The 128,575-nt window shown below is 43.2% G+C and overlaps 1 protein-coding gene across 2 annotated transcripts; it reads right to left on the reverse strand.

The window, feature by feature from the left end:
• Positions 1–11,883: 11,883 nt before the first annotated feature.
• CUEDC1 (CUE domain containing 1) lies at positions 11,884–115,748 on the reverse strand. Of its 2 annotated transcripts, XM_034420728.3 has the most exons (12): positions 115,417–115,748; positions 50,484–50,637; positions 42,920–43,556; positions 34,188–34,315; positions 33,237–33,363; positions 32,901–33,084; positions 29,704–29,787; positions 21,567–21,656; positions 18,566–18,659; positions 17,087–17,145; positions 15,208–15,273; positions 11,884–13,124 (listed from the first exon to the last, which is right to left on the reverse strand). In XM_034420728.3, exons 3-11 carry the CDS (start codon positions 43,208–43,210, stop codon positions 15,209–15,211), a joined length of 1,122 nt encoding a protein of 373 aa, XP_034276619.2. In that variant the 5' UTR covers positions 43,211–43,556; positions 50,484–50,637; positions 115,417–115,748; the 3' UTR covers positions 11,884–13,124; position 15,208. The 2 variants fall into 2 exon arrangements, with proteins under 2 accessions (XP_034276619.2, XP_034276620.1); XM_034420729.3 differs by lacking the exon at positions 29,704–29,787 and having other exon boundaries at positions 12,339–13,124; positions 115,417–115,741.
• Positions 115,749–128,575: the final 12,827 nt, after the last annotated feature.

A 128,575-nucleotide genomic window follows, 5' to 3' on the forward strand; every position in this document is an offset into this window, starting at 1 on the left:
ATGGTATTTAACCATGAAAAATTACAATTGAATATTACTGAATTGCTTCCACTGAGCGATTGAGCTACTTCAAGTCCCCCAAGACTGGAAAATATTGTATTAACTTTCCCAGATGTTTTTATCCCAGTTGTTCATACAAAAAGATCACTAAGGGACAATGTTGTGTTTTTTTTCCCCTCCAATTCCACCAGCTTTTTTTCCTCATGTGTTTATTGCTTTTCAATCATCATCCTGAATGAAAAGATTATGGGGTCATGAATGCTGTAGATAATGAGATTCTAGAACAGGGGTGTCAAACTCGCGGTGTCACGTGATGTCTCAGGACTTTCTCCCCCTTCGCTAAAATGGGCTGGGGCGGGGCTAGCAGGTGATGCATCTGGCCCGCGGGCCGCAAGTTTGACACCCCTGCTCTAGAAAGAGTGCAGAGAAGAGCAACGAAGATGATTAGGGGACTGGAGGCTAAAATGTATGAAGAACGGTTGCAGGAATTGGGAATGTCTAATTTGATGAAAAGAAGGACTAGGGGAGACATGATAGCAGTATTCCAATATCTCAGGGGCTGCCACAAAGAAGAGGGAGTCAAGCTATTCTCCAAAGCACCTGAGGGCAGGACAAGAAGCAATATGTGGAAACCAATCAAGGAGAGAAGCAACCTAGAACTAAGGAGAAATTTCCTGATAGATAGAACAATTAATCAGTGGAACAACTTGCCTCCAGAAGTTGTGAATGCTCCAACACTCAAAGCTTTTAAGAAGATGTTGGATAACCATTTGTCTGAAATGATATAGGGTTTCCTGCCTAAGTGGGGTTGGACTAGAAGACCTCCAAGGTCCCTTCCAACTCTGTTATTCTAAGTGGTTCTAAACGCTTTGAAACATTTCTTCCTAGACTTCTCCCCACCTGGGCTAAGTTGCCTTTTTGAAACAAGCAAGTTCTACCTCCTGTCGATTCATATCTAGTCTCTCTTCCATTCCTTCCTCAGCTTTTACACAATCTCTCACAGGGACTTTACCACGGGACAGGATGAGGGCACAGGGTGCCAGCCAGCTAATCCCGAGCGTTGATTATAGGTTAGCCTTGGCATGTTGTTGGGTTTTTTTGGTCCTTCTCAAATATGCCACCAGATGGCAGCTGGCATAACGTATCTTCCTACAGTCTTTGTCTCTTCCCCGCCCAAGTCAGCATCTCCGTTAACAGGCAGCACCAAGGTTACTACAACAAACATTTGCCGTCTTTCACAAGGGACTTTTGGAAGAGTCCTTTTGGAGTTAGTGTTTCCTGTGGTTCAGATGACTCTAAAGCAGGGATGGACAATAGCATGTCCTGCATGTTTAATTTTCCATTTCACAAGCCTACAAATATTTCCTATCAGAATAACAGGGACTGTGGAGGTGTTTAACCCCCTGTTTGAGCAGGACACCCTACACTAGTGGTGAAATGTAAAATTTGTTACTACCGGTTCTGTGGGCGTGGCTTGGTGGGGGGGTAATGTGACGGTGGGCGTGGCCAACTTTTTTTTTTTTTTTTTTTTACTCTTAAAAGCATTTTTTCGGCTGAAGAGGTTGTAGAAAAAATGCTTTTAAAAGGCTCTGACGATCCCAGCTGAGCCGCGCGATCATCAGAGGCTTTTAAAAGCATTTTTTCAGCGGAAGAAAAAATGTTTTTAAAAGTAAAAAAAAAAAGCCTCTGATGATCGTGCGGCTCAACTGAGCATGGGGGGGGGCAGGGATTTTTGCTACCGGTTCTCCGAACCACCCGCCACCATCGCTACCAGATCGGGCAATCCGGTCCGAACTGGGAGCATTTCACCCCTGCCTTACACTAATCCAAACAAATGACTGTGATGGAGTACCCGCAACTTCTGAAGGCAAATCGTTCCACTGATTAATTTAATTTCTCCTTAGTTCTAAGTTGCTTCTCTTCTTGATTGGGTTCCACCCATTGCTTCTTGTCCTGCCCTCAGGTGCTTTGGAGAATAGCTTGACTCCCTCTTCTTTGTGGCAGCCCCTGAGATATTGGAAGACTGCTATCATGTCTCCCCTAATCCTTCTTTTCATTAAACTAGACATACCCAGTTCCTGCAACCGTTCTTCATATATTTTAGCTCCCAGTCCCCTAATCATCTTAGTTGCTCTTCTCTACACTCTTTCTAGAGTCTCAACATCTGTGATCCACTATCCACTTTATGGAAGCTGCTGGGGGAACCAAAACCAGCAGACACACTTTTGACTGGACCTCTCTCATGGGAATGGTGCGACATCTGATCTGAATTTGCTTCCCACTCCTTTCTGAGGCAAATACAAAATGCTTGCTTTAAAAAGAAACCGCATGCTTTGGGCTCTGGCTGATTGTAGGAGGATCCATTTTAGGTAGAACATTTTCTGGGCGCTTTCCAGAGAAGTATGTGTAGGTGTGTGTTTTTGAGTTTTTGTAGTTTTCTTGGCAAGATTTTCAGAGGTAGCTTGCTTTTGCCTTCTTTCTGGGGCCAAGAAAGTGAGACTGGCCCAACGTTTTTGTGACTAAGGAGGGGGCAGGCAGGACTAGAACTCCCAGTTTCCCAATTTCTAGCCTGGTGCCTTGAAACCACTACACCAAACTGTTCTCCATCCAGATAGTAGGCCAAATTAAAATAAGTGAGGCAGTGGTGAAATTCAATTTTTTTACTACCGGTTCTGTGGGCGTGGCTGGGTGGGCATGGTGTGGTGTGGCTTGGTGGGTGTGGCAGGGGAAGGATACTGCAAAATCTCCATTCCCACCCCACTTCAGGGGAAGGATACTGCAAAATCCCCATTCCCTCCTCACTCCTGGGGGAAAGATACTGCAAAATCCCCATTCCCACCCCACTCTGGGGCCAGCCAGAGGTGGTATTTACTGGGTTCTCCGAACTACTCAAAATGTCCACTACCGATTCTCCAGAACCTGCTGAATTCCACCCCTGAAGTAAGGTCCTTCTCTGTGGTCACACCTATTCTGTGATCTTCACCTTCTTTGCCTTCAGGAGAAACCTTAAACCCCCATTCAGTTCATTAGTTTTCCATTTTAAAGGACATGTAGGAAGTTAGCACCCACCCCTTTCCTAGAAGAATGAAATATTTTAGGAAATATTAAAAAAGGCAAAATATTATATTTCCCTGGTTGAGAAATGGAGAAACATGTTTTAAAGACAAAGCAGCTCCCACCTTCCTGCCCCCCCACCCTTTGTCAATGGACCATCATCTGCAACACAATAGGACCCATCTAGCAACAGAAACTCACCACATGGCACCTGGGAAGATTACATCAGCCAGCAAGGCCAGCTAAGGCCCCCACCCCCTGGGAGTCTGACAACCAATCAGGATACTCTTTTGGGGCCCCAGGAAGTTCAAAGCCAGAGAGGGCATAAAACCCAGAGACTTGCTGTATCTCGCCCCTTTTTCTGTTCAGGAACTCAAACCATGTGATCCTGTCCACCATTAAACCATCTTTCCAAGCAGTCTCCATGTTTCCAGTGTCTTTTTCCCCACTTGGAGCTGAACCCAGAAAGATATTTCTTCTAACAGACACTTTATCTTCTAATCAGGTTTTAGATGGGTTTATTTGTGAGGTGTTGCTGGTTTTTATTGTTTTAAATTGATGGTTACAGTGATTGGTGTTGTATGCTACTGCCACAGATTTGGTAATAAATATGGACAGTTCTTGCTTAACGACTACTTGTTTAGCAATCAAACTTGTGGCAGCCCTAAATGAGTAGTACTTACAACTGTCTTTGGAGTCCCAGCTGTTGCAGCATCCCCGCAGACACATGATCATGATCCAGAAACTCAGTGCCTGGCTCACACTTACAATGTGACAGCACACCATGGCATGTGTTCTCCATTTTCAATCTTTTTTCAGCTTCCGACAAGTAGACTCAATGGGGAAGCCTGCAGGAAATTGTGAATGGCAGCCACATGATGTTCTCGTTTAATGAAGTTGTGGGATTCCCTTAACAACCACAACTAAACATCCAGAAGTACCATTACTAAGCACATGACATTGTTCTTTATGACCACATCACTTAGCAACAATAATTCTGGTCTCAAATTGCCGTTGTTACCCAAGGATTATCTGTAAACATAGGCCCAACAGAACCCAACTGGTTTAGTGAAAGTTGTGAGGCCCCATTAAATATAAAGTTCCTTTAGAACAGGGGTGTTCAACCTTGACAACTTTAAGACTGACGGACTTCAACTCCCAGAATTCCCCATTCAGCTGGAGAATTCTGGGAGCTGAACTCCACAGATCGTAAAATTGCCGAGGTTGGACATCCCCGCTTTAAAATAATTATACTTAAAATAAACACCAAAAGCAGCATACAGGCTGAAGGGAAGATGGAAAGCAGCATATTTATCAAACTCATAATTTCTTTATGAAGCTAAATAGTTGTGTTTTTGAATTTTCCAAAAATCCTTCATCAGTAAGATAGGACTAAGAGGGAATCTATGTAATTATAATTCCTAGGCCAAAATGTGTCTTGTTTGATTTTGGTATAATTTGTTATACAAACCCAGCCAAACCTGATTTATTAAAAGAAAATAGCATTTAAGCAAACCATAGACTGCATGATATGTGAATCAGGTCATTTTGTGAAGAGTCAATGCATTAATAGAAAGTAGGTTAAATTAAATATATCACAGAAGATAATGAGGTCTGCCGTATTTTAGAGCAGCCTTCCCCACACTGGGGCTGCCAAAAAATATGAGGGTCTATAACCTTCATAATTCCCATTAGGCACTTCCACTAGTTGGAATGTTGGGAATTGTAGTGACTGAACAGAATACCAGAGTTGGAAGGGACCTTGGAGGTCAACTAGCCCAACCCCCTGCTCAAGCAGGAGACTCTATACCATTTCAGACAAATGGCTGCCCAGTCTCTTCTTGAAAACCTCCAATGTTGGAGCACCCACAACTTTTAGAGGCAAGTCATTCCAGTGATTGTTTTAATTGTCAGAAAATTTCTCCTTCGTTCTAGGTTGCTTCTCTCCTTGATTAGTTTCCATCCATTGCTTCTTGTCTTGCCTTCTGGTGCTTTTGGAGCAGCCCCTCAAATATTGGAACACTGTCTCAAAGGTGCTTTTTTCAAGAGGCAACTGGACTTTCTGGGTTTTCTTTGGAGACTGGTTTTTCTTCTTCAGAGCTAAAGAAGCTTCTCGGATGAGAAGCAAAATGTCTTCAAAGAAAAACCAGGAAATCCAGTTGCCTCTTGAAAAAGCAACTTTGGGACAACCATGACCTGGATGACTGAGAATCTTCATAGACATATTGGAAGATTGCTTTCATGTCGCCCCTAGTCCTTCTTTTCACTATACTAGACATACTCAATTCCTGCAACCGTTCTTCGTATGTTTTAGCCTCCGGTCCCCTAATCATCTTTGTTGCCCTTCTCTGCACTCTTTCTAGAGCAACCAATCATGATACTCTTTCGAGGCCCCAGGAAGTTCAAAGCCAGAGAGAGTATAAAACCCGAAGACTCGCTGTTTCTCGTCCCTTTTTCTGTTCAGGAACTCAAACCATGTGATCCTGTCCACCATTAAACCATCTTTCCAAGCAGTCTCCATGTTTCCAGTGTCTTTTTCCCCACTTGGAGCTGAACCCAGAAGGATACAATATTCCTACAATATGTTTTAGCCTTCAGTCCCCTAATCCTCTTTGTTGCTCTTCTCTGCACTCTTTCTAGAGTCTCAACATGTTTTTTTTACATCGTGGCGACCAAAACAGAATGGCAATATTCCAAGTGTGGCCTTACCAAGGCCTTATAAAGTGGTATTAACACTTCACATGATCTTGATTCTGTCCCTCTGTTTATGCAGCCCAGAACTGTGTTGGCTTTTGATCAATAAGCTTTATTGGCATTCAATTCACTGCCAGGCGGCCCACAAACGACAGCAGAGCCTCGCAAAGCGGAAAGTTTTAAGAGAGTACAACATGAGTTTATTATACGAATTAATATTAAACATCTTTTAAGAAAAAAGTATGTATGGCAATAAATTTCTAAAAGACCAACATTCACAAATATCACAAACGTCTCTCGTGTGTTTTATTCCTCCCCACCCTTTGGTTGTCTCTCTTTTTCTTTTTTCTGAAGAGAGAAACCAATACAAACATTACTGTCATGGATTGTACATTGTTTGATAGAAGGCAGGGAGGGAACCCTAACCTTTTGGGAGCTGGTCTTGTAGCCCTGAAAACACAGTTATGGAGTGGGGGGCGGAGAGAGAATATGAGAAACTGAACAAAAAGCATATACTCTACCATCCTAACAAAATTATTCCATGGATATCATTAACGGGAATTGCCAAAGGCTCGGAGCCAAACTGTTCTTTTTCAAAACTGAACAAGAATTCCTGGCAGGAAGCTTTCTGAGAATCTACACACAGTCAATAATCCTTCCCCCCCCCCCTTTTTTTTTTTTTACAAAAGGTGTCCAAACTTTGCTTTTACGCAACGCGACAGCAGTACAAGCAGTTTTGGTAAAGCTTAAAAGAGCATCCCATCTTGCTAATGCGGGGAAGGCTGGCATAGCAAAATATATATATCTATATATCTATATGGGTTAATTTTGGGGAAACTGGAGCGAGAAATGGCGGCTGCCTTCCGTTCTGGAATTTCTGTGAAATGCTTGCACAACAGAATCTAAATCTGGCCATTTGGTTCTTCCCAAGCATCCAGAGAAAAGCCCCAGGGTCGCAATAAAAGCGGAAAATTACCCGGTATTTTCAGTTAAGGAACAGCGGAGAGAGGTGGTGTGAGAACACAAGAGCTTTCAAGTTTTATGGATGCTTTTCTTTCCAGTTCTGGCCAAACAGCTAGCTTGCTCTGAGGGCAAAGACTAAGTATCCTAACCTAGGAACCTGGATTGGTATGATATTAATAATCAACTGCCTGCCCAGGTAGGGTGCTCAGTTGCCTTCCCTGTTGACAATTTATTTTGCAAACAAGGTTGTTTTCTCCAACCATCATAATAGCCTGGAAGCTAAAATGGAACCCCAGAGCAAAAAAAAATATCCCTTTTTCCCAAGATGCACTGATGTTTTTCAATAATAATAATAATTTTTTAAAATCCTGACTTGGAAAGCAGAAAAAGAATCATTCAGGATTTCCCAGCACCAGCCTGGCTTAAGCCTCAGAGAACTCTCCAGATCTTTTAGAGCAACATAGATATATATAGGCTTGGCCTGATTTTTATAAGCCTCTTAAGGGGGGGCGGAAATCCCAATAATATGCCAAACAGAGAACTGTACGCATTGTCCGATTCTCTTCCAAACTGTGAGGCGAGGATTGGCTTCCAATTAAACCTTGTCGTGTACAGACAGCAAAGCTAAATCTTCCATCTATAAAACTCCAGTGAAGCTTACAGTACAGAAAGCCAACCTAACAGACCAAGAAATTTGCCAGCTGATTTCCTTACATCCCGTTCTCCCCGAGTAAAAAAAATAATCACAAAAAGCTTGAGTAAAATTTTACAACGTTTCGCATCTCTTACTGGGCATTTTGGTGTAGCCAAGTGCATTAGCAACGGAGAGGGCTATGCAGGTAACTCTTAACATGCTCAGGAGCCCTCTGCCACAGGTCCAGCTATAGCAGAGGCCGCAACTATACACGAACCGATATTTTTAAAATGCCAGGGGACCTGGGCAGAGAAGTCCTGAAACGTACAGGTAGTCCTTGGCTTACAACCATTTGTTTAGCAACTGTTCAAAGTTACGACGGCAGTAAAAAAAGTTGACTTACAATTAGTCCTCACACTTATGACTACACATGATCAAAATTCAGACGCTTGGCAGGGTGGCATGTATTCATGATAGCTGCAGCATCCTGGGGTCATGTGATCACCTTTTGCGAACTTCCCAGCTGGTTTCCGAAAAGCAAAGCCGACAGAGGAAGCCAGATTCGCTTAACAACTACAATGATTTGCTTAGCAACCGTGGCAAAAGAGGTTGTCAAATCAGGCGCAACTCACTTAACAATCAACTTGCTTAGCAACGGAATTTCTGGTCCCAGTTGTGGTCGTAAATCAAGGACTACCTGAATCTGCATTTGCACGCAATTTTTTCCTTTTATAACAACAGGATTCTCCTTGTTGCTGGATTTTACTTCAAGAGCAGATATGCCCCAAATGACTGAACATATACAGCATATATAATCCTTTCGCTCCTACTCAAAACTCTGCATTAGACACATGATCAAAACAGACTAACATCTGGAAACAGGCAGCTTTGCTACCATCGCCTGTCATCGCAAGGGATGGAAACAGCAAAGCAGCTTTCAAATCCCCCCCCAAGTATTACCAATTTTGTCCTAAAATTGGTATTCTCCTAAATTTTCCCCATGTTTCACCCAGCAGATGCTTGACTGATTTTGACCCAGTAGCTTGCATGAATCCAATTACTCTCTGTCATTCTTTATGGTTTATTCAGTTTATTCAATACAGCAAGGCTAGGCAAGCTAAAGGTTAGCAACTGAAAGGTGCTTTTTCAAGAGGCAACTGGACTTTCTGGTTTTTCTTTGAAGACGTTTCGCTTCTCCTCCAAGAAGCTCCTTCAGCTCTTCAGAAGCTTTTTGGAATGAAGAAGCTTCTTGGAGGAGAAGTGAAACGTCTTCAAAGAAAATCCCCGCGCGGGGGATTATGGGAGCGATGGGGCGCTCCCATGTGACACCTCTCCTACGCGAGCTGCATTGGCTCCCGGTGGTCTTCCGGGTGCGCTTCAAGGTGTTGGTGACCACCTTTAAAGCGCTCCATGGCTTAGGGCCTAGGTACTTACGGGACCGCCTTCTGCCACCGTTAGCCTCCCACCGGCCAGTACGCTCCCACAGAGAGGGACTCCTCAGGGTGCCGTCGGCCAGACAATATCGGCCGGCGACCCCCAGGGGAGGGCCTTCTCTGTGGCAGCAGCGGTCCTTTGGAACGACCTGCCCCCGGAGATACGTAGGATCCCAGATCTCCGTGCTTTTCGCCGTGCCCTTAAAACTTTTTTATTTCATCAAGCTGGGCTGGCTTGACCCCCCCCCCCTTAGATATTTTTAATTGCTAAATTGGTTTTAGTTGAGATATTTTAAATTTTATTGGGCCAATACTAGTTTAATTCTTTTAAAATTTTAAATTTTGTATGCGCTGTTTTTATCTTTGGCTGTGTACCGCCCTGAGTCCAGCAGGAGAAGGGCGGTATAAAAATCTAATAAAATAAATAAATAAATAAAAACCAGAAAGTCCAGTTGCCTCTTGAAAAAAAAAAAAAGCACTTTTGGGACAACCATGACCTGGATGACTTGAGAAGCTCCATAAGACTAAAGATGAGCGTAATATTTCTGAACCTCATCAATCTTTAAGATATGTGGACTTCAACTCCCAGAATTCCCCAGCCAGCTATGCTATGCTGGCTGAGGAATTCTGGGAGTTGAAGTCCACATACCAAGTTGCTGAGTTTGAGAGATACTGACTTAGCATAAATGCATGAGCCCAGAAATTAATGGCTATTTTCAAGGCTTCCAATACAGGTCCTACCATTAGTATTAACTCCACCCTTCAGCTGCGATCAATTAAGCTGCTGCCTACATTTAACAGGCCAATGTGCTTCCTTGTGCTTTTATCTACGTAGTTATAAAAAAAGTCGAGAGAGAAATTGTCACTTTAAAAAAAAGGTATTCCCTTATTTCAAAAACATAGGTGGGCACCTAGTTGCCAGTCTCAATTATGGTTGTTAAACAAGGACTAGTGTAGTCCGTCCTTCTCCAATAAAGCTTAACCCCAAGTTTCTAAACCATCTCAGCAAGGGCAGGACAAAACCAGAGGTGTATTCAGCCGGTTCGCACAGGTTCGCGCAAACCATTGGCAGAAATTTGGCCAAGGTCACCGAACCGGTAGCGATGGCCGGCTGGCCACACCCCTGAACCGGTCCCCTGGTCGCCGCTCACTCTCCTCGCCCATGTTCATCGCCACCATGTTATTTGTGCACGCGCATCCCATTTGCAAGTCCAATGGGATGCGCATGCGCGAAGAACATGGCGGCGACGGCAGCAGCTTTTTCCGCGACCTCTGGTACTTTTCAGCAGCCTGTGGCCAGTCACCACAGCTGCAAAGTGGCTCTCAAAGAGGCAGCGGCTGGCAGGCTTCTTTGCCAGCCTCTTTCCAGCAGCGGTGGTTGGCCGGGGGCCGCCGAAAACTCCGGTCAGCTTGCCTTCCAGATTCTGGACCAGCCACCATGGAAGGTAAGCAGCCCAAACAAAGAGGCGGTAGTGGGGGAGGAAGCGGGGCTAGGGCCGGAGCCACTAAAGGAGGGGAAACAGGGGCGAAGGGAGGGCGGGAGCAGATAGGTGGAAATTCCAAAAATTTTCCTACCTTTTCCTGTGGGCGTGGCTGGGGGGGAGTCATGTGACTGAGTAGGTGTGGGCATGAGTGATGTAAAGTTGGCCACGCCCAGACAATCACATGTCCTCCCACCTAGCCACGCCCACTGAAACGGTAACGAAAATTTTTGAAACCCACCACTGGACAAGACTGAGGGCATATGTCATGAGAACTATAAGAGAGACTGAATTCACAGAAATGGGAAAAAGACAATATATAGAATATAAGTTTTCACACCATCCTTATTTTTCAAACTGGTTCTCTTTTCCAGCAATGCAAGGAATACAAAGTTCTCAGAGAGGTTGTACGGAATCAAATTACGGGAGAGAATCCAAGTTGGGCTGAGAGACACCAGGAACAATGACAGCAGAAATGTCCCAGGAGGTCAAAAAAGTCAATATGGCATTCACCAACATAAGATCAGAATCCAACTTCTTTTACATGTAAAGAAGTTGGAGCTTGTCAGCACCCAGAGGCATTTTGTAAATGAAAAATGCTAAACATAAATGGTTAACCTTCCAAATGTACTAGAATTTTCTTATGAAAATTGAAATCAAGAGATTTAATAAGAGAAGGATATGCTTCCCAATGGTTTTCCTCTATACAATTAACAGAAAGATTTAAAGTGGATAAACGATTTTACGGTTTTGAACAAAGCAAGACTGAATTTGAATTAGAATTATATACCAGCGACGAATATGTTATTGCCAAAATTATAAACTTTTGCTGAAATATGAGAATAACTGAAAGAATGTATAGATAAATTAGGCTAGGAAATTGATTATAATGTACAAATGGGCCAATAGGAAAACATGTAGTTGAAAGGATTCAAATGTTACGTTATGCTCTCTAATCTTAAAGAGAATTTTAATGCAATGATGTATCACCGGTATTTGTCACCAGAGAAACTGTCTAGAACAGTGATGGCTAACCTTTTTGCCGTCGACTGCCAAAAGCAGGAGCAAGTGGGGGGGGGTGTCGCACACGTGTGTGTCCACACCCATAATTCAATGCCCCCACCCGTGTCCCCCCCCCCACTTTTGGCACGTGATGGCAAAAGGATTACCAGTGAGTCTGGTAGGCCCATTTTTTGCCCTCCCCAGGCTCCAGGGCTTTCTTGGAGCCTGGTGAGGACGAAAACGGTCTCCGCCCCCCCCGGAAGTCCTCCAAAGGCCAGAAACGGCCCATTTCCCGACTTCTGGTGGGCCCAGAAGGCCCGAAAATCAGCTGGAGCTGAGCTAGGGCGATGCTCACGTGCCCGCAGATATGGCTCCATGTGCCACCTGTGGCACGCATGCCATAGGTGCGCCATCACGGGTCTAGAATGTATAAAAGGTACTTTGAATCTTTACTGGAAACGTGAACGGCATGAAGGGACTTTTTATCATGTTTGATGGACCTGTAAAAAAAGCCAAAACATACTGGATACAAATATATGCATTAATTCAGAAGATCTTGAAGTATAGCTGAACCCAGATGATTTTCTTTTGGGCTAATGGACAAACAACTAGAAAAAAAAAGTCCCAGAACTTTCGTTTTATTTATGACAACTGTAGCAAGATTATTCTATGCAGAAAACTGGAAAGGCTCAGCACTATGGTACCTACAACAGAGGAACGATTGGTGAAGATGATAGAACTTGCGGAGATGGTTAAATTAACCTCTTTGATTAGAGAAAAACCAATATCGACATTTATGATCAACTGGAAAACCTTATCGACTTTTTTGCATAAAACAGGAAAAAAATGCACTTATGATTTGTGGTAATGATGATTAGGAGGGGGAAATGAATAATAAAAAGTGAGAGGTTTTTTTTTAAAATCATGGAGTAATTTTATATTACTGTATTTTATATATACTGTATTTATATTTGCTGCAAAGGAATACAAAGAAATCAACTCTTTCTTTCTTTCCTTCCTTCCTTCCTTCCTTCCTTCCTTCCTTCCTTCCTTCCTTCCTTCCTCTCTCTCTCTCTCTTTCTTTCTTTCTCTTCTGCTCTTTATTAGTTTGTGTTGGATTGACTATGTTTTGTTCAAACTTGATTAAAGAAAATATTTTGAAAAAGTTTGAATTTTTAACTCGTTTGAAGGTGCTGTCTTGACTTTTTTGACCCCTGAAAAAGGAGAAATATCTATCATGAACGGCTTCTGATTGTGGAAGGGATCTGCAGGAACACTTTTTCGTGGAGGGGGGGGAAATTATATTATTCTGATTATCACACTCAAATAGCATGATTCAGGTTTCTTTTCTATTAGCAGCAATCATTATATAATTATAGTAAAAATCATCATCCACAATACAGCAAAATCTGGAGGGCCATCCTCTACCCGGATGTAAAGGACACAAGTATCCGTTCGTTCAAAAGTCAAGGTTCAAAGGTGTTTTAGCCAGAAACCACTTTGGAACAATGGTATGGCTTTCCTTTCATACATCTGAACCACATTTGATGACAGATTATCAGCTTCAAAGATTGGCGTATAAAAGATTAGGTCAGTTGTCAGTTTTCTCTCTCCCCCCTTTTTTGGTGGTTGGGGGAGCTGGATTCCTCAGAGTTGAAAAAAGATGGAAGAGTAAGACCCAAATTCTTAGTCACAGGATAAAAAAATCAAAACGTGCCTTCATGTTCCCGAACGGTTGAACTTGGAGAAGCCTCGGATCGTTCCAGATTAGAGTCACCAGCATAAAAACTATCTTCCCTTTTAATCATCATGGTTTCTCGTCTTATTTGGCTTCCCCCCTCCCTCCCACTGCCAATTCTGGATCTAGAAAAGAAAAAGAGAGAAATATGGGAATATTAATAAAAGCTTGAATGCTTATAATACAGGTAGTTCTCAACTTACGATGACAATTGAGCCCAGAATTTCAGTTGCTAAGCGAGACAGTTGTTAAGTGAGTTCCCCCCCCACATTTTACGACCATTTTTGCCACAACTGTTAAGTGAATCACTTGCAGTTGTTAAGCTAGAAACATGGTTGTTAAGTGAATCTGGCTTCTCCATTGACTTGGCTTGTCAGAAGATGGCAAAAGGAAATCACATGATCCCCAGACACTGTAACCGTCGTAAATATGAGTCAGTTGCCAAGCTTCTGAATTCTGATCTCATGACTGCAGGGATGCTGCAACGATTGCAATTGTGAAAAACAGACATAGGTCACTTTTTTTAGTAGCTTCAAACAGTCACTAAACGAACTGTTGTAAGTTGAGGACTACCAGAATTTAGAGAAGGGTATCCTTAACTCTGTGCAAAGAAGAACTGGAGGAAGATAAAATCTCCTTCGAGTATCTCCAAGCTGCTTTCTTGGTAACAATACAACACGGTTTGAAACTGGTTCTTATTTAGCTGCTTTTTTAAAAAGTCCATTCTTGGATTTCCTCATGTTCTCCTATTCAAGGATTATCTAGTTAAAGGTAAAGGTAAAGGTTCCCCTCGCACATATGTGCTAGTCGTTCCTGACTCTAGGAGGCAGTGTTCATCTCCGTTTCAAAGCCGAAGAGCCAGCGCTGTCTGAAGGCATCTCTGTGGTCATGTGGCCGGCATGACTCAACGCCAAAGGCGCACGGAACGCTGTTACCTTCCCACCAAAGGTGATCCCTATTTTTCTACTTTGCATTTTTTACATGCTTTCGAACTGCTAGGTTGGCAGAAGCTGGGACACGTAATGGGAGCTCACCCCGTTACGCGACACTAAGGATTCAAACCGCTGAACTGCCACCTTTCGATCGACAAGCTCAGCGTCTTAGCCACTGAGCCACCGCGTCCCTCTATTAGCCAGTTACACCTCTGCATATCTTTTGAAGATCAGTCCAGACCAGGGAGTTGCTATCACCTAGTAGTTGGAACTTAGAGGTTCCACTTCCTCTTGTTGTTATCATCACTGCTTTTTGATCTTGCCTCTTCCAACATGGGCATAACTACATTTTAAAAAAGCAGCACAATTCCACATATCTTCACACCGAGCAGCATCAACATGGACTGGATCTAGACAGGTAGTGTAAGACCAGAAAATCTAGAGGCCAATTAATCAGAATAGAGCAGGAAGGGATCTTCTATCCAACCGCCTGCTCAAGCAGGAGACCCTACTACACCATTTCAGAGAAGTGACTGTTCAGTCTCTTCTTAAAAACTTTCAGTAATGGAGCACCCACAACTTCTGGTGGCAAGCTGTTCCACTGGTTAATTGTCCTCACTGTTAGGAGGTTTCTCCTTAATTCCAGGTTGCTTCTCTCTTTGATTAGTTTCCATCCATTGTTTCTTGTCTTGCCTTCTGGTGCTTTGGCAATTAAGTTGTGGCAGCCCTTCAAACACTGGGAAACTGTTATCATGTCCCCCCAGTCCTTCTTTTCTCTAGACTAGCCAAACCCAAATCCTGCAATCCGTTCTTCATACGTTTTAGTCTCCAGGCCTTTAATTATCTTAGTTGCTCTTGTTTGCACTTTTTCCAAAGTCTCAACATCTTTTTTGTAATATGGTGACCGAAACTGTATGTAGTATTCCAGGTGTAGCCTTACTAAAGATTTATAAAGCAGTACTAATACGTCATGTGATTTTGATTCTAGCCTCTGTTTATTCAACCAAGGATTGTATAAATATAAATTCAGGTAAAAGCTTGCTTAAGAATGTCGTTTTTTAAAGTCTTCTCCATTCCCACTAACTAGCTAGCAACCCCACCTATTTCTATTCATTATAGCTGTCCTGTTTTAATTTTAAATTAAAAGAATATATTATTAACGATAAGGACATTTTTGAATGCTGTTTGGTCTTTGTAAACAGCAATAACCTTGAATATTTCTGTTCAGAGTACCTAGCAAATGAATTGATGATTGTTGGAACAAAAATCAGCATACCTTATTGTACTTCTTTTGATGGTTCTTCTGCTGCAGGTAATTTTCTTCTTATTTGGCAGTCCTCATCTGAAACACCAAGATATAGGAGATGGATGAAGCCGGCAGATCTGCAATGGCCCAACTTTGCAACTAGACTAGAGTTGGTTTCAATTCAAAGCAGTGGTGAAATCCATTTTTTTTTACTACCGGTTCTGTGGGTGTGGCTTGGTGGGCGTGGTGTGGCTTGGTGGGTGTGGCAAGGGAAGAATACTGCAAAATCTCTATTCCCACCCCATTCCAGGGGAAGGATACTGCAAAATCTCCATTCCAACCCCACTCTGGGGTCAGCCAGAGATGGTATTGGCCGGTTCTCTGAACTACTCAAAATTTCCGCTACCAGTTCTACAGAACCTGTAAGAACCTGCTGGATTTCACCCCTGATTCAAAGGCAGGAAAAGGCAGCGTCGGAGAGAGGCTGTCCTTGTGGCCAACTATAAAGATGATTGAAGAGCTGTGGTGGTGGTGCAGTGGCTAGAATGCAATATTGCAGGCGTGCACTGCCCACAGTTAGGAGTTTAATCCTGAGAGACTCAAGGTTGATTCTTTCCGAGATTGGTAAACTAAGGATCCAGATTGTTGGGGGAGCGGGGGGGGGGATAATATGCTGACTCTGCAAACAGCTTAGAGTGCTGTAAAGCACTGTGTAGCAATAGATAAGTAAGTGCTACCGTATTGCTATTTCTAGCAATCTCTTATCCACCCCAGACTCCACATCAAGGATTCTCACCCTCCTCCAATAAAATTATTAGCTCCCAACACCAATGCCCTTGATTACAGCTGGCAGCCTTACATCACCCTAGATGTAGGGTTTTTAGTTTTTTAGCTTTTTAGCTTTTTAGCTTTTAATCTGTCAATGGGTTTTAATTCGAATTGTTTTAAATTTGGGCCAAAGTTATGTAATTCTTTTAATAATTTTAAATTTTGTATTGGTATGTGTTTTAGTTCTGGCTGTTCACCGCCCTGAGTCCATTAGGAGAAGGGCGGTATACAAATTGAATAAAATAAATAAATAAATAAATGTCCCCAAAGGTGCTTTTTTTCAAGAGGCAACTGGACTTTCTGGTTTTTCTTTGAAGACATTTTGCCTCTCATCCAAGAAGCTTCTTCAGTTCTGACTGGATGGTGGGGAATGGAAGGATTCCAGTCAGAGCTGAAGAAGATTCTTGGATGAGAAATGGAACAATCTGGAAAAAAAAAACCCCAGAAAGTCCAGTTGCCTCTTTAAAAAAGCACCTTTGCGACAACCATAACCTATTGGATGACTGAGAATCCCCATAGACAATCACCCTAGTTGTCTCCCTTTCTACAATACAGGTAGTCCTCGACTTACAACCATTTGTTTAGTGACCGTTCGAAGTTACAACAGCACTGAATAAAGTGACTTATGACTATTTTTCACACTTAAAAGACTGTTGCAGCATCCAAATGGTCCCTTGATCAAAATTCAGGCATTTAGCAACTGGCTCATATTTATGACGGTCACAGTGTCCCGGGGTTATGTGATCACCTGTTGTGACTTTCTGACAAGCAAAGTCAATGGGGAAGCCAGATTCACTTAACAACCGTGTTACTAATTTAACAACTGGAGTGATTCACTTAACAAATGTTGCAAGAAAAGCCATAAAATGAGGCTAAACTCACTTAACAAATCCTTCACTTAGCAACATAAATTCTGGGCTCAATTGTGGTTGTAAATTGAAGTCTACCTTACATACACATTCCTCCTGGAGCAGGAATTTATATTTTGTAGGCCCACAGCAAAATGAATGGTATAATTTCAGGGTCCCAAAACTCAAGGTGCATTTAAGGAGCTGGGCCAATTGACGTCCCTAATTCTTACCACATGAATGTCCTTCAACGTCATCAAGAAGGTTTGCTGTTGAGGCTGCAGTCCCCATCCTGGATTGGCGTTAAGGAGAACATAATCCAAACCACACATCGAATGGAAATCTTAAAAATCCCAACCAATGAGAGCAACGCTGCTTAAAAACAGTCCTAGTTTGGAAGAAGATCATCTGAACCTGTCTGAGGTTTGAGACTGGCCTCCACACCACTTCCTGGAGGTCCACACTCAAAAGTGAGTGTCAGGCCTGGAAGCCATCTTTTGCATTGGATCTGCAGGCCTGCCACATTTACTGCTGTGGGAAACTGGGAGGGGAGACTGTATGGAGCAAGGGTGATATGTAGTCATAATAACATTCCTTTCTCAGAGAGTCAAGGACATCTTGCCCTGCACCTGGAGGGGTGCGGCTGGGAGGCATCTCCAGTTTGGGACGGTGCATTGATTGGACCATGTGATGGGCATGTGGATGCAGGGGAAGGGGCTTGGACTTTCCTTTGGGTGGGGAAAACCTGGAAGCTTTCAGATTCGGGTTTTCCCAGATGTGCCAATATGATATCTCTAACAAAATGGAACTTTGAGGAACTTCAAGCCTCGGAGTCTTCTTTCGTTGGGAGGGTGTTACTTGGAACGCTGACATTGGGTGATAAGATAACAAGATAAGATGATCTTTATTGTCATGCACAACAATGCTCATTAAAATGAAATTTCCATATCCGGCTCTTGAAAGAAGGAATGCCCACCCCTCTGAACCATGTCACCATCCCAACAAGAACAATAATAATATAATAACAGCAGCAACCCTCAAAATACCAAGTTATACAAAAAATGACACTAAAAACCTATATTAATCACAGTCCATTTTGAATACACAGCGGGGGGAAAAAAGAGTCTTGAGAGTTAACAAGGTTGATGCTATATGGCAGGGATCTCCAACCTTGGCAACTTTACGACTTGTGGACTTCAACTCCCAGAATTCCTCAGCCAGCGCACGCGTTGGCTGAGGAATTCTGGGAGTTGAAGTCCACAAGTCGTAAAGTTGCCAAGGTTGGAGACTCCTGCTATATGGAACAAAGCTAATATGGTTGTTCTGCTTCTGTGGTTACTATTTTTAATTCCTGGTCCCATTTGGAGCAGGAGGTGAGCCAAGAAAATCAACCAAACTGCTGAATGCCCCCAGAACACAACAGGTAGCCAGCTGATGGGGAAAGGCCAAGAATCTTGCATTCAAATTCCTGTTCATCATTTGTGGACTTTGTTTCCCAGAATTCTCAGCAATGGCCAGGAGGACAAGGGAAAACATGAGGAAATCCACGCTAGAATAAACCTCTCTTTACACTTGAATTAAAGTCTCTTTACACGCCACCAAGGCCTGGAGTGATGTTCTCATTCATGAAGAAAGAACAGCAGGGAGGAGCCTCAAGATCACCAGGTTGGGAGACCAACAGGAGATCACTTCATACAACCAGGAAAGGATACACTTGGTGCTTCAAAAGCTGTTTTCTTTTTGACTTCCTCATTTTGGTCTTTTCTGAGAAAGCTCTGGCAAGTTCAAACAACTTCTTGCGTGTAGCTAAAAAGAAAAACAGTGTTTAGCGGGAGGAAAAAAAGCAGTTATCTCCAAGCATTCTTATACTCAGGTATGGGCTTCATAGTGCCAGAGCCTGGTGGTGCAGCAGACTAAAGCATGATACAGTCTTCCAATATCTCAGGGGTTGCCACAAAGAAGAGGGAGCCAAGCTATTCTCCAAAGCACCTGAAGGCAGGACAAGAAGCAATGGGTGGAAACTGATCAAGGAGAGAAGCAACTTAGAACTAAGCAGAAATTTCCTGACAGAACAATTAACCAGTGGAACATCTTGCCTCCAGAAGTTGTGAATGCTCCAACAATGGAAGTTTTTAAGAAGATGTTGGATAACCATTTGTCTGAAGTGGTGTAGAGTTTCCTGCCTAAGCAGGGGGTTGGACTAGAAGACCTCCAAGGTCCCTTCCAATTCTGTTATTCTATATTCTATAAAAATTATAGTTCCTTCAAGATCCCGAAGTTTACAGCTGTAGTACATTTAGTCTTAACTGAAGAAAAAATAGAGGGAGTCTCTGAAAAAGGCAGAGGCCACCCTACCCATAGGACCAGATTAAATGACAACATGGCGTCCTCTTTTCCTAAAGGACAAGGGACTGGCAGTTAATTCTTACTCCAGAATTTACTTGGGAAAAGTCTGATGCAGCTACATCCACCTGTGTGTCAAAATCAGGGAGGCAGCAGATGTAAGGCAAACCTTGCCCCTTTTGAATGAGTGTGTGACATTCCATCCATCATCTTCCCAATTTTGACACTTGTGCACAAAAACCTACCCACGGATGCCCTGAACTGATGATAACAAGGTATTTGGGGAATGCACAGAAGATTGTTGTATCTTCTAATGTCTTATTGCTGCTCCCTGCTTTGGCGCAACTGATCCCTGAGACTAGTTGCAAATGATTGAAAGAGGTTTAGAAACTCTCCCATTCCTGGTCCAAAATCCTCCCCACATCATAGTCTCTTGGGCTGAGAGAAACAGCCAGCCCAAAGCCCACCCTCCGTACTGAGAGCTTTCACTGTGTGGGGTAGGAGCAGGAGAGAAATTAAAGTTTTCCTTTTCTCCAAATCCTACACCTTCACTACCATGCTACCCTGTCTGTTGGGACTTAATTTCTTTGGAATTCCAGCTGGTTTGATGCCATGTTGGGGGTTGCAAGAAAGCTGGCATCCAATCCTATAGAGAGGGGTCTCCAAACTTGGCAACTTTAAGATTTGTGGACTTCAACTCCCAGAATTCCCAAGCCAGCATGTCTATGGGCATCTTGTCTACTATGACTTAGAATAGAATAACAGAGTTCGAAGGGACCTTGGAGGTCTTCTAGTCCAACCCCCTGCTCAGGCAGGATACCCTACACCACAGGGGTGGGTTCTACTTACCTTTACTACCAGTTCACAACGGGATCGCACCCTCGCGCTTGCAGCCAATGACGACATCTGGGGTGGTGGGCGGGGCTTCCCGCCAGTTTTACTACCGGTTCTTGTGAACCGGTCCAAACCAGGGGCAACTCACCACTGCTACACCACTTCAGACAAATGTTTATCCAATCTCTTTTGAAAAACTTCCAGTGTTGGAGCATTCACAACTTCTGGAGGCAAGTTGTTTCACTGATTAATTGTTCTAACTGTCAGGAAATTTCTCCTTAGTTCTAAGTTGCTTCTCTCCTTGATTAGTTTCCATCCATTGCTTCCTCTCCTACCCTCAGGTGCTTTGAAGAATAGCTTGATTCCGTCTTCTTTGTGGCAGCCCCAAGACATTGGAAGATTGCTATAAGGTCACCTCTAGTCCTTCTTTTCTTTTCTTTTCTTTTAAATTTTATGAGTTAAAAAGTACAAACAAACATAAATACGATGATACAACATACAAAACAAACGAACATCAATCAAGTCTTACGACTTGCTCTTAAAGTTGTCACATCGATAGACTATTTTTCCCATATTTATCTATAATCTATATATTTACATATTTACATTACATATTAAGGAGTGTAACAATTTAAGGATGGAACATATATTAATGCTTCACTAGTCCTTCTTTTCATTAAACTAGACATATCCAGTTCCTGCAACCGTTCTTCATATATTTTAGCCTCCAGTCCCCAATGTCAGCATTTCAAACTGCATTTACTGTAGTGCTGACATAAGAAGGAGAAGCGAAGGCGTCTGGAAAGGGACGTTTGACTTTTCACCTACTTATTTTCCCTGGAGATAATATCCCCTAGGAGACGGGATGGGAGGGGGCAAATTCCTTTGAGCTAGAGTAGATTAGGGGTAGAATGACTTGGAAGATGGCCAATGAGTGCAGGGGAGTGGGGAATGGAAAGGGAGGGTTTGGGGGCTGGAAGTCAGTGTTGGCTTCGATGGAGTCGGGTCCAGAATGTCATGCTTAATAAATAGGAGTTTTTCTTCAAAGACTTTGTTTGAAATGCAATTTATTTGAGACGACCTCGAAACTTGACACTCTCATTATCTTCGTTGCTCTTCTCTGCACTCTTTCTAGAGTCTCAACATCTTTTTTACATCGTGGCAACCAAAATTGGATGCCGTATTCCAAGTGGGGCCTTTATGCAGATTCTCAATCATCCAGGTCATGGCTGTCCCAGAGATGCTCTTTCAAAAGGCAACTGGACTTCCTTCGTTTTTTATCCTTGAAAACATTTTGCTTCTCATCCAAGAAAGATGAGAACTGAAAAAACGTCTTGAATGAGAAACGAAACGTTTTCAAGGGACAAAAAACAAACAAACAAACAAGGAAGTCCAGTTGCCTTTTTTAAAAGCACCTTTGGGACACAGACCTTAAGATTGCCAAGTTTGGAGTCCCCTGCTTATAGAGAGACAATGGCAGGAAATATGCATCACGGTGTTGGCTTCTGCCCAGCAACGTGCCATAATATAACTCACATTTTCCCATGTGTTTTAACTTGTCCCTGAATAAGGCATCGTCGGAGATAGCCCCGCTGGGCACACCGGTTAAGGAGCGAGTGACCTCATCTGCAAGGCAAGACAAAGCATATTTAGGATCAATAGGAAGCAGCCGAAGCCAAGAGAAAGATTTTGAGCACTCTTTCTATCCCACTGGACAACTTGGATTTCATCCTTCCCAACCCTTGGCTATTCTGGCTAGGAACCAAGAAGGCACGATTGCCTTCCAGATTCCTAGCCTTCTATGAACACTGTTATAAAACAGTGTCTCTAAACTTCAGCAACTTTAAGATGTGTGAAGTTCAACTCCCAGAATTCCCCAGGAAAGCCTGCTATTTGCATATTTATGGTTCAGATGAATTTATTTGTTTATTTATGTAATTTAATGAATTTTGAAGCAGTTCCTGGAAAAAAAGGACATTTTTACTCTTTGACCTCTTCTATTTCAATTTCTGCCATGCGATTAATAAACAAAATGAGCTTTCATATTTTTATTTCTCTTTGTTCAACAGAGAACTATTACCTAAGCAAACAACTTCCTGAGGTCCCAGTGCAAAGGCTAAACTGCAGATGGGGCAGTTCCATTAAGGCCGTTAATTTATTGCCTGCATCCTCATCTTGTTACCTTTACCTTCTGTTGGGTGCAAAAGAAATAAAATTGTTCTTTCAGAAAGCCTCAGACTTGAACTTCCTTGAAATGTGCCACGAGGAATAAAAATTTTTCAGAAACTCGTAATCAGTCGGAATAACTGAATGTGAAAATTAAAAAATACTGATAACCCTTCCCAGATGGCATTAAGGTACTTCAGCAGCTTAGAGAGATATTCAACCCTGTAAAAGATATTCCTTGAGGGGACCCTTCAATATTTTATCAGGTTTTGAAATTTTTATAACACTCAAAAATTATTTTCTGTCTGGTGGGAGCTAAAATGTCTTACCTATTTAAGCTCCTGTTGAAAGAAGAGGATTGGGAGGAGGGGGGTTCCTTACATATTATTATTATTATTACACTTACAGGTAGCCCTTTACTTACAACAGTTGATTTAGTGACTGTTCAGTGTTATGACGACACTGGAAAATGTAACTTACGACCAGGGATGGGCTGCTGGGGGTTCGCAGGGTTTGGGAGAACCTCTAGCTAAAATTCTGTGCAGTTTGGAGAACCCCCAAATCCCACTCGTGGCCGGCCCTACGTACCCTGCCCCACCACTCCCAGGAATCCCCATGCGGCCCGTTTTGGATGCAGGTAAGTGCATGCGTGGAGGCTCAGGGAGGGCAAAAAATGGGCCTACTGGAAGTTCAGGAAGGCCGGAAACGTTTCCGGCCTCTAGAGAGCCTCCGGAGCCTGGGGAGGTCGTTTTCACCCCTCCGGAGGCTTGAGGAAAGCCTTCGAAGCCCAGGGAGGGCAAAAATGCCCCTCTCCCATGGTGCAGGAGGCCGACTATGCCATGCCCACTATGGCCACACCCACCCAGCAACCGGGCAGAGAACCCCTTGCTAAAATTTTTGAAGCCCACCCTTGCTTATGATTGTTTTTCACACGTATGACTATTTCAGCATCTTCATGGTCACATGATCAGAATTCAGACCCTTGGCAACTGACTCATATTTATGACGGTTGCAGTGTCCCAGAGTCACATTATCACCTTTTGTGACTTTCTGACAAGCAACATTAATGGGGAAACCAGATTCACTTAACCAGGTTACTAACTTAACAAGTGGGTTACTAACCTTTCAGCAATGATTAACTTAACAATTTTTTTTTAAATTTATTTTTATAAGCTGCCCTTCTCCGGAGACTCAGGGCGGCTTACAATGCGTTAAGCAATAGCCTTCATTCTTTTGTATATTTTATACAAAGTCAGCTTATTGCCCCCACAAACCGGGTCCTCATTTTACCCACCTTAGAAAGGATGGAAGGCTGAGTCGACCTTGAGCCTGGTGAGAATTGAACTCGCAGTAATTGCAGGCAGCTGGATGTTAAATGCTGCCTTAGTAGGAGGCATTACCCATTCAAAATTACCACCGCACTAAAAAAAGTGATTTATGAACATTTTTCACACTTACAACCTTTTCAGCATCCCCAGATGCATGCCAGCTGGTTCATACTTACTGTGTTGCTGTGTCTCAAGATCGTGCAATCACCTTTTTGCGACCTTTTGACAAGCACAATCAATGGGGAAGCCAGATTCACTTAACAACCTCGTTACTAACTTATCAACCGCAGTGATTCACTTAACAACTATGGCAAGAAAGGTTGTAAAATAGAGCAAAACTCCCTTAACAAATGTCTCACTAAACAACATAAATTTTGGGCTCAATTGTGGTCGTAAGTGTGAAAAAATGTCATAAGTCACTTCTCCCAGTGCCACTGTAACTTCAAACAGTCACTAAGCGAACTGTTGTAAGTCGAGGACTATCTGAAGTCGCAGCATCCCAAGTCAGGCAAACTCAATGGGGAAAGCCAGATTTGCTTAAAGACCGCATATGACCGCATTAAGAACTGCAGTGATTCACTTAGCAACTGTGACAAAAAAGGTTGAAAATTGGGCACAGCTCACTTAACAACCACTTGTTTGGCAACAGAAAATCGGATTGTGACAACACTTCTTGTGAGAGGAAGTGACAACCAGACTGCCAAAACAGAAGTAGATGAAATCCAGAAAGAAATGTATTAAGATGATTTCGTTTCCACTTGATTAAAGCACTGGAATGGAACAGCGTAAGCCTATTCTGTGGGAGAGCCTTATGATTTACAATACCTTGCAAAATTCCAAATATGATTTTAATTTAGTGGATATTTGAGTATGTTAGTAATCCCTTCTAACATAGCAATATTTTCCTTTTATCTGTACATGGCAATTGCTTTTGGTTAGGTAATTTCCTGATATTTCATTCTTGACATTTGAAATCAAAACCAATACGATGTAAAAACGTATTACGGTTTCAGATGATGGTCTTATGAAATATTTTCCATTTGGGGGAGGTAAAAAATCAAATATATTTTGAAGGGCTCCTTGAAAAAACAATCTTTGCTGAAAGAAAGGGTTTTTTTTATGAAGCAGATGGAAAAGGAAATGACAGGGTATTTTTGTATTAACAGGGACTTGGTTAAATCGTTGCCTTGATACAAGAACAACCAAAGCATTTATCTTGTGATCAACTTCTTGATCACACTTCTTATGAGATGAAGTGACAACTGGCTATAGATAATTTTTTAGTGATAAATGTTAAGGGATAGCAATAGCACTAGCACTAGCACTTATATACCGCTTTATAGTGCTTTTACAGCCCTCTCTAAGTGGTTTACAGAGTCAGCCGATGGCCCCCAACAATCTGGGTCCTCATTTTATCCACCTCAGAAGGATGAGTCAACCTTGAGCCAGTGAGATTTGAACTGTTGAACTGCAACTGAAGTACCTGCAGTACTGCACTCTAATCACTGCACCACATCGGCTCATTAACCTTAATGCAGGTCATTCATTACTAGTCAACACAAATATTTGTTCCCTACAAAGTAGGATTTTTTTAAATAAACGTTCTCTTCCAAAACAGAATTTTTAGTGTGTTGCACCATGATATTGGGGGAAAAAAAGAGAGAAATTTAGTACAAAATTGTCACGACATCGTCATGTGACGTATCGCGACTTTTTCCTCCTTCACTAAACCGGGCATGGGCGTGGCCAGCACATGACACATCTGGCCCGCGGGCCACGAGTTTGACACCCCTGGTATAGATCGTCCTCAAATAGCTGGCTGGGGTATTCTGGGAGTTGAAGGAACAACTTGCCTTCAGAAGTTGTGGGAGCTTCATCACTGGAGGCTTTCAAGGGGAGATTGGACTGTCATTTGTCAGGGATGGTGTAGAGTCTCCTGCTTGGGTGGGGGGTTGGACTAGATGACCTACAAGGTCCCTTCCAACTCTGTTAACCTATGTTAAGTCTACCCATCTTAAAGTCCCCAAGGTTGAAAAACTCCAGTCTGGAATAAGAAACTTCAGAATTCAATTCCTTTTGGGCTCAATTTTTCAAGTAATTATTGGCCTCACTGAAATTCTGGCAATTGTTGCAATCTTAAGGTTTCAATGGAAACCATTGAGTGATAAATATAATTTTGATGAATTACTCATGAGAAATTTGTATTGCAGGACAAAAGAGTTTTTTGGTTTACAGTAAACTTGGGCCTCTCAAAATATTTTTGAGGATCAACTGAATTTTGAGAAAGGCGGCTTTTAAAAACCAAGTTTTATTTATTTTACAGAATTTGTTGGCAGTTACTCCCATTCTGATTCAGCACTGGAAGGAAAAAATCTATATCTGATTTACAGCAATGATAAGTATATTTGCCAGTATTTGAACTTGTTTATTTACATCTAGCTATATTGTAACAAGAAAATTATACTCTCCGTGAAATTTCTGAACCCCTTGTTCATTCATTGAATTTTACTTTTTATCCATCTTTGCCTATTATATTCCTTGCCTATGTTATTTTCTTTAATGTTCAGAAAATATACCTCCAAATAAACTTGTGGTTTTTGTTTCCAGGCAAGGAAGGAGATTTTTGTACAATATCAATGAAAAGAGCCTTGGTGGCACAGTGGACTAAGTGCTGTTAAAGTAGTACTTAGCTGCCAGCTGCCTGCAATTACTGCAAATTCAAATCTCACCAGGCTCAAGGTTGACTCAGCCTTCCATCCTTTCGAGGTAGGTAAAATAAGGACCCGGATTGTGGGGGCAATAAGATGACTTTGTATAAAAAAGAACACCACTTGGGGGGGGGGGCGCAAAGCCCTACTAAGCAGGTATATACAAAAGTATGAAGGCTATTGCTTAATGCATTGTAAGCCGCCTTGAGTCTCTGGAAAAGGGCGGCATATAAATCGAACTAATAAATAAATAAATAAATTGGAGTTGTTCTGTTTAGTGTTTTTCATCCTTGGCAACTTTAAGACTCATGAACTTCAACTCCCACAATTCTGGATGGATAATTCTAGATGGGGGATTCTGGGAGTTGAAGTTCCCCCATTTTAAAGCTGTTAACTTGGAAAGTTGTTCTAACTTGTTTCAAGTTAGAACAACTTTCAGGCCTTTTTTTATCCTCCTTATGTTGCTTCTTCTTCTTTTTTTTTGTTATGATCATAATTCAAAATAATTAATTCTGAGATTAGATTACCTGCATGCAAGTGTTCTTCAGTTTATTAGTTGAATAGAATTTTGAAAGTTTGATTTTAATCTATATACTGTACAATTGATTTGAGTGACTTCCAGAAAAGACCACCATTAAAAGGGCCAAGCCAGACTTAATGCTGGAACCATTTTTAGATATAACGTGACTTCTGTGAAATGCAAATGTACCCTTTTGGGTTTTCCAGCAGTGGAAAAGAATAGTTCAAACATCTGCCAGCAGCTTTATAAAGCCTTAGTAAGGCCACACCTGGAATACTGCATCCAATTTTGGTCACCACATTACAAAAAAAATGTTGAAAAAGTGCAAAGAAGAGGAACTAAAATGATTAAAAGCCTGGAGACTAAAATATATGAAGAACAGTTGCAGGATTTGGGTGTGAAGTTTCCGAAAGATGCCCTAATTAATTCATGAGCCAGAGCCGAACTTCAAAAGAAATACAGTCATTTATTAGGAGCACCATTTCGGCAATACTTGGATGCAGTTAGAACTAATCCCACGTAGATTTACGTTCCCCTATGACCCTGTCTCTCCCCTCCTCTCTGGCCATGTCATAAATCACATTCTCCAATTAACCACTTCGGCTGGCTGTGAAATCCAACACCCTTCTTCTGATTGCGGTCAGGAAGAATGTATGGAATGCACTTCAGTTAGGGAAATCAATCAGCTCTATCAGTTCTCCCTCCTTCCTGCTCATGGCAACTTGAAAGCTTTGCAAGTTGACAGTTAGTCTTTCTAGGCTCTAGAGAAAAGAAGGACTAGTGGGGACATGATAGCAGTCTTCCAGTATTTGAAAGACTGCCACAAAGAAGAGGGGGTCAATTTATTTTTCAAAGCACCTGAGGGAAGGACAAGAACAATGGATGGAAACTAATCAAGGAGAGAAGCAACCTGGAATTGAGGAGAAACTTCCTAACAGTGAGAACAATTAACCAATTGAACAGCTTGCCTCCAGAAGTTGTAGGTGCTTCATCACTGGAAGTTTTTAAGAAGAGACTGGACAGTCACTTGTCTAAAATGGTGTAGTAGGGTCTCCTGCTTGAGCAGGGGTTTGGATAGACGACCTCCAAGATCCCTTCTAGCTCTATTCTGACTGATCATTCCTAGGGGACAATATCAAAATCTGCAAGATGGCAGACTGTTGCAATTGAAGTCCCGCCCATGGCCTGATGTCATAGGGACAGTCCAACCAACCAACATCCTGCAAAGCAATTTAGTACAGGGGTGTCAAACTCACGTTGTCATGGCAGCGTCACATGATGTATTGTGACTTTTTTTCCCCCTTCGCTAAACTGGGCGTGGCCAGCACATGACGCATCCGGCCCGCGGGCCTCGAGTTTGACAGCCCTGATTTAGTAGAATAAAAAGGTAAAGGTAAAGATTCCCCTCGCACATATGTACTAGTCGTTCCCAACTCTAGGGGGCGGTGCTTATCTCCGTTTCAAAGGCAAAGAGCCAGCGCTGTCCAAAGACACCTCCGTGGTCATGTGGCCGCCATGACTAAACGCCAAAGGCGCACGGAATGCTGTTCCCTTCCCACCAAAGGTGGTCCCTATTTTTCTACTTGCCTTTTTTTCGTGCTTTCAAACTGCTAGGTTGGCAGAAGCTGGGACAAGTCACGGGAGCTCACCCCGTTCCGCGACGCTAGGGATTCGAACCGCCGAACTGCCGACCTTTCAATCAACAAGCTCAGCATCTTAGCCACTGAGCCACCACGTCCCTATAAAAAAAAATCCCTAAAACTCCACAGACTTCTGAGGATCTGGTGGCAGGACAAAGTGCCAGACACAGAAGTCCTCTCCAGAGCAGGCCTGCCATCAGTTCACACCCTGCTGATGTGCTGGGAAGGCCATGTTGCAAGGATGCCAAGCCACCGCATCCCTAAATAACTCCTCTATGGTGAACTGTCTCAAGGAAAGCGATCGCACGGGGGACAAAGGAAGCGATACAAAGACACATTGAAAGCCTCATTCAAGTTCCTGGATATCGACACCACCTCCTGGGAAACCCTGGCACAAGATCGATCGACATGGCGCACGTTGATCCACCAAGGCTGCCAGGCATTTGAAGAGAGAAGAACAACCACAGCACAAGAGAAGCGAGCACTCCGCAAAGCCAGAGCTGCAAATGCTGCAACAATGGTGCCCACACGTCTGCCCGACATGTGGCAGAAAATTTTGTGCCCGAATAGCCCTTACCAGCCACCTGCGGACACACCGTGGAGAAGCTCACAACCCGTTAGATGTCAAGGTCCTCTTCGAACATGATGGACTAACATCAGCCACAAAACTAATAGTACCCTTGGCAACAGAGATGCATACAGCCTAATATGCTGGTGTGGTCAGCCAGCAGCCTGCGGAGCTAGCAACAGAGTCAGACAGTGAGGAGGCTGGGGAGGACCATGGGTCAGTCCTGGAGTCTGGGGAAGGCCCGGATGAGGGCTCTGCATCGGAGGCAGAGATGAGGCCAGGGCCATCTGGGAGTGATGTGCGGACTCCGGAGCCTCCAGAGGCGGACAGCAGAGAGGCAGAGGAACAGGAGGAGCCTGTTCCTAGTGCATGCATGCTTAGAGCTGCCGGAAAGCAAGAGCAGCTGAAGCAAAAAGGACAACTCAGAAGTAAGGCCAGAAGATGATTGGCCACTCCCATAAAGCTTAAAAGAGCAGCAACGAGCCATTGGGTTCTTTGTAGAAAAGCAACGTTGATTCCAGTGCTTCTTGTCAGCGTCTCTTGAACCTTGTGGGGTTTTTGCCACAAAGTTTGCCAAGGACATCAAAGGTCAGCGATAAGGCTATAGGACTGGTTGTGAAGAATTTGTTTTGGACTAAGCTGAGAATGAATTAATTCTCAGCTGTTTTAATAAAATAAGTTTGTTCAGCAGTGAATTGTGTTTGGTAATCACTACGTGGGCCTCGGTCACAACACAAGCTTACCTGATAATATTGAGGACAAAGCGGGATCTGAACTGAGGGCAGCACTGTTCATTCTGGATTTCTTTGATTCATACTTTAACCGATCTAGAGGACAGCACAGAAAAACAAACGTTTGAAAGGAAATTGCCAAGTTAACTTTCCAGATAAAGGACACTGTGCAGTTGACAGTAAAGCAATGTGATCAAGAATTCAACTGTTCTTAGAAAAAGTAAAACACAACTGTTGTGACTCCGACCCCCGAGCCCGTCTTATCGGAGGGAGAAGGCTCCGAAAGTGAAGGAGAGGAGTTGGCCAGGTCTCCCTCTCCAGGACCCTTCTCTCTGGCAATGCCTCAGGTGTCTTCCGAAGGAGAAGAGATTGGCCAGCAGCCAGGTATCTCCGAACAGTCGCAGTCGGACAGTGACGGAGATAAGTCTTGGCCGGATCCAGGCCAGCGTCGGAGAGACAAGCGCACACAACAGAAAAGGAGGCGTGCCAGAGATTAAGCTGAGTCACTGGACCACACCCCACAGGGGATAAAAGGGGGTGTGGTGGCCATTCAGGCTCTGTGATGGACAAAACTAAACAACTAGCGAGTCGCATTGTATCTCTGAAACTACGTTATCTGCCTGCCTTGGATTTAATACGGACTGGACTTGACAATTCTTTGACTTTGTGTATTTGTTTTGGTTTATCTGACGGAGGAGGAACACCTCCCTCTGTGAGTAAAGTTCTTGGCAAGCAGCTACTGGGTTGCTGCCAATCCTGTTATCGAAGGAATTTATTGTCTGCAAGTTTTATTTAACCCCTGGCTGACTGTTTGTGTGCGTGTGTGAGACGGGGACAGAACAACAACAGCCTATGAATCCCTCAGAAGTCAAATCAACCACACAGCCAACCAGCGACGGCATCGACCTGCAACCAACCCACGCAACCCCACTCAACCAGTACTTCACCTACCAGTGACCTTCACCTGACATGACCTCCCCATCACGACCCATTGTAAGATGTTCATCTGACACACTCACATCTGACCCATCACAAGACCCATCACAAAGCCCTCACTTGACACACCCACACCTGACCCATCACAAGACCCTCAGTTGACACACCCACACCTCAGTGGTGAAATGTAAAATTTGTTACTACCGGTTCTGTGGGGGTGGCTTGGTGGGGGGGGTGTAATGTGATTGGGTAGGCGTGGCCAACTTTTTTTTTCTTTTAAAAGCATTTTTTCTACAACCTCTTTGGCCGAAGAGGTTATTAAAAAAATGCTTTTAAAAGGCTCTGAGGATCCCAGCTGAGTTGCCTGATCATCAGAAGCTTTTTTTTCTTTTAAAAGCATTTTTTTTACAACCTCTTCAGCTGAAGAGTTTGCAGAAAAAAATGCTTTTAAAAGCCTCTGACGATCAGGCATCTCAGCTGGGATCGTCAGAGGCTTTTAAAAGCATTTTTTCTACAACCTCTTTGGCCGAAGAGCAGAGGTGGGTTACAGCAGGTTTTGACTAGTTCTGGAGAACCGGTAGCAAAAATTTTGAGTAGTTCGGAGAACTGGTAGTAAAAAGTCTGACTGGCCCCACCCCCATCTATTCTCTTGCCTCCCAAGTAACCTTCCCCTGGAGTGGGGAGGGAATGGAGATTTTACAGAATCCTTCCCCTGGAGTGGGGTGGGAATGGAGATTTTACATTATCTTTCCCCTGCCACGCCCACCAAGCCATGCCACACCCACCAAGCCACGCCCACAGAACCAGTAGTATAAAAATTTGAAACCCACCACTGCCAAAGAGGTTGTAGAAAAAATGCTTTTAAAAGTAAAAAAAAACGCCTCTAATGATCGCGCTGCTCAGTTGGGCATGGAGGGAGGGGGGCAGGGATTTTTGCTACCGGTTTTCTGAACCACCCGCCACCATCGCTACTGGATCGGGCAATCCGGTCCGAACCGGGAGCATTTCACCCCGCCACACCTGACCCATCACAAGACCCTCAGTTGACACACCCACAACTGACACACCCATCACAAGATCTACTGACCACACAAAGCCTTTATAAGCAGAAGAATGCAGACATCCCCTAAACCCATGATGGCAAACCTATGGCACGGGTGCCACAGGTGGCATGCGGAGCCATATTGGTGGGCACGTAAGTGTTGCCCTAGCACAGCTCCAGCACGCATGCGTGCACCGGCCAACTGATTTTCAGGCCTTCCGGTCCCACCGGAAGTCGGGAAACTGGCTGTTTCTGGCCTCCAGAATGCCTCCAGGGGGATGGGGAAGGCTGTTTTTGCCCTCCCCAGGTTCCTAGAAAGCCTCTGGAGCCTGGGGAGGGGGAAAAACGGGCCTACCGGGCCTACCGGGCCATCGCGTGCCAAAAGCAGGAAGAAGTGGGGGGGGTCACGTGCACATGCGCGGGAGGGCGGGGCGCATTGAATTATGGATGTGGGCACACACACCCATGATCCCCCACATTCTTCCCGCTTTTGGCACGCGACGGCGAAAAGGTTAGCCATCACTGCCCTAAACTCTTCTGAAGATGCTATGGTACTTAGCCTGGTAATGAAATGTTTTGGAAACCAATCCACAAGCTCGGAGGATGAACCTCCACCCTTCACAGTAGAAAAACCCTAGAACTACAATATCCATAAAACACAGTTACTTCTTGACTTATCACTTATCACTTACTGATCATTCAAAGGGACCCACCTGAGGGCTTCTTATGACCCAGATCTGAAGTTCCAATGGTCAGCTCTCTCCTCACAATTGTGTGACTGCGCTTTGGGGGCTCAGTAACCAGGCCACATATACAACTCTTTGCAGCATCCCATGTTCATGTGACACCATTTTATGACGGTTTTGTTGAAAAGTTACTTTTCGGATTTGGCAAAATGGCAAACCATTGGTTCCCTTAACAACTGCAGCGCTTACTTAATGCCTACCACAAAAATAGTTTCTAAAATCGGTTGTGTGACACTTTCCAACCCACACAGCTTATGACCATAAAGGCAGACTGAGCAGGTTCCATTACGGTTGTAACTCAAGGACTGCCTATCTGTACATAAAACTCAGTGGGGGGAAAACAATATCTTTGGGAATCTGCCAGCCTGTCAACATGCCCTGACATCTTTGTCAGGGTCACATTGGCAAAATCAAGACTGTCACATGCTGGTTGGAGAGGAAAGGGTAATTATTTTTAATACGTTGATTCCTGAAAAACCTTTTACCTCTTTCAAGGGCCAGGAGGAAATCTCTGTTTCTCTGAAGCTCCTTCATAAATTCTTCATTCTGGAGGAACAGGGCAATCCGTTCGTCTTCCAAATACTGCTTCCATTTCTTTTCCTGATCCAATGAGCCCTGAGCCCCCTGGTTCCCAGGACTCTGTGTGCTTTGATGACAGTTTTGGGTGCTCTAGAAAGAGATTGTGTGTAAAAAAAAAAAGAAAGAAAAGGATCACACCTGCTGCAGAACTGTAGCAGACTACAATTGGATATTACAGTCCAATGTATTACCCACCGGCAATATGTTACCCACTCTAAATACAGAAATTTTCTACTTCCCACCTGCACCATATCCATTTGCTGTGGTAAGATGCGGAGAAAGTCATCCGGAAGATTCCCTAATAATGGTGGGTTCCAGTCCCTGTATCGTCTTTGTGCTTGTGAACTGCTGGAATTTTGGATATCAGTTCTGCTTGGGGGAGAAAAAAGCAAATTACAATAATATAATTCCACTTCCCTTGGCAACTTCCAGTTGTGTAGACTTCAATTCCCAAAATTCTCATGAGAAGAGAAGAGAAGAGAAGAGAGGAGAGGAGAGGAGAGGGGAGGGGAGGGGAGGGGAGGGGAGGGGAGAGGGGAGGGAAGGGGAGGGGAGGGGAGAGGAGGAGAAGGGAAGGGAAGGGAAGGGAAGGGAAGGGAAGGGAAGGGAAGGGAAGGGAAGAGAAGAGAAGAGAAGAGAAGAGAAGAGAAGAGAAGAGAAGAGAAGAGAAGAGAAGAGAAGAGAAGAGAAGAGAAGAGAAGAGAAGAGAAGAGAAGAGAAGAGAAGAGACTTTGGAGGTCTTCCAGTCCGGCCCTCTGCTCAAGCAGGAGCACCTCTACTATTTCAGATAAGTGGCTGTCTAGTCTCTTCTTAAAAACCTCCAGTGATGGAGCACCCACAATTTCTGAAAGCAAGCTATGTTGGCTATGGAATTCTGGGATCTGAAGTCCACCCACATCTGCAAATTCCAACTGTATTAAAAACTGAGACAGAGAATTTCTGGTCTCCCAGATGGAACTGAACTACGATGCCCAGCTTTCCTCTGCTTCGTCCATGCTGGCTGAAGCTGTTGTTCATCAACATCTGGAGAACCACACATTCCTGATTCAAGCAGTTGTGGATATCTCCCTCACTAAAGTCCTATCCACAGAGGCTGGGAAAACATCTGCTGGCAATGTTTTTACCACCGGATTTCTTATCTTGAGGTTGCTGGACCACCAGCTCTGTGAAGCTGGACCTTAATGTCTACATACCTTGGTGGTGGTACTGGAGGAGTCTCCATGTACTTTCGGTCATATATATGCATATCGTAGGAAGGAGGAGAATACACTGGAGGAGGCTCCTCATCTGAACTGTCTGGTTCCAAAGTCCGTTCCAGAATCTAAACCAAATAAGAAAAAAGGTACATATTTATTAGAGGGGTACCCAACCCCGGGTCCCTGGACCGGCACTGTGGCCACGGCATGCCAGAAACTGAGCCACAGAAATTAAGCAAAGGGAAACATGGTACCTGTACCTGCAACTGATTGGGATGTCCACTGGCGACAATTAGCATAGAGGAGCCTGGATAGCTCAACAGATAGAAGCACTGTAATTTAACACCAGCTGTCTGCAATTAAAGTAAGATCGAATCTCGCCAGGCTCAAGGTTGACTCAGCCTTCCATCCTTTCTAAGGTAGGTAAAATGAGGACCCAATTGTGGGGGCAATAAGCTGACTTTGTATAAATATACAAAAGTATGAAGGCTATTGCTTAACGCACTGTAAGCCACCCTGAGTCTCTGGAGAAGGGTGGCATATAAATTAAATTAAAAAAAAAAAAGAGGGAGAAGTATATGGCAAGACATAGAGTTAGAGCAGTGATTCTCAACCATGGCAACTTGAAGAGCAAGGCTGGCTGCAGAATTCTGGGTATTAAAGTTCACATATCTTCATGTTGCCAAGATTGAGAAACACTAAATTAGAGGAGGATGGGGGTTGGAAAAAGGAACTACAGCTGGTCCTCAATTTATGACCACAATTGAGCCCCAAATTTATGTTATTAAGTGAGACAGTTGTTAAATGAGTTTTATCTCATCTTACATCCTTTCTTGCAACAGTTGTTAAGTGAATCACTGCAGCTCTTAAGTTAGTATCACGGTTGTTAAGTGCATCTGTCTTCCCAATTGACTTGGCTTGTCAGAAGGTCACAAAAGATGACACGTGACCCCAGGACACTTCAACCGTCATAAATATGAATCAATTGCCAAGCACCTGAATTTTTACCATGTGACTATGGGATGTTGCAATGGTCGTAAGTGTGAAAAACAGTCACGAGTCCCTTTTTTCAGTGCGGTTGTAACTTCAAACGGTCACTAAAGAAATAGCTGTAAATCGAGGACTTCCTGTATCAGTTCAGAGAAAGATTAAGAAATTCCAGTGAGACTGGGATTTTGGAAAACAGAAACTGGAGTTATAAACTCTCAAATTATGCCCTTGTAATCCATAATTCCATGACAGAATGCTGGTCTTCCTTCTAACTAACGCTAGCAAGCCTGTGCGAGGTTTTAATTGTCTGGGGATTTAAAATGGGTTTGTTTTAGCACTGTTTTATTGTTATGCTGTTTTTATTCTGTGAACTGCCCCGAGTCCTACGGGAGAAGGGCGACACATATAAGTTTGATAAAATAAATAAATAAATAAATAAATAAATAAATAAATAAATAAATAAATAAATAAATAAATAAATAAATAAATAAAACAGTGTGTAGGTTGTGACTTATGGAATGCTGGGGCCACCTTCCAAAACAAGCTAGCAAATTAAATTAAATTTGATACGATTTCATTGACATTTCAATGCAATGTATACTAATCCCTCAGCAGTAGGGCGGTATATAAATTTAATTTTATATTTAAATAATTAAATTTAATTTAATATTATATATATAAGGTCTTAGCAGATACACCAAGTTGACTCAATTTATTATTTGTGTATGAAATCTTAATCTGTTCACCGCCCTGAGTCCTTCGGGAGAAGGGCGGTATAGAAATTCAATAAATAAATAAATAAATAAAATAATTATAAATAAATAAATAAATAAATATTTTTCGTCGGATCATTCTTCAGGCAGACATGAAACAATTGTTCTCCTTCTGTCCAGGGGTGGGCTGCTGGGGGTTCGCAAGGGTTTGGGAGAACCTCTAGCTAGGATTCTGTGCAGTTGGGAGAACCCCCAAATCCCATTCCTGGCTGGCCCTGCCCCGCCTGCCCCACCCCTTCCAGGAGTCTCCACGCAGCCCGTTTTGGATGCAGGTAAGTGCAGGATGCACGTGGAGGCTTGAGGAAGGTGAAAAACGGGCCTACCAGAAGTTTGGGAAGAGCCTCCGGTGCCTGGGGAGGCTGTTTTCGCCCTTCCGGAGGCTTGAAAAAAGCCTCCAGAGCCTGGGGAGGGCAAAAATGACACCACACCCAGCCATGGTGGAGGAGGCTGACTAGGCCGCGCCCACCATGGCCACACCCATCCAGCAACCAGGCAGAGAACTCCTTGCTAAAATTTTTGAAGCCCACGCCTGCTTCTATCCCATTTTAAAAACCCAACAATTTGTTCACTTTTCCTGCAAAGAATCTCTTCTACAAAGGAACTTAATTCTTGCAACGCAAAACCTAAACAGATTACAGTAACACTAAAGCGAAGACAACCTGTATCCCGGTCTGACAGATATTCAAATCTCCTTCCTATGCCTGCTTTTACAGCACTGAAAATGCCAACATTACGAAACCCCAAACGCTCGACAAGGAAAGCCCTGTTCACCTCGAGGGTCACAACACACACAGGCCTGAGAAATTTAGGCAAAGGGCCAACATTTTGTCCTTAAGCTACCCTGCTAGCTCCCAATCACACCCTCCTCCCCACACACACACACCCCACAGCCAGGAGCTATTAGGGAATGCTGGGACCCAGCCTGGGTTTTGGCAGGCAGGACATCTGCTATCAACTTGCTGGGAGATTTTCACACCCGTAAATAGTTGACAGTGTGCTCCACAACCCCAAATCTGCTTGCAGCTGTCTCTTTTCCCAAGTATTGGGCACAGTCTGCTTTAGTCAGAGCTGTTTTCTTACTAGGGCAGTGTTTTCTCAGCCTTGGCAACTTTAAGATGTGTGGACTACAACTCCCAGATGGCTGGGGGATTCTGGGAGTTGTAGTCCACACATCTTAAAGTTGCCAAGGCTGAGAAATATTGCATTGGAGAAGCTAATAGCTGATTGCACTTCCACACAGCCAACATTCGATCTACACAAACCTTCCCAAGCTATCTGTAACCTCTCCCTCTTTCCATTCTCATCCTAATCTCCTTTCCTTCAGATGGCTAATGGGGGAATGCTGTAGGACCGTGATGGCGAACCTATGGCACCAGGGGTGGGTTCCACTTACCTTTACTACCGGTTTGCAACGGGAACGCGCGCGCAGAAGCTTCTGCGCACACGCAGATCGTCCATGATGACGTCCGGGTGAGTGGGTGGAGCCTCCCGCCGCCATTACTACCGGTTCACAAGAACCGGACTGAACCGGGAGCAACCCACCACTATATGGCATGTGTGCCAAAGGTGACACGCAGCGCCCTCTCTCATGGCACGTGGGCCATTGCCCAAGTTCAGCTCTGCTGTGCATGTGGATGCCTCCGGGCGGCCAGCTGCTCTTCAGGTCTCTGCCGCGCGTGCATGCGGGGGGGTGCATGTGGGGGCCGCACATGCATGCAGGGGGCATGCGGAGGGGGCTTGTGCACATGCGCAGGGGGCATGCATGTGCAGGGGGCGTGTGCGCATGTGCAGGGGTGGGGTGCATGCAGGGGGCCGCACACATACGCGGGGGAGCAGGTGCATGCATGGGGGGCAGGGCACAGGAGCAGGGCCACATGCGCATTGCATTGGGGGGTTTGGGCATACACATTCACACGCGCATTCACACACGCGCTTTGGGCACTCAGTCCGGAGAAGGTTAGCCATCACTGCTGTAGGAGAATGTACGGATAACCTTGGGGGACAATCAGAAAAGAGAAGGAGGAGCCCTCGGTTGCTTAACGGTCCGAGAAAGAAACTTAGTAGGACCTTCCTTAATTGATCAGACCAATAAAACCAGCAGCGGGAAGTTATTATCATCAGACTTTCATGATTCTGTTCATGTATTCTTGCAATAAAGTAGATTTCGCTCATCTGGTTGTGTCTTATGTCTGGTTGTCCAGGAGCATTGAGCAATGCAAAAGTCAGTAATTAGTGATCAGAATGGAGCATGGCGGCTCATGTGGTTAAGACATGGGGCTGATGATTGGGTATGTCTAGTTTAATGAAAAGAAAGATCAGGGGAGACATGATAGTAGTCTTCCGATATCTCAGGGGCTGCCACAAAGAAAAGGGAGTCAAGCTATTCTCCAAAGCACCTGAGGGCAGGACAAGAAGCAACGGGTGGAAACTAATCAAGGAGAGAAGCAACTTAGAACTAAGGAGAAATTTCCTGACAGTTAGAACAATTAATCAGTGGAACAACTTGCCTCCAGAAGTAGTGAATGCTCCAACACTGGAAGTTTTTAAGAAGATGTTGGCTAACCATTTGTCTGAAGTGGTGTAGGGTTTCCTGCCTAAGGAAAGGACTAGAAGACCTTCAAGGGCCCTTCAAATTCTGTTCCGTTCCGTTCCATTCCATTCCAATTCTATTCCATATTTTCTATTCTGTTCTGTTCTGTTCTGTTCTGTTCTGTTCTGTTCTGTTCTGTTCTATTCCTATCCTATCCTATCCTATCCTATCCTATCCCATTCTCAGCAGGTTTGCATTTGAGACCTGGTTGCTGCCGCAGGATGGGGTGAGCTCCCGTCACACACTCCAGCTCCTGCCGAACCAACAGTTCGAAAGTGGGTGACCGCGAGTAGATAGATGGGTACCACTTTGGTGAGCAACTTAACAAGCACACAAAAGGAGCCCCACCTGAATGTCCCCTGGGCATCCATGATGTCACTTTTCAATCCTTTCAACCTGGAAGCACTTCGGTGCTCCTGACACGAACCTAGTAGAACTATAGTAGTGATCAGAACGTCTCACGTCATCGTTTCCAACTGGGGTTGCAAGGGTTTTGCGGCAGATTAAAATAAAACCATCAGCTGCCAAGGAAGACATGCCACACCATCTTTCTGTTCCCCGCCCGGCTCCAGGCTGCCTTAGTCTCATTAAGGAAGAACGACAGCCAAAGTGGTGGGATTAGGGAAGAAATCCTGCCAGTGGAAAAAACACAGTGGGTTTTTTCTTCCTCTTGCGCTTGCTGGTGAGCCAAAAGTAACTTGGTTCAGCTGTCCAAAGAAGATGGTACTGTGAGAATATAAGGGCAGCGCCAACCCAGGAGTGATGCCAAGCTGCATGTGCAAATGCCCTCCATCTTGCCACAGTTGCTTCTGTGTCCCACCCATCCACCCCTTTTCTCTGCCTTTTCTTTTTTTGGCTTGTCTTTGCCATCTCGCAGAGGGAAGTGAAGGGGGAGGGGGATTCTGCTTTGTTCGTGATCCAGGAATGCCTAAAAACCAAGTTCCGTAAGTAAGCAAGCAATCTTAAAAACCTACCCCATACAGGCCATCCACAAAGGGAAGAAGGAGCCTGGTGGCACAGCAGACTAATAGCCTGTTATTAACATTCAGCTGCCTGCAATTACTGCAAGTTCGAATCTCCCCAGGCTCAAGGTCGACTCAGCCTTCCATCCTTTCTAAGGTAGGTAAATTGAGGACCCAGTTTGTGGGGGCAATAAGCTGACTTTGTATAAAATATACAAAAGTATGAAGGCTATTGCTTAACGCATTGTAAGCCGCCCTGAGTCTCCAGAGATGGGCGGCATATAAATCAAATAAAAATAAAAATAAATAAAATAAAATAAATAAATAAAAGAAGGAGATGAAGTGACAATGTCACGATGTCGTTGTGACTTCTACCAGATGTCTGTTGACTTAAGTAGGGCCTTTTCAGATCCTGCAGCTTTAAGCTTTGGGATTCTTGGGCATCATTTGTCTTGAAAATGAAGCTGGTTTAAGAAATTTGGTTCTGGATTTCAATCCCTTCCTCTACTTTGGCCATGTTGATGGTCTGAGGTTCTGTCCAGACTATACTGACCAGAGCCTTGATCGGTAAATTCACTTTATTCTAGGAAGGGAGGGAGGGAGGGAGGGAGGGAGGGAGGGAGGAAGGAAGGAAGGAAGGAAGGAGGGAGGGAAGGAAGGAAGGAAGGAAGATTTTTCCATTCTTCCAGTCCTTTGAACTAGAAGGACAAAGTGGCAAGATTTTTGTCAATTTCACTTTTGTCAATTTCAGTGGCTTAAAGAAAAGCGAAGTCCATCCTTTAAGCTTTCCCCTCTTCCTTCAATTTTTGAAAATGAAATCAAAAAAGAAAAAGAGATAGATTTCACTGTTCCATCAATTTTTGGATTTCGTTTAAAAGGGCGGGGGGTGGGGGGAAGCCAAGTATTTCACTCTTTCACTTGTAAAATGAATGACCAGTGACAAGAGGATAGCAGGCATTCCTGCCACAGTGCATAGTAGCCAATTAGAACAGAGAAATGAAATGCAGCACACAAATTGGACTGTACTTGTTCGCAGAGGTGGGCTTCAAAAATTTTAACAAGGGGTTCTCTGCCTGGTTGCTGGGGGGTGTGGCCATGATGGGCATGGCCTAGTCGGCCTTCTGCACCACGGCAGGGGGGGGCATTTTTGCCCTCCCGGGGCTCCGGAGGCTTTCCTTGATCCTCCAGGAGGGTGAAAACAACCTCCCCAGACTCCGGAGGCCCTCTGGTGGGCGGAAACGAGCCCGTTTCCGGCCTTCCTGAACTTCAGGTAGGCCCATTTTTCACCCTCCCCGAGCCTCCGTGCGCGCCCTGCACTTACCTGCATCCAAAACGGGCCGCATGGGGACTCCTGGGAGAGGCAGGGCTGGGTGGATGGGGCTAGCCAGGAGTGGGATTTGGGGGTTCTCCGAACTGCACAGAATCTTAGCTAGAGGTTCTCCCGAACCCCTGCGAACCCCCAGCAGCCCGCCCCTACCTGTTCGTGTGTTGAGAGCCTCAAAGGTATTTTTGGACACCACCACCAAGCCACGCCCACAGAACCGGTAGTAACTAATTTTAGATTTCACCACTGTCCAAAGCCTTCTCTTTCTCAGCAGCACCCTTCTTCCATCTTAAATAAGAGCCTGGTGGCTCAGCAGATTAATTAACATCCACTTACATCCCTGCAATTACTGCAAGTTCAAATCTCACCAGGCTCAAGGTTGACTCAGCCTTCCATCCTTTCTAAGGTAGGTAAATTGAGGACCCAGTTTGTGGGGGCAATAAGCTGACTTTGTATAAATAATACAAAAGTATGAAAGCTATTGCTTAACGCATTGTAAGCTGCCTGAGTCTCCGGAGAAGGGCGGCATATAAATCAAATTTAAAAAAAAACAAACAAAACAAAACAGCAGAATATAGGTGCAAATCAGGTAAACCCAATCCTCTTCTTTCCTGACATTTAACTCGTGGTTTTTTCCCCTGCCACACAAGTTCAGAGATATTTCCTTTTGCCATTGTTTAAAAGGTGAATGAGTTACTAAAACAGTTATTCTCTGGAATAAAGCCTGCTGCCTTAACCACTAAACCAACAATAAGCAGTGAACATAAAAATTAAATCAAAAGAGAACATTATAAAGAATAATAATAGACGGTAGTATAATAACTTAATGACAGCATAATGGGACAATCACTTTTAACCCAAAGACATTAATACCGCTCTATAAAGCCTTGGTAAGAGCACACCTAGAATACTGCATTCAGTTTTGGTCACCACACTATAAAAAAGATGTTGAGACTCTAGAAAAAGTACAGAGAAGAGCAAGGAAGATGATTAGGGGACTGGAGGCTAAAACATACGATGAATGGTTGTAGGAACTGGGCATGGCTAGTCTAGTGAATAGAAGAGAAGGACTAGCGGAGACATGATAGCCGTGTTCCAATATTTGAGGGGCTGCCACAGAGAGGAGGGGGGTCAATCTATTATCCAAGGCACCTGAAGGCCAGACAAGGAATAATGGATGGAAACTGAACAAAGAGAGATTCAACCTGGAAATAAGCAGAAATTTTCTGGCAGGGAGAACAATCAACCCATGGAAGAGAAGTTGCCTTCGGAAGTTGTGGGAACTTCATCACTGGAGGCTTTCAAGAAGAGACTGGGCTGCCATCTGTCAGAAATGGTGTTGGGTCTCCTGCTTGGGCGGGGGGTTGGACTAGATGACCTACAAGGTCCCTTCCAACTCTGTTAATCTGTTAATCACTTCCTCACATTGTGGTGACCTCACACATGCTATAAAGGTGGGATCCATCATTACCAGAGAGAGAGACTGAAGGACATTCTTGGGATTTGGATGGTAAAATAGTTTTGGGAGGAGAGTTAGGGGCTGTCCTGACCATTATTTTAATTTCTCACAATGTTATGTTGGGCATCCGAGGCAGTCAAAATGGAAGTTGGGTCTGGTTGGAGAAACACCGCCCCATACAATTTAGCACAAAAGAAAATCTCACCGAAAATCTTTCCTCAAACTTACAGCCAAACTTGCAACTACGGGTAGTCCTCAACTTACGACCGCAATTGAACCCCAAATTTCCACTGCTAAGCAAGACAGTTAAATGAGTTTTGCCCCTTTCTACAATTTCCTTGCCAGACTTGTGAAGTGAATCACTGCAGTTGTTAAGTTAGTAACATGGTTGCTAAGCGAATCTGGCTTCCCTACTGACTTTGTGAGAAGGTCGCAAAAGGAGATCCCTTGTCCCCAGGACATTACAACCGTCATAAATATGAGCCAGTTGCCGACCATCCAAATTTTGATCACAGAGATGCTGCAACAGTTGTGAGCATGAAAAATGATTCACTTTTAATAGTGCCATTGTAACTTTGAATGGTCACTAAATCGAGGACTACCTGTATTCCGAAACATGGGAAAAGTTTACCTCCGGAGGAATGCTGTCATCCGAATCGGAACTCTCGTCACACTCGCTGCAGTCCAAATTCATCTGTAGCAGTTGATCGATGGTGGCATCTACTGCACCATTGTTGGCCCTCAAGACGCATTCAATGATGTCATAATCCATGTTGGGGAACATAGTCTTGAAATCCTCCATCGCCTGGTTAAACTCCAGCCTCCGTACTTGCCTTGCGGGGCGGCTATTGTTAAGTTCTTGAGCGGAAGAGCTATTCCTCGAGCCGCCATTGCTGCTGCTCCTTCGGAACAGACTTGTCATTTTGGATAACCGTTTTTGGAAAATGTTTAAACTTTTTCAAATCGGCTTTTGAGGTAGGAAAAGGAAAAACCGAGAGAAGAAATGTATAAACTGAAGGAGAAGGGAGGGCGAGGGGCAATCTGCCTTCCAGTGTTCTGGTCAAGAAGAAGCAACGCAAGCACTTTGCAGAACGACTGGCGGATAATCCACCACAAAATGGCGGCACATTGGAGATGGCGAAACAAGATGGCGCCAAGGAAGCCTGCAGAGTTTCAGCCCTGGATCGATCCACCACAGGAGGAAATTGTTGAAGAAGGACTTCTTCAGAGATATAAGAGTGTCCAAAGCCCCAGATGCATTTCTTTTACTGAAAAATGAAGAAACATGGTTTTAAAAAGGAGTAAGCCATGTTATAATATAGAAAACCGATATCAATATCTCTCCCAGCCTCCCTTATATAAGACTTTTCGGTAGTTTTGCAGAACTTGAGATGAGTTTGCAGAAGAAATTCCTGATTTTTAATTATTATTTTTTTGCCACAGATAGTTCTTGATTTACAACAGTTCGTTCTGTGACTGTTTGAAGTTACAACAGAACTGAAAAAAGTGAGTGTTGACAGTTTTTCACATCTATGACCATTGCTGCATCCTCACGGTCACATGATCAAAATCCAGACATTTGGCAACTGACTCATATTTATGACGGGTGCACTGTCCCAGGGTCATGTAATAATCCCCTTTTGTGACCTTCTGACAAGCAAAGTTAATGAGCAAGCCAGATTCCCTTAAGAACCTTGTCGCTAACTTAACTGGCAAGAAAGGTCATAAAATGACGATCCCAGCTGACTTGCCTGATCGGCAGAGGCTTTCTTTTTTTTTAAAGCCTCTGATGATCCCAACTGAGCTGCGCAATCATCAGAGGCTTTTTTTTTACTTTTAAAAGCATTTTTTCGGCCGAAGAGGTTGTAGAAAAAATGCTTTTAAAAGTAAAAAAAAAAAGCCTCTGATGATTGTGCGGCTCAGCTGGGCATTGGGGGGGGGCAGGGATTTTTGCTACCGGTTCTCCGAACCACCCGCCTCCATCGCTACCAGATCGGGTGATCCAATCCGAACTGGGAGCATTTCACTCCTGACATGACCGCGGGACACTGCAACCGTCATAAACTGAGTCAGTTGTCAAGCATCCGAATGTAAATCACGTGACCATGGGGTTACTGCAATGGCCGTAAGTGTGAAAAATGGTCCTAAGCCACTTTTTTCAGGGCCGTTGGAACTTCGGTCACTAAGCAAACTGTTGTAAATTGAGGACTACCTGTATACAGTGAGGCAGATTTTGTGGACTAAAGGATACAAACATTATTACTCAAAAGCATGAATCCTCAGGACAGGAAAACTTTGTTCTACCTAAAGACAGATGGCTTAATAAAATTTCAATTCTGGTTAGAATTTAGAATGTTTATTTAAAGATATAGGTCCGTGATGGTGAACCTATGGCACGTGTGTCAGAGGTGGCAGGCAGCGCCCTCTCTGATGGCACGTGAGCCGTCGTCCCAGTTCAGCTCCGCTGTGCATCTGCGCGTGCCTCCCGCCAGCCAGCTGGTCTTCGGGTCTCTGCTAGCCATATGGGGGGGTGCATGCAGGGGGCCATGAACTCATGCACAGGGGGGCAGGGGCGTGCAGGAGGACCACATGCACATGCGTGGGGGGTGCGGGGTGCGCATGCAGGGGCTGCACACACATTCGGGGGGGTGGAGCGCATGCGCAGAGGCCACACGCTCATTGCATTTTGGGGATTTGCGTGGGCACTCGGTCCAGAAAAGGTTAGCCATCACTGATATAGGTAGTCCTTGGTTTAAAAACGAGATTAATTCCTAAATCTGCCTTTTAAGTCAAATGTGTACATAAGTTGAGCTGGAACAAGAGCCGACAGAGATCGAGAGGGTGGCTCCATTGGCCTTGGAGGAAACTGGGGAACGGCAGAATCAGTCCGGGCAAGGCTTTTCAGAATTAGAAAGGATTGCAGACAAGGAGGAGCAGGAGAGACAGAGTCCAGGCAAAGAGCCAGGACCATCCCCTCCTGATCCTAGAGCACGCAGAGAAGAGAGAAGGAGAGAACAACGCAGACCTACAATGCAGGCTACAAGGGAGAAGAATGCCCCGCCCCCTTTCACAAGGCACACCTGGGGATTGAGATGTAAGGAGGTGCTGTTGGGAGGGGCATTTGTCGGGAACAAGCGTGGAACCTTGTGTGCACTTGTTGATGCCTGGAGGTTACTGTTTAGCTAAACCTGGCTTATTAGACTGCTGGCCCTGATTACTGTATGGCTAACCTTGCTTACTGGACTGCTGGCCCTGGTTACTGTATGGCTAACCTTGCTTACTGGACTACTTGCAGCCAGAGGCTGCAGAAGGTGCATGTGAGAGCTTTGCTCCAGGACTTGTAGTAAACACGTTTGGGGGCAAAGTTGGATCAATAAAGGGGAGTTAGACCAGTTCTCTGGCTCTGTTGTTTTCGTGCCACGCCACGGGTCATCACAGCGGGTAGTCCTCAACTAATGACCTTTTTTGCCACGGTTGTTAAGCAAATCACTGCAGCCGTTAAGGGAACCATGGGGCCATTTAGCAAATCTGGCTTCCCCCATTCACTTTGCTTGTGTGAAGCCACCTGGGAAGGCTGCAAATGGCAATCCCATTTGGGATACTAAACAAGTTGTAAATACATGCTGGTTGCCAAGCGCCCAAATTTTGATCCCGTGACCATGGGGATCAGGGGTGGGTTCTAAATTTTTTTACTACCGGTTCTGTGGGCGTGGCTTATTTTGTGGGTGTGGCTTGGATGTCATGTGACTAGGTGGGCATGGCTAGCTGGTCAGAGTCATTTCTGGAAGGTCCTCGCACTTACAACCAGTCCTCGCACTTACGACCCGACTCATTTGTTTGCTTTTAACACTGATCAGCTGAAGGACGGCCCTTTGAAGCCCCGCAGCAAGAGTTTAAACAGTTTGTTTCCCTCTAGTCATCAGCTGGGACTCAGGAGGCAGCAATAGATTGGGGGTGGGACCAAATAAAAGGTAAGAATAACGTGGGGGGGGTGGGAGGGCGGGGGGGGGAACCGGTTCGGTGACGTCATATTGTCACCGCTACCAGATCGGCCAAACCGGACCGAACCGGGAGGAACCCACCACTGATGGGGATGCTGAGGGTCATAAGTATGAAGACTAGTCATAAGTCACATTTTTCAGTGCCATTGTAACTTTGAATGGTTGTTAAACAAATGGTTGTTAAGTTGAGGGCTTCCTGTAACGTGATTTACTGTGTAACATGCACTCACAAAATCATGGCTACCGCTTATCCGCGGCGGTTTAGGAGAGTCCAACTTTCAGAGGCCAGTCAAGGAAACTGTCTGTTTTGAAAGAGCCAGATACTCCTACAGCTCAGAGCAGAACAAAATCAGTGCCCAGGGGATGGATGGAAAATATGTGTCATGCCCACAGCAGCCTAAAGCAGCCGAGAGCTGTTAATTGATCCCACTCCTTATGAGTCACCTGACTAAGACAGTGGACAGTGAAGTGAATTTGACGTACTCATGGTAAAATTACTGTAGCCGATTGCCTATCTAAATGAAAAAGTCTACTTTAATACATCTACTGAGATTCTCAGTCATCCAGGTCATGGTTGTCCCAAAGGTGCTTTTTCAAGAGGCAACTGGACTTTCCATTTTTTTTTTCTTTGAAGTAATTTCGCTTCTCATCCAAGAAGCTTCTTCAGCTCTGACTGGATGGTGGGGAATGGAAAGATTTATACTCCTTGCAGACAGCCGGTCATTTGCATTCTTTTTAGAGAGTCGTTGAGGCCACTTGGGGGTTTATCTGTGTCCTCAGGGTCACCCGAGTAGTGCAAATGGGTGTGGAGTCTACTTGGAACTGCTGAAAAGACTGTATTGTAGTACTTTAAGTACATTGTGTTGTACTTTAATGCTAGAACAATTAAAGACAATTTTAAGCTGTCTGAGACTTGATAGAAAACACACAGAAAGAACTTACCCAAACATCTGGGGAAGATCCAGATAATTGTTTTATTGACTATAGTTGAGTCACTGACTCCAAGCCTCAAGGACAAAATATCTGCATATCCAAATCCAGCCTATGTTTATTTCTAGAATCAATCATACAAGGAAAAGATGTATGTATGTATGTATGTATGTATGTATGTATGTATGTATGTATGTATGTATGTTTGTTTGTTTTGGGGACCCCCTAGAACTAATGGCACTTATAGGCATTCCTTGAGGATATGGCCCTCTAACACAAGGAGAGGAAATCACTCTTCAAAGTCAACACTAAACCAGTATGATTGCTTTGGGCCATGTGAAAATTCATTTTGAATAAATTATCATGATCTAAAGATCATAATTTTTTAAAAGCCACTGGAGAAAATGGGATAATTTTACTGATGGCAAAATATTTCTTCACTCAATCTTCCATTATTTTATTTTTTTTTCAACAACCTTAACTAGTTAAAACATTTCTGTGCAATATATTTTTCCCCTCAGTAATCGCACGATACCAGATCTCCGGACTTTTCGTCGGGCCCTGAAAACACATCTTTTTCACCTAGCCGGGCTGGTTTGATCCCGTCCCTTCGGTTTTAATTTGTAATTGGTTTTAATCCGGGTTGTTTTAAATGGATAGCCAAAATTATTTAATGTTTTTTAAACTGCTTTTAAATTTTATATGTTATGTTTTACCATGGCTGTTCACCGCCCTGAGTCCTGTTGGAGAAGGGCTGTATTCAAATAAATAAATAAATAAATAAATAAATAAATAAATAAATAAATAAATAAATAAATAAATAAATAAAATCCAAGGTTGTTCTGCAGCATCTCAATACAGAACTAATAGGCCCATTTCATTGACACTCGGGCCGTGCTTTTCTGTTAGGTCCATGGTGGGTTTCAAATAATTTAACAACCGGTTCTCTGCCCTAATGACCTGCTGGGTGGGCGTGGCCATGGTGGGCATGGCCAGGGGTCGTGACAAGCAGCACTCGGCCTCCTGGGAGCAAAAATGGGCTGCGGGGGGCACACGGTACCCCCCACACCCCATTTTGGGCCTTGTAGGCCACCCTGCACTTACCTGTGAGTCAAAACAGGGCGCGTGGGGACTCCTGTAAGGGGTGGGGCAGGGCCAGCCAGCAATTTAACAACCGATTCGCCCGAACCAGCTGAATCCCACCACTGGTTAGATCCCAAACACTCCTGAACAATTTATCAAGAGGTGAAATCCACAGCTTAGAAGACTGGAATAATAATAATAATAATAATAAACCCCTCTAAATGGACATGTTAAAAGTCTACAGCTCAGATCCAAAACAAATACCTCAGATCCACAAGAGGAAACAAAAATCATTCCGTTTCCATCAAGCGGCACGCAGGAGATTTCAAAACTCAAAAGAGATAGCAGAACTTAAAAGGCAAATTAGGTTTAACACCATGAGAAAACAATTGGACATAAGACGGACGGCTATGTAAATGTTATAATTAAGTAAATGCCCTCTTATCGTATGAATGTCTTATGCACTAAAATTCTCTTCTTGTGCTAATCATGTTCCTAATCTAACTGCAGCCCTTGACTGGAATATTCTTAGGTATTTTATGGAGTAAATGAGCTCTAGTGAAGAGCACCATGGGATGGCAATAACTCTTCAAGAATATTGCTGTTTTGATTTGCATAATTATCAGTTTTATTACCTGATGTGTTCAAAGTATTCTATTTCTATCCCTGTGATACTGTCATTACATATACGGCCCACTGTATAGGTAGCCCTCGACTTACGACCACAACTGAGCCCAAATTTTCTGTTGTTAAGTGAGACATTTGTTAAGCAACTTTTGCCCCATTTCTTGACTCAGTTGTTAAGTGAATCCCAGCAGTTGATAAGTCAGCAACTTGGCTGTTAACTGAATCTGGCTTCCCCATTGACTTTGCTTGTCAGAAGGGGACAAAGCGACGGTCATAAATATGAACCAGTTGCCAAGCATCTGAATTTTCATCACGTGACCAAGGGGATGCTACAAAGGTGGTAACTGCGAAAAATGGTCCTAAGTCACTTTTTCAGTGCCGTTATAACTTTGAAAGGTCACTAAACGAACTATTGTAAATCAAGTACTAGGAAGGAGCAAGGGGCGTGGCCAAAAAACTATGACTCAGTCTCTAGGCAGATCCGACTGTAGCAACCCATGTCTGGATGATGCCACAGCCTCACTGGAGAAGAAGGGCAGTACATGTAGTCCTCAACTTACAACTACAGTTGGGACCAGAGTTTCTATTGCTAAACAACAACGGCTGTTAAGTGAGTTGTGCCCCATTTTATGACTTTTTCTGCCATGTTTGTTAAGCGAATCACTGCACTTGTCAAGTGAAACACTCAGTTGTTTAGCGAATCCGGCTTCCACAGCTGATTTTGTTTGTCGAAAGCCAGTTGGGAAGGTCACAAATGACAATCACAAGCAAGTTATAAATTCATGCTTGTTGACAGGGACCTAAATTTTGATCACTTGATCATGGAGATGCTGCAAGAGTTGTAAGTGTAAAGACAGGCTGTAAGTGACTTTTTTCAGTGCCATTGTAACTTCGGTCATTAAACAAATGGTTGTAACTCGAGGACTACCTGTATTATGGTTTATCTTAAAGGTGTTCATTCTTCCTTCTTAAATCTATTTTGCATTTGTCCATTTACAACTGATTGGGAGAAACTCAACCTTCTCCACGTTGGAGGTACTTAAGGGAATCCGTTTGAGGGTAGAGAGAAGCAGCAGGCATTCCTGTAACCCCTGACTCTCCACCAATACTAACCCCTTAAGACAGGGGTGTCAAACTTGATTTCACTGAGAGCCGCATCAGGGTTGTGTTTGACCTCGGAAGGCTGGGGTGGGCGTGGCCAGCTCAATGTCACTCGTGTTGGGGGCGCCTGTGGTGGCCCAAGAGCTCTGCCAGCGATAACGGGATCCCGAGCTCTGTTTTCGGCTGTGACGGCCTCCTGCAACCCTCTGCCAGCGAAAACGGAGCTCGGGAGGGTCGTGTGCGGCCCTCCCCATCTCCATTTTCGCTGGCAGAGGCACCGTAGGCGGTCCTTTGCTGTTTCCAGGTCGGCCCTGCAGACCAGATCTAAAGACCCCGTGGGCCAAATCCGGCCCCCGGGTCTTGAGTTTGACACCCCTGCCTTAAAATAACTGCCTGTCTTAGTCTAACAGATAATCCTTGGAATTTTAGGAAGTAAGAGTTGAAAATCCATACCTTCAGAAGTATATTTTGAACATGGAAAAGATTTTTCAGGGCCACGTCACCGTCTCATTCCTCCAATAATTCTGAACGAACTGTTTCTGGTCAAGGCAGAGAAAGAGATTCTTCCACTGTCTGTCCACAAGGATGGAGAAAAAGGCATAGCAACCTGCAAAAAAAAAAACAAAAAAACAACCCCACACGTTTTAATCTAAGTCATTTCAGATATTATTGCATGCAATTTATGGACGTGGGCAAAATCCAGTCAAAAAAACAAAATGAATGAAGGTGAACGGTCACTAAATTAACAGTTTTAAATTGAGGATTACCTCAAGTATATTTGCTGAGGCTTTATTTAAACTTATATTTGTGTCTGTATGTATAATGTGTTTTGTTAAGGTTGTATACCAGTGATTGCATGACCTCTGTAGATGCCATATATGCTAAATAAAATAAATAAATAAAACTGAATGGCCAGAAACAACTGGAAGTAGGCAATCAAATTTGATTCAGGTTTGAGACATGCATGGGACATTGCCAATCATATAGAAAAAGTGGGGAGTTGGCATCATAACACAGCTTTCATCAGTCTGACACACACACACAAACGATCTTACCCTTACATCGATGCTCCATAACTCAATAGCTTTTGAGAGATCTGTTCATGAATGTATTTAAGCTGGTCATGGAATGACCCATTTTGAGGTTTATACAAGGCACTGAACCATAAATGAACCAAGCAACAAACATAATTAGCACGTCATGCAAATGCCATCGCTCTAACTTTAATTGCTCTCGTCATATGAACGCTGTCGGAAATTAGATTGTAGAACAATCCTAATAACCAAAAAGGTCCTAGGAGGGTCTTCTAAAAAAATTCAAACTTGTGGATGATGCTAGAGGAGGAGGAGAAAGAAGTTGTCCATCGCAGAACAACTCTGTCCACTGCATAAGGTAAAAATAAAGGTTCCTCTCACACATATGTGTTAGTCTTTCCCAACTCTAGGGGGTGGTGTTCGTCTCCGTTTCAAAGCCGAAGAGCCAGCGCTGTCCAAAGACGTCTTCGTGGTCAGGTGGCCGCCATGACTAAACGCCAAAGGCGCACGGAACACTGTTACCTTCCCACCAAAGGTGGTCCCTATTTTTCTACTTGCATTTTTTTTAACGTGCTTTTGAACTGCTAGGTTGGCAGAAGCTGGGACAAGTAACGGGAGCTCACCCAGTTACGCGGCACTAGGGATTCGAACCGCTGAACTGCCGACCTTTCGATCGGCAAGCTCAGCGTCTTAGCCACTGAGCCACCGCATCCCATCCACTGCATAGAAACAAACAAACAAACAAAAAGTAAGAAAAACAGCTAACCACATCAGAACTTCTTTGTACAGGTAGTCCTCGACTTATGGCGACCATTGAGCCCACAATTGCTAAGCAAGACAGTTGTTAAGTGAGTTTTGTCCCATTTTACGATCTTTCTTGCCACAGTTGATAAGTAAATCACTGAAGTTGTTAAGTTGTTAAGTTAGTAATATGGTTGTTCAGTGTATCTGCCTTCCCCATTGACTTTAGCTTGTCAGAAGGTCGCAAAAGGGGAAGACATGTCCCCAGGACACTGCAACCATCATAAATATGAGCCAGTTGCCATGCTTCCAAATTTTTGATTAAGTGACCATGGAGATGCTTAACAACCACAACATTCACCTTACGACCACGGAATGATCTGCAGATTCCATTATGGTCATAGTCAAGGACTACTTGTAGATAGGAGCCCAAACTCTCAAGGTGAGCTACCATCAGTGGTGGGTTGCCCCCGGTTCGGTCTGGTTCTATAGAACTGGTAGTAAAACCAGTGGGAGGCTCTGCCCACCTGCCACGACATCATCACGGGTGATCAGCGCATGCACAGAAATGTGAGCAAAGCGAGCGTGCACATGTGCTCCCATTGCAAACCGGTAGTAAAGGTAAGTAAAGAGCCTGGTGGCGCAGCAGACTAATAGCCTGTTATTATCATTCAGCTGCCTGCAATTACTGCTAGTTCGAATCTCCCCAGGCTCAAGGTTGACTCACCCTTCCATCCTTTCTAAGGTAGGTTAAATGAGGACCCAGTTTGTGGGGGCAATAAACTAACTTTGTATAAATATACAAAAGTATGAAGGCTATTGCTTAACGCATTGTAAGCTGCCCTGAGTCTCCGGAGAAGGGTGGCATATAAATCAATTTTTTTTAAAAAAAGTAGAACCCACCCCTGGCTACCATGTTTGAAGACTGACTTAATTCTAGATCTTCTTAATCCCAGTTTAACACCTTAAGTCAATGGCAATAATTTAGAACAGCTAGATCCCAGTAAATTAGATTTTGAGGCATAGTTCGCTGAACAGAACGTATCATAGTCAGCTGGTTTGTACATAGGACAATGCTGAATGAACTGGCTTATCTATTATGCTAAAAGCAAACAAATCACATTGTGGTTTTCTGAAGTGCAACCAGGCCCTGGTTTGCCTTGACATGTGGGAGATTCCTGTCTTTGCAATTAAAAGCTCACTTTAGAATGAGTCTTTCTCTGAGGGACAAATGTTTATTCAGCTTATGATTCTCAATTTTGGATCTGACTTCAGGGAAGAGTCCAAGAAGATTTAACGTTTCCTCATAAATCTCCAGAGCTTTGTTGTTGCAAACTGGGAAATGTGCCAAGACGGTTTTGGAACAGCATTATTAGCTGGGAAGTAAAGGGACGTTAACCTGATGGCAGATTGCCTTCAATTAAAGGAACATCTCCAAGGTACAGGTAGTCCTTGACTTTGGGCCAAAAATTGAGCCCAAAATTGCTAAGCAAGATAGTCGTTAAGTGAGTTTTGCCCCCTTTTACAACATTTCTTGCCACAGGTGTTCAGTGAACCATTGCCGTTGTTAAATTAGTAACATGGTTGTTAAGTGAATCTGGTTTCCCCATGGACTTTGCTTGTCAGAAGGTCGCAAAAGGGGATTGATCACATGAGCCTGGGACATTGCGACTGTCATAAATATGAGCCAGTTGCCATGCTTCCAAATTTTGATCAAATGACTGTGGAGAAGATACTACAATGGTAGTTATTTATAACATTTATTTATTTATTTATTTATTTATTTATTTATTTATTTATTTATAAAATTTATTTATAAAATTTATTTATAAAATTTATTTATAAAATTGACATCAAACTGTAGATTAGATTGTACTGGAAGACTGCTCACATATCACTGCCAGTCCTTCTCTTCATTAGACTAGAGACATACCCAGTTCCCACACTTCTGGGAAGCTCACCCGTGGCATTTAAAAGATCTTTGCTGAACATCTGGAATTCTGGCAGATACGTTCTCAAAACATGGAACTCCACTAGAAAACAGCTGCACATGTAACCAAGCTATCAATTCTCAACAAGATGAGGAATAATTCTCCTCCTTGCTCCTTGAAATAAAATAATCTAGGGAGAAATAAATATTATTTATGATGAGACTAACTTCAAAGTCGTGACAAAAATTGTTGGGTATTAAATGCTTTCTTCTAACTCAGGGGTCTCCAACCTTGGCAACTTTAAGACTTGTGGACTTCAACTCCCTCTCAGTGGCTGAGGAATTCTGGGAGTTGAAATAAGTTAGACCCCTGTTCTAACTTATTTCAGCTCTTACACACACACACAGCCTGCCTAAGCAATACACAGATGCCCATCTGCCATGCCTGCTGCCAGCCCCCAGCCCCAGATCAAAGCCATATTGTCCTCTTCCTGCATTTGTCCACCAGCACCTCTTTCCAAGTTCTTAAACACATGTTTCTCCTACGCAAACCAAGCCATGGAAAACTCTTCATTCACAACATTTGGCATTCAGACAGGTTTTACCCGTAAAAGGCTCCTACGTGCCTCATTCAAAGCTTTTTTCATTTGGTCTGGGCCTTGCGCAGTTGGAAATTCTCAATCATTTTCCGCAAGAGACCACAAACGCAATTCGTGATTCTAGCTCGGAAGCTGGCAGGGTGCTTCTCTCAGGACAACTGAATGGGGCAGCTGGAAGGGGGGGGTGACGGGGGACAAAGGAAGTCTCTTTTCACATTCTGAAAGGAGTTAAACTTGCCAAAAATCTCCTGTCTGTTTTCTGATCCAAGAGCTGCAGACGTGTTGCAGTTAGAAATGCTAGCTGGTCCTAGACTTTCTATTATAAGTCTACAGTGATACATGAAATATTAGTACCACTTTATAAAGCCTTGGTAAGATCCAGAGGTGGGTTTCAGCAGGTTCTGACCAGTTCTGGACAACTGGTAGCGGAAATTTTGAGTAGTTTGGAGAACCGGTAGTAAAAATTCTGACTGGCCCCGCCCCCATCTATTCTCTGCCTCCCAAGTCCCAGCTGATCGGGAAGAAATGGGTATTTTGCAGGAACCTTCCCCTGGATTGGGGAGGGAATGGAGATTTTACAGTATTTTTCCCCTGCCACACCCACCAAGCCACTCCCACCAAGCCATGCCACGCCCACCAAGCCACATCCACAGAACCGGTAGTAAAAGAATTTGAAACCCACCACTGGTAAGATCACACTTGAAATATTGAATCAAGTTTTGGTCGCCACTATATAAGAAAGAGGAGATCAACCCTGACTGCTCTTTAGAAGGCCAGATCCTGAAGATGAAACTCAAATATTCTGGCCACCTAATGAGAAGGAAGGACTCACTGGAGAAGAGCCTAATGCTGGGAAAGATTGAGGGCAAAAGAAGAATGGGACGACAGAGAATGAGGTGGCTGGATGGAGTCACCGAAGCAGTCGGAGTGAGCTTAAATGGACTCCAGAGGATGGTAGAGGACAGGAAGGCCGGGAGGAACATTGTCCATGGGGTCGCGATGGGTTAGACACAACTTCGCAACTAACAACCAATATAAAAAAGATGTCGAGTCTCTAAAAAGAGTGCAGAGAAGAGAGCAAGAAAGATGATTAGAGGTCTGGAAGTTAAAACATTGCGAGCACTTGCACAAGGGGGGACCACAAGCGCCTGTGACAACAGTCGCACGAGTGGGGCTGCGAATGCCCGCACTCCTCGTTGTGATGCTTGCGCAAGCACACACACACACTGTCCAGCTACTCATGCAGCCTAGTGGCCAATAGGCTGTGGCCCAAAGTCCCTTCCAACTCTGGAATTCTGTTAAGTAAGCTGTAGAAGTAGAGACTCCTTGCATCCAGCTTCTGGTGTCTGCATAGGCATGTTCAGGTAGCTTGACAACCGTACGAAAAACAATCCATCATTAGCGTCTTCAGAGATGCTTGACTTCCCATCTAACCTAAACCCCTGGGGATTTCCTATCCAAGTACTACTGCAGTTTCCTAATCCATCCCTATGCTTAATTGCCTACAAATGAACTGTGGCCCAAAAAAAAAAAAACCTATACATGCAGCAGGGTAGATTTGATTTAAATCAAGTTGATTTAAATCACAATTTAAATCACTAGTAAAAAGGCTTGATTTAAATCAACTCGATTTAAATCATAATTTTTAAAGAGCAACTGTTGACTCACTGATAGTCCCAGTGTTGCAGAATATACAGCCTCATGCTACATAACTAGCATTTCACGCTGAATAAACTACATTATTTATGTATCTTAAATAGAAAACTATCTCACGATTTTACCCCAAAAGCTTTTTATTAAAATAAATTCAATAAAAATCAAAAAAATCCGATTTAAATCAAAAAAATCCAATTTAAATCAAAAATATCTGATTTTTTTTTGATTTTTTAAAAAAAAATCATTGATTTTTATCCACCCTGACATGCAATGAATAAATAAATGTCATCTTTGCAGGGCAAGTTTTTTTTTTCAAACAAAAAAAAACGTTGAGCTTGACTCATAGCAACAGCTGCCAATGGGCAAATGCTTTATCCTTTTTGTTCTTTTTGGATTTGGGTTTCTTTTTAAACACTCCAAACTAGTCAACAGCTAAATCCCAAGCAATCAAGTACTAACCGCACCAACACTACGTAGCTGCCGAAATTAGCTAAGTACGCATGATAAACAGTTCTCCAATGTTTCAGCAAGAGTCTTTCCTCGCTCGCTTCAACAAGTCTACACTGGTTCCTGGACACCTGAACTCTTTGTTCAAATAGCAGAGTTGGGCAATGTTCTTGAGTTGAAGTGTATAAATTGAGTTGAAGTGTATAAATTCTTGGCAATTGATGCTCCTACGTGGGAGTCCCAGGCATTTCAGATCAACTTGGCTTAAGTTGGGATCACCTTAAGTTGGGATCACCTTGTCTTTCATTTCTGGGAACCCTTCTGAAAGCTTCCTTTACCAACAGGGAGGGAAACATCACGTTATAAGCATAAGAGGTATCACAAAATAACTTTTTTTTTTGGAGTTTACGATACCAAAGTTTTGAACACGAATTCTTTTTAGACAAGGTTGGTACACAAATCCTTGGAAAGGATTTTCATTCACGAAAATGACAGCCCTGATCATTTCAACCTAAGAATTGTACTTGCAACAACAATATATCTGGTGGAACCACAAGACTGATACTGAAATATATCATTAATTTACATTCAAGTAAGTCTTGATTAGTGCAGCTGATGAATTCCACATAATAGCAATAGCACTTAGACTTATATATCACTTCACAGTGCTTTACAGCCTTCTCTAAGCAGTTTACAAAGTCAGCATATTGCCCCCAACAATCTGGGTCCTCATTTTACCAACCTCAGAAGGATGGAAGGCTGAGTCAACCTTGAGCCGGTCAGGATCGAACTCCTAGCAGTGGGCAGAGTTAGACTGCAATAGCAATAGCAGTTAGACTTATATACCGCCTCACAGTGCTTTACAGCCCTCTCTAAGCAGTATCCAGAGTCAGCATATTGCCCCCAACAATCTGGGTCCTCATTTTACCAACCTCAGAAGGATGGAAGGCTGAGTCAACCTTGAGCCGGTCAGGATCGAACTCCTAGCAGTGGGCAGAGTTAGACTGCAATAGCAATAGCAGTTAGACTTATATACCGCCTCACAGTGCTTTACAGCCCTCTCTAAGCAGTATCCAGAGTCAGCATATTGCCCCCAACAATCTGGGTCCTCATTTTACCGACCTTGGAAGGGTGGAAGGCTGAATCAACCTTGAGTCTGGTGAGATTCAAATTTCCAAATTACAGGCAGCCGGCAGTCAGCAGAAGTAGCTTGCAGTACTGCATTCTAACCACTGCACCACCAGAGCTCTATAATGGCCACATTATAGCAACGTCCCCCAATCTTTTCAGAACCAGGGACCGGTTCCATGGAGAGGTTTTTCTGAGGACCAGAAGGGGCATGGTTTCACATTCTGCAGATGGGGCTTTGCTTGTTTGCATCGCCCGGTTTCTGCCATGCCGTGGCCCGGTGCCAGTCTATGAACCAGGATTTGGGGACTCCTGCATTATAGTACAGGTATTCCTCAATTTATGACCAGTCACTTTGTGACCATTTGAACTTATAACCCAGATCTGAAGTTCTCGCAATCCCCCCCCACATGGTCACATGACCAAACTTTGAGCGCTCAACAACCAAGCCGCGTTTATGCACTTTTCCATTTATCCACTTTTGCAACATCATACAATCACACGAGCTTGTTTTACTGAAAGCTGACATATATTTCCGATTTTCTGAAAAAATGCGCTCTTAGAAAACCATTGGTTCATTTAACAACCACCGCAAAAAAGGTCACAAAACCAGGTTGGGGGACTCGATATATGACCGTCACAAGTTACAATCCTGATGGGGAGGCTCTATGACTGCTGTAGCTTCAGGGCTACCTGTATTCAAATTCGCCATATTCAGGGTAATATTTTGTATGGAACTTGGGGAAATGGTTCCATCTTGATGGATACATGTAATTTTATGCCTAAAGTGCGATTAGAATTCAATCTCTTGATAATTGGCCCAGGTCATCCAGGTCATCCAGGTCATAATTCAGCGGTGGGATACAATTTTTTTTACTACTGGGTCTGTGGGCGTGGCTTGGTGGGCGTGGCATGGCTTGATGGGTGTGGCAGGGGAAGGATACTGTAAAATCTCCATTCCCTCCCCACTCCAGGGGAAGATTACTGCAAAATCCCCATTACCTCCCGATCAGCTGGGACTCGGGAGGCAGAGAATAGATGGGGGCAAGGCCAGTCAGAGGTGGTTCTCCGAACTACTCAAAATTTCCGCTACCGGTTCTCCAGAACTAGACAGAACCTGCTGAAACCCACCTCTGTCATAATTGTCCCAAAGGTGTTTTTTCCAAGTGGCAATTGGATTTCCAAGTGGCAATTGGATCTTTGAAGATGTTTCACTTCCCATCCAAGAAGCTTTTTTGGTTTTGAAGAACTGAAACATCTTCAAAGGAAAGCAAAGTAAGTCCGGTTGCCTCTTGATATGGCCTCAGTCCTTGAGTTGTCTATGAAAAGAAAGGCAGGACAAAACTATATATTTAAAAAAGAACTGTATAGGTCAGATCTTTGTAGGAAGAAGTTAACACTGAAAAACAAACTAACCAAACGATGTAGAATAAATGCAGATACCCACTACAACAGAGGTGTCAAACTCACATCGTCATGGCTGTGTCATGTGATGTAGCATGACTTTTTCCCCCTTCACTAAACCGGGCGTGGGCGTAGCCAGCACATGACCTATCTGGCCCGCGGGCCGCAAGTTTGACAGCGCTACAGCAGGGGTGAAATCCAGCAGGTTCTGATAGGTTCTGGAGAACCAGTAGTGTATATTTTGAGTAGTTTGGAGAACCGGTAGTGGAAATTTTGAGTAGTTTGGAGAACCGGTAGTGGAAATTTTGAGTAGTTTGGAGAACCGGTAGCGGAAATTTTGAGTAGTTTGGAGAACTGGCAAATACCACCTCTGGCTGGCCCCAGAGTGGGGTGGGAATGGGGATTTTGCAGTATCCTTCCCCTGCCACACCAAGCCACGCCCTCCAAGCCACACCATGCCCTCCAAGCCACGCCCACAGAACTGGTAGTAAAAAAAATCGGATTTCACCACTGCCCTACACTACAACCATTGGGGGGGGGGAAATATTGTGCTTTTGCAGCTGATTAGGTCTCCCTCTTTTGTCCTCCTCACAACAACCCTGTGAGGTACGTTAGGACAAAAAAAAAGAGTGCTGTCAAACAGGTAAGCTGGGGGTAGATACTATGATAACTTCATTTATGCAACATCCTTGACATTTACTGTAAAACATTCTGCAGATCTGCGTGATACCCTGGATTTTGAATCAGAGGGCTGTCGTCACACCACATACTGAGCTAACAGCATCATCGTCACCACCGCATCCTTAATCCAAATAAAAACTAACCAAGGTCACCCTCCAAATCCATCTCCTACATCTTTAGGTGACCTAGTTAAATGTGTTGCATAAATGCAGCTGCTCTGTGTTATCAGTCAGATACCAATTAAGTGGTAGCAGACAGAAAACATCTTTTACCCTTAGGTTTCTGTTTCTACAGGTTGCTTTCATTAAAGGCTTAACCTTTTCTCGCTGTACAGTACATAAGGAAGGGGTCTGATTGTCTGAAAGACAATACAAGGAAACTAATATAGGGATGCAACACATACTGGTATTTATCCACAGCCACTTAGCTGGTACAGCATGGTCATCCAGTTTATTTTGAGCACACAGATTGGGCACAATTTGGTTTTTTTTTTTTTTTTTTTATCTCTTAGCGGTGTAGATGTATACATACATTTGAATAACTTTATATTCTGTCTTCTTTCTGAAATGTATGTATACATCTACATCTATATAGAGCAGTGTTTCTCAACCTTGGTAGCTTGAAGATGGGTGGACTTCAACTCCCAGAATCCCCCAGCCAGCAGCGCTGGCTGGGGGATTCTGGGAGTTGAAGTCCATCCATCTTCAAGCTTCCAAGGTTGAGAAACACTGATATAGAGGGACTATATAGAGGGATCTATATAGAGCAGGGGTGAAATTTGCTTGTCAGAAGGTCACAAAAGGGGATCACATGACCCCAGGATACTTCAACCATCATAAATATGAGTCAGTTGCCAAGTGTTTGAAGTTTGATCACGTGACCATGGGGGTGCTGCAACGGTCGTGTGCAAAACGGTCAGAGGTTGTATTCAGCTGGTTCAGGCTGGTTCTGGCGAACCGGTAGCAGCGACTAATGCTATCCTATTTAGCTACATTTTCGAGGCCGGGAGCAAGCACGGAAGGCGCATGGGTGCATGGCGAACCGGTGGTAAGAATATGTGAAACACATGGCTGAAAAGGGTCATGTCACTTTTTCCAGCCCCATTGTAACTTCAAAATAGAATAGAATAGAATAGAATAGAATAGAATAGAATGGAATGGAATGGAATGGAATGGAATGGAATGGAATGGAATGGAATGGAATGGAATAGAATAGAATAGAATAGAATAGAATAGAATAGAATAGAATAGAATAGAATAGAATAGAATAGAATAGAATAGAATAGAATTCTTTATTGGCCAAGTGTGACACGCAAGAAATTTGTCTTGGTGCATATGCTCTCAGTGTACATAAAAATACAAGTTACATTCATCAAGAATCATAAGGTACAACACTTAATGATAGTCATAGGCTACAAATAAGCAATCAGGAAACAATATCAATATAAATCGTAAGGATACAAGCAACAAAGTTACAGTCATAGAGTCATAAGTGGAAGGAGATGGGTGGTGGGAACGATGAGAAGATTAATTAAGATCCTTGGTAGTACAGTGGTTTAAAGCAATCTGTTATTAACACAGCTGCCTGCAATTACTGCAGGTTCGAATCCTACCAGGCTCAAGGTTGACTCAGCCTTCCATCCTTTCTAAGGTAGGTTAAATGAGGACCCAGTTTGTGGGGGCAATAAGCTGACTTTGTATAAATATACAAAAGTATGAAGGCTACTGCTTAACGCAGTGTAAGCTGCCCTGAGTCTCCGGAGAAGGGCGGCATATAAATCAAATTAAAATAATAATAATAATAATAATAATAATAGTACTGCAGACTTAGTAAATAGTTATGACAGTGTTGAGGGAATTATTTGTTTAGCAGAGTGATGGCGTTCAGGAAAGATCAGTAAATGAACTGCTGTAAGTTAAGGATTACCTGTACAAGGAAAGGAACAGATTGATAGTTAATGATTCCTCCCAATTTTCTTTTTTTTTTTAAGGTTCACTTTGGAACACATCAGGGTAGAAATGCTGCCGGTTCGGACCCGATCGCCCGATCCGGTAGCGATGGCGGCGGGTGGTTCGGAGAACCGGTAGCAAAAATCCCTGTGGGCCCCCGCCCCCCATGCTCAGCTGAGTCGCACAATCATCAGAGGCTTTTTTTTTTTTTTACTTTTAAAAGCATTTTTTCTACAACCTCTTCGGATGAAAAAGTGCTTTTAAAAGTTAAAAAAAAAAGCCTCTGATGAGTGCGCGGCTCAGCTGGGATCCGCAGAGGCTTTTCAAAGCATTTTTTTCTGCAACCTCTTGGCTGAAGAGGTGGTAAAAAAAATGCTTTGAAAAGTCTCTGACGATCCCAGCTGAGTTGCCTAATCGGCAGAGAGGCTTTTCAAAGCATTAGAAAAAATGCTTTGAAAAGTTTAAAAAATAAAAATTAAAAATTGGCCACACCCACCCAGTCACATTACCCCTCTCCCACCAAGCCACACCCACAGAACCGGTAGTAACACATTTTACATTTCACCCCTGGAACATATTTATGGGTCAATGGCAGAAGAGGGGAGTTTGAAGGCGGAGGGGGGGGAGGAGGGGCTTCGCTTTTCTGGATAAAAATCAGGCCGCTGAGACAATCCACAATCCTCTATTTAAATGGCAGAGATGATGCTACCTGGGGGAAAATAAAAATATCAAATAAGAAGGAATCAGAAGGAAACCCAATCCTCATTCTTTTTGGTTCAGGCAAACTTGCATCCCTGATCTTTTCCAAGACTGGGAAAGGAAAGGAAATGGGCGAGAAATACAGAAAAGGATGGATGAATGGAGAGAGGAAGGCAGGGAACGTTTTCTTGAAAAGGGAGCGGGGCGGGTAAGATCAAGGAACAGACAGATTCCGAGCTTGGCAAGGAAAAGCAAGGATTAGCTGCAGCCGGGAGATAGGGCCGGATTTGTGGCCTTACACAGTGCCGCTTGCACAGAAACATTCTGTGCATTTTTTTTTCCTCCTGGCTGTTCATGTTTGACAAAGGCATTTGCTTTTGAAACCTCTTTCAAAGTAAAAAAAAAATCCCTAATTTAAGGATGAGGCAGGCCAGCTGAAAGTCCTGCTTTTGTGGTGCGTCGGTCTATCTGCAGCCTTCCTGATTTCTGACACTACCATTAACTCCCAAACGAAGGCCTCAGGTGGGTGAAGCTGGCAAGAGGGGAAGCAAAATGTTTGAAACAAGACAAGGCTAAATGTTGACCTCGAGAAGGAATTCCTTTCAGGAGCCATGAAAGAGTGCAAAATCATGGACAGCTAGCTTGTAACAGAAAGACAGTTAAGATATAGAATATAAAATAACAGAATTGGAAGGGACCTTGGAGGTCTTCTAGTCCAACCCCTTGCTCAAGCAGGAAACACTGTACCATTTCAGACAAATAGCTATCCAGTCTCTTCTTAAAAGTCTCCAATGATCGAGCGCCCACAACTTCTGGAGGCAAGTCGTTCCACTGGTTAATTGTTCTCACCGTTAGGAAATTTCTCCTTAGTTCTAGGTAGCTTCTCTCCTTCATTAGTTTCCATGCATTGTTTCTTCTCTTGCCTTCTGGTGCTTTGGAAAATAAGCTGACCCCCTGTTCTTTGTGGCAGCCCTTCAAATATTGGAACACTGCTATCATGTCACCCCTTGTCCTTCTTTTCAGTAGAAGCAAAATAAAAGTTGTTGATGTCTACTTTGAGTTTTTCCAACTTGGCAACTTGGCAACCTGTGGATTTCAACTACCAGAATTTCAGCCAATTAAATTCTGGATGTCCACAGATTTAAAAACTGCCAAGTAAGTTTGAAAAGCACTGGTCTAAAGAATAATTGCCTATTTGCTTTTAATGAGCTTAACCCTCATAGGCAGAGATGTTCACAGGATCCTATGCTTTTCTAATGGCAGAAAGTGAAGAGGAACTAAAGAGCCTCTTGATGCCGGTGAAGAAGGAGAGTGCAAAAGTTGGCTTGAAACTCAACATTAAGAAAACTAAGATCATGGCATCTGGCCTTCTCAATTCCTGGCAAATAGATTGGGGAAGAAATGGAGGCAGTGACAGATTTTATTTTCCTGGGCTCTAAGATCACCGCAGATGGGGACTGCAGCCAAGAAATTAAAAGACGCTTGCTCCTGGGGAGGAAAGCTATGGCAAATCTAGATAGCTTACTAAAAAGCAGAGACATCACCCTGCCAACAAAAGTGCGTATAGTCAAGGCTCTGGTTTTCCCAGTTGCAATGGATGGCTGTGAAAGTTGGACCATAAGAAAGGCTGAGCGCCAAAGAATTGAGGCCTTTGAACTCTGGTGCTGGAGAAGACTCCTGTCAGTCCCTTGGACTGCAAGGCGAGCAAACTGATCAGTCCTAGAGGAGATCAACCCTGACTGCTCTTTAGGAGGTCAGATCCTGAAGATGAAACTCAAATACTTTGGCCACCTAATGAGAAGGAAGGACTCACTGGAGAAGAGCCTAATGCTGGAAAAGATTGAGGGCAAAAGAAGAAGGAGACAACAGAGAAGGGGGTGGCTGGATGAAGTCACTGAAGCAGTTGGCGTGAGCTTAAATGGTCTCCGGGGGATGGTTGAGGACAGGAAGGCCTGGAGGAACATTGTCCATGGGTCGCGATCAGTGGTGGGTTGCCCCCGGTTCTCACTGGTTCTATAGAACCAGTAGTAAAACCAGCTGGAGGCTCCACCCACCGACCCCAAAGTCATCAAAATGCTTCTGTGCATGCGCGTGGCCCCCCTGTGAACTGGTAGTAAAGGTAAGTAGAACCCACCCCTGGTCGCGATGGGTCGGACACGACTTCGCAACTAACAACAAATGCTTTTGTAAAAATGAATAAACATGAATTAAACATGAAGAAGACACATACATCAGAGACAGAACTTGTGATACAGTGGTGTGACGTTCATTACATTATCTGTTCCCTCCAGCAGAGCCTTCTAGCCCCTGGGTAAGATACGGACAGAAATTTGTGATGGCCTAGTAGTCGAAACTTTTATGTATTATCTTTGAAATAATACTAGGAGAAAAGGGGAAATGCCAGATGGTTGGAGAAGGATAAATATTGTCTTTATCTTCAAAAAAAAAAAAAATCGGAAAGGAAGCTCCAGGGAATTATAAACCAATCAGCCTGTCAAGAATAGCAGGAGAAATCCTACAAATCACTCTGCAGGCACTTTGATAACAATGTGATAATTACCAGAACCCAACACGATTTTATCAAGAAAAATATCTTGTAAGAAATATATTGTTATTTCAGCAAAGCTGAAGATCATATAACAACCGTGACCAGGGGGGCATATGCCCAGATTCGTCTGGTCCGCTAGTTGCGCCCCTATTTGGACCGAGATGCCCTACACACAGTTACTCATGCGCTAGTTACCTCCCGCGTCGACTACTGTAATGCTCTCTACATGGGGCTGCCTTTGAGGACCACTCGGAGGCTTCAACTGGTACAGAATGCGGCCGCGCGGGTTGTGATGGGAGAGTCCCGATACGCCCATGTTACACCCCTCCTGCACGACTTGCATTGGTTGCCGGTTGCTCTCCGGGTGAGATTCAAGGTGCTGGTGATGACCTATAAAGCCCTACATGGCTTAGGCCCAGGATATTTGGCGGACCATCTGCTGCCAGCAACAGCTGCCCATCTCCTGGTGCGTTCTCACAGGGAGGGCCTGTTCCAGGTGCCGTCAGCTAGACAGTGTCAACTGGCGACCCCCAGGGGTAGAGCTTTCTCTGTGGGCGCGCCCACCCTTTGGAATCAACTCCCCCTGGGGCTTCGGTTGGCTCCTGACCTTTGCACCTTCCGCCGCGAATTAAAAACATGGTTGTTCACATCGCCCAGCCTGGACTGAGAGGATTTTTAGATTTTGGGGGTTTTAATATAAATTATATACGTACATTTATGTATTTAATATTTTTAATTGGTTGTTTTATTGTTGTGAGCCGCCCTGAGTCCTCGGAGATAGGGCGTGTTGCTAGTTTGGTTATCCTGGTTAGGCCCATATATAAGAGACTGTAGGCTTTCTTGTAATAGTAATATTTATTTCTTTTCTTCCTCAGGAACACAATTAGACAGGCGCTAATCTGGGAGGAGCAAGAACTTATATACAGAGAAGGCGGGGCTAATGGTAAGTACTAACCAATGGTAAGTGACACAATGACATCACACAATGACATATAAACAAGCACACATATTTACAGATATCAGGTTAGGTATTTTCATCTGTAACAAATCCCCCTCTAAAATACCTAACTAATGGTGGGTTATTAAGATTATATATGCACATCAAGTTTGGAAGTCAAATACATATGTTGTTTGGTTGGCAATGGCTTAGTGAGGATATCAGCAATTTGTTCACTAGTATTGCAATGGATAGCTTTAATAAATCCTATACTTGACAGTTGTCTTACATGTTTATATTTTATATCGATATGTCGAGATCGTTGACCTATTGCTTCGGAAGCTGATATATCAATTGCTGCCTTATTGTCCTCATTGATAATAATTGGATAAACAGGTTCATCCCACACATTGGTTAACAAGTCATCGAACCAAGTTAGATTGTTGACCGCTTTGGATAAACAAACATATTCGGCTTCCGCTGTGGAAGTGGCAATTAAATTCTGTTTGCCTGTGTACCAGTGCACCGCACAGCCATTTATAAGAAAAACATATCCAGAAGTACTTTTTCTGGTTTTTGAATCAGTAGCCCAATCAGCATCAGCGTAGCAGGTCAAAGTTGGTTTTTCAGAAATGAATGGTTCTAAGAATAAGCACATATCAATGCTAGACTTTAGATATTTTAGAATCCTCTTAATTCCTTCCCAGTGGTATGAGTTAGGATTGCTTACATGTCTTGACAACAAATTTACAGCAAGGGTGATATCAGGCCTGGTCCAATTAGATATGTATAATAAGGACCCAATAATTGATCGATATAACGTGTTATCCTTGAATGGTTCGTACTCATTATACACATTCCTATAAAAATCAGTTGACATAGGAGTATCACAAATTTTTGAATTAATTAAATTACATTTTTGTATGAGTTCCATAATCTTGTCTTTCTGAGATAATTTGAACCCCTTATCTGTTTTGTCAATTTGGACTCCTAGATACTTATTTACCTTTCCTAATATTTTTAAGTTGAAATTTTTGCCTAGTTGTTCAGCGAAATTATCACATTTAATTTTGTCGTGTCCAAAATACAATATATCATCAACATAAATCAAAACATATTCAATAGAATCATTATTTTTTTTTGTGAAAAAACAAAAATCAGATGAAGTAGCTACAAAACCCATATTTTTAAGTATCTTTGATAAGCACTCATACCACCGCTTACCGGACTGTTTTAGTCCATAAAGGCTCTTGTTTAATAGCCAAATTTCTCCCTTTTTTGTATCCTTTCCTGGGGGTGCTTTCACATAAATTTCTTTATCTAGATCAGCGTGCAGATAGGCTGTCTGCACGTCAAATTGATATACTTCCAGATTTAAGATAGAAGCTAACACTAGTGCTGTTTTCACGCTTTCTGATCTAACGGTTGGGGAATAAGTGTCTTCATAGTCATCCGGAAATCTTTGGGCAAAGCCTTGAGCCACCAACCTGGCTTTGTATAGGAATTTACCATCCTCTAGCTCCTTGATTTTATAGATCCACCTAGTGCCAATAGGGGATTTCTCAGTGGGCAGGTCTGTTGGTGTATATACATTTAGTTCTCTCAAACTGTCCATCTCTTTTTTCATTGCTTCCTCCCACTTACTTTTTTCTTCTAGGGGTAGCTTAAGTATGTCATCATATGTGTTAGGAGTCAGGTGTTTAGCTTGGATAGACAGTACGTAATCATCTAATCTTTTAGGAATTATGCCCCTATTGGATCTAATGGGCCTATTCTGGGGATGTTCATCGCTATGCATATACTTAGCTTCTTTTTCGGTTAATTGATCTACTTTCAAAGTGGGGTGTCCTTTTTTCCATTCATCATTAACTATTACTGGGCATTTGATTCTGTTAGTAGATGTGGATTTGGGGTTCGTATCTGATGTGTGATGTTTTGCGTGCGTGTGTGTAATATTTTTTGATTCTGGGTAAATTTCATTGAGATGTAATTTTGACCAGTTCATGTGTTCATGAAACACGGCAGATCTGGATACAATGAAGTGATTATTTTTATCAATGAAGCGATATCCCTTGGTTCCTGATTCGTACCCCATAAATATCAGTCTTTTGGATACTTTCTCTCCTTTGCGTCTTAACTGTGAGGGCACATATACATCAGCAGATACACCAAATACGTGTAAATGCCCAATTTTTGGTTTCCTTCCATACATGAGTTCGTATGGGGTCTTATTGATTGTACTGGACCATAAGCGATTTATAGTGTAATTGGAATAATTAAGGGCTTCAGCCCAGAATGACTGGTTTAAACCAGCATCATCTAACACACATTTAACCATGGTTTGTAGCAAACCATTCTTCCTTTCAGAGACTCCATTTTGGAATGGGGAAAATGGACAAGATTTAAAGTGCAATATTCCTTGTGATTTTAGCCAAATTGAAAATTCGTTGGATAGGAATTCCGACCCCCTGTCAGTCATTATTTGTTTGATTTTGGTATTGTATTGTGTTTCTACCATTTTAAAGAACTCCTTAAATTTTTTGAAAACCTCACTTTTGTGGTTAAGGGTGTATACAAAACCAAATCTACTATAGTCATCGACTATGGTCAGGAAGTATCTTTTTTTGTATTTAATTGAGGGTTTTAATGGGCCTACTACATCCATATGAATTAGTTGAAAGGTTGATTGTGTGGTGCGGGTGGCTTTTTTGGGTTTTGGCTTGTTTTTAATTTTGGAAGAATTGCATACAGAGCATTCTAAGTAATTTTTACAGTTCTTTATTTTTAAATCTTCGGAACACTCTAACATTTTTCGTATGACTGGAAAGCTCGCGTGTCCTAGCTTTCTGTGGAGTAAGTGACTACAATTATCGTGAATAGGTTTTCCATTGTTTAAATTTTCAGACATATTAGTATCAGTGTTTGATGCATTCTTATCATTATTTTCATCATGGCTATCTGAATTTGGTTTTTTGTTTCTTAATTGATAGTTTGCATAGACTAGTTCGTTATCTTGTGGCAGTAGGTATGTTAGTCCATCATTTGTAAATAGTTTACCTATGTTTCTGTTGTTCTTAGTCATGAATACCTTTCCACCTCTGAAAGTGGTTTCTATTGCATTGTCTAAGCTTAACTTTAGGGTTGCCAATATGTTATTTGGAATTTCGGGCACAAATAGTACCCCCTCTATTTTACCTATACCTTTTATATGCGTGTCTCCTATTCCTCTCACTAGGACTCTATTTTGGTTTGCTACTTTAATATAATATTTCTTTTCAGTGAAGTTACTTAATATTTCTCTATTATGAGTTGTATGGCATGTGGCTCCTGAATCTATGAGCCAGGTGTTGAGTGAATCAGATATCAAAGTGTTATTATTTCTTATTCCATATAGTGATCCTTTCTTATTTTCTCTAGGGTTATTTCTGTATGTTTGTCTTTCTCTAGAGTGTGGTGATTCTCTTCTCTTATACCTGTAATCTGGGGAGGTTCTGTCTAAAAAGTGTATTCTTCTATCCTTGTGTTTATATGAGTCACTGTATCCTATATTCTTGGGACAGTCTCTACTCTGATGTCTTTCAGATCCACATGTGAGACATTCATGTGGGTATCTGTCTCTGGCCCTGAAATCAGTCCTTCTTTGATTTCTACCTTCTCTTTGTTGTGTATATCGCTCTCTTCTAAGTCTATCTTCAGTAATAAGCTTATTGGTAAGGTTTTCTAAAGTAATTTGCTCTATACTTAGGTTATCTATTAGTGTAATGTAGTTATCCCAGCTGTGATCTAGTGAGTTAATTATAATGCTTTTCATGGTGTTGTCAGAAATGGTTTCTCCCCTTTGAATAAGGTCTGCTCTTACAGCGTTTAAATTCAAGATATGCTCACTCATGGATGTATCATGTTTTAGTTTGGCAGAATAGAATTCCCTAGAGATTTTTGTGGTAGTGGCTACATTTTTGCTATAGAACAGTCTGAATAATTTTTGATATACTTCAAATACAGTTAAATTATGCTCTATACTGGGGAGTATACTTGGGGAAATAGAAACAATTAACATATAGTATGCTTTGTGGTGGAGGCAGTCTATTTCATAGGTCCAAGGCTTATTTGGTGGGTTATCAATAAAAAATAAAACATTTTCTTTCATATATACAATCTGTAAACACTGATCCCATTCCATTAAGTTGCTTCCATCTAATTTCAATTTTATAAAGTCTGGAGGTATTGTCCCTGAGTGTAGTGAGGTGTTATTCATGTTTAGTAGCTGTCCATGATTTAAGACCTTAGCATACTCACAATAAGGCCTGGGTATGGTAGATGTATGTCTGTATTTACTTATCTCTATGTTGCGCTGACTTGTATTTATGTTTCCTTCTTCTTTCTTTGCAGGCTCGTTCTGGGCATGCTCAGTCCTCATTTTTCTCCAGCAGTCGATGAGGGAGGTTCCTGTGTCTGCAGCTCCTGGGGTGAAGTCCCAGACGGCCTTCTGTTGCTCTGCTTTGTTTCCGGAGGGCCTCTGGTGACTGAAGAATGCCTGGGGTGCTGCTCTGCTCATCGGGGAGTCTTCTCTGAGGTCGTCAGTAAGTGGAGCTTGAGGCGGGCCGCCATTGCCAATGGAGCCGGGTTGTTCAGGGAGCTGCTCTTCAGTAGGTAAGTATGATTGCCAGCTTGTCTTTCTTCGGGTGGCTAGGCCTTTCTTTAGACAGTCTATTTCTTTTTGGCCTTTGGTAGATGGTAGTTTAGAATTTTCTATTTCATTTTCTGGTTGTTTGTTTGGTATTGTTAGTTTAGTCCCGAGTGCTGCAGTTAGCACCTGTATAGCATTGTCTATTTCTACTTCAGTAGGTTGAGCTTTGTTTTGTTTAAATAATTGTTTTTTATTTGTTTTTGGACTCGGGTAATCATCTTCTTGGTAGGTTTTGTTTTTTATTTCGTAGTTTGAGGTTTGGAATTCTTTTAGTAATTGGTCAGGCATTTTAGAGGTATTAGGTGGGTAAGATGGCTGCCATGAAAAAGGCGGGAAGCTGTCGCCATCTTTGGTGTCATTTTTGAAGTCAGGGGTTGAATTTCTTACCTTGCAGTTTTCTTGTTTGTTATTTTCGTTATCTGCTGCTGTTCCGTGGTCGTTTATTATGCTGCGGATTTTCACAAGCAGATTTGATTCAGCTGTAGTTGTTTCTATTAATTCTAGTATTTTTCTTTTTACCTCATCTTCTTTGTTTGGTGTTAGCAGTTCATTTTCTTGTAATTGCGTTTGTTTCTTAATATTTTCAAGTGGTGTATATTTGTCAGGAGTTAGTTGAGCTGCCATTCTTTTCGTTATGTATCTGGTGGCAGGTCTTCTTTTGTCGTTATGTGAGTCTTGCATCTTTATGTTCGGTTGGGCCTACCAAACCATCCTCTTGCTACCAATTTGTTGCTAGTTTGGTTATCCTGGTTAGGCCCATATATAAGAGACTGTAGGCTTTCTTGTAATAGTAATATTTATTTCTTTTCTTCCTCAGGAACACAATTAGACAGGCGCTAATCTGGGAGGAGCAAGAACTTATATACAGAGAAGGCGGGGCTAATGGTAAGTACTAACCAATGGTAAGTGACACAATGACATCACACAATGACATATAAACAAGCACACATATTTACAGATATCAGGTTAGGTATTTTCATCTGTAACAGGGCGGCATATAAATTTTATTAAATAAATAAATTAAATAAATAAAGCACTGAACAAAATGCTTCCGCTATGATATTCCGATGAGCAGCCAGTTAAATTGGAGTTCAGCGCATGAAAGCTGATGCACAGCCAACTAAACAAAGGAAGCTATCGGTACTTCGTTATGCAACCAGTGTTGTTGTTGTTGTTAGTTGCGAAGTCCTGTCCGACCCATTGCGACCCCATGGACAACGTTCCTCCAGGCCTTCCTGTCTTCTACCATCCTCTGGAGTCCATTTAAGCTCATGCTGACTGCTTCAGTGACTCCATCCAGCCACCTCGTTCTCTGTCGTCCCCTTCTTTTGCCCTCAATCTTTCCCAGCATTAGGCTCTTCTCCAGTGGGTCCTTCCTTCTCATTAGGTGGCCAAAGTATTTGAGTTTCATCTTCAGGATCTGGCCTTCTGAAGAACAGTCAGGGTTAGGGTTAGGGTTAGTGTTATGCAACCAGTGAAAAAGTACAAACTTGAAAGTTGAGGCCATCTTCTTAAGGATAAGTGGTAGAAGAGTTCCCTCAGATTTGCAGATGATGCAAGATCAGAATAAATGGGTGATATGCTGAGAGGAAGTGAAGGGGGACGGAACCCAAAATGATACTGAGAAGTTAGGGAAATGGGCTGAAAATAACAGAATGAAATTTAATGGAGTACTGCAAAAAGAAATTAAATTAAATTTTATTGGAGTTCTGCAGGAAGAAAAAAAATATCTAATGCATGGTTACAAAATGAAGAATAACTGGCCTTTTAAATAGCGTTTAGGAAATTTTGCTTTTTTTCCTCAATGTTGAAGCATTCTTCAGCTATTTTCCTTGCTTGCTTAAAATATTTCAGTGCTATGATGGTCAGAACCAGATAAGTCTCAGGTTTCTACAAAGCAGCTTTAAAGGTGCAACCTCCGTTTGTGTTGGCCTCTAAAAATGTCTGGAATGTGCAAGTATGTGTAATGTGCGAGTGTGTGCATGTGTGTTTTCCTTGATTTTCCTACGACTAATGAGCTGCTGTTCCACACTGGAATGCAAGTCTTTTGCGGTTCTAAATTAAGCCTACATTAATGAGGTATTATACTATAATTGAAAAAGTTCCATAGCTTGCAGATAGTAAATTGCAAGAGGAAGCGATTTTAAACATGGGAGGATGACGTTCTTGAAATAGCCAAGGGAATGCAAACTTGAAATAAGAGTTGGCAATAGGAAGCCTGGCAAAAAATGAGAAGGTAATCATAGATATTTTATGTATTTCAAGACTGCAGTGTACTGTATAGTTTCTATTTCAGCGGAATGGAAAATGTAATTAGAGAACCACTTTTTTAAATAAAGCAACTATTTAAAGGCAACACACCCCAAAAATGAAGATAAAAGAAGGGATAATTTAGCTAATACGGGTAGTTGTCTCTGGGGATCCTTAGTCATCCAGGTCACAGTTGTCCCAAAGGTGCTTTTTCAAGAGGCAACTGGACTTTCGTGTAATTTGCCTTTTTGCCGTTCTTTGTTCTTGTTGCGTTGTGTTAGTTGTGCCTTCTTTCTAAAGTCTATGACCCAGGAGTGAAATGCTACCGGTTCGGGCCAGTTCGCCCAAACCGGTAGTAAAAAAATGTAAAAAAAAAAAAGTTCCGACGATCAGCTGAGCGGAATGTAATCGTCGGAACTGGGTTTTTTTTTAACTTTTTAAGCATTTTTTTACTACCGGTTCTCCGGAACCAGTAATTGCTTTAAAATGCTTTAAAAAAATTTTTTTAAAAAGTTCCGACGATCACATGTCGCTCAGCTGATCGTTTTTTAAACTTTTTTAAAGCATTTTTTTTACTACAGGTTCGGGCGAATAGGTAAATAGAAATAGAAACAGAAATAGAATAACAGATGTTAGGGAATGATTATTGCCTAACTAGTTGGGTTGGCAATATATATAAACCATCAATGCATGTTTGCAGTCAAAATGTAATGTATAGCTTTAAGACTGTAATGCTGTATTGCATCATACTGAATTCTGATTGGCTAGCTCTGTAGCCAATGTACTTAAAAGGAAGCTTGAATCATGGCTTATTTTTCTTATTACATTATTATTGCTACCTCTGCTCCTCTCTGCCTGTTCTCTCTGCATGATCACTGTTTGATCATTGCTACTTGTTGTTTTCTACTATTTTACTGATTGTTTTACTGCTGTACTTGTTCCTGTTTGCAAATCCAAAAAGAACTGTTGTATTGCATATAACTACAACAACTGGTAAGAAGACTTTGTTCTTGGAATATCCCTGGATTGACAATTTAACTATCTTTATCTGTGTATGACCTGGATTGTTTATTGGACTTTGCTTTGCTTTTTCCTAAAAGTAAAAGAATATCACAACTCAGTGTGTCTATGTATTGACAGTGCTTATTCACAATCACTCTCAGCTGTTTCTCATGTGCACAACCTTGCTACTCAAGGGTTACTCTGCACATATTCCTTAACAACAGAGTTGGAAGGGACCTTGGAGGTCTTCTAGTCCAACCCCCTGCCCAGGCAGGAAACCGTAGACCACTTCAGACAAATGGTTATCCAACATCTTCTTAAAAATTTCCAGTGTTGGAGCACAGATAGTAAAAAATGCTTTTTAAAAGTTTTTAAAAAGATTCCCAAGATCGCACGCCACAGTTGATTTCGCCCCCCCTCATTGTTCTACTTATCTTCCCAAGCCTCCTTTTGGTGTGTACTGCACATGCACACATAGCGCGAGTTAGGTGTGAACTGCGCATGCACGCGCACAGCACACAAGCACAGCCAGCGAACCGGTAGCAAACCGCTTTCCGATTTCACCACTGCTGTGATCTGTGATTTCAGCTCTTGGAGTTTGTGTTCCACTCTCTCTTTCAAAACCTCAATTGTAAAATTAATCTGTCTTATTCTTTCATTGAGAAGTTGGAGCTGCGCTTTCTGCAGGATGTTTTATGAATTCGCGTTATCTGCATCTCAAAATGAAGCGCAAATGATTCCTGTCGTCTACCATTTTTGTGGACATCCGTTCATACTCCCGCATTATTTCGAAGGGTGTTAATCCCGAAGTGCACAGCTAAATGTCTATGGAGATTTATTTATTTATTTATTAGTTCGATTTATATGCCGCCCTTCTCCAGAGACTCAGGGCGGCTTACAATGTGTTAAGCAATAGCCTTCATACTTTTGTATATACCTGCTTAGTAGGGCTTTTGCTCCCTCCCCCCAAGCGGTGTTCTTTTTTATACAAAGTCAGCTTATTGCCCCCACAATCCGGGTCCTCATTTTACCTACCTCGGAAGGATGGAAGGCTGAGTCAACCTTGAGCCTGGTGAGATTTGAACTTGCAGTAATTGCAGGCAGCTGGCAACTAAGTGCTACCTTAACAGTACTTAGTCCACTGCACCACCAGGCTCTTGCTCAGTCATCCAGATCATTCTCAGTCATCCAGGTCATGGTTGTCCCAAAGGTGCTTTTTCAAGAGGCAATTGGACTTTCTCGTCCAGTTTCTCCGCAAGAAAGTCCAGTTGCCTCTTGAAAAAGCACCTTTGGGACTAATATGGAGAGTCTTCTACTTAATGACCAGGATTTATGTTGCTAAGCAAAGTAGTTGTTAAGTTAGTCACATGGTGGTTAAGCAAATCTGGCTTCCCCCATTGGCTTGTCGGAAGCCAGCTCCATAGATTGCAAATAGAGATGACATAACCCCCGGGTCCAGTGGTGAAATCCAAAAATTTTTACTACCGGTTCTGTGAGCGTGGCTTGGTGGGCATGGTGTGGCTTGGTGGGCGTGGCAGGGGAAGGATACTGCAAAATCCCCATTCCCTTCCCACTCTTGGGGGAAGGATATTGAAAAATCTCCATTCCCACCCTACTCTGGGGCCAGCCAGAGGTGGTATTTGCCGGTTCTCCGAACTACTCAAAATTTCCGCTACCAGTTCTCCAGAACCTGCTGGATTTCACCCCTGCCCGGGTCACTGTAACCTTCTTAAATACATGCCGGTTGCCAAATGCACAAATTTTGATCATGTGACTGGGGATGCTGCAATAGTCATAAGTGCGAGGATCGGTTATAACTTTTTTCAGTGCCATTGTAATTTCTAATGGTCACTAAACAAACAGTCTTAAATCGAGGACTCCTTCTACAAAGATTCCTCTATGCCCGTGATGGCGAATCTATGGCACACGTGCCACAGGTGGCACACGGAGCCATATCTGTGGGCACACGAGCATTGCCCTAGTTCAGCTGCAGCATGCACGCACACACCGGCCAGCTGATTTTCGGGCCTTTTGGACCCATCAAAAGTCGGGAAACGAACCGTTTCCGACCTCCGGAGGCCCTCCGAGGGGGGGGATGGGAAAGGCCATTTTTGCCCTCCCCAGGCTCCGAGAAAGACTCTGGAGCCTGGGGAGGGCGAAAAACGGGTCTACCGGGCCCACCGGTAACCTTTTTGCCGTCGCTTGCCAAAAGCAGGGGGAGTGCGGAGAGGTCACACACGCATGCATGGGGGGGACGGGGCTCAGGGGAGGCATTCAATTATGGGTGTGGGCATGCTCGCACGCAAACCCCCCCTCCCCGTGCTCCCCCTGCTTTTGGCACGCGACGGCAAAAAGGTTAGCCATCATTGCTCTATGCATTTTTGCATGCTTTTTTTTTTTTAAAGCAGGGAATTCTGGGAAGTTTGGAAAAAAAAAAGAAACCAAAATCTTTAGTTGCAAGAAGACTGAACAAAATTCTTGTATCATTAATTGACAGCTACTATCTTAGAAAAAGAATCACTTTGGAGGAAAAAAATCTCTTGTTTAATTACTTACCAATATCGCAAACATGGTTTACCCCAAAGCCAAAAATTACTTCTCCTCATGTTTCAAAGTGATACCTTGCTATGTGTTTGTTTACATGATTTGAATTCAACCCAGAACAGTTCTCAATGCAACACACCATAATAAATGTTTATCTGCAGACAGATAATATAAATTCTTAGCAGGACAGAACGATCGGAGCAAATTAATGCTTATGTCTAATTAATTTAAGGTATCTCAAGAGTGCGAGAATGCTGGTGTAGGGAGCTAGGAGCATTAACTTCTGATTAGGCAACCTACAATAAATGGATTGCTGTGGTGGGAAAAATAGGAGGAGGAAAAGTATTATGTATGTTTGCTGCCTTGAATTACTTATCAACTAATAAAGATGGGATATAAATGGGGACAGAGTGTATCTGCCCTCAGTGTGGAAGGGATTGCCACTCTCGAATTGGCCTTTTTAGTCACACTAGATGCTGTTTTAGGACCTCTTTCCGAAGGATGCCAATGCAATAAATCTAATAAATAAAGATTTTTTCAATGTGCAAGTGGTTTGTGGGGGGGGGGGTTTGGGTGGGGGAGGGAATATTTCACCTACTTCATCCACACAACCCCCCTGCAAGGTAATTGTGTTTGGGGTCACTTATCACATTCTTGAAATCTTCCTCCCTGACCCTGGAATGTGACATTTTTGCAGAGAGACGATGACTGATTGATGCGGAAATAGTTTTCAGTGTGAAAGGCCAGCTGTTATTTTTATCAAGCAACCTAAGCACATATTTCGCTTTCTGACCGTATTCCACATTTTCATTATTTTTAGGAACTTGCTGGCTGAAAACCATAGAGTGGTGGTGTGGCGAGACAACTGCTTGCTTGCAACAAGACTCAGATTTAGTACCTGGAATTTATGACATGCTAGAAATCCTGGAGAAACTTCTCCTGTCAGTAAACAACATAGGTACCCCAGAAAAAATATGTTCCCGAGGAGGAGGGAGGGAGGGAGGGAGGGAGGAAGGGAGGAAGGAAGAAAGGAAGGAAGGAAGAAAGGAAGGAAGGAAGGAAAACAAAAGACTTTAGTTATTCAATCAGGCCTTAATTGGCTGAGGGAGGGAGGGAGGGAGGGAGGGAGGAAGGAAGGAAGGAAGGAAGGAAGGAAGGAAGGAAGGAAGGAAGGAAGGAAGGAAAGAAAACAAATGACTTTAGTTACTGTGTTATTAAAGTGTTATTAAATACACAAGCAATTTGGCTCCATAAGCTCTCAGTCTACATGCAAAGCAACAGAGTAATAATAATGAAGGGAAATAGTAATAAGGATACACTAAATAATACCAGAATATAATATACTGGAATACTAGAATTAGTAGAAACTTGTTATTCTATAAATATTTGTTTCCTGTAACACACACATATATATTATGTCTTTGGATCTGTAACACATATATATTATGTCATATATGTATTTGTAACACATATCAAATATATATCATATATATATATTTGTAACACACATATATATACCGTGTTTCCCCAAAAATAAGACTTTGTCTTATATTTTTTTGAACTCCGAAATAAGCGCTTGGCCTTATTTTTGGGGAAGTCTTATTATTTTGGTGCATGTGGAGCAAGATGGGGCTCCTTTTTCAGTCTTACCTGATTTCCAGCTCTGCATTTAAATATTTTCAGGGAGGGCTTACTTTCAGGGGGGAACTTATTTTAGCGCATGCACTCAAAAGCCCGATTGGGCTTATTATCAGGAGATGTCTTATTTTCAGGGAAACAGGGCAGTGGTGGGATTCAAGTAATTTAATTTAATTCTCTGCCCTAATGATTTCTTTCAACAACCAGTTTGCCAAACTGCTCGGAAAGTTAACAACCGGTTCTCCCGAAGTGGAGCGAACTGGCTGAATCCCACCACTGAAACAGGGTATATAATATCAAAGCAATAATCATAATAACGATACGGATAAGAGAAGGTAGTGAAACAGATGAGAAGGCTAAAAATAACACAGCCTTACTACATGGATAAGAACACTTAGACATAAGACAGTGCTGTGGGGATTAGGTGTTCAGCAGAGTGATGGCACAAGAGGAAAAAAACCGCTAATGCTCTGTTCCATGCATTCATGCATTTCTGGGAGTACAGAAACACAAATCCCAGTAGCTGGATCAAAAGACTCGGCCCTACTACACAAACAAGAGATCGGTGTGCCCCACTCTGGCCATCCTTCCCATTCAAGGCCTCCTCCAGAAGGCCTCGCAAGGGTCGGGGCGGGGAGACTGGGGGATTACAGAAAGGGAAGAGAAATAAACTTAGCCGCCAGCAAAGCAAAAGCAGACTGCGTTTCTATGGCAACCCAATGCCGTGCGCTTTCAAAGTGGGCAAGGGGGAGGAAGGCCTCGGTGCTGTAAATTATTTAAGCAGGACAGGCCTCCGTCCATTAAAGTTGGAGAGGAAGATTTAAAGCTAATCTTTATGCAGAGAGAGCTGCCACCGCCACTTAATGGGGACAGAAAGGGGGGGGCCCAGGGGAGAGCAGGCGCTGCCCAGCTAAAAACAAATAAGGAAAATGAGGCTGCTTAAGTCATCTCGGGATAGAAAAAGCCGATTATAAAATCTTTCTTTCTTCCTTTATCAGCCAATCTTGCAAAGTGGAAAAAATAATAATAATAATCCCGGAAGCACCTCTTGCATTCTGTGGCCAAGAAAGCCGCATAGGTTTGTCAATGAAGTTCCAATGAAGTTTATACAGGTAGTCCTTGACTTACGACCACAACTGAGAACAGCATTTCGGTTGTTAAGCGAGGCAGTTGCTAAGGGAGTCGCAGCCAATTTTATGAGCTTTTTTTTTTTTTTTTGCCATGGCTTGCCATTGTTAAATTAATAACATGGTTGTTAAGCAAATCTGGCTTCCCCCCATTGACTGGCTGGGAAAGTTGCAAATAGCAATAGCAATAGCACTTAGACTTATATACCACTTTACAGTGCTTTATAGCCCTCTCTAAGCGGTTTACAAAGTCAGCATCTTGCCCCCAACAATCTGGGTCTTCATTTTACCAACTTCAGAAGGATGGAAGGCTGAGTCAACCTTGAGCCGTTCAGGATCGAACACCTAGCAGTGGGCAGAGTTTGTCTGCAATAGCAATAGCACTTCGACTTATATACCATTTTACAGTGCTTTACAGCCCTCTCTAAACGGTTTCCAGAGTCAGCGTATTGCCCCCAACAATCTGGGTCCTCATTTTACCAAACTCAGAGTGATGGAAGGCTGAGTCAACCTTCAGCCGGGTCAGGATCAAACTCCAATCTCTGCTTAAATACCTCCAGTGATGGAGCAACCATAACATCTGGAAGCAAGCCTTTCCACTGATTACTTCTTCTGTCGGGAAATTTCTTCTTAGTTCTAAGTTGGAACTGGAAGTTTTTAAGATGATGTTGGATAACCATTTGTCTGAAGTGGTGTAGGGTTTCCTGCCTAGGCAGGGGGTTGGACTAGAAGACCTTCAAAGTCCCTTCCAACTCTGTTGTTAAGGAATATGTGCAGAGTAACCCTTGAGTAGCAAGGTTGTGCACATGAGAAACAGCTGAGAGTGATTGTGAATAAGCACTGTCAATACATAGACACACTGAGTTGTGATATTCTTTTACTTTTAGGAAAAAGCAAACAAAGTCCAATAAACAATCCAGGTCATACACAGATAAAGATAGCTAAATTGTCAATCCAGGGATATTCCAAGAACAAAGTCTTCTTACCAGTTGTTGTAGTCATATGCAATACAACAGTTCTTTTTGGAGTTGCAAACAGGAACAAGTACAGCAGTAAAACAATCAGTAAAACAGTAGAAAACAACAAGTAGCAATGATCAAACAGTGATCATGCAGAGAGAACAGGCACAGAGGAGCAGAGGTAGCAATAATAATGTAATAAGAAAAATAAGCCATGATTCAAGCTTCCTTTTAAGTACATTAAAGACTTCCAAGGTCCCTTCCAATTCTGTTATTCTATTCTAATACCAATAAAACTGGAGAAAAAATACTTTGAGGAATTAAATAAAATAATATCAAGATATATATGGTTAGGAAAGAAAGCAAGAATAGGTTTGAAAATGCTGCAGGAATCAAAGAAAAGAGGGTGTAAGGATTGCCTCTCCTCCTAACTTAAGAAAATGAAAACTCTTGAAACGAAATATTTCAAAAGTTGGTTCTCTCCTTGATTAGTTTCCATCCATTGCTTCTGTTCTGCCTTTTATAACAAAGGACTTACTACTGTCATTAGGGTAGCCAGGAGAGGTATGAAAGAAAGTTGAATGAGGTGGTGTCAGGGTATTAATTTATTCAACATATTTCTAAATTGTTGAAATAAAATGATTCTCAGCAACTCGCACAGATTTTTTTTTTTTTTAGAAAACACAGCCAATATAAAATCTTACAAAAGTAAAACAGAATGGCAGTACCATAATAGCAAGCAAGCAAGAAAAGACGGGAACATCAATTCAAATCAGGGGGAAAATTCAGCAAAACAGTTCAATCTCCATGCGAGTTGGCGTTTATCAACTGACAATCCAACTGACAATATACGAGTGTATTAAATAGTCGACATGAAATTAGCCTCAATGCACTTTCAGCAAATAGATTAATATCTCATTTTGAAAGAAAGACGTTGGAATTTTGGGTTAGGAGCTGAATGAAAAACCTCAGAGATATGAGAACAAGTTGTGGTTACAAGGCAAAATGAAAAAAGAACTGTGGTTATCATTAACATCAAATACCTACTGGCAATTTTTTCCAGCTGCTCAATCACATGTTGGCTCACATTTAGCCAAGATTGATGGATCTGCATCTCCACAAAACTTGCTGGACCGAGAGGAGATCTGTTTTGCATTGAAAAAATGTTTCCATTTCTTTAATAATGGCAACCTGAAAACAGCCATGAAGGCCCCTTTCTAAAAGAGCCTAAAATTATCTAACCGCAAAGCTGGATGTGGAATTAATGATCCATCTATTTGCACATAAACAGAAAATGGCTCTGTGAAGCACCACCCTTAATGAAAAGTAATATTTTCAAATTAAATACAGTACATCCATTTATCTTTTGGACAGGCATCCCAAATACAAGGTTCTTACAATAGGGATCATCCATCTCTGGGTAGAATGGAACTCACTTAGAAGATGAGAAGGCAAAGATTTACAGGAGGAGGAAAAAATAAGCATGTTCGGTTTTTTCTCTTTTAGCATCACTAGTCCACAGAAGGCAGTTTCCTTGGAAAAAAACAACTGGCAAGATTAAGCCGGTTTTAGAAGTGAGTCCTGTGTTCTAATCAGCAGCAAATCTCTTATCTTCCCCTCACCCACTAATCTGCCCTAATCATCCAAGTTCAAAAGTGCATAGTTCAATTTTTGTTTAAAAGAAAAAAAAAAGGCAACAGCAAAACAGCCTCTTTCTGGATTTAGTGTAATCTGACAGTATCTTCTACTTTTTCTCTTCATCAACAATACATTTGCACTCACAATTTTAGGCTGCAGAGGGATAGATTCAAGATCTCGTGAAGTGTTAATACCACTTTATAAGGCCTTGGTAAGACTATTGCATTCAGTTTTGGCCGCCACGATGTAAAAAAGATGTGGAGACTCTAGAAAGAGTGCAGAGAAGAGCAACAAAGATGATTAGGGGACTGGAGGTTAAAACATATGAAGAACGGTTGCAGGAACTGGGTATGTCTAGTCTGATGAAAAGAAGGACTAGGGGAGATATGATATCAGTGTTCCAATATCTCAGGGGCTGCCCCAAAAAAGAGGGAGTCAAGCTATTCTCCAAAGCACCTGAGGGCAGGACAAGAAGCAAAGGGTGGAAACTAATCTAGAAGAGAAACAGCCTAGAACTAAGGAGAAATTTCCTGACAGTCAGAACAATTAACGAGTGGAACAACTTGCCACTAGAAGTTGTGAATGCTCCAACACTGGAAATTTTTAAGAAGATGTCGGATAACCATTTGTCTGAAGTGGTGTAGGGTTTCCTGCCTGAGCAGGGGGTTGGACTAGAAGACCTCCAAGGTCCCTTCCAACTCTTCTCTTTTCTTCTCCAACTGTGTGATTTCACATATTCTAAGAACTCAACCACTGTGAGATGGAGTCTGTAGTTTATAGCTTACTACTATAAAACAAACCATCTCTGGTTTACACCGAAGCCATGGATCAAATCAAATCAAATCTCTTTATTACGGTTTTTGACCAGTCTTTACAATTAAATTAAAAGATATCAGTAAAAGAAGGAACGGTTTAATACAACAATTAGTTGTTAGGGAAGGGGAAAAAGTAATGGGGCAATAAAGCAGCATGTCTAATTAAAGTTTTTATGCTGTTGTGGGACTTGGTGAAAAAAAGTAGGCTGCCTGATGTGTAAATGTAGGATTAATGTCCCCTAAAAAACAGGCCATGGATCAATAAACCACAACTTTGGGAGAAATATCAAGACAGCTGTTGCCTTGGGGCATTATTAAATAAAATTTCCAATAGCTGAAGGAGGATTTCTTTCACATTTTCTTTTACAACGTGAAAAAGAATTATATTAAATTATGAGTACAGGTAATCCTCGACTTACAACAGTTCACTTAGTGACCGTTCGAAGTTACAACGGCACTGGGAAAAGTGACTTATGACCATTTTTCACACTTATGACCATTGCAGCATCCCCATGGTCACATGCTTTACATTTGGATGCTTGACAACTGATTCACATTTATGACGGTTGCAGTGTCCCAGGGTCACGTGATCCTCTTCTGCAACCTTCTGACAAGCAAAGTCAATGGGGAAACCAGTTTCACTTAACATCCGTGTTACTAATTTAACAACTGCAATGATTCACTTAACAAATGTGGCAAGAAAAAATTGTAAAATGGGGCAAGACTCACTTAACAAATTTCTCAAGATAAATTTTGGGCTCAATTGTGGTCATAAGTTGAGGACTACCTAGGTATCCTTGATTCCTATCTGAATGCCTGTTCTGAATGTGCTCCTAAAAGGAAGGATGTAAATCCAAAGCACTAAGTCCTACAGACAAGCTACAAGCAGAACCTTCTACAAAGCAGTTATAAGGCTGCTGTGTCCCAATGGCTCAAAACAAAACCAAATTACCGTATTTTTCAGAGTATAAAACACACCTTTTTCCCCCCTAAAAGGGGGTGAAAATTTAGGTGCATCTCATACACCAAATGTAGCTCCGCCCACCCACTGACCCCTACCCTTTGGCCTCTGCCTCCCAGCATTTACCTCCTTACAGCAAGCAGCAAGAATAAACAGCTCGTTTCAGCTTCAGCACAACCTAATTAGCACAAGTTGATTGGATCCATCTCCTGACTCTCAGCTGTTTTGCTCTCAGCTGTTTTGCATGGGCCTCTGCTGCTTGCTGCAAGGAGGTAAATTGCTGGGAGCAGATTTTGTTTTCTTGTGCTAATCAAGCTATGCTGAAAATGAAAGTGAAAGTAAAGCAGGCTATTTGCTGTTTGCTGCAACGAGGCAAAATTGCTGGGAGGCAGAAGCAGAGGCAGATTTCTTTTACTTGTTTTCCTCACCAAAAAAAGTAGGTGCGTCTTATAGTCCGGAGCAGCTTATACTCCGAAAAATACAGTACCTCCTTTGAGGGGGACCCAAAGAAAGACCAGAGGAAATCACAGAATCACACAATGATAACTGGATCAACTAAAGACCTAGCAACTGGCTTCACATATATATGAGGCCAGGTTAGGTAGAATTTATGTTTTGTTTTTTTTAATGATCCAATCCATTTGTTATTGCATTTACTTGGTTGCTGTGGTTTCATCCACAAACCTGGATGACTCACAATCACAATAAAAGTACTAAACCATGGGATGTGACTACAGTCACAAAAATGCCTTCTTTTTCACATGCCTGGGTGTTTGGGGCTCACAGAAGTTACCACCCTTTCAATAAGCTCTATTTCTTTTTAAATAAACATTTACTGTACCAGGGATCTCCAACCTTGGCAACTTTAAGACTTGTGGACTTCAACTCCCAACTCTGGGAGTTGAAGTCCACAAGTCTTAAAGTTGCCAAGGTTGGAGACCCCTGTACAATACCACTAAAGGTACAGTAATGTGGCACGGTATTCTCATCAGTCTTTATTGGTGGGTGGGGAGGTGAATTCCAGTAGAATTTGTAACAAGACTTGCTATACTGGGGAGATAGGCAGCATATGAATAAATAAAAATTAAAGCCTAAATAGCAGTAGTACTTACGACTTATATACCGCTTCTCAGTGCTTTACAGCCCCCTTTAAGTGGTTTACAGAGTCAGCCTATGGCCCCCAACAATCTGAGTCCTCATTTTACCACCCTCAGAAGGATGGAAGGCTGAGCCAACCTTCAGCCAGATCAGGATCGAACTGTTGACAATCGGCAGAATCAGCCTGCAATACTGCATTCTAACCAGCGGTGGGTTTCACATTTTCTTACCTTCGGTTCGCCCCGCCCACACCCGCTCGCTTCACGCACATGTGCCTGGCCTGAAAAACATGCCTAAACAGGATGGCATAGAGCCGGATCTGGTGGGTGGGACCACCCGTGATTTCTGCTACTGATTCGCCTGAACCAGTCCGAACCAGCTGAATACCACCTCTGATTCTAACCACTGCCCACCATGGTTCATATATAAATCCTTCCATTGTGCCACCCCTCCATTCAGTTAGAATTGAAGAAGCTTCTTGGATAAAAAGTGAAATGTTTGCAAGGGGAAAAAAACCCAAGAAAGTCCAGTTGCCATTTGAAAAGCATCTTTTCCTATCTTTTTCAGCAGAATTGGCCTGGCCAGATAGACCTTTCCCTCTTCTCTTTCCTTGTTCCACTTCAACAAATGTTCAAGGGGTGCCCACAGCAGCAACCACTTCAGGGGAGCAGAATACTTCCTGAGATAGTTCACCTACCACAAACAGCAGGGCGAAAGGGAGAATAACACTTAAAAGAAAAAGGGAAATCCTAGGCACAGGAAGCATTAAAATAACCCTTTCCCTATTTCCCTTCCCAATTGCAAAACTTCCTGGCAAGATTACAGATTCAGCATTAATAATCCTAAACCTTCACATCCTGGACATAAATTGTTTCAACTCCTACCCTCAAAACGAACCCACTGCACACCAGAACAACTAGACTCAAGAACAGTTTTTTCCCGAACGCCATTACTCTGCTAAACAAAAAATTCCCTCAACACTGTCAAACTATTCACTAAGTCTGATTACTATTACTATTAATATTCTCATCGTTCCTATCACTCATCTCCTCCCACTTATGACTGTATAACTGTAACTTTGTTGCTTGTATCCTTATGATTTATATTGATTATTTCTTAGTATGATTCGATTGCTTATTTGTATCCTATGACTATCATTAAGTGTTGTACCTTATGATTCTTGACGAATGTATCTTGTCTTTTTATGTACACTGAGAGCATATGCACCACAGACAAATTCCTTGTGTGTCCAATCACACTTGGCCAATAAATAATTCTGTTCTATTCTGTTCTGTTCTGTTCTGTTCTGTTCTGTTCTGTTCTGTTCTGTTCTATTCCTATTCCTATTCCTATTCCTATTCCTATTCCTATTCCTATTCCTATTCCTATTCCTCTAATTTCTTCTTCATCATCGCTAAAGGTCATCCAAGTTGGAAAATACCAGAAAAACTCCAAATCAGCAACAACCACATGGGATACATTCATTATAATCAGTAATTAACTCAGGAAAAGGAGAACAGTTCCGCCTCCTCCAACTCTCCATTAACTCTAATGAGATTTTACACATAAAGCAGCAGGTTTGGAAATTCAGCTTCGGGGTTTTTACAAGGAAAATACCACGAGCAATTGCTACACAGACAATAGAGCAGGGACGGAGTAGGCGCTTTATTGTCTTTATTGTAGAGCCAGGTGATCTGACTTCTAACAAAAGACCAATCAGGAACCCATCCCTGAAATGGCCAATCAAGATCAGGCACAAACAAAGAGAACCAATCAGAGATCAGAGCCCTCACCAACCTGCACCAATCAAACTCCAGTTCAGACAAAGACCAATCAGAAACCAGATCACCTGGTTATAAAAGGCAGGAGCCCAGTCAGTCTGCCTTAGTTGCATGGGGAAATAAGTCACTTTTGTCTCATGAATTGCTGGCAAAAAAGCAGGAAATGGGTTGTGTGGATCATACATAACTAGGCCCTGAAGCTGAGCTTGCCCAATAGGCCTACAGTTAGTCCTTGACTTACAACTAGTTGCTTAATGAGTGTTTGGAGTTCATCCTCATTTTATCCATTGTCTATCCACAGAGGGACACGGTGGCTTAGTGGCTAAGACACTGAGCTTGTCAATCGAAAGGTTGGCAGTTCAGCGGTTCGAATCCCTAGTGCCACAGAACAGGGTGAGCTCCCATTACTTGTCCCAGCTTCTGCCAATCTAGCAGTTCGAAAGCACGTTAAAAAATGCAAGTAGAAAAATAGGGACCACCTTTGGTGGGAAGGTAACAGTGTTCCATGCACTTTTGGCGCTTAGTCATGCCAGCCATATGATCACGGAGATGTCTTCAGACAGCGCTGGCTCTTCGGCTTTGAAACGGAGATGAGCACTGCCCCCTAGAGTCGGGAATGACTAACACATATGTGCGAGGGGAAGCTTTACCTTTACCTATCCACTGTAGGAGGAAGGCCTCTTCATATTTCCAACCAATATGGTCCTGAGCTTTATTTTGCCAATTGGGCCCGCAATACTTGCTGATGTATGGACTTTAAAAAAGCTACTTTTGACCTGCCCTCAAAGTTACAACTACTACCTGCCCCTGCAGTCATGTGATTAAATTTTGGGTGCTTGGCAGCTGATTTGCATTTCCAACCAGTTGCAGCATTTTGTAATGCGTTACGGCAAAAAGGGTCCGTTTGATAGGTTGGATTTGTTTAATAACTGGTTCACTTAAAGACAATGACTTTTTTTATTGTCATTGTAAAAAGAATTGTAAAACTGAGTGGTCATGAGGTGCCTTGACTTATGATTGCAATGACTTGCAATCAAATTCCAGGCTCCGTAGTGGTCTTAAGTTGAAGACTACCTGTATCCCACTATATAGTTCCTCAGGAGTCTGGCATGGCCAGAATTATGCTGTGCTTCTGAGGTTTTCCAAATGCTTTGTAGGAATCCATCTTGATGTTAAGACTCCTGTGTTCAAGGGTTTCCCTCCAAATTTGGGATTGCATAGCCCCCTCCCCATTTCTTAAATCTGCCCTAATTTGAAAGCCCCTTGTAATTGGCCTAGTAAGACATTAGCTCTAAACAGTATATCAGATAATAAACTGGCTTCCATACTTTTCATTAGCTGATTTGGTAGGGAGACACTTTCCAAGAACAGACCCTGTAAAGGTTAATGAAACTGACGTAAAGGGAAATTAAAACATGTTTGTCATGAGGTTATAGCAGCGCCTTCCCTCTCTTTTATTGCTGAAACACCACTCAGCGCTACTCATCATTATAACCAAGAGTAGAAAACAAAAACCCACTTCTCCAAATTGCAATGCAATAAAGACAAAAGCAAATACAACAGGTAAGACAGAACAGGATAAAAAAAATTTGAATCAACAGGATGAAACAAATGCCTGACCCTGAAAATGTTTGCCATAGGCAAAACACCATTAAAAATTATGTAATTCCCATTACTGCCCCATATGCCTTCATTGCTTTCTAGCATAGTGACCGAGTTCTCACAATATATTTCAGCAAGGCTAACAGTTTAACTTTAGCATGTTAAGTGAATCCAGCTATTATTGTTCAAAAATCCTGATTTATGGATTAGTACAATAGGTAAACCCAGTTATTTATAGTTTATTTGACAACTCTTGCTGAGGAAAACCTATCTTAATATAAACCGAATGGCATTTTTATCTTACGCCATACACCCTCGGTGCAACACAACCCCAACATTAAAAGATTTAGTCAGGCATTCAATTCTCCTACCATTACTTTTCCCTCTTCTTGTCTCTACTGATCTTTCTACTTAAAATGGATGTTAAATCCCCTTTATTGAAATTTAAATTGGAGTGGAATACTCCCTCTTTGATCTGCAGTAAAGTAGAAAAGTAATATAGGGATGCAGTGGCTCAGTGGCTAAGATGCTGAGCTTGTCGACCAAAAGGTCGGCAGTTCAGAGGTTCGAATCCCTAGTGCCGCGTAACAGGGTGAGCTCCCGTTACTTGTCCCACCATCTGCCAACCTAGCAGTTCGAAAGCATGTAAAAAATGCAAGTAGAAAAATAGGGAGCACCTTTAGTGGGAAGGTAACACTGTTCCGTGCGCTTTTGGCATTGAGTCATGCCGGCCACATGACCACGGAGACGTCTTCGGACAGCGCTGGCTCTTCAGCTTTGAAACAGAGATGAGCACCGCCCCCTAGAGTCGGGAACGACTAGCACATATGTGCGAGGGGAACCTTTACCTTTACCTTTAGAAAAGGGAAGGAGGAGCTCTCCTAAAGTCAATCAACCGACATTTCCTTCTATTTGCCTACTCTAGGTATAGGAATTTAGATAAAGAGAACTATTTTATCAGTCAATTTGCAAAATGCTCCCTGTAAATCAGCAGCCCCCAATCTTTTGGGCACCAGGGACCAGTTCTGTGGAGACAGGTTTTTCCACAGATCTGAGAAGGTGTGGTTTTGTGTGCTGCCTGCAATCTTGGGGAAGGGGTTTCGCTTGTTTGTGTGGCTCGGTGTCTGGCATGCCATGGCTCAGTGCCGGGCCATGGACTGGGGATTGGGGGATGCCTGCAAAAAATAGCATTGCTGGGAAATGAACTGAGAATTTTTGTAAGGTCCCTTAAGTCAGGGGTCTCCAACCTTGGCAACTTTAAAACTTGTGGACTTCAACTCCCAGAATTCCTCAGCCAGCAAAGGAAAGCTGGCTGAGGAATTCTGGGAGTTGAAGTCCACAAGTCTTAAAGTTGCCAAGGTTGGAGACCCCTGGCTTAAGCTACAGATTCTACATTTTCAAAGATAAACAAAAGGTTGCACCTACAAAGCTTTAAGCAATCATCTGGAAATTGAGTCATGGCAACTGGACTTATTTTGTTTTTTGGTTTCTTTCTTTTTTTTTTAGAAGCTACTTGGATAAGCACCAGAACAGTTCAAACCAAAAAAAAAACATCCGGTTGCCATGATTCACCTTCTAGACAACTCTAGCCAGATGACTGAAATCTTCATCGATTTAAGCAACCATCAATCTTCACACAAAAAACCCAGGATTAATCAGACAAAAGAGCCAGCTTAAAAGATGACCGACCAGGACTTGGTCTTCTTCAATGTTTTTTCTCAATCATGGCAGCTTGAAAGATGCATGGACTTCAATTCCCAGAGTTCCTCAGCCAGCATGGCTGGAAGTTGAAGTCGACTCCACATATCTTTTAAGTTGCCATGATTGGGAAACTGTGTCCTAAAATCAACTGATGGAATGTTTGGGCAAGCTAATATGGCAGCCAATGTCGATAAGAATAGAGCAGCAAGGACCTTCGAGATCGTCTAGTCCAACCCACTAGAAGACCCTGAAATTTTTTTATTAGGCATACTTAAAAAAAGTAGTAGAAAAGAAATAAAATACATTACATTACATATAATTACGGCGGCTAGATTAACCCTAGCCCAATCCTGGAAATTAGAACAGTTGCCAACAAACAACAAATAATCCAAAAAATATTCATATGTGCAGAAATTGATAGGTTAACTTTAAAATTAAACAAGGAAGACTCACAGTATAACAAAACATGGGACAGATGGTATGAATGGATCAATCGATGGAAAAAAAACTAAAGTCAAATACAGTAAGAAATGAAGGGTAACAAATTTACACCGTCATTAAGAAATCAAGGTTAATGTATATATGTATTTACATGTTCAAATATAGATAGATAATCCTGTTTGTTAGTTTTAGTATATATGCAATTTAGAATTGTACTTTCTTTTTTAGAGTTAAGAATGTTTTGTATAATCTTTTATCTTTTTATATTGAATAAAGTTTGTTTTTAAAATTAAAAAAAAAAAAGAAGACCCTATATAATTTGAGACAAGTGGCTGTCCAGTCTCTTTAAAAACCTTTCATCTAAAAGCCTAGAATTTTCCATGACTTTTCTGCAAATGGAACTGAGCTGGTGGAATAAGAGAGAAAGCGATAGTCAGTTTGAGCATCAGGGCCCTCAGTTCAGGGCAACATTCCTTTAAAAGAGCATGTTTGGTCCATCTGACATTAATAAGGTCTCTTATAAAAGGAACAGGCAAATAATAACAACTGTGCGGTTTGGGCAGAATGTAACTTTCAGGAATGCGTGGAATCTTCCATTCCTCCTCTGATCTGGTTATTTCAGCTGGAATGCCATATCTATAATATGGTTCAAGGATCCATTCCCAGAAATCCACAAGGCCACCATACCAGGCAGCCAAAGTCTGAAGGAGGAGTAGAAGTTTCTGCACATTTCTGATTGTTATGTCTTGATATGATAGGGGGAAAGGGGCGCAATGGCTCAGAGGTTAAAGACGCTGAACTTGTCAACTAGAAAGCTGTTGTCAACTAGAAAGATGTTGAGACTAGAAAGAGTGCAGAGAAGAGCAACAAAATGATTAGGAGGCTGGAGGCTAAAACATATGAAGAACGGCTGCAGGAACTGGGTATGTCTAGTCTGATGAAAAGATGGATTAGAGGAGACATGATAGCAGTGTTCCAATATCTCAGGGGCTGCCACAAAGAAGAGGGAGGCAAGCTATTCTCCAAAGAACTGAGGGTAGGACAAGAAGCAATGGGTGGAAACTAATCTAGGAGAGAAGCAGCCTAGAACTAAGGCGAAATTTCCTGACAATTAGAACAATTAATCAATGGAACACCTTGCCTCCAGAAGATGTGAATGCTCCAACACCGGAAGTTTTTAAGATGTTGGATAACTATTTGTCTGGTGTAGGGTTTCCTGCCTAAGCAGGGGGTTGGACTAGATGACCTCCAAGGTCCCTTCCAACTCTGTTATTCTATTCTAAAGCTGATGGCCCAGGTTCAAGACCCAAGTGCTGCGTGACAGGGTGAGGTCCCGTTCCTGCCTCAGCTCCCGCTCACCTAACAGTTTGAAAGCAGCAAATGGGAGTAGATAAATAGGTACCACTTTGGTGGGAAGTTAACAGCGTTCCGTGCGCCTCGGCATATAGTCATGCTGGCCACATAACCATGGAAGGGTCTTTGGACAATGCTGGCTCCCTCGGCCAAGAAACCGAGATGAGCACTGTGCCCTAGTCGGACATAACTGGACAGCCTTTACATTTTTTATGATAGTGGGGTTGAATAGGTTTAAAAACCTGACAAAAAAGCCACCAGTGACTCTTGCCAAATCAAACATTTGACTTTTGAGATGCCATATCTTAATCTGATGTATAATATCGATTTAATGCACTATTTACAATCTATAATTTTTAACAGATTAAGAGAGTTGGAAGGGACCTTGTAGGAACCCTAACATTCCCCAACGTTTCTGGCTTCGTGATCCAGTGGGGGAGAGGAAGAGGGGATGGTTCCATGCAAGCAGCCGGCAAGCATGCACACACAAGCTCCATTTGTGCAAGCGGGATGCATGCACGCTTACTGCACACTTAAATGGAGCGTGTGCGCATACGCTTGCCCACTGGTTGTGTAAGTGAGGATGAGCATGTGAGTACTCACTGGCTGTTTCCACGGCCTGGTTACAAATCCCTCCTGGCCCACTAGTGGGCTGTAGCCCACAGGTTGGGGACCCCTGATCTAGAGGATCATCTTCCCACTTTGGCATCCCATTGTGGCACACAAAGGTTTCTAAATGAGAACTCTCAACCAATGGAACAGCTTCCCTTCAGAAGTTGTGGGAGCTTCGTCACTGGAGACTTTCAAGAAGAGACTGGACTGCCATCTGCCAGAAATGGTGTAGGGCAGTGATGGCTAACCTTTTTGCCGTCATGTGCCAAAAGCGGGGGGAGCATGGAGGGGTCGCACACGCGCGTGTCAACACCCATAATTCAATGCACCCCACCCCTCTGTGCTGCGTGCGCGACTCCCTTGTGCTCCCCCCGCTTTTGGCACATGATGGCACAGCAGGCCCGGTAGGCCCATTTTTCGCCCTCCCCAGGCTCTAGAGGATTTCTTGGAGCCTGGGGAGGGCAAAAACAGCCTTCCTCACCCTCCGGGAGGCCCTCTGGAGGCCAGAAACGGCCCGTTTGCTGACTTCCAGTGGGACTGGAAGGCCTGTTTTTTGCTCTCCCCAGGCTCCAGAGGCTTTCTAGGAGCCTGGGGAGGCGGAAAACGGCCTTCCCCCCTCCCTTTGGAGGCCCTCTGAAGGCCAGAAACGGCCTGTTTCCAGACTTCTGGTGAGCCCAGAAAGTCTGAAAATCAGCTGGCTGCCACGCGCATGCGCACCAGAGCTGAACGTACCATAGGTTCGCCCTCACAGGTGTAGGGTCTCCTTCTTGGACAGGGAGTTGGACTAGATGACCTACAAGGTCCCTTCCAACTCTGTTAATCTGTATACCTGACTGGTTCGTTCTCCTGCTCTTGCCCTTCCCAACCAGTGCCTGCCTCTTTCCTTTTAGGCCCTCCGTGCTTTTTTTCCTTTGCTTTCCCAGATTTTGGCACACATGGATGTCTTCGCCCTCCCTTCCTTCCCTCTCATTATCTCCTTTGACATTTACACGTGCTTTTCCCTCCCCACCCCCTTTGATCTAATACCGCAATAATCAAAGCGAAAAAAGAAAAAAGGAACAGGTTGTTCTTTCGCTCCTAAGTAGATTGCTTTGTACGTCCATAGAAACTCTCAAGTAAGGAAAAATTGATCATTCAGCGTCACAGAGGAGCTGTGTTTCTCCCAAGGCCCCGTTTAAAGCCATTTTCAAAACCAAAAAGGGAAGAGAAGCTTTGGAGTGCTGTGGGACGTGGCTTTCATTCAGCTGGGGCAGAAGCTACATTGGGAGAGGTAAGGGTAGAATGGGGGTGGGTGGGTTCGAGCATCTAGAGCTGAGGGTGGTAGGTTGGCTTTCAGCTCAAATTATCCTTTTTGTTTTAGAGAGAGATTATGCAAAGATCCTGCCTTCTGGAAAAGGCTCTAATGCTGGGAAAGGTAGAACAAAGGAGAAAAGGAGGAGGACCAGGAGCAAGGAGGATGGAGTCAGTTACGGTGGCAATGGATGCATAATTGGGAGACTTGAAAGAACAGGTTAAGGACAGATCATCATGGAGAACATCTGTCTGCCTATCTATCTCCATCTATCTCCATCTCAGTGGAGGGTTTCAAAAATTTTTACTACCTGTTCGGTGGGCATGGCTTGGTGGGCATGGCTTGGTGGGCGTGGCAGGGGATACTGTAAAATCTCCACTCCCAACCCATTCCAGGGGAAGGTTACTGCAAAATCCCCATTTCCTCCCAATCAGACTTGGGAAGCAGAGAATAGAAGGGGGCGGGGCCAGTCAGAATTTCCACTACCAGTTCTCCAGAACTGGTCAGAACTGGCTGAAACCCATCTCTGCTCCATCTATCTATCTCTATCCCTTTCTCTCTCTCCATCTCTCTCTCCTTCCATCTCTCTCTCCCTCCCTCCCTCTCTCCCTCTCTCTCTCCTTCCATCTCTATCTCCCTCCCTCTCTCCATCCATCTCTATCTCTCTCCCTCTCTCCATCTCTCTCTCCTTCCATCTCTATCCCCCTCCCTCCATCTCTCTCTCTCCCTCTCCCTCTCCCTCTCTCTCAATCAGGGGTGTCAAACTCAAGGCCTGGGGGCCAGATCCGGCCCACGGGGTGCTTAGATCTGGCCCGCAGGGCCATCCTGGAAACAGTGATGGACTGGCCCGCAGTGCCTCTGCCATCGGAAATGGAGCTTGGGAGGGCTGCGTGCAGTCCCATAATTTCAAAGAAAAGTTCCAAGAGGTAGTCAGAATAAGATATTATGCTAATCAGTGAAAGTCAGAGGATGAAAGCCTTAAGCCGCTGTTTCTCAAACTCAGCAACTTTAAAATGTATGGACTTCAGCTGCCAGAATTCCCCAGTCCGTATGTGGATTTTAGTTCCCAGCATTCCCCAGCCAACATGTTTTAAGATGAGTGGACTTCAACTCCCAGAATTCCTCAACCACCCTGAAAACAAACTTTCAATATCAAATAAGAGAGGACAAGGATATATCAATCAAGAATGACACCAAATAAAATAAAATAATTTTAAAAAGCCATCTGAGAAATGTTTTCAAGAATATCAGAGAAATCACAGGGGGGGAGGGGGAAATACAACCAAAGTAGTATGAATGATCACAGATGAAATCTAACAGAGGCAAAAGGAAGGGGAAAATGAAAGGAAGAAGGAAAAGCTATTCTGAAATCCTTTACAAGGAAGTTGCAGAATAGCAGAAACATCTGCAGAAAAAGAATCTATTCAGGAACCGAATTGAATATATTCTTTTTCTGCAAACTGAACTCCCATTACAAAGGGAAGGATGAGAGGGAATAAACCAGCTTGCCAAATAGAAAAATCGCTGGGTGAAACACCCATTGAGCTGTTTAAAGCTGGAGAAGCAGAGGCAATTTACATGCTGAGAGCTCTGGGTCCATGTTCAAAAGATTAACAGCTGCCGTCCAAACCGGGAATATTTATTTCAAGCAGGATCCTCCTAGGGGAGAGATGCTGGCTTTAGCACATAACCAAAGCAGAGATCTCTCTTCTACTCCAAGTAGAATTCCACCACCCCCACCACCCCCTTTTTTGGAAATTGCAGGAGGGAAGAGGAGAAAAATTTGCAATGACAAGAAGCAACAGAGATATAAGATTCTCCTCTAGGCGTGTTCTCCAGGACAGGGATACCCAACCCCTGGTCTGTGGACCGGCACTGCCATGCTAGAAACTAGGCCGTGCAAACAAATGAAGCCCCATCCATGGGATGCAGGCAGCATGTAAAACCAGACACCCCTCTGGTCCACGGAAAAACCTCTTCTCCATGGAACCGATCCCTGGTGCCCAAAAGATTGGAGGCCACTGCTGGAGATAACAAACTGGTGGAGGAATAACTTCTATTTATTTAGATCAGGGGGTGTCAAACACAAGGCCCGTGAGCCGGAGCCGGCCCGCAATGCAGGGGTGGGCTGCTGGGAGTTCTCAGGGGTTTGAGAGAACCTCTAGCTAGGATTCTGTGCAGTTCGGAGAACCCCCAAATCCCACTCCTGGCTGGCCCCGCCTACCCCGCCCCTCCCAGGAGTCCCCACATGGCCCGTTTTGGATGCAGGTAAGTGCATGGCATGCGCGGAGGCTCGGGGAGGACGAAAAATGGGCCTACCAGAAGTTTAGGGTGTTTCCGGCCTCCAGAGGACCTCCGGAGCCTGGGGAGGCCATTTTCGCCCTCCCGGATGCTCAAGAAAAGCCTCCAGATCCCGGGGAGGGCAAAAACGCCCCTCCCATGGTGCAGGAGCCCGACTAGGCCACGCCCACCATGGCCACGCCCACCCAGCAACCAGACAGAGAACCACTTGCTAAAATTTTTGAAGCCCACCCCGTCGCAATGTGTTTAGATGTGGCCCAAGGGGCCATCCTGGAAAATTTAAGAGGCTGGCCCGTGTCACTTTGGCCCAGTCTACCCAATGCGAAAAGGAAACATGGCAGCAGTTTGGGGAGTGGCGTCAAGCTGGCCATACCCACACAGTCGGCAACGCCCACCCAGTCGGCCACGCCCCCACCCCCGAGGTCAACCACAGCCCTGATATGGCCCTGAATGAAATTTGACTTTGACACCCCTGATTTAGATTAGTTTAAAGAAATCCCACCTGTATTGTTTTTATAAATAACTCAATGCGGCAAACATATCCAAAACACCTTCCTCCTCCTATTTTTCCCACAACATCAACCTTGTAAGGTTCAGTTTGGTTAAGAGAGCATATCTGGCCCAAAACCACCTTGCCAGCTTTCACACCTAAGGCAGGACTAGAACTCACAGTCTCCTGGTTTTTTTATCCTGCTGGCTTAACCAGGCGACCAAATCTCCCTTTTTCAGCCAATGGCAAACCGCTTCTAAAATCTTCCCAAGGAAACTGTAGGGACTTGTCCAAGCAGTCACTAGGCGTCAACTCTGACTCAAAAGCAGACACACAGGTTACACAGGCTATGGCTGTCCTATCGCCTTCATCTCCCTCATGAAGACACCAGGTGGTGGCATTCCCATGGAATTCCCAAGCTAGGAAAGAGAGGTGGGATGTACAAATCCAGAGAACCTCAGGGGTGGGGGGAGCAGACTTGAGACTTCCAATCTTTCATCCTGGTACCACAACTGTGTAGTAGTCAACCATTATGGAACAGGACAGTGTGAACTACATTAAAAAAATGTTGGTCCACATGCACCGGTTTAATATAATGATGGGTGGTCCTGCACTAGAAATCAAGATTGTGTGTTTTATGGACACAAGCCAGCTGGGTGACTTTGGGCTAATTGCCAGGAGACTGTGAGTTCTAGTCCTGCCTTAGGCATGAAAGCCTGTTGGGTGACTTTGGGCCAATTGCCAGGAGATGGTGAGTTCTAGTCTTGCCTTAGGTGTGAAGGCCGACTGGGTGACTTTGGGCTAATCGCCAGGAGACTGTGAGTTCTAGTCCTGCCTTAGGCATGGAAGCCAGCTGGGTGACTTTGGGCCAGTCCCTCTCTCTCAGCCCAGCCCAGTCCATAGGACTGTTGTGGGAAAAGAGGAGGCAGGGGCATTTTGTACTCTGCCTTGAGTTATTCAAAATAAAGGCAGGATATACATTTAATTATACAGAAAATTAAAATATTTAGAAATAGAGATGAAAGAGGATGTGTAAATTCCTGAACCATGACACTGGTTCCTCCCACAAGGTAAATTAAGATTTTACACAGATAAATAAAATCAGATGAAAAGAGAAATGTCAAAAGATAAATATTGTCCATATTCTCTATTGTAGTCATTGACCAAAAGTATCAAATAAACAGGCAGGTGTCAAGAAGAGCAGAGGGATATAGATAAGATCAGTTGGGGGGGGGGGTGGAGGGAGGAAATGTGGAAAAGAATAGAGAAAGTGACAGAAAGAACTTACAAGTTTTATTCTTGTTTTATTTATTGTACCAAAATCTTTCGGAAGGAAGGAAGGAAGGAGGAAGGGAAGAAAAGAAGGAAGGAGGAAGGAAGGAAGGAAGGAGGAAGGGAAGAAAAGAAGGAAGGAGGAAGGAAGGACGGAAGGAAGGAAGGAAGGAAGGAGGGAAGGAAGGAAGGAGGGAAGAAAAGAAGGAAGGAGGAAGGAAGGAAGGAGGAAGGGAAGAAAAGAAGGAAGGAGGAAGGAAGGAAGGAGGAAGGGAAGGAAGGAAGGAGAGAGGGAGGGAAGGAAAGAAAGAAGGATTGGGTTGATATTAAACATTCAGAAGACAGAGGTAATGTCAGCCACCATCTTTTGTGGATTCGCAGTTGATAGTAAAGAAATGGATGTGGTACTGTAGACAATGTTATTTTTCTGGACTTCAAAGTACACAAAGACCAAGTGCCTATTGGAGAAGTATTTATTTATTTACGTTTTGAAATTTAAATTGTCCAATTATTGAAATTCCCTGGGGCATTCTCAATAAAACTCAACAAGAAACAATTTGAATATATATATGCATTCATATAAATAAAATACAAAACAAAAAGATCATACAGATTAGGTAGCATCAAGGGGCCCATTGAAAATCGAAAACAATACCAATTGAAATACAATTAAAATTGATCTAAAACCAATTAAAACACCTGGGAAAAATCAAAAGCTTTTCGCCTGGTATCGAAAATGATGCCGATATGGGTGCCAGACAAGTCTCTTAGGAAGGGAGTTCCAGAGACGAAGAACTGTCAAGAAGATTAATCCTTTTTAAAACTAGAGAAAAGGTTAATCCTGAGGGTTGAAATCCACACATTTTAAAATAGTTAAGATTGGGAAACCTTGGATTAGAGAATCTGGTACCTCCTGATGTTTTGGAGTAAAATCAAGAGTTTCTTGCCACTGGCTACAATGGTTATTGCCACAGAAATAAAATCTGAGACACCTGCAAGGCTTCAGATAATCTAATTATTGCTCTAGGTTGATGACTCTCCAAGATTTAGGCAGGTATCTACCTCAGCTGCACCTGGAAAAACTGGAATTGAAACAAAGATTAAGGAGAGACATACCTCAGCTGACTAAACTTCCCCTTTCCTCTATTTCTGGTTAATACTATGGATGTATTCACGCCACATGCTTTACCAGGTCACTTAAAGAATTAGTAGCGTCAAAGTGTACATTTTAATTCTGGTAAGGATTAGACGTGCTTCTTGTAACACTGCATGATGGGAGTTAGTTTTGGGTTAATGCCCTTTATTAAACCCAGGAAATTGATTAAATCAGAAACTAGCTCTCTATTAGGACAGTGTTTTGTCTTAATATAATTTAATATATGTCGTTGTTGCTGTTGTTATTATTGCTAGGAAGGATCTAGACCAGTATTTCTCAACCTTGGCCGTTTTAAACTGTGTGGGCTTCAACTCCCAGAATTCCCTAGCAAGCATGAATCTGGTGGACTTAGAAAAAAAAGGGCCTTCTCTGTGGTGGCTCCCTCCCTTTGGGAACATAATTCTCTCAGAGAATTTGTTGCTTTTCCACAAGGCCTTGAAGACATGGTTTTATCAATGGGCCTTGGACCCAATCAAGTGGCTCGTTTGATTCTGTTGTCACAACCACAGACGGGTTGGGGTTTAAATTATGGGTTTTTAACTGCGGATTTTTAAGGCTACGTGTCTTCCGGAGTCACTGTATAGAACAGGGGTAGGGAACTATGGCCCCTTTATGACCATGCTGGCTGAGGAATTCTGGGAGTTGAAGTCCACAGATCATAAAGAAGCGATAGTTCCCTACCCCTGTTATACACAGTGACTCTGAGAGTTGTGTAGCCCTAAAAACAGGTCACAAGCCACTTGATTGGTTCCAAATGGGATCCCCAGGCCCATTGACAAAACCATGTCTTCAAGGCTTTGCGGAAAAGCAACAAGACTGGGTCAATCTTATCTCTGAGAGAATGAAGTTCCAAAGGGAGGGAGCCACTACAGAGAAGGCCCTTTTTCCAGGTGTATGCTTGCTAGGGAATTCTGGGAGTTGAAGTCCGCATAGTTTAAAACTGCCAAGGTTGAGAAATACTAGTCTAGATCATTAGTTCCCCACACCTGGTGTAGAAATTGGGCAGTTATATACATTTATCTGTCACTACCAGATAATGTAATTATCTACCACTACCAGATAATAAGGTAGTGACAGATTTTATCTTCCTGGGCTCCAAGACCACCGCAGATGGGGACTGCAGCCAAGAAATTAAAAGATGCTTGCTGCTGGGGAGGAAAGCTATGGCAAATCTAGACAGCATACTAAAAAGCAGAGACATCACCCTGCCAACAAAAGTGTGTATAGTCAAGGCTATGGTTTTCCCAGTTGCAATGGATGGCTGTGAAAGTTGGACCATAAGAAAGGCTGAGCGCCAAAGAATTGAAGCCTTTGAACGATGGTGCTGGAGAAGATTCCTGCGAGTCTCTTGGACTGCAAGGCGATCAAACCGGTCAGTCCTAGAGGAGATCAACCCTGACTGCTCTTTAGAAGGCCAGATCCTGAAGATGAAACTCAAATACTTTGGCCACCTAATGAGAAGGAAGGACTCACTGGAGAAGAGCCTAATGCTGGGAAAGACTGAGGGCAAAAGAAGAAGGGGACGGCAGAGAACAAGGTGGCTGGATGGAGTCAATGAAGCAGTTGGCGTGAGCTTAAATGGACTCCAGAGGATGGTAGAGGACAGGAAGGCCTGGAGGAACGTTGCCCATGGGGTTGCGATGGGTCAGACATGACTTCGCAACTAACAACAACAACAATATACACATAATAAACAAGTTAGAAAGACACTCTAGAATAGATGGACAGCGGAATACCAGTTCTGTGTTATTGCCAAGGTGGCAACGTAAGCAGGTTCAGAGAGCTGATCTCAAGGGAGACTTTACCTCTACTAATATAATAAATGTTACCTTTCTTTTAATGTTAGATGTCACAGTGTAACCACTGTGTAGTATATTATTAAGCTGCAATTATAGTAATTATCCAACCTGTTGATGACTCTCTTTTCCTGCTTCAAAAAGGAACACCAGCCCTTTTTATTTGACACGCCAACCTATTACCAAGAACAAAATTTGATTACAAAGACTGGCTCTGTCAAGACCTGAATGTGTCAGCTGGTTCACTATTTTGGATGGACTTCAAGTTCACTGGGCTGGGGCCAAAAAAACCTAAGAACTTGTAAACATAGTCAAAAGTATAAAGCTTTCTTGGCTAGCAGTCAACAATCTCAACTTTCCTCAAATAGATCTGATGGCTTCTCAAATTAGTTTCTAGGAGGAAGAGATGTTAGAAGCAATGGTGAAATTCAATTTTTTTTACTACCGGTTCTGTGGATGTGGCTTGGTGGGCGTGGCATGGCTTGGTGGGCATGGCTTGGTGGGCATGGCAGGGGAAGGATACTGCAAAATCCCCATTCCCACCCCACTCCAGGGGAAGGATACTGCAAAATCCCCATTCCCTCCCAACTCCAGGGAAAGGATATTGCAAAATCCCCATTCCCTGCCCACTCCAGGGGAAGGACACTGAAAAATCCCCTTCCCTTCCCACCTCTGGGGGAAGGATATTGCAAAATTTCCATTCCCTCCTCACTCCTGGGGCCAGCCAGAGGTGGCATTTGCCGGTTCTCCAAACTACTCAAAATTTCCACTACCTGTTCTCCAGAACCTGCTGAATTTCACTCCTGGTTAGAAGCTTATCTAACAGTTTTCCCACACTCCAATCAGAGGCCTGAGTACAACTGGCTGGGGAGTTCTGGGAGTTGAAGTCCATATTCATGTAGTCCTCAACTTACAACCATTTGTTCAAAGTTACAACAGTACTGAAAAAAGTGACTCATGACCATTTTTCACACTTATGACCGTTGCAGCATCCCCATGGTCAGGTGATCAAAATTCAGACCCTTGGCAACTGGCATGTATTTATGACGGTTGCAGTGCGATTTTCTGACAAGCAAAGTCAAATGGGGAAGCCAGATTCACATAACAACTCTGTTACTTACTTAACAAGTACAGTGATTCACTTAACAACTGTGGCAAGAAAGGTTGTATAATAGGGCAAAATCCACTTATCAACGGTCTTGCTTAGCAACAGAAATTTTGGGTTCACTTTTTTCCCCCCGAAGTGTTTTTATTTTATTTTACATATACACATCATTGCGTGCGCAGTGTGGCACCTGGGTATCATAGATTTTGGTGCAAATAAGAATAATAAGATTTATCATATTTGTTACATTCATCAAACTTACATAATTCTAATGTTAATACACATATCTGTATTAAGTCATAGTCTTTCCTTATTTAATTATTCAATGTTTCAATATATTATTCTAATGCCAATCACCATATTGTTTATACATACATGATAATTCCATTATTCAATTTTTTAGAATAGAATAGAGGTGGAAGGGACCTTGGAGGTCTTCTAGTCCAGCCTCCTGCTCAAGCAGAAGCATTTCAGATAAGTGACTGTCTAGTCTCTTCTTAAAACCCTCCAGTGATGGAACACCTGCAACTTCTGGTGGCAAGCTGTTCCACTGGTTAATTGCCTTCACTGTTAGGAAATTTCTCCTTAATTCCAGGTTGCTTCTCTCGTTGATTAGTTTCCATCCATTGTTTCTTGTCCTGCCCTCTGGTGCTTTGGAGAATAATTTGACCTCCTCTTCTTTGTGGCAGCCCCTCAAATACTCAAATACTATTATTATGTCACCCCTAATTCTTCTTTTTTTTAAGACTAGCCAAACCCAGATCCTGCATTAACATCGAAGCTCAACATTTTACTTTTCCATGATAGTATAAACTAGCCATTTCTGTAACAACAAATCTATCGAATCAGTAAAACCCAAAATCAATGTTTCATTTTTTTCCCACCTCAAGCACAAAGTCCACAAGCGGTTTCCAAGTAGAAACAACAATACTTATATTCTTTTCTTTCATCAAAATGGTCAGTTTAGCCATCTCTGCTAACTCCATCAACTTTTGTAGCCATTCATCCATGGTGGGAATTGAAATGTCCTTCCATTTCTAATCTTCTCTCTGATTATTGCTTTTATCTCATTATATAAAAATGTGTATATTAATAATCCCACCTCTCTCTTATTTCTATCTCCATTCTAATGAGAATCAAAGCAGTGGTGAAATGTAAAATTTGTTACTACCGGTTTTGTGGGCGTGGCTTGGTGGTTGTGGTGGGGGGTAATGTGACTGAGTGGGCGTGGCCAACTTTTTTTTTTTTTTTACTTTTAAAACCATTTTTTCTACAACCTCTTCGGCCGAAGAGGTTGTAGAAAAAATGCTTTTAAAAGCCTCTGACGATCCCAGCTGAGCGGCGCGATCATCAGAGGCTTTTTTTTTACTTTTAAAAGCATTTTTTCGACAGAAGAGGTTGTAGAAAAAAATGCTTTTAAAAATAAAAAAAAAGCCTCTGATGATTGCGCGGCTCAGCTGGGCATGGGGGGGGCATGGATGTTTGCTACCGGTTCTCTGAACCACCCGCTGCCATCGCTACCGGATCAGGCGATCCGGTCCGAACCGGGAGCATTTCACCCCTGAATCAAAGCATTAATTTGGATAACAGATGAGGGGTAAAAAGGAAATGTCTTGTTTAAAATATAATGGTGATGCAATTAAAATTAGAATGGAGAAATTTTGGGTTCAATTCTGATCATAAGTCCAAGGACTACCTGTTATGTTAAAATTGCCAAGCGTGAGCAATGTTGAGCTAAAGCCCCAGACCCATCAGGAAATTTACTGTATTCTAAGCTGGAAATGTCTGGAGACATAGACAGCCAGATGATAAGAGAGATGGATTTTAACAATGCAAAACATGCTGCGTTGTTATAGGAAGTAGACATCTATAACCTGCAATTCATCCTGACACAACAGGAAACCAAGCTACATCCGAGAGGAAATTCATACCTGGTTTTCACACTTGGTCTGAGATTTCCCTCCAGACAGACACTGGCATTCCTGGGCCAGATGCTTCACATTTACAAATCAGTCCTGTGCATGTTGACTCAAAAGGGAATCAGCAAGTACAGGTAGTCCTTGACTTACAACCATTCATTTAATGGCCATTTGAAGTTACAATGCATTGAAAAAAATGACTTAGGACAGTGGTGGTATTCAGCTGGTTCTATCCGGTTCGGGAGAACCGGTAGGAGTGGCTGTGGGAGGCTCCGCCCATCCACCCGGACATCATCACATCCCGTTTTTGACACTCTGTGCACGCGCAGAGGTGGCGCGTGCAAGCTCCCATTTGCGAACCAGTAGCGAAGGTAAGTGAATACCACCCCTGACTTAGGACTGTTTTTTCACACTTCTGACCATTGTGGCATCCCCCATCATGTGATCAAAATTCAGGCATTTGGAAACTGGCATGTATTTATGACAGTTGCAGTATCCCGAGGTTATGTGACTACCTTATGTGACCTTCTGACAAGCAAAATTAATGGGGAAGCCAGATTCATTTAACAACCATGTTGCTAATTTAATGACTGCAATGATTCACTTAACAATTGTGACAAGAAAAGTCGTCAAAATGAGGCAAATTTAACTTAATAACCGTCTTGCTTAGCTCAGGTGGGCTCAAAAGTTGAGGACTACCTATATTTATGGAGTTGCAATTCGAAAGAACATGCCCTGAATTTCAGTTTAGAATTCATAAACCAGTTAGCATTACCAATTAGCTTACATGGCCTACTAAAAGCTTAAATCCCACTATTAAAAAAAAATTAAAAAAAATAAAACGAGTGCACTGTTTAATTATTGTCCCGCAAGACAACAATTATTTGGAAAGGTTTTTAAATTGCAACATACTCTCTTAAACATGCAGAAGTTTGGCAATCTAATTTAGGATTTCAATAAAAAACTTATTCTAGAATAAAACATTAAAACTTGATGAGATTCTTCTCCCCCTCATATTAATTATTTATCTATACATTTGTTTCCTGTTTTCTATCATTAAAATTGACTTAAGATGTATACAGTAAAACCAGCTGTGCGCAATCAGCTATAAAAAGGATAGAAAAATAGCTGACATCAAAGGTAAGGTATATTATAAGGTTATGTTATTATTCAAAGAACTAGTCTAGTTTTTATTCTTGGCTAAAGTCATGCCAAGTTAATTAACAGATTAAGCATAGACTTAGAGTTGCACCTTCAGTAATTAGATTTTTATTTAATTAATTGAAGTGAGTAAGTGAGAATTAATTGAAGTTACTTCAGGAGTAAAAAAGAAAAACCCAAGATAGTGTCTAACCACACCACTAAAGTCCTGTCTGTCTCTCTTTTTTAACATACTTTGCATGTGTAAACCCCTGAATTAAATTCCTATTTCTCACTGAATTTGTTTTTCCTGAAATAGTATCTTTATTCCAATTTATATTGCAGTTTCTGAAGGGAAATCTAGGATCCGTTGATCTATAATAATGGCATTATCTCTACCAAGAGGTTACAAGGGAGAGGAAAACACATTGAATGCGCTGGAATATGTAAGAGTGTGTGGGTGTGTTTGTGTGTTATATCACATGACTTGTTTCTTTTCTAAGTTTCACCAAAACAAGCAGAAGGACTACTCTAAGACAAAGAGTGGATAAAGCAAATAATTGATCACTCAGGATTATGATTAAGTTAACCACAGTTTATTAGTCTATTAACCTAGTTTTCATCTTCGCCTGACACACTAAACTAGCTATGCTGTTTAATCTCTACTAAAATCTGTTTGCTCACTCAATGGTTGTGCAAAAAGAGCCAATGTTTGGGAAACTCATGTGGTCTTTGGCATAAGATTGATTGTCAAACCATAGCAAGGATCATTCAGATGGCTTATCCAAAGCACCAGAAGGCAAAATATGAAGCAATGGATGGAAACTAATCAAGGAGAGAAGCAATCTAGAACTAAGGAGGAATTTCCTGACAGTTAGAACAATTAATCAGTGCAACGACTTGCCTCCAGAAGTTCTGTGGGTGCTCCATCACTGGAGATTTTAAAGAAGAGATTGGATAACTATTTGTCTGAAACAGTGGTGTCAAACTCACAACACCACGTCGACACAAGATATAGCACTTAGCACTTTCACTTATATATCGCTTCACAGTGCTTCACAGCCCTCTCTAAGCAGTTTACAGAGTCAGCACATTGCCCCCCAACAATTTGGGTCCTCATTTTACCCACATCGGAAGGCTGGAAGGCTGAGTCAACCTTGAGTCTGGTGTGATTTGAACTGCCGAACTGCAGGCAGCCGGCAAGCAGCAGAAGTAGCCTGCAATACTGCACTCTAACCATTGTGCTGCCGTGGCTCATAATGTTATATATCCGTGATGGCGAACCTATGGCACGCGTGACACAGGTGGCACGCGTAGCCATATCAGTGGGCACACGAGCTCAGCTCCGGCGCGCATGCACATGCCGGCCAGCTGATTTTCGGGCCTTCTGGGGCCACCAGAAGTAGGAAAACAGGCTGTTTCCTGCCTCCGGGGGGCCTCGGGGGAGATGGGGAAGGCCCGTTTTTCTCTCTCCCCAGGCTCCAGAGCCTTCTAGGAAGGAACCGGTGGGACCGGAAGTTGGCAAACAGGCAATTTTCGGCCTCCAGAGGGCCTCCAGGGGGGTGGGGAAGGCCATTTTCACCGTCCCCAGATTCCTAGAAAGGCTCTGGAGCCTGGGGAGAGCAAAAAACGGGCCTTCCAGTCGCACTGGAAGTTGGCAAATGGGCCATTTTTGGCCTCCAGAAAGCCTCCGGGGGGTGGGAAAGGCTGTTTTTGCCCTCCTCAGACTTCTAGAAAGGCTCTGGAGCCTGAGGAGAGCAAAAAACGGGCCTTCCGGTCCCACCAGAAGTTGGCAAACGGGCTGTTTTCGGCCTCTGGAGGGCCTCCGGGGTGGGGGAGGCTGTTTTCACCCTCCCCAGACTCCTAGAAAGGCTCTGGAGCCTGGGGAGAGAGAAAAACGGGCCCACCGGGCCATCACGTGCCAGAAGGGGGAGGGGCGGGGCGGGTCGTGTACACATGCGCGGGGGCGGGGCGCATAGAATTATGGGTGTGGCCATGCACGTGCATGACCTCCCCACGCTCCTGGCACGCGATGGCAAAAAGGTTAGCCATCACTGTTATATATATGCAACTTTTCCACATTTCACTAAATCAGGGGTGGCTGTGGCCAGCGCATGATGCATCCAGCCCATGGGCCGTGGGTTTGACACCTCTGGTCTGAAGTGATACAGGTAGTCCTCAATTTATAACAAGTTCATTTAGTGACCGTTCAAAGTTACAATGGCACTGAAAAAAGTGACTTATGACCGTTTTTCACAGTCAGGACCTTTGCAGCATCCCCATGATCCTGTGATCAAAATTCAGATACTTGGCAACTGGTTCATATTTATGACGGTTGCAGTGTCCCAAAGTAATGTGATCACCTTTAGCGACCTTCTGACAAGCAAAGTCAATGGAAAAGCCTACTAACTTATCAACTGCAGTGATTCACTTAACAACTGAGGCAAGAATGGTCGTAAAATGGGGCAAAACTCCCTTAACAAATGTCTCACTTAACAACAGAAATCTTGGGCTCAATTGTGGTCGTACGTCGAGGACCACCTGTATAGGGTTTCCTGCCTGAGCAGGGGTGGACTAGAAGACCTTCACGTTCCCTTCCAACTCTGTTATTTTGTTATTCTGACCAACCGACCAAGCTTATTTTCACACCTAAATCTCTTTAAGTTTCAACTCAAACATGACTTGCAAGATATGGCCCAAAAAGTCAAGATGGCAGCTATGGCAATGTGACTGAAGCTCCGCCCATTTCTATGCATAGCAGGTAGAAGAACAGAGTGCAGCATCCAAAAAAGCCAAGATGGCAGCTGTGGTAATATGATTTATTTATTTGTTCAACTTGTATGCCGCCTTTCTCCGAAGACTCAAGGCGGATCAATCACCACAGCTGCCATCTTGGCTTTCTTGGATGCTGCAGACACCTTTATTCCTTCAAGTATGTCCCCGACAAATCCTGCCCCCAAAGTTTGCAAACTCCTAGTCAGTTAACCAATAATGACAAATGAAACAGGAGGGAGATTATTTTCAGAAATAGGATGTCAAGTTATTAAGATTGAATCTAGATCGGGATTCAATCACCAGGATTCAGTCACCAGGACCAGAGCTTTACTCTTCCGAGCTTTCAAACTCGTGCTGGAGCCCATCTTCAGGGAGGTTCTCTCCACTGGAATGTGTGGTTTGAGATATTTAAGTTACTCCCTGGAGAGATTAGCCATGTTACCATTATTGTTACACACAATGGACACCTGAGTGAACTATCAACCAACGGAACAGAAGTTGCCTTCAGAAGTTGTGGGAGCTTCATCACTGGAAGCTTTCAAGAAGACTCGACTGCCATGTGTCAGAAGTGGTGTAGGGCAGGGCTCAGGGGTGGGTTCTACTTACGCAAAGGTAGCGCGCGCACACTTCTGCGCATGCACAGATCATCAATTATGACGTCCGGGCAGGTGGGCGGAGCCTCCCGCCGCTTTTACTACCGGTTCTAAAGAACTGGACAGAACCAGGAGCAACCCACCACTGGCACGGCTGTCAAACTCAATTTCATTGAGGGCTGCATCATTTATTTATTTTAATTTTATTTTTTTATTTTGCTTTAATTTATATGCCGCCCTTCTCCGGAGACTCAGGGCGGCTTACAATGCGTTAAGCAATAGCCTTCATACTTTTGTATATTTATACAAAGTGAGCTTATTGCCCCCACAATCTGGGTCCTCATTTCACCTACCTTTGAAAGGATGGAAGGCTGAGTCAACCTTGAGCCTGGTGAGATTTGAACTTGCAGTAATTGCAAGCAGCAGATGTTAATAACAATGCTTTAGTTCACTGTGCTACCAAGGCTCATGGTTGTATTTGCTTGGGGGGGGGCTGGATGGGTGTGGCCAGGATGGGCGTGGCCAGCTTAACATCACTCATGTCATGGGGCACCTGTGGCGGCCCAGGCAGGGCTGGGGGGGATCCTCCTGCAGCCCTCTGCCAGCGAAAATGGAGCCCAGGAGTGCCACATATGGCCCTCTCAAGCTCTGTTTTTGCTGGCAGAGGCACCGCGGGCCGGTCCTTTGCTATTTCCAGGGCGGCCTCACGGACCAGATCTAAGCACCCCACGGGCCGGATCCAGCCTGCAGGCCTTGAGTTTGACACTCCTGGTTTAGACCTTCTGCTTGGGCGGAGGGTTGGACTAGATGACCTACAAGGTCCCTTCCAACTCTGTTACTTTGTATTCTGTAACTGCAATTCTGATGCGATATTCCAATTGAAGGAAAGGTTTTTGAGCAGTAAAAAATAAACTGTTAAATATTTCCAGTATAGCTACGAAACATGCTCATCTTACTAGCACTATTACACCCACAAACATCCCTGGAATCTAAATAGCTTCCATCCACCGAGATTTCAACTGGAGGATTTATGCCTTCATTTAATAGTGGGGAGCTAATGAAACTTAAGAGAGAAGCTAATTTTGTCATCTTTTTTTTTTTTTTAGGGATCTTCTGATTTAACCCACTTCAGCACTATGAAGCGGTATATAAGTCTAAGTGCTATTGCTATGCCTATTGCAGGCTGACTCTGCCCACTGCCAGGAGTTCGATCCTGACCGGCTCAAGGTTGACTCAGCCTTCTATCCTTGCTAGGTGGGTAAAATGAGGACCCAGATTGTTGGGGGCAATAGGCTGATTTTGTAACTTTCTCAGAGAGGGCTGTAAAGCACTATGAAGCGGTATATAAGTCTAAGTGCTATTGCAGGCTGACTCTGCCCACTGCCAGGAGTTCAATCCTGACTGGCTCAAGGTTGACTCAGCCTTCCATCCTTCCGAGGTCAGTAAAATGAGGACCCAGATTGTTGGGGGCAATAGGCTGATTTTGTAATTTCCTGAGAGAGGGCTGTAAAGCAGAGGTCCCCAATCTTCCTGACTTTGCGGACCAGCAGCAGGGGAGGAGAGGGGATGGTTCCCAGGCCATGCAGGTGGCAGGCACATGTGCTCACAGGTCGATTTGTGTGAGCGGGGGAGGTACCTGCACTCACCTGTGCAGCTCCATTTGCACACCTGCCACTCACACAAGTGGAGCTGCATGGATGAGCATGCTTGCCCATCGCTTGCATGGCTCGGTTCCGAATAGGACATGGCCTGGTACCGGGCTGCAGCCTCTGGGGGTTGGGGACCACTGCTGTAAAGCACTGTGGAGCGGTATATACTGTACTTTTCGGAGTATAAGACACACTTCCCCCCACCAAAGGAGAGTGAAAATGTTGGTGCGTCTTATACATTGTATACAGCCATTTTTGGCCTCCTGAAACCCCACCCCGCACGTCCCATTTTCGCCAAAAACAGTCCTGTTTTTCACAAAAACGGGATGCACAGAGGGTTTGGGAGGCCTGCAGAGTGCACCTGGCGCCTGGGGAGGGCAAAAATACAATGCGTGGGGGGTTTGAGAGGCCAAAAACGTTTCTGGCCTCCCAAACATCGCATTTTTGCCTTCTCTAGCCCCCAGGAACACTCTGCAGGCCTCCCAAACCCTCTATGCATCCCATTTTTGTGAAAAACCTGGGGGCCGGGGAGGGCAAAACCGGACGCGCGGAGGCCAAAAACTATTTTTTTTCTTGTTTTTCTCTTCGAAAACTTGGTGCGTCTTATACTCCGGTGCGTCTTATACCCTGAAAAATACGGTAAGTGCTATTGCTATTGTTGGAAGCTGGCTGAGAAGATCATATGACCCCAGAATGCTACAACCATCCTAAATACATGCTGGTTGCCCAGTGTTGAATTTTCACCATATATACCGTGGGGGATGCTGCAATGGTCATAAGTGCACGGATCAGTTGTAAATATCACTTTTTTTCCAGTGCTGCCAGAACTTCAAACAGTGGCTAAAAGGATGATTGTAAATCAAGGACTATCTGTGGGGCAGTGGTGAAATGTAAAATTTGTTACTACCGGTTCTGTGGGTGTGGCTTGGTGGGATGACTGGGTGGGCGTGGCCAATTCTTTTTTTTTTTTTTTTACTTTTAAAAGAATTTTTTCTACAACGTAAAAAAATGCTTTTAAAAGGCTCTGATGATCCCAGCTGAGTTGCCCGATCGTCAGAGGCTTTTGTTTTCTTTTAAAAGCATTTTTTTGGCTGAAGAAAAAATGCTTTTAAAAGTAAAAAAAAAAAAAACTAAGCCTCTGATGATCGCACGGCTCAGCTGGGCATGGGGGGGGAGGGATTTTTGCTACCGGTTCTCCGAACCACCCACCGCCATCGCTACCGGATCAGGCGATCCGGTCCGAACCAGGAACATTTCACTCCTGCTGTGGAGCCTGATGGGTCCCTGAGGCAACCATCAGCAGTAGAAGCTCATATACTTTGGGCATGTGTTACAAGTAGATTCTGAACTTGAAAAAGCAACTGGAATTGGTGATGTTGAAGGATTTGGAAAGGAAGACAAACAGATCAGGTAGGCCGATGGGATTGAGAAGATCCCTGGATGATCCTGAAAGAGCTGCTTAAAATTACTAGTCCTGGGTGGAGATCCAGTTTGAAGGAGAAAAGTCAATCTGGAGCAGGTATGGACATGCATATCCCACCTGTTGGCCTTCCAGGTAACTCAAACACATGTTTTCCTGCAGGAGCCCACAAACAGATGAGTTTTGTTAACAGCAGATGTTACACAGACACCCACAAACACCGAATCCCCTTTGAATCTGGATCTCAGCACAGGGCTACAAAAGGCTGCATTGACTTCATCAGACGAGAGGGTGACAAGTTCGTTGCCAAGAAACGAAATCAAAACTTGCAAGCACTCAAGTTGACAAATCTGAGATCTCAACCCCATTAGCTTCCCAGAAAGCCTTGAAAAACTTGGCTCCTTTTTCTGGCACAAGGGCTGAGATCTTGGCAGACTCTCACCTGTATGGTTTGATGGGATTCTGGTTTTCAGACCCCCCCCCCTTAGCTTTGTTGCACAGGTAGTTTTCAACGTATAACCATTTATGACAGCAGAGGTGGCATTCAGCAGGTTCTGACCAGTTCTGGAGAACCAGTAGCGGAAATTTTGAGTAGTTTGGAGAACCGGCAAATACCACCCCCCCCCATCTATTCTCTGCCTCCCGAGTCCCAGCTGATCGGGAGGAAATGGGGATTTTGCAGTAACCTTTCCCTGGAGTGGGGAGGAAATGGGGATTTTTTTATTTTTTTTTAATTTGATTTATATGCCGCCCTTCTCCGGAGACTCAGGGCGGCTTACAGTGCGTTAAGCAATAGCCTTCATCCTTTTGTATATTTATACAAAGTCAGCTTATTGCCCCCACAAACTGGGTCCTCATTTAACCTACCTTAGAAAGGATGGAAGGCTGAGTCAACCTTGAGCCTTGGAGAGATTCGAACCAGCAGTAAATTGCAGGCAGCTGTGTTAATAACAGGGTGCTTTAAACCACTGTAGTACCAAGGTTTTGCAGTAACCTTTCCCTGGAGTGGGGTGGGAATGGAGATTTTACAGTATCCTTCCCCTGCCACACCTACCAAGCCACGCCCACAGAACCCATAGTAAAAAAAATTGAATCCCACCGCTGTATGACAGCATTAAAAATGTGATTTATGATCGGTCCTCCCACTAACAATCATGGCAAGATTTCCTGTGATCAAAATTAGGGCACTAGGCAACCGCATGTATTTATAATACTTATGGTGTTCTGGGGGTCATGTGACAATCATGTGTCCTTCCCAACTGGCTTTTGACAAGTTAATGGGGAAGGCGGATTTGCTTAATGACCATGCCAATCATTTAACAACGGTGGCAAAAAAAGGTCACAAAATTGGGTGCGACTCACTTAACAGCCACCTCATCTAGCAAGTTCTGATCGCACTGGTCCTAAACTGGGGATTACCTGTAACGTTCTATTATTTCATGTTTAGGTTTTGCCTTATGAACAGTCACAAGATCAGAATGGGCAGCTATTTAAATTCTATAAATAAACACAAACAAACGTTGCCACCTGGTTAACAAGTATTTGAATTGTTATTTACTGCCCTCAACTGAGCCGTCAGTGATCTAGGAATAATCCCGCGGGCCTACTTTGCAGGGGTGTTGTATGGATTAGGGAACACTCAGCTGTTAAAAAGGGGATGATGTGGGATGGAGGAATGGAAGGATATAGTGACGTGATGGCGAACCTATGGCACGCGTGCCACAGGTGGCACACAGAGCCATACCTGCTGCAACCGATAACTTCCCACCAACCAATACGCTCTCACAGAGTAGGCCTACTCATAGTACCATCATTAAAACAATGTCATCTAGTAGTTCCAAGGTAGAGAGCCTTCTCTGTGGGGGCACCTACTCTTTGGAACAAAATATCCCCTGGAATATGAATAATCCCAGATCTTCGCACTTTCCGACGTGCCCTGAAGACCTTTCTGTTTCAACAAGCAGGGCTAGCATAAGCATCTAAATTCTATGCCAAGGTCTTAGCAGATACACCAAGTTGACTCAATTTATTATTTACTGTTTATAAAAAAAAAAATTATTATATGTATATGAAATCTTAATCTGTTCACCGCCCTGAGTCCTTCGGGAGAAGGGCGGTATAGAAATTCAATAAATAAATAAATAAATAAATAAATAAATATCTGTGGACACCCGAGCATTGCCCTAGCTCAGCTCCAGCGCACATGCGTGTGGCAGCCAGCTAATTTTCTGGCCTTCCAGGCCCGCTGGAAGTCGGGAAATGGGCTGTTTCCAGCATCTGGAGGGCCTCCGGGGGGCTGGGGAAGGCCATTTTCATCCTCCCCAGGCTCCAAGAAGCCTCTGGAGCCTGGGGAGGGCAAAAAAACAGGCCTATTTGGCCCACCGTACCATCGCATGCCAAAAGCAGGGGGAGTGCGGGGGGGTCACAGGTGCGGGGGGTGGGGCACATTGAATTATGGGTGTGGGCACGCCTGCACGTGCCCCGCCCCCCACACTCCCCCTGCTTTTGGCACGCGATGGCAAAAAGGTTAGCCATCACTGATATAGTGGCTGCTGGATGTCTTCCACATCTTCCTGAACTACAGGTAGTTCCCTACTTACAAGCGCTCATTTAGTGACCAGTTGAAGTTACAACGGCCACATGCTCAGGGCCAGGGTATCTTCGAGACCACCTTCTACCCCATAACTCCCAACGACCGGTAAGATCCCACAGAGTTGGTCTCCTCCAAGTCCCGTCAGCTAAACAATGCCGGCTGGCGGGCCCGCGGGGGAGGGCCTTCTCTGTGGCTGCCCCAGCTCTCTGGAACCAGTTACCTCCTGAGGTCTGGACCATCCCCACCCTATTGCCCTTCTGAAAAGCGGTGAAGACCTGGTTTTTCCGGCAGGCCTGGGGCCGTTGATCTCGCTCTTGCGATCCGGCGAGATCTGGCCATGAATGGTGTGAATGAGTTTTAATGTTTTTAATGTTTAAATGTTTTTTATAATGATTTTAAATGCATTGTGAGCCGCCCTGAGTCTTTGGAGAGGGGCGGCATACACATTTAATTAATAAATAATAATAATAAAGGAGCCCTGGTAGCGCAGCAGACTAAAGCACTGTTATTAACATCAGCTGCCTGCAATTACTGCAAGTTCAAATCTCACCAGGCTCAAGGTTGACTCAGCCTTCCATCCTTTCTAAGGTAGGTAAAATGAGGACCCAGATTGTGGGGGCAATAAACTGACTTTGTATAAAATATACAAAAGTACGACGGCTATTGCTTAACGCATTGTAAGCCGCCCTGAGTCTTTGGAGAGGGGCGGCATACACATTTAATTAATTAATAATAATAATAATAATAATAATAAATAATAATAATAATAATAATAAATAATAAATAATAATAATAATAATAATAATAATAATAATAATAATAATAATAATAATAATAATATTTAGTCTATGCAGACTAAAGCACTGTTATTAACATCAGCTGCCTGCAATTACTGCAAGTTCAAATCTCACCAGGCTCAAGGTTGACTCAGCCTTCCATCCTTTCTAAGGTAGGTAAAGTGAGGACCCAGATTATGGGGGCAATAAACTGACTTTGTATAAAAATATACAAAAGGATGAAGGCTATTGCTTAACGCATTGTAAGCCGCCCCGAGTCTCCGGAGAAGGGCGGCATATAAATCAAATCAAAAAATAATAATAATAATAAATAAATGCACTTCACATAACTCCATTACTAAGTTGACCCGCTGAGGTGATTAGCCAGAAAGGTCGTCAAAAAGGGGGGGGGGAGTTCCCTTAACAACTGTCTCCCTTAGCAACAGAAACCTTGGGACTGAACTGTGGTCGCAAGTCAAGGACTACCAGTCCTGAGGGGATGGAAGCCCTGTCTTCCCCACTCCACCTTTCCACGGACGCTTCCCGAGCCAGACGTCGGATCCGAAGCAGCCGCAGGGAAAAACCCACCGGGACGCCAGCCTGTCTCCCGCCCACTCTTGAGCCGGGGGTGGCTGGGTGGGGTTGGACTAGAGGACCTCCAAAGGCCCTTCTCCAATTCTGTGATTCTGTCATTTATCCAGCCAAAGCCTCCCCACCTCCGGCGCTTCAGGTGTGCGCTCGCCCACCCGGGCTTTTCCTCCTTTTTTTAGCAGCTTAGCGCAGGAGCCAACCCGGGGGTTGTGGGGGGGGGGAAGCGGTCCCAGCCCCTCCGCCTCCCGGCCCTTCTCTTCCAAATCGCGGGGAGAACCGAGAAGCCGAGCCCCGGCTAAGGGAAAGGCTTGACTCCGAAAAGGCCGCTCCGGAGCCTTCCCCGCGTGGGCTCGGCGGGTGCGCAGCAGGCGAACGAGGGGGGCGGGCGCGGCGGCGCGATCGGCGGAGCCGGGAAAGCGCACAAAAGCCAAGCGGCTGAGGGCTTCCAGCCCCGGCTCGGCCCCTCGGAAGCAGCAGCAGCAGCAGCAGAAGCAGGCAGCGGGGATGGGACGCCGCCGATCTCGGGAGGAACCCACCGCTCCCTGTAAGCCACCTACGTTAGTTTGCTCAAGTTGGCCCCCGTCCTCTTTACTCCGTCCTCCGTCCGAAAGGCTCCCCCGCCGGTTGCCGGAGACGATCCGGTCCTTCAGGCCGGGAGGAAGGCGAAAGCGACGGCGGTGGTGGTGGTGGTGGTGGCTGCCATGCTCCGGAGCCCCCCCGTTGCAAATCACACCGGAGCGGAACGTATTAAGGAAGGCCGGGCTGGCTGGGTCTCCCCTCGCTTTTTTCCCCTCCCTTCTTTTCTTTTCCTTTTTTTTTTTTCCTCCTTTTTCCCAGCCTAGCGGCCGAGGGTTTGAAATGCAGCTCGAGCTACACACACACACACACACACACACACACACATATTTTTGAGCAGTGTGTGTGTGTGTGTGTGTGTGTGTATATCAGTGTATATATATATACACTGCTCAAAAAAATAAAGGGAACACAAGCAGAAGACATCCGAGATCTGAATGCATGAAATAGCCTTATTAAATACTTTGTTCGTTACATACAGTAGTTTATACACTGCTCAAACAACTAAAGGGAACACAAAACTACTGTATGTAACGAACAAAGTATTTAATAAGGCTATTTCATGCATTCAGATCTCGGATGTCTTCTGCTTGTGTTCCCTTTATTTTTTTTGAGCAGTACACACACACACACACACACACACATATATTGCTCAAAAAAATAAAGGGAACACAAGCAGAAGACATCTGAGATCTGAATGCATGAAATAGCCTTATTAAATACTTTGTTCATGTCAGATGTAAATGCCTTATTCTCCAATGTGTAAATAATGTATATATGGAACATCAGAGGTTAACTTATTCTTTGGACTTTAATGTATTCATAACTTACCACTCCCATTCCTAGCTCCACCCCTTGTATATATAAGGAGCCACCCTCACCATTCTCGTCGCTTCTACCTTGAATATTCAGCGAATATAGAATGCCTATCATAATTAAAAAGAAATATATTTAAAGCTCTAACTCCTATTATCTTTATTGAGTCTGATCCTGAAAATATTGCAACAAGCTGGTAGCAGAGGATGGTTAATTGACTCAATAAGTAATTAAAAATGTCCAAGAAAGATAGGCCCAACACCAGGGCCTACAGCAAAGAAATAGAAACTGATCAAGAGATGGTCAACGAATCCACCAATGCGATTTCGAGAGAATCCGAAGAATACACCACTGAAGAAGAAGAACTAATGAGTGAAAATAATGACCAGAAAGAAATCGAAATAGAAAATAACGAACTCAGGTCAGAGATATTAAAGATACTAAAAAGCCAAAAGAATGATGAAAGTCTCATCGCGGACCTCCAGGAGATGCTGAAGAACAGCGGAGCAGCGAGAGAGAAAAACGTCATTAAAGAAAAACCCAAAGATCAAAAAACCGTAAGTGAGATGACTACTGAGAAAATAGTTGTTAAAAAGAAAAGATGTGATCCCGCGCGAAATTTTGAATGGCAGCCATCTTGGTTTCAACGAACTTCAAAAGAGAATGAAGCAGAGCCAATCAAAACGCTCAGTTCAAAATTTCTGGCGCGAAAAACACTATCAGACGAAGAAAGTGAGAAAGAAGTCTCAAACTCTTCAGATGATCCAAAATCAGAAAGTGAAGACGATTTAACAAAATCTCAAGTAAAATCAGCAATGAAAACGCTTTTTGCTGCTTTTGGGCCAAGACTGAAAATTACCAAGACATCTACGAAGAAGCAAGAAATCAAACCGGCGACTCAAGACCTGCACGCTCCCATCCTGACTTCGAAAGCGACGACGCCCGAGCCCAGAGAGCCATGCCGATTTCGCCCTACACCACAGACAAAATCGAATATCAACGCACACAAAAAGAAGAAAAGAACCGTCACCACCACCAGAACCCCAAAAACCGAGCCAGAGACCGACTCATCTGAGGAGGAGCGGATCGAGAGAGCTGAAAGGGAAAGAACCTTCCACGACGCCACCAAAGAAGAAATGAGCAACGCGCATGTGCGAAACTACGTAGACGACCCAGAAGGACTTGAACTGGCCAGAGAACCGCGCAGACTCATTGCAAGCATCCCAATGCCGTTCTGTAATTTCCTGCACTTGAGAGATCACGGACTGCCCCAGGTTGTAAGTAATGGACAGAATAATGTAGGTAACTTACCCAGTGACTTCCCAAAACTTAGAATTGATGGCATTAATTTACAAGAGTGGTACCAACAGCTTCAGGTTATTTTCATGAAAGAAAATTTACTATTATTTATAACTAGCCCTCCAAGAAGACCTTGGACTTTAAAAATAGATTGTTTACATCATAGAGCATTTTTCATAATAATATCTAGCGTGTCTCCTGCAATGTATCATAGCATCAAACCAAACCTAACTGTATCAGAAATAATTCAATGCATGTTTAATCTATTTCACAGCGATAGCGTAGCTACAACCACAAGAATGTCTAAGGATTTCTTTTCCTCTAGAGTAAAACCAGGGGTTTCTATAAGTGAGCATTTGATAAATCTAAACAAAATAAGAGCTGAGCTACAATTGAGGGGGGAAGTGATTTCAGATCAAACAATGAAAAGTGTTATTATCAATTCACTTGATCCATCATGGGATAGCTTTATGTCACACTTAGATACCATTAATTTGGGATATTTATCCATAGAAAGTCTATCTAACAAATTGATAGCAGAAGACAATTCAAGAAAAAATCGATCCAGTAACCAAACAGACCACAAACCTTTTAGGAAAGTAGTCTTTCAAGATAAACATAATGAGGCCTTTAGATGCTACAATTATGGATCCAGGGAACATAGTAGAAGAGACCGCCCCAAAGTCTCAAGAGAGAGACATAGACCAGAATATAGGAGCAAATATAATTACAGACAATCTTCCACAGATAGACACAAATATAGAAGCCCACCAAATTACAAAGAAAGTAGAGGGGGTAGAGAAAATTCAAAAGAGAGGAAATCTGGGTCACTGAATGGGCTAAATAAACAAGACAGCACCAGAACACAGCAGGATGAGAATAACAATTGGCTTATTGATTCTGGTGCAACAAATCACACCACCAACAACAAAAGTATATTATCTTCATTTATAGAAGATAAGTTTGTGATAAAGGTAGCTAATCAAGAAAAGGTTCAAGTACTAGGCAAAGGAAATGTGACCTTGCCTGGTCTAGGGAAAATAGAGGGGGTATTATTAATCCCAGAAATACCTCACAACATACTAAGTGCCATAAAATTAAGCAGAGAATCTGATATCAATATAGTTTTCTCAAAGGGGAAAGCAACTATAGAAAAGAACAAAACAAATGTAGGTACTGTAATGATAAAAGGAGGTCTACCCTATCTGATAACTATAGAAAGATGTTTACATAACATTGATTCAAATATGGAAGATTGTATTGAAGCAGATGATGAAAATGTCAGTAACAGTGACAATGATGAGTGTAGAATAACTCATGATCACAAAAATACATACAAAGAAAAGAAACCAAAAATAGGTAAACCAATTCATGATGAGTGTGCTCACATCTTACACAGGAAGTTAGGACATGCAAGCTTTCCTGTAGTACAAAAAATGACTGAACACGCAGAAGGTGTCAAAATAAAAAATTGTGAAAATTATTTGGAATGCTCAGTATGTAAGTCCACCAAACTAAAAACCAGTCCCAGACCAAAAAAATCTAACAGATCAACTAACAGTATTTTTGATTTGGTACACATGGACTTAGTTGGTCCATTAAGTCCCTCAATTACCTATAGAAAACGTTACTTCCTAACAATAGTGGATGACTACAGCCGATATGGTTTTGTTTACACATTAAAGCACAAGGATGAAACATTTCAGAAATTTAAGGAATTCTACAAACGTATAGAAACACAACATAATATCAGAATAAAGCAAATTATGACAGATAGGGGATGTGAGTTCATGTCTAAAGAATTCTCCCAATGGTTAAAGGATAGAGGAATGTTACATTTCACGTCCAATCCTTTTTCTGCATTTCAAAATGGAGTTGCAGAGAGGAAAAATTCCACACTACAAACCATGATTAGGTGCACATTAGAGGATGCTGGTTTAGGCAAACAATTTTGGTCAGAGGCATTACATTATTCGAATTACACTCAAAATAGAACCTGGTCCAGTATTGTGAATAAGACACCATATGAGGTGATGTACAATAGAAAACCCAAATTATCACACATGCACATATTTGGAGTCACTGCAGACGTACACATACCTAAACAATTGAGGAGAAAGGGAGAAAACGTATCCAGGAGATTAAGATTCATGGGATACGAAACTGGAACCAAAGGGTACAGATTTATTGATAGTAATAACAAATTTATAGTATCCAGAACAGCTGTGTTCCATGAACAGGCCAATTGGTCAAAATTGCACCTTAATGAAATATTTCCTAATAAATGTAAAGATACGATATCTTGCGAGGAAGGAACAACAGAAAATCAAAATATTAACAAAAGTAAGAACAAAACCAAAACTTGGACTAATAGTCAGCATAAAATAAAGACAGACACATTAACAAAAAAGGAAGCTAGATATTTGCATGATAACCATAGCAAGCCTGAAAGAACTATTAGAAACAATAGAAACCAAATACCAAATAAATACAAAGATTACATAATGCATATGAATGGAGAACAAATAACACCTAATACATATGAAGAAGTATTGAAACTTCCACATGAAGAAAGAGAAAAATGGGAACTAGCTATGGAAAAAGAGATGGAAAGTTTACAAGGATTAAATGTATTCACACCTGCGATCGCACCTAAGGATAAAACAATTATAGGTACCAGGTGGATTTATAAAATTAAGAACTTAGAAGGAGGCAATACCTTATACAAGGCTAGACTAGTTGCACAAGGCTATGCACAAAAATATCCAGAAGACTATACTGATACATATTCACCCACAGTGAGAACAGAGAGTGTCAAAACAGCCCTTGTAGTAGCATCTGCACTCAATCTGGACGTATTCCAATATGACATACAGACCGCATACTTACATGCAAAATTAGATAAGGAAATATATGTAAGAGCACCACACAGTCAATACACTAATAAGAACGAAATTTGGTTATTAAATAAGAGTCTGTACGGATTAAAGCAATCCGGCAAAAGATGGTACGATTGCTTGGTAAAAGTACTTAAGACCATGGATTTCAACGCCACCACTGCTGATAACTGTTTCTTTGTAAAAAAGAGTAATGATCATATTGAATTTGTATTAATTTACGTGGACGATATTTTATACATTGGAAAGCATAAAGAGAGCAGGGAAATCTTTGTAAATAAGTTAAATGAACACTTCTCACTGAAATCTCTGGGTAAAGTGAATAAATACCTTGGTGTGCAAATTAACAAAACTAAAAGGGGATTCAAACTTACACAGAAAGATAAAATCATCGAACTCCTAAACAAATGTAACTTAAATAATGCTAAAACCTGTGACACCCCTATGCAAACTGATTTCCTTAGAAACACTGATGAATCTTCCCCTGAGTTTAAAGACAACACATTTTACAGATCAGTTATAGGTTCACTCCTTTATATATCTAATTGGACTAGGCCAGATATTGCATTACCTCTCAATCTATTGTCAAGATATGTTAGTAAACCAACCTTGTATCATTGGGAAGCTGTCAAAAGAATTCTAAGATACCTGAAGGGTACATTAGATTTTTGTTTAATGTTGGAACCCAATAATGACAGAGAACCAAAAATTACTTGTTATGCTGATGCAGATTGGGCTGGTGATACATCATGCAGAAAGAGTACTTCTGGTTATGTTTTTCTATTGAATGATTGTCCAGTTTACTGGTATACTGGTAAACAAGAACTAGTAGCCACTTCTACTACAGAAGCGGAATATGTTTGTTTGTCCAAGGCTGCAAATAACCTTGTATGGTTCAATGATCTGATCACTGATGTTTGGAAGAAACCCACCTTACCATTTATTATGCATGAAGACAATAAAGCGGCCATTGAAATATCCAGATCCGATGCAATTGGACAAAGGTCCAGGCATATTGATATAAAGTTTAAGCATGTGAGACAACTGTCTCAAGACGGATTCATTAAAGCAATACATTGCGATACTTCTGAACAATTAGCTGACATATTAACAAAACCCTTACCTTCTAAACAACACAAATATTTAACTTCTAAATTATATGTATTATATTGTCCTGAATCAGAATGTAATTGGTGTTGTGTAACGAACCGGCATTTAGAGGGGGATTTGTCAGATGTAAATGCCTTATTCTCCAATGTGTAAATAATGTATATATGGAACATCAGAGGTTAACTTATTCTTTGGACTTTAATGTATTCATAACTTACCACTCCCATTCCTAGCTCCACCCCTTGTATATATAAGGAGCCACCCTCACCATTCTCGTCGCTTCTACCTTGAATATTCAGCGAATATAGAATGCCTATCATAATTAAAAAGAAATATATTTAAAGCTCTAACTCCTATTATCTTTATTGAGTCTGATCCTGAAAATATTGCAACAGTTCATTACATACAGTAGTTTATACACTGCTCAAACAACTAAAGGGAACACAAAACTACTGTATGTAACGAACAAAGTATTTAATAAGGCTATTTCATGCATTCAGATCTCAGATGTCTTCTGCTTGTGTTCCCTTTATTTTTTTTGAGCAATGTATATACACACACACAAAAAACAACACACACCTGTGGGAAGGGTTGCCCCGGCCGCGAGGACACGGATTTAGGAAGAAGGGACGGGGTGGGTAGGGGCTGGCCAGGCGATCGGGAGGGGAAGGGGCGTTGGGGGGAGGGGGAGAGGAAGAGGGCACGGGTCTTGGGCTGGACTCGGTCAGCTTATTCTGGGGGGGGGAAGTGTAGAGAGTTGGGAGGGTCCGTAGAGGTCATCTACTCCCACCTCTTTCCCAGGGCAGGATCCATTCAGAGTAGGTTTGAATTTGGGGACTTCCAATTCTGGGAGTTGGAAGTCCGCAAGCCTTAAAGTCGCCCAAGATTGGACACCTTTGTACTGTAGACTAGAGCAGGGGTCTCCAACCTTGGCAACTTTAAGCCTGGAGGATTTCAACTCCCAGAATTCCCCAGCAACTTTTAAGCCTGGAGGACTTCAACTCCTAGAATTCCCCAGCAACTTTAAGCCTGGAGAACTTCAACTCCCAGAATTCCCCAGCAACTTTTAAGCCTGGAGGACTTCAACTCCCAGAATTCTCCAGCAACTTTAAGCCTGGAGGACTTCAACTCCCAGAATTCCCCAGCAACTTTAAGCCTGGAGGACTTCAACTCCCAGAATTCTCCAGCATCTTTAAGCCTGGAGGACTTCAACTCCCAGAATTCCTCAGCAACTTTAAGCCTGGAGGACTTCAACTCCCAGAATTCTCCAGCAACTTTAAGCCTGGAGGACTTCAACTCCCAGAATTCCCCAGCAACTTTAAGCCTGGAGGACTTCAACTCCCAGAATTCTCCAGCATCTTTAAGCCTGGAGGACTTCAACTCCCAGAATTCCTCAGCAACTTTAAGCCTGGAGGACTTCAACTCCCAGAATTCCCTAGCAACTTTAAGCCTGGAGGACTTCAACTCCCAGAATTCTCCAGCAACTTTAAGCCTGGAGGACTTCAACTCCCAGAATTCCCCAGCAACTTTAAGCCTGGAGGACTTCAACTCCCAGAATTCTCCAGCAACTTTAAGCCTGGAGGACTTCAACAAAAATAAAATAAAATAAAAAAATAAAAATAAATAAATAAAGCCAAACCCGAAACTACATCTCTTCACATTGTCCTTCAGGTCAGGTGAAGTTTCTCGAATGAGCCGCGTCTTTTACAAACCATGTTTCTCGGTTTGGCCCACTGAGGGCAAAGTCATTTTGCAAGAGTTAGGTGGGCAGGGTATAAATTTCATCAATGAAAATCTGAGGAAACGGGTTAAGGACGCTGTAGTACTAACGTTTTCTCGACAGCACGAAGTGGTACTGGAATAAACGGGTACATCCCTCAGTTTACCCTCGGGAAAATTGGGATGAGTGTTAGGGTTTTTTAGATTTTTAACCCACCTTTATTACTTTATAAGTAACTCACAGTGGCAAAGATACCTAATTCTCTTTCCTCCTACTTTCCCCACAACAACCCTTTGAGATGGATTGGGCTGAGAATGACTGGCCCAAGATCACTCAGCCATTCCCCACCCCCCCGACGATGAAACTAGAACTCATCATCTCCTGGTAATTGGCCCAAAGTCACCTAGCTGGCTTTCATGCCTAAAGTGGGAGTAGAACTCATAATATTCTTATTTCTAGGCCAGCACCTTAACCATCTTATCCCCCTTTTAATAACTTTTCAAGGTTTTTCTTTTCATTTTGTAAGGATGAGTGGGAAGAGGTGTCACTTTTCAAAGGTGTGAAATCTTTTGGGAGATACAGCCCACATTATGGTGCTTCTGTTTCCTTACCCCACTCCGCCCCTCTCCTCTTCCCCACCCGCAGAATTGGCTGGGAATTACTGAAGTAAGACATAAATACTGAAGTATTTATGTCTTTCTTCAGTGTCTAAGCTGTAATTCTGGGCAGTTCATAGATGATTAAAACACAGAACAAAAAACCCACCATAATACAAGCAGCTGCCCTTTGTCAAGATAAACTGCACAAGGTAAAATGCACATGGTAATGAGTCTTTGTAGCATCCTGGCTCATACCTGTAGAAAGGGCCAGATCATTCTAGCTCAGGGGTCTGCAACCTTAAACACTCAAAGAGCCATTTGGACCCGTTTCCCAAAGAAAAGAAAACACCGGGAGCCACAAAACCCTTCCCGTGCCTGATTATTTCTTGAGCAGCCACAAAATTAGGTTTTCTTCTGAAACTTTTCTTTGATTTATCCATGGTTGGCCTACCAGGGGTTGAAAAGCTCAATAAATCGCGTGCTGGTGGGTGTCGCACATTGGCTGTTGTGACGCATATTTTGAGTGACGGAGCCGCAGCAGAGGAGTGAAAGAGCCACATGTGGCTCCAGAGCCACAGGTTGCTGACCCTTGTTCTAGCCCTATCCGAAATATAAGCAAGTTGGGGCCATATGTATATAAAGGAGGCAGCATCTTCATAAGGAAGGCTTTGCAACAGCCAAGACGTGTTTTCTGGATCCTATGGGATGCTATTGTTTTATTGTTGAGGCCAGGACGACACCAAATTTGGTAGCAGGTGCATTACTACCTTCAAGGCAGGAGGCATCACCTGCTCCATATCATACCACCACCTGATTCCAATTACACAGCCCTACTTGGCCCCCACTCCCACAAATACCCACCCATGATAGGGATCCAGCCCACAGGTGGTAGGTCTCATACTGCCCAAAACATGACCCAGTTCCATGAGTTCCACCAACTCAAAAGAATCCCCAAATGAAATGCGAGAGGTCACCTCGGTTGGCTCTGCTAAAATAGCATCTAAACCAGTCTTGCATGTCTGTTGTTCAGCAAATTCTTAGGTAGATTAAAAAATCTTGCTAGATTGTCCTTGACTTAAAATCATTCACTTAGCGGCCATGCAAAATTACAACAGCACTGTTGCTGACTTACGACAACCATCACAGCATCCCCACAATCATAATCAAGAGCCACAGTGGCGCAGTGGTTAGAATGCAGTACTGCAGGCCACTTCTGCTGACTGCCAACTGATTTGAAAACAAAACGAATTTATGCTCGCTGATACTTCCGCTATCAGGAAGATCCAAAACTTTGGGGAAGGTCTGCAGCCAAAGGATCCACATCCCACTTTTTCTTCTTGTGGGTGAGCAAGTGTGACTTCACGACTACTGAAGAAGACTGGGTGTGTGTGTGTGGATACCTTGAGTGAAATTGATAGCAAAGCTCAAAAGACACCCAACTTTTTTAACCACAATGGTTTGCATAAAACACCAAGCCATAATTGCTTTACAAATCAGCTGATATTACACAATAGGTCAGTCCATAACGGCTTGTGCAAACACATCCTGCGAGCATTAAATAGCCACTCAAGGCAAGAATGTTTTCATCATATGCTTCATTAATGGTGCCTAGCTGTGTTCATACACAGACCGCAAATCAGCTACCCATTGTAGCACAGTGTAGCCTGTTTTATTTGGTTTTTATTTATTGCCTCACAGGCCAAGGCCAAAGCAGTAGTGTAGCTTTCCGTGTGAACTCAGTTTGTGAGGTTAATTTATGCTTCATTGTGTTAGAACCCAGGAAATAGGGTTGAATAATGCCACGGATTTGCATCTGCAGGAGGATTTAAAAAATGGAATCTAAGGAAATCAGTAGGATATAAATACATCATTACATTGTACCAAACTTTCATTTATCCCAATATTCTTAGGCCAGTTTTGCATTTTTGTAGCCTTTCTTAGTGACCATTCAAAGTTATGACAGACCTCAATAGAGCTACTTTACGACCCAATTCCAGGTGAGCCCCTCCCTTGCAGTCACTCACATAACTGCATTTTGGGAGCTTAGCAACAAGCTTGCGTTTCTGACCCTTTGCAGTGTCCCATGGTCATGTGCCCAGAGGTTTTGCTGGGGTTTTTTGGCCAGTTTTTGGCATTTATTTCTAGTTTCCAGCAAAAAACTCCCATTGAGTAAAAAAGATTAGCTGAATAGAATAGGAATAGGAATAGGAATAGGAATAGGAATAGGAATAGGAATAGGAATGGAATGGAATGGAATGGAATGGAATGGAATGGAATGGAATGGAATAGAATAGAATAGAATAGAATAGAATAGAATAGAATAGAATAGAATAGAATAGAATAGAATAGAATAGAATAGAATAGAATTTTTTATTGGCCAAGTGTGATTGGACACACAAGGAATTTGTCTTGGTGCATATAACTAATAACATATAATAACCAATAATGCAAAAGTCATAAAATCTGGTAGTCACAGTGACCCACTTAATGGTGACTTATGACTGTAATTCCCAGCTCAATTTTGATCGTTAACTCAAAGACTAACTGTACTAATAATTGTCCCAACGGACAAATAACTTGGCATGCAGAAAGTTCAGGATTCTAAATCCTGAACTTGGAGCCTGGCACTCCATGATTGATCTACTCATCTTTATAAAGCAAATTCACTACATTTGGCGCTCAGATCTGCCATTTGATTCCTCAAGATCATGATGACAGGCAAGCAAGATTCCCATGTTGGAATCACTGCAGCAAGGGTGTCAAACTCAAGGCCAGCGGACCGGATCCAGCCCACAGGGTACTTAAATCTGGCCCACGGGGCCAGCTTGGAAATCTCAAAGGATCAGCCCACGGTGCCTCTGGCAGCCAAAACAAGGCCCCCCTGCACCATGTTTTCAGCCTGGACAACCTCCTGCAGCACTGCCAGCCAAAACGGGGCATGGGGGCCCCCACATGCACACACACCCTGGTGCCCCATTTTGGCCAGCAGGGTGCTGCAGGAGGAGTCCATCCCTTCTCAATCCTGCCCCCCCACCCCACCAGCCAGCCCAGAGAGAACTACAATGCTGATCCGGCCCTCAAAGAAATCCAGTTTGACACCCCTGCTCTGCGCCATCCTTAGTGTAACTGGAAAAGCAACAGCTACGGAGAACTGCTCTTCTCAATGACACACCATTATTGTTTGAGCCATTCTGAAGAAGTCAGTATTTAGTTCTCTCTGGTTTCTTAACATGCATACTGCATTATGAAGTCTGTTGTATAGATGCCTGACTTGTTAATAAAATTTACTCCCAAGTATAACTGGAAGCCGTATAACTTGCTTAACCCGGGCAGTGGCTGCCATTCAGTGAACATCTAAACTTGACCGGTGTCAAACCAGTCTGTGAGGAAGAGGACTGCTTAGTTTATTTGTACAAGCCCTTTGTAGGTGTGAGCACCCCAAAAATGGATTAATTCAGTAACTTTTTTTCACTTTGGACAGATGGGAGAATAACAGAGTTGGAAAGGACTTTGGAGCAGGGGTGAAATGTAAAATTTGTTACTACCAGTTCTGTGGGCGTGGCTTGGGGGGGTAATGTGATAGTGGGCGTGGCCCCCCCCCTTTTTTTTACTTTTCAAAACATTTTTTCTACAACCTCTTCCGCCGAAGAGGTTGCAAAAAAATGCTTTGAAAAGCCTCTGCCGATCAGGCAACTCAGCTGGGATCGTCAGAGGTTTTTCAAAGCATTTTTTTTAATTACCTCTTTGGCCGAAGAGGTTGCAGAAAAAAATGCTTTGAAAAGCCTCTGACGATCCCAGCTGAGCCGCGCGATCATCAGAGGCTTTTTTAAAAAAAAACTTTTAAAAGCATTTTTTCGGCAGAAGAGGTTGTAGAAAAAATGCTTTTAAAAGTAAAAAAAAAAAAAAACCTCTGATGATCATGTGGCTTAGCTGGGCATGGGGGGGCACAGGGTTCTCCGAACCACCCACCGCCATCGCTACCGGATCAGGTAATCCGGTCCGAACTGGGAGCATTTCACCTCTGCTTTGGAGGGCTTCTAGTCCAGGGCTCTCCAACCTCGGCCATTTTAAGACTTGTGGACTTCAACTCCCAGAATTCCGCAGTCCAACCCCCTACTCAAGCAGAGACTACTATTTCAGACAAATGGCTATCCAGTCTGTCCTTTAAAGCCTCCAGTGTTGGAGCACCCACAACTTCCGAAGGAAAGTCATTCCACTGGTTAGTTGTTCTGTTAGGAAATTTCTCCTTGGTTCTAGGTCACTTTTCTCATTTAGTTTCCATCCATTGTTTACAATTAGATTTGCAATTAATTTACAATTTGATCAATCTGTACTGTAAATAAAGCCAGGCTAACAATCTTAATGCTTGTGCAGATGTGTTGGTGCCTGCTGTCTTCAGCACCCTTAACTTGATCACTCGGGCTGATACGCAATGGGAACTATAGTCCCAACACATTTGGAGTGTACTATTCAAGGATGACCAAGATACACTCCAGATAGCAATTTGCTCCATGTAGTAGCAGTCAAAAGGCACAATCTTCCAGGAGTTTCTTACGCAAGACCCTGACATTTGCATATGAAACAAGTCTTATTTACCTATATCTTCAAATGAAACTGTTTCATTCACATCATCAATCGCCATGCCTTATATTACTCTGAATTCTTTTTGCTAATTAGCTAATTGGTCATTTCTATTTTG

Source organism: Pantherophis guttatus, chromosome 1 (genome assembly GCF_059756535.1).
Source record: "Pantherophis guttatus breed Tessera chromosome 1, ASM5975653v1, whole genome shotgun sequence".
Taxonomy (NCBI): Eukaryota; Metazoa; Chordata; class Lepidosauria; order Squamata; family Colubridae; genus Pantherophis; species Pantherophis guttatus.

Coding starts and splice junctions, on each gene's coding strand:
- CUEDC1 (XM_034420728.3), bottom strand. CDS start 43,210: ATGACAAGTCTGTTCCGAAGGAGCAGCAGCAATGGCGGCTCGAGGAAT. Junction 34,316..42,919: donor ATGACAGCATTCCTCCGGAG/GTAAACTTTTCC, acceptor TATTTGGTTTAG/ATTCTGGAACGGACTTTGGA. Junction 33,364..34,187: donor CCTCCAGTACCACCACCAAG/GTATGTAGACAT, acceptor TCCCCCAAGCAG/AACTGATATCCAAAATTCCA.